The following is a 144,179-nucleotide window of genomic DNA, read 5'->3' on the forward strand; positions in this document are numbered from 1 at the left end:
TTCTAACAAAATTTATACAAATTGAGTTATTTTCACCTACCTTATTGGAGACCTTAAACACTAGGACTCTGATGTTAATGAGGAATTTAAAAATATTTCAAAACGCTCTGAAGTTTAAAAGTTAATGTTAGCATTTACATATTAGCAACTTGCTAAAAGCCACGTCAGCGCACTTGGTGGGTCCATTTGGACAGAAACGTCTGGCGGCAGAGAGCTACAGCCGTAGCAGAATCATCAAACGGCAACGAAGCAGATTTTATTTTCTCTTTACAAAAAATCCAGGCTAAAAACCTGAAACTAGTCAGAAGGAACGGCAACTTACTTTTCCAGCTTACCAGAAATACTGAAACTGAAAATGCCTTTCACTGAAAACATTTGCATGGATCGCATCCTTGTTCACACTGTTGAAAAAGCTGAATAAATGCTGTGTACTAGTTATAAAGCGTTACCTCGTAACACATGATTAAGTTCATATCTGGCATCTAAACAGCTGCTGAGTTTCCTACTTCTTATTGGTTTTAAAATAATAACGGCAATAAAACGCTGTCCTGCTGTCACCAATTTTATTTCGCTCACTTATTAATACTTCTTTACTAATCTAATAGAAAGAACACAATACCTTCAAAGATATTCAAGGCCTTCAAAGATGCAAGTCATTTTCTTGTTTTGTTTTGTTTTGTTTTGGTATTGAATTTGATATTTTAGTATTGTGAAAAAAATTTCTGGTTTTTTGAGGTCAAGAAACTGAGACGCTATAATCACAGATTTGCACAAGCCCACCTATCTGGAAACCGCCAGCTACCTTAACGTTAGATCATTTTATAAGCAGTGTATTTATTAATTGATTATATTTGGTGCCTATGTTTAATGTCCCACTTGGCTGGAACTGTTTGTAACTTTAAAAATACTGGATTCACACTGTGAGGGAGCAATGTCAGTAAACTCTCCCTCATGTAGAAACATCAGTGGCTTATATTGTGTCACCCGGCAAAATGTTTCCCAGAAATTGGAGCGGTACCACAGGTAAAAAACATAAAGTGATTCTATGAAGCTGGCTCTGGTGTTAAGCCGCATTACCGCAGTGAGGATTTTTGTTTCACACTTAAACAGATTTCATTTGCCTAATGTACTGTTTACCTCAGACCACAGAGGAAAAGGAGAAGAGCCTGTGCTGAAAAGAAAATCTGTTGGCTCACTGGAAAAATCCCCCAGGACATTTGGGCTCTGTGTAGTTATGGTCGAAATGCTCCTAGTATCCGAAAACAATGACTCTGTTTGGAAAGGGCAAAGGTTAAAAATGAAGATTTGCTGCACGTCACTTTATCAGGCAGAACTAATTCTAAATGCAAGAACTGGGAGGGAAAAAAAGATATTGTTTAAATGCAGAAGTAAAGAACAATGTAGGTTTGTTTGGCAGAAGTTTAGCAGTACCTTCTTCAGGGTCAACTACACAATTATATTTCCGATAAAGCATTGATTTTATTTGTCTTCTGAATTAACGGTGTGGTTTTCTCTTTACTGGTTGTACCACAACACAACCAGTTAAGAACAGTTACGGTTTTTGTGGTCGACAATGCAACACAATCCTCCATTCATAAAATGAAATGAAGGCTCACTTTTTTTTTTTTCCCTTCTCTCACACAGGACATTTTGACCCATAATCAAATTTCAAGAATATGTGACCTCCAGGGGTCATGAGAATAACTGTGTGGGGAGCGTCTGTCAGAATAGTGTCTGTTGTTACGGCCTGGCACGACACAGCGGTTTCACTTTTGCCCTGATGGTGACCTTTTTCTCACCCTCGGATTTGGTTTATATACACAACCTCCTGGCTTTGCTGAATCAACCAGGAAATGAGAAATATGTTTATGTAAAGTAGATTTAGACACAAAGCGGAGCATCAGGGGAGCACCTTTTTCCATACGTTTTCTGTTTCTGCTGCATGACGTGGTAAACTCTGAGCTCGCTCTGGATTTTTATGGCTTTCTTTCAACGCAGGCTTGCATTGGATTTATGAAGTGCATTGTTAATGGCTTTTGCGGCAGCAGACTCTCCAACCTGAGCTGTGGATCTTTGGACATCCTCCAGAGTTGCCACTGGACTCTTGCGTTCTCCTAGAACAGGGCTGGGCAGCTCCAGGCCTGGAGGGCCGGTTCTCCCGCAACTTTTAGATGTGTCTCTACTTCAACACACCTGAGTCAAATAATGAGGTCATTAGCAGGACTCTGGAGAACCTGACTGCACTTAGGAGGTGATTAGCTATTGGATTCAGGTGTGCTGGACCAGGGAGACATCTAAGAGTTGCAGAACACCGGACCTCGAGGACCAGGGTTGCCCACCCCTGTCCTAGAACAACATCAGTTTTTGATTCATGGATTGAACTGCACTCCACGCTAAAAGATTTGGATATTGTTTTATAAAAACCACCCTGCCCTACACTTCTCCACAGCTACACATGAATGGACTTTATTTACTTGTGAAGTGACTTCTTGGTTTGTATTGGTTGCAACTCAATTCATATCAGAAGAATGAGGTTTAGAAACAAATGCACTGCACACTTTTCAAGTTCTCCCAACTATATTATGTCCCACCGTGTTAGGCTATCGCATAAAGTCAATATAAAAATCATCAATTAGTATGAGAAAAAGAGGAAAATTTCACAGGGTGCGAATACTTTAAATTTCAAAACACATTCTTTAAAAAAAGCAAACCGAAACAGCAGTTCATCTTCTATACTAGAGGTACTTTCCTGCTGCAGCTGTAGTTGACAGAGTGCTAGCATGTTTATATTCGAAGAGGTGAACAAACTATCATAAATGATGGTATTAAATTTGTTGATTATTCCAAGTTAAGGGGAAAAAAACAAACATGCATATCACAGATGAGCTGTTTTTCTCCGGGAAGACCTTCGGAAGATGAAACAAAGCAACAATCTGAAGGTATTACCGCAGCATCAGGTGATAAAATAGCCCAGCTGACAGCAGCCCAGGGCTGCCATCGCCTGAATGAATTTCACCAGTTATGAAACAAAGAAATGCAACAGAGAAGCCCTTGAGTAGCTCACCTCCATATTAAGCTAAAGTGAGATAACATTTCACTTTCAAAATCACAGCAAATACTCTCGCTAGCTCCCAAATGCTTGTAGGGTGCTAACAGTGTGGTGATGCAACACAGTGGTAAACATCCTCTCCATCACCAGCCACGATTCTGGTGTCGAATAAGGAAGAAAAATGGTTGAGAATTCATATCAGAAGTTTTGCACACAGCACTCTGAGTGAAAAGCACACACCTGACTGAAAGTGTTAAGGAAATGTGTTCAAGAAAACCTACACATTGTGATATCCCTCGAAGATTTGGAAGCAAATGTGGAAGAGCTGGGAGGGGGAAGAGTTACCAAATTATCAGAATATTTCAGCCATGTTGGAAGTCATTTGAAATGATAATGCCAACTGCAGTCAATTTTGGCCACGTCTAAAAATAAAACTTTTTTGGAAAGACATTAACAAGGAAATGAGATATATTCTTGGATGTAATTTGTTTTTGATTGTGTCTGTTCGGACACAATCTCCTTTATACGTTCGCTGGAAAAACAGCGAACGTATAAAGGAGAAATATAGAAATTGCTCTTAAGAATAAGGAACCAGGAAATGGAAGCAGGCAGAGACCAAAACCAATGGTCTCATATTGTAGAGGTATTGATATTTCTCTGCGGTGTTAGGGGTGCCTCATTTGTCATCTTCAAACTAATGCATTAAATAACAAAGGTCATTTGGACAAAATTGGAAACCTATTTGAAGGTGCTCAGTGATGAAGGATGAGCATAGTGACAACAGTGAAAACATCTAGGCCTCGATCCCAGAGAGGGAATTCCCCCTGACCAGAAGAGGCTGATCTCTGATGGTTAGCAGATGGAGGACGGCAGCACCCCTTTTAGACTACATCATCCAAAAGAGAGTGTAAAGTCTACCTGATCCTGCATCTGAAGTACTGCATGTTGCAAGCCCTCACTTGTGAGACCCTCTTCGTAGAAGTGGAGCCAATTGGAGACGACAGAGACCGCGCAAGCCAAGACGTTACCTCTGACCAGCAGAGGCTGATCTGTTCCTGTAAACAGCTATAAAAGGGCAGCATAATCTCCAAGTTCAGCTTCCAGAAGGAGTCCATTAACCCTTGTTTGAAGGGAAACAGGCAGATCTTTGTTAAGACCACCACCATGGATGTGGAGCCCTGCAGATCACAGAGAATATGTAGGCCTGGATCCAGGACAAGAAAGACTTTTTGCCTGACCAGAAGAAACTGCTCCTTTTATGAAAAGGACTTAGAAGTATGTTGCATCATCCAGGAGCAGCGACCCTCCACATGGTTCTTCGTCACTGTTGGTAAATGTTTCCATGAATTTTCTCAAAAAGCATAATAAATGCACCAAAAGTACAAAGTAAAAACGAAATATCGAAGAAGACCGAAATGGAAGGCAAATGGACGAAATTAGCTAGATATGGAAAGTTGGTTAACAGTACAGAGGACTGGAAGGCAATGTACTGTGATACTTAAATCAACCTTTCTGTCAATTGAGAAATACTTAAAACACTGTTCAAAAAAAGTTTTTTTTATTGTCAATTTCCTTTTTCACTCTATTATTTGAGATATGGAAGTATCCTGAGGCCAGCTGTCTCTGTATATTAAATTCTGGTTTGGGATTGTGTGGGGGATGTTAGAGTAGAACAAAGTTGGATGTATGAGGCTGTGCTTGGGAGTGCGACAGAAAGCGAGAAAGTTAGTCCTGTGGATGTGTGGTCAGAAAGAAAGAGAGGGGGAAGGAAAGAAAAGAGAGGCAGTAAAGAGATTGCAGCACTACGTCTGGAGGGCTCCCAGCATAAAGCAGGTCTTTGAAAAGGGCAGACAAAGAGAAAAGGTCTCGGCCAAATACCTGAAAGAATGTTGAGAGGAAAGAGGAGCGCGGCCAGAAGGAGATAAGGCAGTTAGCCGCACACCGAGGCAGCTCCTGTATCATTGGATCAGGTTACCTTGGTGCTCATGAGTGTCTTTGCTTGTGCTCATCTGTGCACTGGTCCATCTAAGGTCGGGACTGGCTCTGCCGACATTCCGCAGTGGTCTACCTCCGTTCACGGTCCAGCGAGGACGTTGACAAAGCTGCGATGGGCGAGGCGATGTGTGGCGCCTGTCGGGCGAGCCCAGGTTGCTGCGACAGGACACCGACCGTCGACCTGAACCGCAAGCGTCAGGCCCCAGACGTCAGGGTCGAAGAAGGATAAACGGCAGGCCTTGAAGAATGTCAGTCCCCATGTACCGATTTTCCGAGCTCCTCTCCTGGGCTTCAAAGCATCCCCAGATGAGAGGCTGCTTTGAAAGTGATTTCGAGTCTGGACTTTATCTCCATTTTGGGAAATCACCCTGGAGCTATTTTGTGAGCTCAGGTACCTTTCAATAGAGTAACAGAGCCTCGGGGAAAAAGGCTTCCTAAGAGCTGTTGTAGCAACAAAACCAAAACGAGGTTTCAAGCAGCTTCTTCCTATGACACCAAGAAACCTTTTAGGATATTAAAAGTGGATCAAATGAGCATCGAAACAAATCTGAGCAGTTATTAGTTGTGATTGAGGTCTGATAGCAATTAGTCTCGCTCCGCCACACAGACTGACTACTCTAATGATGTCATTGGCCTTGCCACCTCCCAGAGGTCAAAGTGTCTATGTTAAACCATGCGTAATGGTTCCGTGTTTAGACTACAAGGGCCTGTCCGGCTAAATGGAGATGGATTGCTTCTTTTTTTGTTGTTTTTTTTTTTTTTGCCGGCAGTGGTGTGTGTTGCATCAGATGATACGGCCCTCAACATGATATTCGGTTGATTAAATCAATACTCCAAGGAAATGTGCGGTGGACTCAATTTCAGTTCAATAACGCGACGGGGTTCGGGTCTGCAAGCACACAAGCATGTTCCTGTCCACGCGCAAACACCCCCGAGGGGCGGCTGCATATAATAAGGGACAAGGATGGCGGGTTCGTTTGCAATATGCCTCTAAAATGGGGTCATCAGGAGGAAATGCATGCCTTCACAGAGGTTTCCCTGATCATCTGAATCTCGGGGAAAAAAAATAAAAATGCAGAAATCTCTTCCTCTATCAGTGATGACAGACTAGATGATTGTGGTCATTTAGCACCCGCGGTTTCGAAATTATAAGAGAGGATCGAAAATCACAGACGGCTCGGTAGGCTCATGCAAAAACAGAGGGCATATGTTTCCATTTTCCTCGGCTCTCACTTCAAATTTGGTCAATGAAGAAGCACAAACAGCTGCTGTAACGTCGGCGGAGACGTGACGTGAAAGCAGCTCTAGGTGGAGGGAGGAAATTATGAAATTATTGCAGAGCAAACGGACAACGCTTTGTGTTGCATGTTAAATGTGTTAGCAGGACAGGTGTGCCCCTTAGGCAGTGTGCGTTAACAAATGCCGTACCTCAGACACACACACACACAAAAATGGGGCAGACCTCAGAACAAGGAGAATTCATGCTTTTTTATTACCTACCTGTTCTGTGTTTTTTTTTCCTCTCCTTCCTGCTTTCGCTCCTTTCTTTCTTCTTTGTCTCACCCCTGCAGTGACCCATAGCAACCCCGAGTCTAATGACCGCTGCAGTTCGCCACTTATTAAAGGTGGTCAATTAACCAGAGGAGCCGGAGTCACTTTCATTAGATGACTTGTAAAGGTCTATTTTAGTCTGGCTCTTAAACAGAAACACAAGGGAGGCAGACAGAGCGGCCGCGCTCGGTGCTGGACCCCAAAAGGATTTCACAGATGCTAGCAAAAGTATTAAACTTTTGTCTTTTACATTTTATCACATCACAGTTATGTACTTTGATGTATTTCATCCTAATTTAAACACTCAAACACATTGGGGGGGGCATGCTTGTGAACTGGAAGGACAGTTATCAAAATTATTTAGCGTGTGGCAGACACACCATCGTCCTCAGCTCCCTTTCACTCTGATGCATCCCATTAACGTCAGAAGTCCTGGAATAAGTAAAATAGACGCCGCCTGCATTTCATTTTAAGTCAAAGAATAACATATTCTTTGAAGGTTTCAGAGGTTTGTTGGAGGACATTAGTGAACAAAACGGCATCGTGAATATTTACGACAAAACATTATGACACGTCTACAAACTTAACAAGACATTGCGTTCCACTTACACCGACAGGCTGCACAAGGAGAGCAACAGTAAGGGAAGCCGCCATGAGGCCCACGGGAGCTCTGGAGGAGCTGCAAAGGTCCCCAGCTCAGGTTGGAGCGTTTGCTGCCATTTTAACTTTTAGCTGACCAACAATTCTGGCTTTTATGGAAGAGTGGTAAGAAGAAAAAATACATAATAAGGCCCATTTACAATTTGATACAACCCCTCCAGGAAAATGTGGAAAAAAGTTTGAAAGCAATTATGTACAAAAACGTGTGGGAGCAAACTAAGACTGCACATCACCATGAATGCACCAGGGGTAGGAAAGCTGGTCAGAGCTGAACGGAAAGATGGATGCGGCGAAAACGTCAATCATGGAAGGAAAGTTGTCGAAAGTTGCCAAAATCTTGAGACTGGAGTTTAAAAGTTCACCCTCTAGCAGGACAACCCTAAACACACAGCCAGAGCTGCAAAAGAATAGCTCAAACAAAAGCACATAGGATGATGCAAAGTCCAGAGAATATGTGCCAAAACTTTAAAAAAAAAAAGATGCTTGCAAGCTTCCTCTTGGTGAGCTGCACAGTGGCATAGTTGTATAGCAATGTTGCAACAAGGACATCTGGATTTGGGTTCTGGTGTGAGGTCTGCCTGCATTGAGTTGCGTGTCTATTTACATCCTCGTTAGTGGGCATGCATATTTGTCAAAGAATGTGGGGAGAAAAATGTGCAAAACGGACGGATAATTCCACAAAAGATCTGCAGCTGGGATTGCCTTAAAAAGGTGGTTGTATAACATGTTGATTTAGTGAGGATGGACTACAAATGGGGTAGCCGTACTATCAGTTTACAACTGTGCATTATTTTGAGTTAGGTCCTTTACAGAATCCAATGAAATGTGTGGTTGCGCTCTGAAGAAGTGGAGGGAACAGGCACACGGATGCTTTCGCAAGGCACAGCACATCCTAAGAGCGGAAGACGAACCTACAGAGACTTGTTTGTTTTGCTTATTTGTTTTGTTGAAAGGGAATCTGCTGGTAGTTTATGGAGACAAACACAAACGGTTGAGGGGGCTGAGGGGTGAGGGAGAATTTTTTTTTTTGAAATTGCTGAACAGAGCACAGAAAATGAGATCTCATGAGGGGAGAAGATGAAAAACAGAGCCATCTGCATGGAAGAGGTTGGCTCTCCGAAGACGGTCTGGTCCCGTTTCAGTCCTCTACATCACTCCCTCTTTACTGTAAATCAACCCAGAGAGTTCCCGCCCCCTCCAACTTTCGTGCGTGCACGTGTGCAAACACAGACAGTGAGTGCGCGGAAGAAGAACACGACGAAGGAAAAAAAGAAGAAGAAGAAGAAGAAGAAGAAGAAGAAGAAGGGGGGAATGTTTTTCCCATTTCTGTAACGTATCAGCATGTGTGCGTGTCTGGTTTTAAGCGGAAAGCGTCTGCCTGGTCCCAGGCCTCTGGAGTCATCAGCCTGTGAAGGTCAAGTCTGATTCAGAAAGAGACAAGGCAGATTGGCATGGAAATGGAATCCGCTGTCTCCGTGCCAAACGTCCAGACTGACTGACTGACTGACTGCCCTCAGCCCCTCTCATCGCATCCAAGCCCTGTCCTCTCATCACACCGTCCACTCCTCCTCCGCCTTCCCGTGTGGGCTGCCTTTGCATACCAATATCGGAATAACACAGCAGAGGTGGGGGCGCGGGTGAAACAGCTCCGTTTGATGATCGTAATGTCAAACAATGTCTCTGTGAAGAGGAAGCATGAATCCAGCTGTTAGTTGCTACAAGGAACCATCTGCTTGAGTCGGCGCTGTCTCTTCTCGTTGCTTCTCCGTGTGTGGCAGATTCTGCCTTGAGTCAAGTTGAAGCAGCTATTTTGCACCAGAAAAACATGAAATAAAAATAATGCTCTCGCTGAACTAATCGATTCATAAACAGCTGCTTTTAAGAGATATTATTCTCATCTTCCGGAAACCTTCGTGGAAGAAGTCATCGGTGGTGGTTAAAATACTGAGGATATGGCTCATTGCCCAGGGTGTCATTGTGCTAACGGGCAGAATAAGCGTTTGAAAAATACATATTTTATTGCCTATTGTGATTTTTATCATAGTCTAAGCACTGGTAAAATAAATAAATACATCACTGCACGGATCGGCTGGCTAATAAAGTTGGCATCTGATACTTTTTCGGCTTTCAATTAAATCTCGACTGTGTTTTTGATCACCTCCAGGTCAAAAACTCACACACTTCTCATTATTCTCCCATGACAGACTGGTCCTCTCTTAAGCCACTTCTAAGCAGTCATTACACAATGAAAAAAAATTAATAAATAAAAAAATGCAGCCACTGAGCTAATCAATTTCCAAACAGTAGCATTTATAGGAAATATTTAGATGCTCTCTAAACCTTTTGGAAGAAGTGGAGTCACACGACGCCTCAGGGCTCTCTGCACAGGGCGCCATCTTGCTGCGCACTCTTGGCTCTGTACGCACATTCAGGATCCTGTTCTATGCTACTATAAACAAAACTGTTTTCCTAGTTCAATATTATGATTTCCAAGGTCTGTTTGTACCACACATGCAAATTAGTCAAGTTGAAAGTAGTAGATTAAATGAAAAAAATAATAACAGCAAGAAATGTTTGCCTGGCTACTATGAAGATTTTTTGTGTTATTTTCTGATTATGAAATTAAAAACAAAAGCTAGATTTGCAATTAGTAATTACTAGAATACTCAAGTTTTGTTTTTTTTTTTTGCTGATAATAATTTGTTCAATGTTTGTGGTCCAACTTTGTATGAAATGACAACAAAAGCCAAACATTTGGTTAAAAAAAAAGAAAAAAAAAAGACATAAAACTTTGTGTTACAACTCTCATGTTTTTAATTGTCGATCGGCACCAGAGGGCAAATTCTGTACCGGCTTTTGAATTGTGGTCAAAACCGGCGGACCACACTTTGAAAAGCCCAATGCCAGACTGATCCAATCTGGAAGAAAATGAAATAAAGCATTCCTCCATTGAACACTGAACTGTTTTGAATTTATAAAACCTGAATTCTGTTTGTGAAATCAGGGGAGAAAGGGAAAAAAAAAAAAATCTCATGGTTCTCGTGAATCCAACATGGTGTTCTGGACGTGAGGAAAGAGAAGGAGGGGCTCGCCCCGGGCAGCAGTCTCACTAGATCTGCCACTGAGCCTAATGGCTGTGTGTGTGTGTGTGTGTGTGTGTGGGTGTGTGTGTGTGTGTGTGTGGGTGTGTGTGTGTGTGTGTGTGTATCGGCTATAATGAGCATGCGCTTCTGATGTGAATGAGAGCAGCGAAGCGTGAGATGAATATGTGCTTGCTGGTATGGAACGAGTCCTTGCACTTCCTCGAGTGTTCGAGATTTTGTGACGGGACGATGTGTGTGTGAGGTGGAGTAAGAGGGAGTGTTCACCACGCTCAAATGGCTCCCTGCCCTTCATGAATATTCACCCCCCCCCCCCCCCACACACACACACACACACACACACCCTCAAAGTCCCACTGACGTCCCACCGATGTTAGCTCGCGAATGAGAAAGCGAGTTGCCGCAGTAACATTTATTCCCTCAAAGCTTTCCCTGCTAAAAAAGATAAAAAAGGACTGTACTGGAGGTCATCCTTTAAATGCAAAGCATTGTTGGTCTGGAGCCAGTTACAAAGTGCAGATGAGTGAAATGGTCTTGATCTCATGTGGCATTCTCAGAACTAGGGCAGCACTTAGGTCACATGTTTAGGTCAGTCACCCTTCACTAAGGGATTCTCTAATGCATCCTGTCAACCGCTGTGCAGCCACAGCGTCGCAGGGAGCAGGAGGAGAGGAGGGGGGAGAGAAAGGAAAGGAAAAGAAAAGAAAGCACTTGTGATGTTTTCTGGCTGCTCCTTCTTGGTTTTAATTTCTCAGCTGGACGTTCGCTGTGAATTTGTTCCCAATAAAATACTTTTAAAAAAGCTCGAGTCGGGGTGACATTGAGAGATTCCTTCGCCGAGCCACCGGCTGAGAGACGTTATTCTGTCGCTGCCGTTGTCAAGAAACATTTCCAGGCCAACGTGATTTCACAAATACACACACACACACACACACACACACACACACATGATGCACAAACTGTGAGCATCGTTCTGCTCTTCTCCCCCCACCCCACAGATGTTACGTAGTATTTAGGTTAGTTGGTTTGCAGATGGGTGGTCAGCGACGCCTGCGTCAGCTTGGGTTTCCACACACAGACACAATAGGCCAATCAGCGCACGGCGGCCACCCTGGTGGGACCGGAAGGGCCGCTGTTGGTAATCAAACTGGACAGCGCTAACTCAAGGACACCAAACAGCATTAAGGTCCGGTTTCCGTATGCGAACTGTAGCTGTGTGGGCCTGAGAGAATGCAGGATATGAGTAAAATACCTCTGAGATAAGATTTGTCTTAGATTATTACGGCGCCCTGGGTAATTGTTCATTTCCCTTGTAATTTCTTCTTCACATTTTGACGTACTACAGCTACAAACTCCTGAAACATTTCGTTTTGGGATTTTATGCAAACAGAGAATTGTTCGTAGAAGTTCTGTGGAAGGAAGATAATTTTGTGTACTTTACAACTGTGGTTGCAGCGTGAGAAAATTGAAATGGCTGCCAACTCCCTGAATGTGTCAGACCCCAGATGCTAGCATACACTACTGTATGACAAAGATGAGTTTTTTCAAAACTTTGTGGGAAAACATATCTGCCCATTTATCCAGAACAACTGGAACTTTCAATATCTAGCGAAGTTATTTTCGCAATTTACCGTCTATTTAAAGAGTGTCCCTCAGATTAACTTTACCCTCTGCTATGCAGGGGGTGAAATTACCGTAATAACCCGATATTGACTGGAAAGCTCAACGTCTCCCCTTTCAAAAGCCGTTGGAGTGTTTCAGAATGCACAAAGAGTGGCGAAATTACAGTCCTGCAAATTAAACACTTAATCTCAGTGCCTGGTTTAGGTCAGCTTTTATTTTTATTTAGTGTGCTTGGGTTATTTTTGCTTTACCTTGACGATGTCAAAAATAATTTTACAACAAAAACAGCCAAGTGCATTTGAAAATCAATAGGAAAAAGGAACACAATAGTTTAGAAAACAAACACAGGAACAAGGCGGCAAAAGACAAAGGAGCTTTCAGAAGCAAATTGTTTTATGTTTTGTCACCATTTATGAACTTCATCGAGTTTCAGGCTTCATGTGAATTTCAGTTTGCATTTTGTAAATGGTTGTATTTTCTCTTTTTCTTATTGACATTGCAGTTGCCGTTAGTAACTTAATGCTGAATATGCCTCTTTTCCGTCATTTTCCTCCTGTACATCCATGTAAAATATTTCAAATGTTTCTGTTTAATTTCCATGTTGTGTTTTTTTGTTGTTAGTTTTTTTTTCACTCCAGCTCTTGTTTCAAGAATGTCACCAAGTCGTGTTTTGGTTTTAATTTACAATTTTAGTTTGGAATATTTATTTGGCTTGGAGTAAATGTTTTTCCTTTTATTATAAGGCGGCGTTATTTTTTTGTTTCTAAGTTTTTCCTTTTCTGTTTTGTTATTTAGACGGTTTTTGTTTTTTTGTACTGTCATGATGCAGTCCCAAAAATGTTCAGCTTTTTGAGTCAATCTCTTCCAATTTAATTTCAGCCTGAATTTCTTGTCCTTTTTTTTTTTTTTTTTTTTTTTTTTTTTTACAAACCCGTCGCTCAAAAAGGTCAGGACATAAACAGCGCAAAGCCTCAAAACAATTGAGAACAAAGTTTCGTAAACACCAATAATCCCTAAGGGAACAAAGGACTATTACTTAAAAAGTATAAATGCGCGCCTCTATTTTTCTTTTATAGTGTTAAACATCAAGGGCAGCTTGAGTGAAAGGTAGGAAATGAGAGCGACAGAGAGAACCAGAGCTTCAAGGCATAATACTGTAATTGGAAAATTGTGCAAATGCATTTTGGAGTCATGTTATATAAATGGCCCGTGCAGATAATGCCTGAGATTCAAGGCAACGGCCTAATTGAGAAGTAGGAGACGGAGGGGCAGGAGAGTGGGGAAGCCGAAGGGGGCGAATCGGCTGTGGGTTTCTTGAAATTGGGTGGTGGAAATGTGGACGTTTTCAAAGACGTGGGTGGGAGGGGGCCGTATCTCTTTAAAACGGAAGGAGGGGTTACAGGAGAGAGAGAGAGAGAGAAAAAAAAAAGTAGGGAAATAATTCCCACTTTCCTTCTGGATCTCTCCACACCTGTGACCCAGCAGCCAGCCGCCGTTTGCTGTTTCTCCGGCATGTTCGTTCTTTCGTGCGTTTCTTTTTTTTTTTTTTTTTTTTCCCCGCCTTCGTGTGTGCAAGACTCTCTGCTTCTTCTTTCTCAGACTCTGTATGATTGATGAGTTGCGGTTCGCCCTGGATCCCTGCCACGGCCCGGGCCTGATCAGGCATGTTCTGGTCATAACAATGCCATCAATATGTTCCTGACGGCTGGGAGCGATCATATATATATATGTGGGTATATGTGTGTGTGTGTGTGTGTGTGTGTGATGGAAAGAAATAATAAAAATCTGAAAGACATGCAGCGGAGGGTGGAATTTCCGCTTCCTGCTCTTCTTGAAGGGATTAAAGCGGAGTGCTGTTTAGATATGGTCCCCCCTCGCTGATTGGGATTTGAAGCACATTAATTAGCCCTTTCAAGAATGATCTACAGTACATGTCGCTGCTTGACTGATGAACTCGCTTCTTGTGGTTTTTCCTGCACTCGGTTTCCATTTTCTTCGTGCCGTCTCAGGTTCCCTCCCCCCTCCCCGCCGCCCAACCTCATCTTGCGAGCTCAGAGATTGACCAAAAATCTGCTTGATATTTGATGAGCAGCACTTGATGAAAGGCATTAGCAGGCCTGCATTATTTATGAACGGCCGAGTGATGCATTAACTCATTAAATATGTATGTGTACATTACATGAGAAAGAACATGCCCCCATCGTATGTCATATTGATTCTGGTGTGAGTTGCAGGCCTCCTGGACGGACTTTATGAGAAAAGCACGCCAGGAGGTCGAACACTTAAGAGGCCGACCTGACAGACCTTCTCCCATGATGCTCGGGAGCTGCACAGGTTTAAAGTTACCGCACTCACCTCCGCGGATCAAGAGCGGCGTCTGCGACGTGCAGGCAGGTTTTTTTTTGGTTTTTTTTGCGTCGGGTGTGTGAAGTAACGTGACGGGGGTGAGAGGAGGATGAGGGGAGGCTGGAACCAGCCCCAGCTACCAGTGCTCTTAAATTCTTTTCCCTCATCTGGTTTGCTGTATTCCATTTGTGGCTTCGCAAGCGGTGCCAGCCCTGTCAAAACAGAAAACGCAAGGCACGCAACAGGAGATAATGGACAACCTGTTGCCGATAAAAAAAATAAATAAATTAAAAGAAAAAGAAAATAAAAGCAGCAGAAGACAACGCTGTAATTTCTGGCTTTAAAGGGGACCCACTTTGCTTCTTTGAATAGGTTAGCATAAGTTTATGGGCTATACAAAACATGTTTATTGCATGTTTTGCACAAAATCATGCTTGAATAACGACATTTCAGTTTGCTTGGTTCTCTCTATTTTGCGCACCTTACAGAGTTTCTTTAACCTTGTTTCTTTAAATCCAAATAAGCTGCCGCTGGCCACGTCGCCCCCCAACTCAACGTTCACACTCGCGCATGAAAATGGCTGCAGACAGAAGCGAAATTATGCAATTGTAGATATTTGAAAAGCAGAAGTGAAGCCTTCTGTACAATCATCAAGAATGCATCAAGTGGTTTCTAACTGGTAAGGCAACAACAAAACACTTGTCTTTTCCAGCAACCATTGTACAGCCCATACAATGGTAAAACCAGCTGAACAAATGTGGTAGAGATGGCTTTGGTTGCTAGGTAACAGTGCAGGGCCTGAAGATTGTGACTTAAGGGCACCTTTTCCAGGCATTAACTTATTGACAAAAAATGGCTGGGTGTATTAATTTTTTTTTAAAGTGCTTACGTTGTTACACTGCAGTATGAAAGCAATGTTAAAGTGTGTAAAACTTTGCATAAAAAGTCTCCTTTAGGCTTCCATACACCAGTTTTGAAAGTACAAAAGGAAAGTGTAAATTCTGCTCACAAATAAAAGAATGTAGCTTTGCTTGTTTTGGAGGCCCTAACGCCTGGAAAGGGAACAAATTTGTCTTTTTTCCTAAAAAAAAAAAAAAATGGGCAGGGAGATAGAAGAGCTTTCTTGGTTCTTAGATGGTATTTACTATCATGGGAAAAACATTTTTTTAATAGTCTTCACAAAAACAGTAGCAGCTGTTGCTTTCCCAGGTGACTTGTTTCCTCTATGAAGACATGAGAGCCATCAAGTTGCAGGGATGCATTGCAAATCTGTTAGTCCTCTCTTTTTTGTTCATGTTTCTATCAGCTTTGTCCATGTAGACGCTAAGATATTCACTCATTTCATTCTGTAAAATGGCTCCTAGCTTGGATAGAGAGTGTCTATGAGAAGTCTACAGATCCTACGTTGGGAGCTACATTTAGCTCTGGACCTTGACTGAACCATTTTATGAATGTGCTCTGATCCTTAGCAGGGGCCTCAAACTCCAGTCATTGATGATCCGTAACCTAGAGCTTTAAATGTCCGCTGCTCCAAATGCACCTGAATCCGATGACAAGAACAGCCTCCTCAGCGTGCGTTCAGGTTTTACAGAGTCCTGCTTGTGGCACAATTCTTTGACTCCAGTCTGTAAAAGCTGAGCATCAGAAAGTTCTAAAAAAAAAGGTCCCTGAGTTTTGAGACCCACTATTTGAGTCGTCCCGTTTTAGGTCTGGCTCTGTGTGTCCACAAATATTGTCCAGCTGCAAAGTAAACCTTCGCTCCTATTTTATGTCTTTTGTAGCTGCAGCGAGTTTTTGTACTCCGAGCTTAGCTTCATCCAGTCTTCCCATCTGACGCGAACAACTTCCCTGTCAGTGCTGAAGAAAAGCATCCCTCACCGTGTTTCTGGGCGCTGAGCGCTGTTTGGTTTTCCGCCAGATGAAGTGAGTTGCATGTCAGCCAAAACTGGTCTCATGTGTTCCACATATTTACCATCTCCCCTTAATTATTTTTCTTAATTTTCTACATTAAACTCCTTACCTGTGGAGTTCTCAATCGCAAACTAATAGTTGTCTTAACATATTCTGAAGTGCGTCGCTATGCAGCTCCTCCAGAGTTACCAAGGACCTCTTGTCTGCTTCTCTGATTAATGCTCGTCTTACCAGGGGGTGTCCAGGCATTTAAATCCCCATATCTTGGTAGGTAGAAATGTGCCATACTGTTTTTATTTTTGAATGTTGGGTTGTTTGCTACACAGTCACTCTGTGCTGGTCTGTCACATAAAAACCCAAGGAAATAGGTCATGGTTTCAACACGACAGGATGCAAAAAGGTTCAAGGGGAAGCAATGCTTTTGCTTTTATGTAGCGGCTTGAGGTTACGAGAATTATTAAATAATTGACAGAGTAATCTGGGGGATGTATTTTGCTGTAGCAACTCTCGTCTGTAATGTTTCGACAAAAACACACTCTTGCGTGTGTTTTTGACTGCAAGACAGACTGCAAGACATCTCTCTTGCAGTCTGAGATGTAAGTGAAAATAGCAAGCCGTCACACACAGAAGCCCAATGGGGGTGCGGGAAGGTTTTAATAAATCCACAGCAACGTAGGTCTGTGGGGGCGTCTCGGGACGGAGCCAGGAAACCAGATGAACGTACACCCGCCCTGGGGCACATACAGAAACAGCGAGGATGGAGGGGGGCTTGGACAGGAGGAAGAGGGCGGGTGAGTGGGGAGGGGGCGAGGGGTTCGTGAAGCCACAGGCACATTATGTCTCTCATTGCCCTGACTTCTTCTCTCCCCTGCCATCAGTCTCTTCTCTCGCCCACTCTGTCTCTGCTCACATCATCATCAGCATGAAAGCCAGGCCCACAAACACTGATGTGTTTGTCAGAGGAAAAAATGCCCCGTCACTTTAATAGCATTTCATGCCATCTCCGCTTTCACCGAGGACTTGGCGTTTGCTCTTCGGTCGCGCACATAAAAAAAGAAAAAAAAAAAAAGAAGAAGAAACACAGACTGTAATTTCAAACAAGCGCAATGGAAATGCAGAGTGCAGCCAATCAGATTTAATCATGTATGGAGAAATGTAATTTTGGAGGACACCGGGGCAGAGAGCGGGGCTGATGCGGGTATTGGTTACGCCGCTAAAAAAAAAAAAAATAAGCCGTGTCTGCATTCCGCAAATATGGATGTATGGAAGCCTGCTTGTGATTTCAATCTGACTAATGTATCAGAACAAAGCCATCTGCGCTACACTGACCCCGGAGGTGAGGGTCTGGGGTGAGTGTTGGGGCGGTAGGGGGATTTCGAGCGTGGGCGTCCGGCGTTTGCTCCGAGACGGCCAGGGAGACAGGAAGTGCAGTCATGCCCCCGGAACTTTCTCCAAATTTTGTCCAGGTAGCAGATTATGTGAAGCAAAGTAAAATTATAGATACTCAGTTGAGTTCTGCCCTCTATACCGTCATGCTCCTTAATTCAATCTATTATTAACTGCTGGAGAGACAAATACTGTAGAAAAACAAAACTAGGGCTGTTGTAAGCTAATATTTTAATAATCGAGGATTCTATTGATTATTCTTACTTAATTGAGTAATCGGATTTTTTTAAAAATTATAAAATAAAAACACTGGTAACATAACAGCAGTGTTATTGGATATAGACGTCAGTCCAATTTTTCGCATTTGAGCTTCCAGGCATCGCTCCAGAAATAATAAGTCTGCTTATTGGTCCCCCGAAAACCGACAAAAACCCAGACATTATCACCAGTCAATTAAATCCAAAGTTGAAAATTGGATGTTGTGCTGCTAGCACTTAGCTTTCGTTAACGACTCATGGGCCGGAAGTCAGAGCCCCGCGCAACGCAAATAACGACCCGGCTGGAACACGGTGCGCTAAATAATAAAACATAATTTAACGAAGCTTCGGGGCAGATAAATTTTCCTCGAGAAATTTTTATAATCGAGGTACTCGAATCATTTGAGTAATTGCTACAGCTCTAAAAAACAAAACAAAACAACCCCCCCCCAGCTTTTGTTCCTGGCTGGCATTATATAGCATAAAACATTTACTATTTTAGGTAAATTGGGATTACTTCCATTTGAGAAAACTGGAAAAAAAATCAAAAGATATGAGCAGAAATATCAGGAAAAGAAACGTGGACTCCCAAAGTCTGGTTCCTCCTTGGGTACAATTTTCAGGTGCATGATGATGTAGCGCTCATCTATTAAAACATTTATGTATATGCACATCCTGCAATCATCAAGTGAAGGAATGGGGATGGACTCAGAAGTGAAGTTGTTTTGTTTTGAAATGTGTTGAAATATGTGATTCAACCCCAGAATAATCTCACATGACCTTCTAAATATGTTCGCTAAATCTAGCAAGAGAGTCACTATCCACAGAGCGCCTTGCACTGACGTCATCAGAAAGGTAAATCAGCAAAGAAGTCTTTACTCTGAAAGTAACAGCCTGCAAATGGTCTCAGGCAAGAAAACTAATGTTCAATTTCTGGTTTTCAGTAATCACCCTGACTACACTCGCTAAAGAGAGGAGAAGGCTTGCATCTAAAGCCTGAGGACACCATACTAGCTGTGAAGTCCGGAGGAGGCCGCGTTACGTTGTGGAGGTGTCAACAGACTGCAGTTCTCAACTTAGATGGCATTACGGGAAGGGAGCAATACTTCACTTGGAAGTACTGAAGCCAAATCTCAAGTCATCAGCGAGGAAGTTCCAACTTGGACACAAATTGATCCTCTAAATGGACAATGACTCAATGCATGCCAAAAAGAAATTCTCAAAGTGACTTAAGGACGGGAAGGACAGTTACTTGGAGTGGCCATTACAAAGTCCTGATGTAGAAAATTTGGCAGCCTAGATGCAAGTGTAAGCAAGGTGGCGTACGAAGGTGACTCATTTACGCCAGTTCTGTCGGAAGGAATGGAGTGAATATTCAATAATGTCACACAGTTTAAAATGCAATTCTTCGAAAGACTAAGGAAATTTGCATAAACCTTAGAATCTTGAGATTTTCTTTCTAAAAGAGTATGTTTCTTCTTATCCTAGAATAGAAATAATTTTAGTAATTGACCCAAGCACTCAGCAGCTAATTCTTCCTCTAAAGAACATTTGGACACTCCACCCAGAGCTGAGTTCAAAAGACCTTCGTATAACATGAGAGAAAATTTAGGTGCAATAAGACAGGCTGTTGTCCGCCTCTTCAGTCTACAGCTTTGTTGAACCTGGAACCAAAATGAAAAATACACATCCGTTTTCACCCGCCTCATTCCACTCATAAAACAAACATCTTTCTGTGAAACTTGCAGTGTTAGCAAGCTTTACCTTTAGACTACCAGAGGTACGTACATGAACACCTTCATTTTGACATTTTTAACGTAGACCTTAAAGACACTGTCTCACAAGCATCTAAATAAACAAATACTTATTCAGCCTTTAATGCAAGGGCGGTATTATGAAGTAATCTTTTTATTTGGGTGAAAAATGGAAACAATTTAGATGATGTATTGAACTTCAGGTGTTGTTTTCAGTTGACTGCTTTTCCTTTCTTCTTTCTACTTCTAGGCACCTCCATTATTCAAACCAGCAACATTTTCAGTGTCACCTGGCACCTGAAGATGACCTTTGTCTTCTTTTCACCTTTTACTCTTTGTTTACACACATTTTGTGTGGTGAACCACGGTGCGTGTGACTAAGCTTATTCACCAATTGTTCATGTCTTGTGATTTTGCCACATGACTGTCACACATTAATTGAATTGTCTAATGAAGAGCGGAGCGGTGGAGACGTCACCTCGGCTTTACGGAGGAGAACAATAGATGATCTCGAAATGAATCACAACGGTGTGTGAGTAAACCGGGATTACTCAGAGAAGCAGCAAAGAGTCACGTTGTCACTCTGGAGGAGCTGCTGAACCCAGGTGGGAGAAAAACCAAGAGATTTTTTATTTTCTCGAGAGAGAGAGAAAATAAAAAATCATTGCTCACAAGCCCTGTAGGGAAGTGAAAGTTGAGATGAAACCAAAAGTCAAAGTGAAGTCATGTGTGAAAGAAGGGGAATCAGGTCAGAGTTTAGTTTATCAAAGAGAGAACATTACGCCAGACCAAGTTCCATGGGAAAAATTTTATTTATCAATATGCTGTAGTTTCCAAACTGGTGGAACGTTGTTTCCATTGTAGCTGGTGCCGACAGGTTACGCTGAGAAGTGGTAAATAAGTGAATGACAAGAAGAAGAAAAAAAGAAACATAAAATAACATTTGTGATTCGAACAAAAGGAAAGTAAGTTCAACAGGTTTTTGCTTTCACATGCACATTGAGAGAAAAATAAATCATAATACTGTGGCTTTGAAAAAAAAAAAAAAACCCCAGCAGAAACCACCTTACAGCATCCTTGTGCTAAATGAGGAAGGAGGGGACGACAAAGGAGAAGGGCAGCGGGAGGAGAGGGAGCATCTTTAAAACAAAAGACCGCCTGGGAGATAATGAGTGGTGTAAACCAGATGATTTATTGGCGAGCGCGCCACTGTCACGCTTTCATACGTGGCCTCGTTCTTTTCTCCGCTTCTCCTTCTCCCTCCTTCCCTACTTCCCCCTGCGACCTTCCCCTTTCCGGCCCTCTGGACTTATAAAAACTGAAATCAGACTCTTCTTTTTTGGACCAACATCTTTTCGCTTTTGGTGTCGCCATGGGTGAAGGAGGCTCAAATGGAGCGAAATAACACAGTCTTCATATGCAGAGTTAAGCCGTGCCTCCAACATCATCGTCATCATCATCATTCCAGCAACCTATCCCGTTTCAAAGCCACTCGGTGACAAAGGTTCAGTCTGAAGATGTAAAAATTCCTGTTGAACGGCAACATAACAAAAGCAAACCCCCCTCTCTGAATCCTAATTTTATTTTATTATTATTAATATTAATATTTTTTAAACACGTGTGGTAACAAAGACTTTTTTGACAATACTGGATGCTGCGTAAAAGACAGCACATGTTGCAATATTCAGTTAAAAGTCTAAAGGAAAAAGAAAATGAGAACAAAAAAAAAAAGAAAAGAAATTGCAAGGATTTATACAAAACACACTTTAAAAAGACGTCTATTTACAAACATCCTCCATTACAAAAATCTAATCTTAAATTCTTCTTATGAGCAGTGTTCAGGTGGAAATTAAATCTTAAACTGGGCTCTATCCATATATTTACATTTCTCTGCTTACTCTTTTTTTTTAATTTTATTTATTTATTTTTTTTCATAATTCCTCCCGAAATTGAATAACACTAAGCGGTCGCTAGAATGAATGAAAATGAGATATGCTTTGTGGTAATTTGGTAATGACTCCCTAAGCTGGTGTAGATGAATAGAGGCGCGGTGATCCGAAACAAAAATATATGCTCTAGATGAGTTTTGCAGATGGGCGCATGCTGAGTTAAAACACAGGGACACACACACACACACACACACACACGCACACACACACACACACACAAAAATCACCGGCAGCTGCTGAGGTTGTTAACTCAAGAGGTTAACGACACGCAAGAGCCACCGGAGTCCTCCCCGAGTCTTCAAGCCAGGGTCGCCTTTTAACCCCGCAGCGCCTGTCCGAGGGTGATGTCAGCGCTGGTTGATGACGGGCTGGACGCTGAGTAAACGTTACGCACCCCAACCCTGACCGGAAACAAACCTGGACCCGTCAGTCTGGATGTGTTTGTGTTGGCGTGTGGGAGCAAACAACAGCTTTTCGTCACGCATGGCCCTCCCTATTTCCTTTTTTTAATATGGCGAGACATGAGTGCCAAATATTGGTACACTGCAAAACCACGAAACTTTACCATGTATTTTTGGTCTAGTTTCTATCTAGTGCAAATATCTTAGTGCGGTTGAAATAGGACAAAAATGGACTGACAAGCATTGTTCAAGCAAGATGTACGGGCTTTTTTTACTTCGATAATTCCTTAATATTTATGAAAAAATACTAGTTATAAGAAAAATAATCAGCCAGTGACGCTAGTAATTTTTCATCAATGATAAGAAGTTATGTATTAACTTAAATCAAGCCCACAATTCTCGCTGAAAAGTTGCCTGTTATTTAGTCTTATTGCAAATATACCAAGATATTTACCTTAGAAACTAGACCAAAAATGGTAAGATTTTATGTTTTATTCGGTACATAAAAATTGCAGCTTAAAAAGTCAGAATGATTTTTAGTTGCTCATCATCAGGCTTGACTTAAAAAGTGGATTCCCTGGCAACTTTTAAAGTGGCGTTCCCAAGATACAGGGGCTTCCCCCCCCCCGTGTCCATGTGGCATAAAAGGTTTTGATGACTTGATCGAACCGTACGAGCCGAGAAGGAGGCGTTCGAAACGCTGTGACTTGCTGGTGTAAAACATGGCCTTCTGTTCTGGGGGAGGTGTTCGCCTACCTTACAGCGCGCGTCGGTTTTTACTTCATTCGTTCGTGTCATGCAGATGTACAACGGCTGTATGTTTATGAAAAGGCAAAAAAAAATAAAATAAAGTGACTTTCTATGATCTGATAGAGGATCCTTGGCTTTTCATAAACAGGCAATGAGATCAATGAGGAAGAAGGTGCTCAAAATACGCCTTGCTGGTGTAAAATACAAAGTTTTCACTGACATTTTCCTGACTGACTAAACATCGCAGCTTTGCCGATATTTGGCACTGGTGGCTTGCCGTATCTCAGACATCATTAGCTTTGACTGCAGTGCTGTATGCTCCATTAGAGGAGGTGCTCAGTCCCAAAAAAAGAAAAAAAACCTGTCTGTCACAGCAGCAGACGAAACTTGCACACATCCACTGAGTGGAAACTGCAAATATAAGCACAAATAAGCACCTATGTGTACACACACAAAAACATCCGCCTCCCCCTCCATCTATCTCCCTGCCACTCCACACTCGTGCAGCTGCAGTAAAATCCCGCCTTGATGCTGTCGCCCTGGGCTGTGTGATAGCTGGGCTGCAGTGTCCTCGCTGAATATTCCACGCAGCATTTTTATTCACAGCACAGCTGGTGAGAGAGGCCTGCGAAAACGAAAGCGCCTCGGCCGGCCCTGCCTCACCCGTTCCCACCTCCATTATCCTCTCAGGTTAAAGCCGAGTCACAGGAACAATTTTTCTCCCCCAATCGGTTGGAGAGAGTGGGCATGAAGATGGCACGTAGATTAGTCACAAGCTGACTCATCTACAGATGGCGGCCAATTGGAATGTGATGATACTGTATTCCGGCTCTCCGTCCAAACCTATATGTGGGGCATCATACCTCTGTAGGCCAGCCAATCAGGGAGAGCCATCTGACCGACGCCCCTCAAACTAACATTTTTTTTTGGATGCTTCAACTGTGACTCTAGTAGATAAAGCGAGCAAATAGCAACCTGCCTGTCTGAAAGCCGATCTGACGGTAAGATCTCCGATCGGTGCCAACTGGAGCACTCAAAAGTGTTTGTTAGATCCTGTCTGTCTATCAGATGGCACATCACCCTCTGTTTTTTATTTGTCCTGCTTAGGACACAGTATCTCAACGTCAAATCCAATAAAGTCTCCACACTTCTTAGAGAAACCGGTCTGGACATGTCCAACCGCACTCAGCGAGGACACACCCTGAAATACACTCACACACACACACCTACACACAAATGTGCCAGAGCAACGCTGGAACTCATTTCAACCAAGCAGGAGGGGAGGAATTCCACGTCCGCAACACACACACACACACACACACGCATACACACCTCGACAGCTAAGAGTCCAGGTTAAAGTCTGTCTTAACAGATTAAAAGCGGTGAGATGGCGTGGGCAGTGAGGGGATGGGAGTCGTTATGACAATGGGTTTAGCTCTATACATTGTGCACTCATAGGAAAAGTCTAACAAAATACAACTGCTTTGTGAACTTAATCAGGGTTCGAGGAAATCTCCTCCATCAAAAATAGTAAGTAAGGCAAACATCAGAGGTGCGTAAGGGAGAGGAGCACGTTTTTCCACACACTGTGTAAAGATACCTGAGCTATCTGGAGAGTTTCCCTGGCCCAGCAACGGCGGGAGGGTGGCGAAACGCGCACAGTGGCGCACACGTACACACACGTACACACACGTTGATGTTGTTGTTTTTTTCCTTTCTTACTGGCTCACCATCAGCACCCCCGCCCTGCCTGCCTGCCTGCTTCCCGGCCGGTTGTGTGCTGGGATGGTGTGTTTAATTGGGTGTAGCACAGGCTGGACTTCGGGGAGCCGAGATAAGTTATATCCTGTCCATTAGCAGGGACAGGGAAGCTAAAGGTCCATCTGTTGGTCCAGTCCAGAGTCTCCGGGAGTGGTTGGGGTTGGAGGGGAGATGCATACTGGTGGGGAGGTGAGGGAGGAGAGGGACGACAGTCGGGGGCTCTCATCAGTCAGCTCCCAACCCCGCTGGTGACTGCTCAGTACGCGTTTCTCCAGATTTGTGCAGCAGGTGGTACAAATAACAAGGAGGGGGGGGGGTGGCTTCAAGTCCCTGCACCCCCCACCCTTAAAAAAAAAATTCAAAGGAAAACGTTCTTCCCAAGAACGTAAATCAAGCGCTCCTCTCTCCTGGCCGTCGCCGCTGGCTCCCCCGGAGCGCGTCAAACCTTGTAGTAGATGTTGGCAGGGCTCTGCGGCGGCATCTCCTGGACGATGTAGACCGGGTGACCGTAGTCCCCGCTCACCTTCTCGTAGTGGGGGCAGTAGTTGTTCTCTGTCCGCAGGGGGATGATGATGTCGCTGGGCTCGGTGCCGGCAGTGCCGCCGGGCAGCTTGGGGTTGGACAGCGTGCTGAGCGACAGCGCCGACGGGCGGGCCTGCGAGTGCGCGTTTTTCCTGGAGCGCTTGCGCATCTTGATGAGGAGGATGACGAGGAGCAGGATGAGCACGAGGAAGATGATGCATCCGATGGCGATGGAGGAGAACACGGCCACTTTGGAGCTCAAGAAGCCGTCGGTGCTGGAGGACGACCCGGGATCATCTTGGATCTTGGGGCCTGCAGAGAGAGAGAGAGAGAGAGAGAGAGAGAGAGAGAGAGAGAGAGAGAGAGAGAGGGCTTAAGGAAAGGAAGGTCACCAAAAGGCAGAGATAAATTATTCCTTTTCTGAGATGCACTGAGGAAAGATTTTTGTTGAATGGCAAACTATCATTCAGTTGTTTCCTGATGTACGTCGCTCCTTATTCCATGACTTGGACTTTACAGTTTTTGTGAGCAACGCTTAAAGAATTTGATTAAATGAAAAAATCTATTTCACCATAAGTTTTGCAAACGAACACATAACTAAGGCTGCAAGTAACAAGTAATTTAGTTATCTATCAATTCTTCTGACGATTAATCAATTAGTAAATTAGTTGACGATTACTTCAATAATCGATTCATCATGATTAATCCGATTAATCGTCTGAGCAGTTGAGATAACCCACAAAGTTTTCTGCATTTTGTCACTTTACAGTTACAAACTTTAGTGTGTTTTGTTATAGATGTAACATACTAATAATTCCTTTAGTTATCGATTAATCTATTGATTATTCTAATGATGATTAATCAGATAAAAAATAACCACATGCTGCACATTTTTCCTTTTATTCTATGTTAGAAATATATTTGTTGACTATTTTTGGATTAACCAGTTAATAATTGGATAGCAAAAGGTGCCTAAAAAGAGATTTTGTTTTCACAGCATTTGAACTGGGTGAAGATAAAACCATGTCACATATTTAACAAAGGTTTTGTTTTTATTTTAAATGCACAAATTATGTATATCTTTTGCACCGTTTTGGCTTAATTATGGCTCAGAATATGTTGTTCTTTCAGTAGTTGACCTTTTTATTTGAGTCTGTATACTCTACTTACAATTACGAAACTGGTGGACGATCATTTCAATAATCGATTAATAATGATTATTCCGATTAATTGTGCCAGCCCTACACATAATCCTATAATGTTTCCTGCATTTTGTCCCATTAAACCTACAAGCTTTACCGTATTTATAAGGATTTTATATGCTATGCTAACACAAGGTGTTGAATAATCAGAAGGTGAATAGAAACGGACCAAAGTAGATTCTGTTTAGGGTGAATAGCTTCCAGCTTTGTAGACGTAGAGACAGAAAAATTCTCCAGTTCTTTTTTTTTTTTCTCCTGTAGCTCCAGCTCAGCCAGACAGGATGGACAGCATCTGTTGCCACAGATCCCTAAATGGATTCAGGTCTGGATTTTGACTGGGTCACTCAAGCACATGGGTATGCTTTGATCTAAACCATTCCAGTTTGCGGCGTCAAACAGTATTTACTGCCTGTATGTCTGACCAGCCTCACTATTCGTGCTGAAGACGAGCATCCCAACATGACGCTGCCACCACCATGTTTTGCAAACACTGTACTTCGTATAAAACTCATAGTTGTATTCATATTTTGGGATTTTTTTCATGAAAATTGACAATATTCAAGTATTGGAACAATTATTATTCAATTTCATTCACCAGCTTCTTGTTTTGGTTTTTTTTGCAAACTGCACAAAAAAAACCCATCTAACTGTTTTTTTCTCGGATTGCCTCCACGAAGGCCAGATTTGTCGTGTGCACGACTAATTGTTGCATCAACAGATTCTCCCACCTGAGCGGTGCATCTTTCCAGCTCCTTTGACATCTTGGCTGCTTCTCTGATCAATCCGTCAGTTTAGGTGTGAAATGGTGTCTTAGTCGGTTTGTCAAAAATGCTGAGAATCTTAGGATATTGTTGTATGATCTATCCATCCCATACCCCTTCGCAATTATGGAGAACTCTGGTTTTGATCTAGAAGCCTGTGGTCATAACGTGGAAAACAGTGAAAAGGCATCGAGGGGATGTGAAGACTTTTTGCAAGGCACTGAGGAGTTGCCGTAAAAAGTGCAGAGCACATAAAAGCTATCTGCTCTTTGTTTCCTTAATGTTGCATTTTAGCGGAAATATATGGAACGGCTGAAGAAAGAGGTCGCATCACCGTTTGCTCGTTTAATTTGAATATAAAGGAGGGTTGTTTTGCCAGTTAAATCTAACGTACCCGGAGAACTTTGATTGTTCGTTAGAGGAGATGATGCCTCTTTCCCCTCCGCCTGTTCCTCGTACTCCTTTATGAGTAACTTTCAAGAAGTCCCTTAGAGACAGCCTCGCATTCACGGTCCGTCTGTCCTGACATGTGCAGACCATACTAAATCAACTCGGAGTGCATCCCACTTTCTTGTTTGCTCAACATGACTAACAGCCCCTTTGATGTAATCTAATTGAATAAGCTCAATCAAAGCAGCCCCCCCCGCACACACACCCCATTCCCTCGCCAATGAAATCCGAAGTCGACACTCAGCACCACCAAGATTCCCGCTCTGATCTTTTTTCCCCTTTTCTTTCTCCTTTTTATTTCGGGGGAGCGATGCGAGCGACGGGCAAGTTGTTCGACATGTTTTGCGTGTCAGAGGCCAAGCGAGCGATGGAAAAACCAAATGTGGAGGGCACATCTGAACATCTGATTTTATTTTATCCTTTTGTTCGGGGGGTGGAGGGTGTGGGGGGCTCAGGAAGGGATGGGAAAGGGAATGGCTGGCTCCGCCGGTGACTGAAATCCGAGAGGAACCAAATCTGTTTTCCATGTATGCGTGCAGCTGCTGCCAAAGACCAGCACTCACCCTCCCACACCAACCCCTCACGTCAGCCATCACTCTTTTACTGTCCGTGACCCCTCTTCACCCCTGACACCCCCGCCGCCCCCCTCTTACCTCCACAGGCACACAAAAGTCTCATACCTCAGGAGCCTGCCAGCCCCGTTAATGACTGTGTCTCCACACTCTGCCGGCCCCCGTTTGCACTTAACCATTTATTGATAAGGGCATAACCGCGCCTTGAGCCTCTATCGCAGCCGAACGCTGTGATTGAAGGCTACCAATTCTGCTCTTATCGGGAGAAATCGGAGGCTGAGGGAACTTCGTACATTCTGAGCGAGCCGGGGAGAGAGGCTGTCAAGAAATTTCATTCCTGAAATATCAGCGCCCTCCACCCCGCCGCCACTCGTCCTTCATTCCACCCTCACTTGACATAATAACTGATCCAACAGTGGCAGGCAGGTGAAAAGCCCCAAGAATACAGGGAAAAGTGACATAGGGACATCTTTTTTTAGAGCAGCTAATGTCAAATAAGCAACTATTAAGGAAAGCGCCGCTTATCACATCGGGACAGGCGGAACAGTGTGAACTTTTGAGGGCAGACGGGGAGTTTGTGTTGCACAAAGTTGTGGAGTAAGTCAAAAAAAAAGTTCCCTGCAAAGCAGCCGCTCTTTGGAGAAAATAAGAAGAAAAAAAAAGGAGAAGTGGCTCCTGTGCAGGGAGGCAGTGATGAAGAAGATGCAGGTAAAAAGAGGCAGCTCGGATGAGATAAGCTCCTTTTCCTTTTGGGCCGTATCAAGACAACGAGTGGTCTCAAACCGCCGGAGGTGCCTGAATGTGTAACGTAAATGTAAAACCCCTTTAAAAAAACTGTTAAAATACAAATAAATATCAGTGTCTGCATTCAATAACTATGTCTCAGAGGGGCAGTTTTTGTGAAAAATCAACCTTTTTGAGCTTCGCATCAAGTTAAGATGTTATTCCCTCATCAAAAACACTCCTGGATTCTTCCATGCATGCTTGAAAAATACTTTAATCTCCATGGCAACCATTCAGTCGTGGAAAATGCCTGGGTGGACCCAGCGCCCCCTTTGGACCTACAAAGGTTCTAAGCTTCCGCCTCACAGATCACCCCTCCGCTCCTTCAGACTAGCCACCAGCAATTAGTAAACACCTGATGGAACTACGAATCTCCTGAGCTTATGTTACGAGCTACTTCCCAGTGCGACGCTGGTAAAACTTTGTTGAAGAGTTAATAGAGGAGCCATGTTGTGATGACTTTCTGAAGGCGAAGGAGTTTTTAAAGAGACAGAAGCCCAATTTCAAGGCATTATATTAGAAAGTAAAATTTCATGGACTATAAGTTGATATCAAGTAAAGCTGAGTTTGAAATACTGCCACCTGCAGGTGGGAGTAAGCACTTAAAGCCAATGTTTCTACACTTTATACAGAAAATTAGATATCCCCCCAAAATTAAGCATTAGCTTGAAAAAATGTGGGGATTTGTTAATTTTGCTGGATTTTCTGCAATCTCAAAAAAAGTGGAGAGACTGGTTGACGTCAACTGATAACAACTGCTTAGATTAGACTGATTTAAGTGCATCTCTAATGAGGTTTAAGGCAGGTAATGTAATAAAAAGGTCTGTCGTCAAGTCTCCCAGCATGCAGCACACTCCCTGTGTGACTCAGGGCGAGCTTAGTTTGTTTAGGGTGTGGTTTTATGTCTTTTCATCACAACCTGCATTTTGGAGAGTTTCACTCTATCCTGTCAGCAACTCTGGATTTGCAAACACTCCAGCATGCTGAGTTAAGAGTTGCCTGAAGCGTGTCAGAGCCATATGAGGAACAGCATACTTTGAAAGGCTAAACTATTATTTTTAATTTTCTCCCTGGAGACCGAATGTGAGGAGTTACTAGCGCAGCCTCGAGGATGTAGGTATTCTGTTTGAAAAAGTTTTTAGATTTTTTTGTTTTTTTTGTTTTTACATTTGCTCGCTAAGCTGAAAGATGTCATGTATTTATAACAGAAGTGAACAGATGAAGGGGAAACAGTTAAAAATGAGAGCGGCTGCCCAGATATCCATGGTAACGGTTGGGAGGACCTGCCGGGATTCGACGCTCAGGTGGAAGAATCCGTCGCCACAGCAGCTAGATATGCACTTCATAAATCCGGCATGCGTAGAGGAGTGGCTAAATGAAAGCTAAAATATCCAGCATGAGGTTTGCAACAACATTTGAGAGAGTAGAAGTAAGGGTGGTGGCAGTATTATGATGTGGGGAGGTGTTAGCTGGGAAAAGGAAGCTACTCATGGGAAGCAGACACATTTAAAGCTGCAAAAGGAAAACGATGTCAAACTGGCGCAGAGGTTCAAATTTCAGCAGAACAACAAACCCTGAAAAAAAACAAAACAGCTTGTGCTGAAAACAATGTAAATCTAGTAGTAGACAGAATTTATCCCTCTGGAGCCACGTTAAGCCAAATTAAGTCTGGTTAATTAACTTCTGACTCACCAATGAAGTCATAGAGCAATGCTTCATGGGCTCTTATGTCTTTAAGGAAGCTCTTCTCACCCCTGGTTGAAATATTTCTCTAAGGAAGTGAATTAAAGTTTCATTTTGAAATGCACAAACACTGATTGCCTTTTGTTGCTTGAAAGAAAACCATGAATAGGATGTTCATCGCTAGCGACGGTGAAATGATTTCAACTCGTCTTACCTCTCCAACTCAAAATTAGATCTGATGAGGGATGAGACGATTAATGCGATTAATCGTCAATCAATTTAGCAATCGATTAATCATTCACTGGAGTATACGGACTCAAAACTGTATATTTTCTGAAAGAGGAAGACCCTCAGAGCCGTAATCGATACAAAACATATGTAGAATTTACGTTTAAGATAAAGAAAAACACCTTTGTATGTAAATATGTTCTACCCAGAGCTCCTCAAGTGGCATAGTTTTATCTTAACCTGGATTAAATTTGGTCATTGTCGGATTAAGCGCCTTTTGCTTCACTGTACGGATGTTAAGACGGGACAAAAGAATTGAGCTTTTCACATGTTGACGTTGACAAGTCTTTCTTAGATACAAAGAATCAAGTGTACGTGAATGCTATGTTATTGCATTTTGGGCAAAAAAAAAAGGCTAATTTTCTTATTTAAAGGAATTGAGTTATTTGCATTTTTCTATGTATTTTGAATATTGTATAAAAAGGCTTAAGTGGTTAAGTAAAAAATTTGCAAAAAGTTCACTTTTTTTAGATCATTTCACCAATCGTCAAAATAATTGATAGAATAATTGACAGTCTACAGTAACGATAGTTTCAGTTCAGATCTCGGGGCAGAAGGTGGGCGACCAATACAGGATCAGGGGATTCCTGCAGTAAAACATGGGAGTGGCAGCATCATGTTGTGGGGACTGACGGGGGGACAGTCCCCAAAGACTTGATACAGGCAGAGAAACAATTACATGGTTTAGATTAACACATACTCATGTGTTAGTAAGGCCTAGTCAAAGTCCAGCAGCAAATCCTGCCTGGGATCCTTGAAAATGTGTCGCCGTGGACACTCTCTACCCCACATATGTCAGAGTCAAGGCCCGCGGGCCACATCCGGCCCGTGAGAAGATTTTCTACGGCCCCTGGGATGATCTTGATTTATTATTAGAACCGGCCCGCAGCAAGCCGGCACCCGCCTGAAAAAAATGCGAGATGCACCCCCGTTCGATCCTCACAACGCGCGCACTTCGCTCGATCCTCACAACGCGCGACTTCGCTCGATCCTCACAACGCCACCCCGTTCGATCCTCACAACGCGCACTTCTGTTCGATCCTCACAACGCGCACTTCCCCCGCTCGATCCTCACTAGACCAAATGCGTCATTTAAAAAAATCTCAATGAACATTCGATCAGTCCGGCCCTCGGCTTGTAGCAAAATTTTTAATTTGGCCCTCCGTCCATTTGACTTTGACACCCCTGCTCTACCCAATCCGACCGAGCTGGAGTTACTCAGCTCAGAAAAATGTGCGAATATTTCAGTTCCTTGACAGTGAAAGCTAATGGCTGGGGTGTGTGTGAATGCGCTCACCAGGGATTCCTGGCATCACAGGCCCAGTCTTACTCGGGTCGGGCGGACCGGAACTGCTGGTCTCCGGTATTGAGTTGTCCTCCTGGGTTTCCGGCGCCTCCGGGTTCGCTGCGTCTGGGTCTGTGAGAAAACAGAGAAGAAAAGGAAAAAAAAGAGAGAGAGAGAAAGAGAGAGAGAACACACAAAAAAAAAGTCAGCCTTGGAAAGCCGCATGCAATGAATTACAATGACTTGTTCCTCTGCTACAGCAAAGGATTATGCTTATTATCTTTTGATATATCTTTTATACACAGAGACGGTTATCTTCGCCTGTGTCGAAACTGTGTCAGAAGGGAAGATGAAAGCAGGGGGAAAAAAGAGGAAGGGTTTGGTGGGGGGGGAGGTTGTGAACGGCTGTGAAACACGCCGATATCCCTGTCCTGTCGTAAAAAAAAAAAAAAAAAAAAAGTGAGCTCACATCTACATCAGCAGCTCCTTCAGCAAACACTCAGACAGGCATTTCCAACACCGACACACTTGTGAGAGCCTCCCACACACACACACGCACGCACACGCCCACACACACACACACACACACACACCTTCAATATACTTACAATACACTCAGGCCTGGCAGAATGGGGGTAAAGTAGTTATATATTAACTTTTTATTGTTTTACATTATTCATCACGTTAAAAGGCCATAATATGCCTTATTTATTGCCCTGGCTTTAACTCTGCTAGAAGAGGCACACTTCACAGGGGGCCGGGGGGGGAGTGGGGGTAATAAGAGGACCGGAAAACAGGACGCCGTGGTAGACGAGGAGAGGAGAAGAAGGAGAAGAGGAGGGGAGGGATTGTATGAGCTCTGAGGGGAGCGCAGAGGAAACAGACAGTTTATCTGACTGTCTGTTGTGATTTCTGCACACACACTTTGAAAGCTTGGCTGCAGTAAACAGTGGAGGGTCTTCCAGTGGGGTTTTTCCTTCCTTTTTTTTTTTTTTACAAGGGTTAGAAGACAGCCAGACACTATTAAAAAGATGGATTCCACAGGAGTCCATCAGATATTTCTGCCACGCCGCGGACCTTATCTGCATCTGCCCCAAGGCCCGCTCAAAGGGCTGTGAGGAGAGAGGGAGAGGGAGAGGAGGGGGCAGAAAAAAGGGGGCTCGTGGGGAGGCAATTTGTATTCGAGTCCCCCGTGGGAAGTGTGTGTGGCCAAGCACGGGCGGATGATAGGAAGGGGGCCAGTCATTCTGGCAGGAAATTTTCTATTTCCAAGCAATTATGGCTAAATCTTGAGTCGAAATGAGAAATGATTTGGGTATGGATGGGAAGATTTAAAAAAAAAAAAAAGGAATTGGACTATGGTGTCTCTTTCTTCTTCTTCTTCTTTTTTTTATGATGTTGCATGGGATGGTGGCGGCCCCTCTGCAGCTCCATCTTCTCCATGTCCCGACCGCAGCCTCAGCTCGGCGCTGATTGTAGCAGCACCGAACTTAGCCGTGAGCTGTTGTGCCTTGTCAATAATTGATGAGAGAAAGACAGGAGTGAGAAGTGGGAACATTCACGCATGACAGAGGGGCGGAAGGGGTGGAAGTGGGGGAAGCGGCGGCCATGCGTGCAGACAACACTGATCTGACTCACTACGACGCGCGCACGTGCCCGGGCACTGAGCGTGTGCATGTGCATGCCGCGGCCTAATGTTTTGACCCCCCCTTTATTTTTTTTCCATTCTTTCTCCTGTGCGTGCTGTTTGACATTTTCCTTAGCAAGGCAGACAAGCAACCAACTCATAAGTGCCAAGCTACCAGAAGGAGGGGAGGGGCGGAGGGGAGACGATGATGATGGAGTGACAGAGCGGAGAGACAGGGATGTCGGGAGACGTAGATGGAGGGAAAAACACGAGGAGGGAGAGATGCATGCGTGGCAGTGAGTCAACATATTTCTAATGAACAAGGTGACATGGGAGAGAGACTGCTGAACAGCAGAGGATTTATAAATGATGAGCTTCCCATTCAGGCATTTCTCTTCCTTTTTAGTGTTTTTTTTTGTTTTTGTTTTTTTGCAGAAAAGAAAAACAACAGCAAAAAAAACCCCCAAAACCCAGACATTTAAATAAGTGACATACAGAGCATGATTTTTACTATTTAATGCGACACACCAACGTGTGTACTAAGGCTAATGCATGGTTTTCAATTGTTTACAAAGAAATCTTTGAAGTGTGGTGTGCAGATGTTATTCTGGCCCCCTCATCTGCCACAAAAAATAGCATTTCACTTCAGCTTTCAAGTTTTCCTTTTTCTAAGGGTTTTCTAGGAACTGGTCACCGTTATTCAACGGCGACTGGACAGGAAATACGCACCAAAAACACAAAATCTTAAAGTATTTTTGCCCAGATTCTAGAGCAAATATGTCAGTACTCTTAAAATAAGACAAAGCTAGTCTAGTTTTCATCAAGATATTGGATGGTGCTTTAGGTCAATAATCCCTTCAAAATGGTGAAAAAGTTTTAGTTCACCTGGCAGATCATTTCACTCATAAAGTGGGAGAAATGTCTTATTACAAGTGAAAAAAAAATCTGGAACCTGACTTAAAATCAGCTCCTATATCTTCCTTAAAAGTTACTTGGGAGTTAGTTTTCTTTTATTTCAAGAGTACTAAAGTATTTGCACTGGAAACTAGACCAAATCTACTTGGGAAGATTTTGCGTTTTTGCAGTGTATGATCCAAAACCAGGAATAGGACCCAGGAGAACCGGATTGAGGACTTTGGCCCCTGCAAACTGAGCCACCGAAACACGCGTCTTCCAGTTTCTTTCTTTCTTTCTTTTTTGGTAGGTTTTGAACAATCTGCATTTCTCTCACAATTATGCACTACTTTAAGTATTTTTCTCCCCCCTGTCAAATCACCAAACATTGAAGCTTCGTCAAAATGCTAAGACGACAAATACTGGCAAACACATATGCATCATAAATGTGTCTCTAAAAGAATCGGTGCACATTTCATACTGGAATCAATCTCCAAAGTACACAGCACAATGTGCAGAAAGATTGGAAGCGGACACAGGAGAGAGGGATAGCGGGAGGGAGGGCGATCTTGGCGAGCAGAAGGCACTGAGCTGCAGAGACGGAGGATGTTTGAATCGAACACACAATAACATCTGGGGTCAGAACCGAGCGGTGCTTTGGTTTTTATTGTGTTTGCTAAGACAAAACACAGTGTGGCTGCTGAAGGAAGCGCCTCTGGGGGGGGGGGAGGGGGGGGGGGGAGGAGTGAATAATGTCTGTTTTCATTATTGATTAGTCTGGTGAGGGTTTTTATGTTTAATTTTAGAGAAGAGACAAAAAAAAAATATATGCAGAAATACTGCCCTGAGGCACGACTTCTTTAAGTTTCATCAAATAGCTAATAAGAGAGAGAAAAGCCTCAACAACCAGAACAGGCTCTTAAAATATGCATTTTATTTATATATATTATTTGTTAACGTTTTATCTGTACTAACACTGCATTAAAAAGAGAATGCTAGCAGAAAGGAAGTGCAGCCGCTCATAAAGTGGAAATAGAGAGGAAAAGTCCCCTGAAATGCATAATGTCAAAGTACTTTCTTATATGCCACCTATTCGGTGTTAAAATAGGCCCTCATTCTGGGGATTATATTTGACATTTTCAGCACTTTCTGCACTCACAGCAACCAGCTGAACAGCAAGAGTAGGAAAAAGAAAAATCCAAACTCTTACGTGTGGAGGTTGGCCACCCTTGAAACTTAATGGAAGATAAAAAAAACCCAAAAAACAATCTCTTGAAAGCAGCCAAATCAACACCCTGCTTCAAATAGCCCAGTGGACTGAACAGGCGCATCACGCACCCCAGCCCCAGAAACCGACTTTTTGAAAGTGCCGGCAGCTGCGCACGCTGCATCATTCCAAAAAAAGGGTTTTTAGGGCACATCGACTGTGAGTGACAGCTCCGCCGGGGGAGCGTTTTTGGGAAACGAGCGCACGGCTCTGCCGAAGTTGAGGAACAGCCGGGAGCCACGGCAGCGGACCCCGACTGAGAGGAACCTTCCTGGAAGTTTCCTCGAAAACGAGCCCCCCCTTGTCCCCGCGAACCAATCTCGTTTTCAGCTCCTGTTAGCCGGAGAATATGGAACCGTTTCTCCTTGATAGCTCTGTGTCGCCCCGCCTGCGCTCACGCGGCGTTGTTGTCAGCCCCTGCCAGGCAAGAGTCGCAGTCCCAGGCCATTGGCTGCTCAAAATGACCTACATGGAGAGCAGACGCAGAGGCTGTCTGTCTCTGAGATAGCTGTGGGTATTTTTTTCATCGCATCTGCTGAATTTGTTCCCGCTCAAACCTTGCTAGCATCAGCAGCTTGTTAGTTTCTACTCCCCCACATTCTGCACAGGATACAATGTTGTCATCTCAGTCTCTGGCACATCCACAAATTCCCACACACGCTCCATTTTCAATTTTTTACTTTTTGTGTTACAGTGTCTCTTCAGTTTATTTCTGATTAGGTGGGATCCAACTCTTAGTCTGGAATCGGATCGCCGTGGTGGGCTGATGTTCCCCTTACTATCTGTTTGGGTCAAAACGAACCCCTCTGAGGACGCAGGAACTGTTTACACAGCAACACATCTGTGTACTGTATTCTGTCAAAGCCAGGATGTAGAGGTCCGGATCGCGAAGTGGAGCGCCGTGGAAAAGAAAAATGCGTGATGCGAACCAAATGCTGCATCCAAGGATATCTAAACAAAACTTGGCTGTTTACCTCCAGCGTTTTTAAGATGACGTACGCCCCGCGGCGCGCACTTTTGTGGAAAATTTCAAACACGCGTTCGCAGGGCGAGAATCACAGCCGAGGAACATCAGAGGGCAACTCCTGCAACCTGGAAGTGGCGCTATTCCACGCAAGTCATCAGTCATTTGTTTGTTATTTCTTTCGGATTTCTTTTCTATACAACTTGCGCGTGCTATTCACTGGTATATGAGAGTCATTCAACATGTCTCGATTCCGCCCGCGGGGCTGGGTGGGCAACGTGGATACGATCATCTGTCATAATACGGGCCTATGTAATCGTATATCGCGGCGTACACAGCGGCGGTCCGTTTTCCATCAGTGCAACTCGAAACTTTACATCCAAAATTCCTGGCCAGGAATTCGATGGCGAGCTAATCGGATCACTTCATCACGCTGCAGAGCTGCAGAAATTAAACAGCGCGGTGCATGCAGGGGTCCTGAGTAGTGGTCGCCTCCCACAAACAGAAACCCCCACCAGTAAACAGATAATTATCGTCTCTCACTTTTAATTATGATCAAGCAGTTTTAATGCACTTGACATCTGTGAGCTACACTGTGAGCTGCTTCGTTTTTGGTTAAAGTTTCTGTTTTTCTTAGAAGTCTGGCTGCATGGAGTTTCCATGTTCTGCTTGTTCAGGCATTAGTTCTCTCCTGCAGTCCAAAAACATGGCCGTTGGGTTAATTAGTAACTCCAAATTGTCTTCAGAGTACATAGTTTTTGATACAAGTGTGTAAAATGACGTGAAAATAAATATTTTAATACAAAAGAGCAAAATTACACTGAAATATTTTGACAAGGGTAACTTAAATTTAAAAACATTAAATCTGCCATATTCGATTTTCCATATTGGCACTTCTCACCGGGGAGAGACATTACTTTTACTTTTCTCTGTCACTAAAAGTTTTAAATTAACAGACCATGGAAAATATTGACTAACTACTGAAGTCAAGTTATCTAAGCTGCTCTTCAAAATAGGAAAATCTAGAAAACATGCCATTTAAGTAACGTGAAATGTGTGTTCCTAAGTCAGGAAATGGCTACATGAAAGTAACCACTTGTCTAAACTTGTCCATCTAGACTTTCAGTGCAATAATTAAAAGCCTTAAAGGCAACTGAGATAAACATGGCTGGACAAGGACCCATATTTATCTCACCGCCACACTCAGGAGGAAGAAAATCTCCAAAGCAGGGAATTAGTTACATCCTAAAGCCATAAAGTCTCCACAGTTAGTTAAAGGTTTTTGAACATATCTTTACCAAATATTGCCAATAATTGTAGAGGATGCTGAGGTTATTGAGGAAAAATAAATCTTATAAAGAATTCATGAAAGCCAAAGTGGTCCTTGAACTCTATATGAAGATGAATTACCTCGGTTTGAATTGTAATATCTGAGGTTCTACTCATTTGTATTTTATTTGATATGGATTTATTCATGAACACTTTACCTATCTCCACTTCGGAGTAGATAAATCCAATTGACTGTGACACTATCATCAGATAATGTGAGCAAAAAGCTCAGAAAGCAGTTAATTGTAAGAATATTGTAACCGACACACATTTCAGCTGTCTCATTTATGAGCCAATTGTAAAATCTCAAAATAAACAATGAATGAGAGAAGGAAAAAACATGGATTCTCTGTTATCTTGATTTTAGCAAATAAAAAAATAATGCACTTCCTTTTTTCTTCTTTACTTTCATGTGAAAAGAGGAATTTGAACCACTAAGTAGTGGCTCTGTCCTTTCTCTCCTAAGACGGTTCTGACATTGTCAATGGTTCAGGAGTACTAACACGAGGAATGTGGCAGTTTAAGTCTTCATTCTGAAAATTTGTCCGTCATAGTTTTTGAAGCTCTGACATTAACCACCACCCACACTTTGTGAATCTCCCCCAAATTCTTGAATTTTCTTTGCTACATAATGCTGTGATTATCCTAGTTGATTGTGCACCTTTTCTACAGTTATTTCTTTCCCTCAGATTTCTAATAATTGTATGCTTGGAAACACACCACTGTGAACAGCCAGCTTCTTTAGAAATGGTCTGAAAAAAAGCCTTGAATTTTAAGTGACATTCATTAAAATCAACAGAAATAAATGCTTAAACTATTTCACTATATTACAGAAATCAATTTCACTTGCTTTCAATTTCAATTTGCTTTACTTTCTGAATTCAACTGCCAATTCATTGATTTCAGACGTTCAAATTTTAATGTATCGCACTTGTACATCCCGGACGAGCCCCCACTGATTGAAAAATATGGCTGAATGTTGCCAACGAAAGAGAAAAATCAACTCAGTGAGGCGCGTAAGAGGGTGCAGATAATTTGGGAAATGGCATTTATGGTTGTTATTATATTTATGCATTACACAGTACACTGTAAAAGGAACCAGCTAACTAATTAGATTACTTATATAACCTTACAGAAGTTGGCTTTATAGCTTTCTTCCCTCCTATTCATCAGGGCTATGGCATAAGCTATAATATCACTGTAATTGCCATGTAATGACTTCAATTTTAAAACTAACACTTCTATTTTGACAGAAGGGCAACACAGTTTGACAGAAATCACACTGTCTTGTTTTTCAAAATATTTCCAGGTTTAAATAGAAATCAAAACAAGAAAATTTGTTGAAAGTATTTCTTTAAAATCAAAAGCATGTCAAGTTCATTATTTTATTAAAATTTAAATGTGATATAGAGGTCGGTATCAATTTTGAAAGACAAATTGGAGAAACCCTGCTGGCAAGTGTACCACACAGAACAGCTTTACAGTTCCAGAGATCGCGTCTCGTCGGACGCTGCTGGCGGACATAGTCACGGCAGGCACACACGGCGTTAAATGGAAATGTCACACCAAAGTGAAACATGGCTTCAAGGCAGCAGCGCTTTTCTTTGTGTTCTACATGTGAGGTGAGCGCACATTTACCTTGCCCGACTTTCATGATGACTTTCATGGCTCGGCTCTTGCACACGCCTCCCTCGCGGTTCTCCAGGCCCTCGATTGTGCCGTTGGAGGTTGCTGGAGGGCAGAGGTGGGGGGGTGGGGTGGAGGAGGCAGGACGAAGGGAAGGGTGAAGGGAAGAAGGAAGAAAGAAGAAAAGGGAGAGACGGTGACACGTTAGTTAATGAGCACGTCCATAACGCACAGAACTAATCAATATTCACGACAAGCTCTGATTATCTGTTCCAGTGATTAGCAGTTCTCACCCTCAATCAGTGGCCAGCCCTTCTCAACGCCACCTCTCATTAACATAAGAGAGTGAAGTCAAATGAGAAGGAACAACATTACAGTCCACCGAGGTGGCGAAGAGGAACTTGGTTAGACCTCAAACAGTGTGTGCGAGTTTGTGTGTTTTCTGTTTGCGCATAGTTTAGCAGTGAGGCACGGCTATGAAAGCTCCAGCTGCCTGCCAAATCCTTCGTGTAGCTAACTCCCTCTGGGCCACATGTGTCACCACTTGCTGGTAGTGCAGCGAGCTAAATGCTTCGCTCAAAGTTCTTGCTGCATCCATTTCCAAATTAGTGCACGGACACGCAGAGTGTCTCCGCTCGTTTCAAAGCCCGGCTCTGATCCGGCCGAGGAAGGAGAGTTTAGGGGTCCGGCGTTGTTTATCCAATGTCACGGTCTCTTCACGCGCCGCGACACAATTGGTTGTCTATTTTCAGGCCCGTGATAATGACCCGGGGAGACAGAGTGTGACTCCGACCTTAGCACTGAGCAGCTAAGCACGAGGTTGTATATGTGTGGGTTGGGACAAGAGACGGTGGCTCTAAGTTTGGAATTCCCCAAATGATCTCCATGTCCGCTTACTCTGCTATTTTCCTTCCTCTCAATTGCTTTTGTTTCTCTTCCTCGCCTTATCCATCTAGGTCTCAAATCATTCCGCTTTTTACATATAAATATCTGCGATGTCTGCCTCTCCCCGTCCCTCTCCGCCTCCCTCTTAACTCAATAACCATCTCCCAGGGTGATTGCTTCAGATGGCAGCCTCATTATGATGACATTGTCTTGTAGAGGATGCTTATCTAATGACAGCACAAAGAGAAGCAAACTTGGCTACTGGGCAGAGGAAGGAGGAGAGGGGATGTGGGTCCAAACAATGCCCGACAAACACTGGAATACTTACTGGCATGGCTGAATCAATGTTTCTACATGTGATTACTTGCTATAAACTCCTGTATCAAGCTGTTGAAATGTGGCTTCGGAGCTACGGAAAAACACACACACACACACACACAAAAAAAGAAAGGCTCATCTAGTTGATTCATGTCCTGTCATTCCTAAGTGTTATTAATGCTGACATTTTGTCACCTCCCCCCATCCCAAGGGATTCCAGCTTTTTTTACCTCAGAGAAATTGAACAAAACGAAATAATGAACAGCACTAATATTGTGTTACGCTATCAGATGGAGCTCGGCCTCTAAATCACGAGGGCAAGCACAGCATTTTGCTAGCGTTAGCCGGAGTGCGTGATAATTTGTGAGGCTCGCTGTGATAACATCTTGTCAGGAGCTCTTTGCCGAAATCAACCATGGCCCCGTTTCCCCCCCTTAAATTCTGGTGTAGACTCAACACAGCTGAGTGAAGCGGACACTGAAATATACAGGAGGGGCCGGGACAACTAAGTGCCGTGCACGAACAGGACAACATTTCAAATTTATGTGCAGCATTAATGTGAACGAGCACTCCAGGCTCAGAGAGCCCGGTGAGTTATCTACGTCCTGTAATCTCCAAAAGCTGCGCCGTTATTTCTTTAAACTAAATGTTAAGTAGTTTTATCTAAACAATACATCAAACTAAATTTGTTGGATGAGATTTGGTATGTCTGTATGATTTTAAACAGCTGTGAGTCACTGAAGTGTTTTATCTGAATGAGCATTAAAAGACAGCTTCAGGTTTTTTTTTTATTTCATTTACAATAAAAAAAGTTAACCTAAAGTGGGATGTTCCTCACAAAAACCGACACAATTTTCAAGTTTTACCAGACGTCATCAGGGAATTTAGCTTTATTGTGAAAAATTTGAGTCAAGTGAAAATTTATTTGCTGAAAATGACAGTAACCCAGGCTTGTTCAAGGAACTGTTGAATAAAACAATACAGATTTTGAGATTTGTTTTGGTGACAAACCACCAGACAGGACTCTTAAATATTTCTTATTACAAAATTCTGCACTTTTCTAGACTCCAAATAAAACATATTTGTACATTTTCCATAGATAGCGAAAAAAAAAGAGCAGTTTTGTAACAGGGAGCCATCTAAGTTAGACTAACTCAATTATTTTTCAGTCATTTGATTTCTCAAATCACTCCAAGTTGTCGGGGTGTGTGTGGCACACTGGCGTCAATAATATACACAAACCGGACATGTTCAACACAAATTTCGGACTATTAGAAAGTAATTTCTTCTTTGTGTACAATTGTGATATCCATTCTGATGAACGTAGCACTCCTGCAATAAATCCACTCCACGCAGACAACATTCCCAAAATGCTAAAAATTGCCATGTTGGAGGTACAGATGAGAAATACAGTCATCACAGTTTTTATGAACATTGTTAGAATCACATAATTTTCAAATTACATGCAGCCCAAGTCCTGGATATAACCACTGAAGTCGGGGTAACAAGTATAAGGTATGAGCTGAAAATGGAGCGAAGGAAATACTGTTTTTAGTAATCTAAGCTATCAATAAGTCTTCACATTTGGCAAGAGTCAGTTTATAATTTTTATTATTCTGGCCTGAATCTAAGTTGTTTTTATCCCAGCAGGGTAACCAAGGAGCCGTGACTTGTTTAAAGCGATCGTCCAACGACAGAGATGTGAACAGGCCTGCCCCCGGTTGTGATAGACCGGGTGCTGATACAAGCACTATAACCTGATCTGTGATTTTACATCCAGTTTCCTTTCCTCTTTCCATTTTTTTCTCCGTTTCCAGGGGAAAGTTACACCAGAAAAAAAAGAAAAAGTAGAACCTCTTTGAAGCTGAAGCTCAAAGGCGCTTGAATAATCTCACTAAGAGTGAATATTATATCCACTCAGGGAGAGCAAATCTTCTCAGTGTTAACTTACTCCTGTCGTCTAAATTAACCATTCCTTCAGGCTGGCTGAATGGGGCCTCTGCATCGCTGATGTGGCATAATGATAAGTTGGCCCTTTGAGGCTCCTGTTTAGCTCAACGACTGAAAGGGAGCTGGATTTATAAAGATGATCGCTTCACATGTTGTTTGCATTCAGACCATGTACAACGTCACATAATTCAAGCCATTACTGTACCGCTGGAACTTCATAATCTGATTAACTGTGTCCGATCATAACCACATTTCCTTCTGCGAATCCATCTTTTAAGCGCTGCTCAAGATGGAAATCAACTGCAGGAACCAACTGTTGCGCGCACTCAAAAAATGCGCTGCTAATCTTCAAACGGACCTGGAGACTCTGGCTCGGCTGATTTCGGTTTACTCACATCTATCGTGTCAAGAGATCACGCTAAAACTGTGCCAGCAACGTTTGTCAAACTCCCTAAACCCACTCGACAACAAGGACACACTGCCAGATTTTTTATATTTTTTTTTATTTTTTTGGTACTTTAATCTAAAAGCCTCTCACTCTATCTTCTCTTCCTCTCGTTCAATTTTTCCCTCGTCTCTCTCTCTCTCTCTCGTTCTCTCTCTCTCTCTCTCTCTCTCGCTCCCTCTCATTTCATCCCCGAGCGCTGACGTTAATCCAAATCTGGATTTCCAGATATTAAAAGGCCAACAGTCATGTCGCGTATTGGAGGGAGGAAAGTGGGGAATTGGGTCTTCCTGTGTGTCTCGGCAGAGATAAAAACACAAGGGAGGGATGAAGGAATGACAGGACGAAGAACAAAGACAGGACCGGTCCGCCGCTAATGATTGAGTGGAACAAACTCAGCGGTCCAGAATACCCAAAAGAAGTGGTCATTGCATGAAGGAATGCTGCGTTTTTGAAAGAAAGCGGCTGGCTCCATAAGAGGGGGTTTGTGTGATTTAAGACCCTCTTTGTGGGTGTGGATCGTTGGCCACAGAGTGACTAGTGGGAGAACAAAAGATCTACAGCTGCTGAAGTCATAAGAGAAACCAGGTGCCAAATGTTGATGTTGGGAAATATCTACAGTACAACTACATGAGCCAAGAGCAAAGCTCCTGTTCCAGTGCTACATATGTTCTTCTACTGTATTTTTGCCTACAAGAAAACATATTAAAGGAGGTTGTTTTAAAGTAAAGTTCTGTTGAAACACTGTAAGTAAATGATATCTTACCTGCAGTAGTTAATGCGTGTAGTATAAATTCAGATTCGTTGGTAGTGGAGCCTGAAGCCAGAGGCTAAACCCCGTGAGCAAAATTTCAAAAGATGATGATGCCTTTCTTCTAATTAATGTGAAAAAGTGCAAGAAAAGCCAAAAGTGAAAATTCTGCTGCATAAAGACATCTACAGATGTCTAACTCTGGCTGAAAAGGGGGTGTGAGGTTGATCCACTGTGCAAACTGATTTTAAACATCTTTGTTCAGGCTAAATTTAGACGTATGGGCTAAAAAGAAGTCAAATTTTCATCATATTTTTCAGGGTTACATAAAGGCGTCCTAAAAACAACCCCCCTGATGTTAATGTTTGGTGGGAAGTCTGACAGGAGAAAAAGCAAACTTCCACACGCTTAAAGCAACTCCAGGCTTAAACGTAGCTGTTTATGCTAACTCTGTTTAGCTAGTTTTTTGGACACATCAGAGTTCATGCAAGTATTCACACCTCCCCAAATGAACCAGACTTTCCAGGCAAACGAACTAGAGTTTGAATAAAGCGGCCTAAGCAAGGGTGGTGCGAACAAACGGACCTTTAGTCTTGGTCCGATCCAAACTAGTCATTAGCTTTAGCCTCTGCGACAAACCAGCTTGGATTTATGCTGAGTAACAATACAAAGAGTTGCCTCTTCGACAGAGGGTTATGAAAATCCCAGAAATGTCCATTCTAACATTCATATTCGAGTGGAGCCCTTCACAATCGACTAAAAAAACCCCAGATTTCACAAGGACATTTGGGGTGGAGAGGAAGGACTGCTCCCCAAGGTGCTCTGGGGAGAGTAGTGGGAGAAGTGTTGCGGGACACCGGCGCTGAGTGGTCCAGACAACACATGCTAAGGCTAGAGCGCGGTGCAGCGGTCTATATTTATTCTCAGGTCTCCTAAATGAGGTCACTCAGGTGGTCCTGCTGAATACATCCCCCCCACCCTCCCCATATCCATCATGAATCATCTACTGCTTATTATTCCTGTTCGGCCCAGGAGAAGTGGGGACGAGGGGAGGGGAAGCTTTCACACAGAGCAATAGGCTCAGTATGGAGCTAGCCGCGGCGTGCACGTTTGCGTGAGCAACATCTGCCCAGAGCACAAGCGCGGGGATGGATACAGCCCATGTGACAGACAGAGAGCAGGTTGTTTAATGAGAATGTGGATGAGAGGTGACATTCATTGGCTGCCTCTCACCCACAGCATTCAGACTCCCACTCAGACGAGCAAAAGCAGGGAAAAACGGTAGGCGCGGTAACCACCGCCAATAATGTCTACATTTCCCCCCCAAAAAGAGAAATGGGAGATAAATACATAAGCGGGCAGCAACCACCATCGGATCATTCTCGGTTAGCGTCAAGGCGGGAAGAAGAAAACGCCGTCGCCGCCGTGCGGAGCCGCTTCATTGCGCTTTCGAGCAAAGCAGGGCACCAAACGACACACTCCATTCCAGTCAGCGTGTTTACGTATCAAACAGAGCGTCGCAAAAAAAAAAAAGAGTCCATTTCTCAGAGCTGCGATTTCCCTATCTGGGTTTTTGTTTACATTAGTAGGGCAGAACTGAAGTGCTGAGAAGCAAAAGAGAACCTATTTGCACAAAATATTTCACTCCTGAACGAGCACAGGGAGGGTTAGATTAGGTTTATGTGCCTGATTCCAGAGATAACCCTCCCCGGCAGACCTGGCGCGCACACAGGAGAAGCATGTACACGCGCACACACACACACGCACACGCCTACACACACATGTGGACGAAAAAACACATACAGACTGGAGTTGACAGACTGGAATAATACTGGGGGGATCTGGATGTTTGCACTTTGAACCTTTTCTAATCCTGAGTATTAGGGCATGGCTAAAGCCTGATTATAGTGGAATGAAATAGATCTAAATAGATGTCCCAGCCCATCACACTTCCATTTCTTTTGTCCCAGAAATAGGAATGGAAATCAGTAATCAACCTCCAGCCCTCCCGCTCGCCGTCTCTCTCCCACGTAGCCTCGTCTGTAGGTTTGGCATCAGCCAAGAAGATTCGTTTAGACTTTTTTTTTTTTTTTTATCATCTCAGATGAGTCGAGCGCTCTCGGCTTGGCTGATGCTTTTTTCTTTCCTCTCTGCCTCATGCTTCTCTGTCGTAATAGAACCTGGCAGACAATATAAAATTGTCACAGCTTCAACGCTTGACACGCAAATTTTTTATGCTATTTTGTAAAGCCAATATTGAATTTGGGTCAGAACAAATGTGGTTTTGAGTAATGAGGGTGGACACAGCTGATTTTCTCATCTCTCTTTGCTTCTCTGCTGCCTTTCTTTTTTCTTTTTTTTTTGGGAGTAGTCGGGGTGGGGGGGGACGCTTAAAGCTTCGCCACGCGGTAGCTCTGATGTTACCGCGTGCCGTCTGCTCCCAGGAGCCGCTTGGCCGCGGTGTAACGGTAAGCAGGGTAAGGGGTCAAGGTTTGCGGCGCTTAGCTGCCCGGCGCGAATGCAACTGTTGCTCTGCTCCCCTCCGTCACTCCACAGCCAGAGGGGGAGCTCCTCTCCCACATCCCGATTAGTCTGCTCCATCTCACACACACACACACACATCGGCTCGCATTTTGTCTCATTACAAACGTCGTTGCATTTCGAAAGGCATTTTTCAACGATAAAGAGGATAATTCCTACGTGGATGTATGTTTGGGATTGGATTAACAGGTTATTTTTACATTTTTCTTTGCAGTCCCTCTCCACTTTACTCTGACATCTCTAAATAAAAACAATCATCAGCGCCAACTGTGTGTACTTTTATCTCACTGCAACAGCATCGCTTTGGTGGAAGGCCTTTTTGTTAGGGAATAGTAGTGAGCAAACGCCATCGTGAAAAAACAAGAAACACAGCCAGGGGAGGATGTTTTAGAGGTCAGGTTAAAAACCAATATCTCAAAATATATTACACAGCACTGCTTACTCCATTAAGGGGAAATAGAGGGAGTATGGAGCAGCTGCAGCCACCCAAACTGACAGGCTAGGACAGGGTGTCCAAACTTTTTGTCTCTTGGGCCAAAAGTGTCGAGTCGAGAGGATGTGAGGGCCAGAAAAATGTCACAAATTTAATAAACACTTGTACGATGATGTTTGTTTTTGTTTTTTTAAACTGACCTGATGATGTAATCGTTTAATTAAACAAATGAAACAGTCGGATTTTTCTGTTGTTGTTGGAAGGAAATGTGTAAACTATTGTAGAGCCAAAACTTGAGGGGTTTCTTTTGTTTATTCTTTTCTTTCTCTCTCTTTTTTTTTTTTTTTTTTTTTTGCAGATTTACCTTATTAAAAGAAACATTTGTCTGGTGTTTATTAAAATGTAGTGGAGCAGTATCAGCTGGACCTGGGGCCACTCTGTGTTTGGAGCTGGACACATTTTGTCCTTGCAAAAGAATGCAGAAAGTGCAGTTATGTAAAGATTAGTACTTTGTATTTGAATTAGATTTCATTTTGTCTCTAATCTTTCTGCCCCAATTAAAAATGTAAAAAAGCTTCCATCTGGAGCAAACTGGATCCAGATGTATTAAACTGTAGTAAGGGGTCACACTTTGGACACCATTTTAAGCAAAGTAGTTAGGACCTTGCTGTCTTATACATCAAAAATAATATGCAAGGCTGGAAACTAACATTAGACATCAACTTGAACACTCTGTTCCCATGGTGATAGATGGTGGTGGCAGCATCATGCTCCTAGCCGGAAGGCGATCCTGGAAGTCAGGCAGTCAGAGTGTAAGCGGGTGGTTTAGAATGGATTATATTCATATCCAACAATGTCCCAGTCAAAGTCCACACCTCAGGTCCAACTGAGAATCTGTTTTCCATCCAGTCGGACTGAAGCTACCTTACAGGTGCGACTGCAGACGAAAGACGGTCCTAGAAATAGACTAAAAAAAAAAATTGGACCTGTTTGGATTAAAGACATTCTTTTAAACCTCAAGTAATTATCTTTGTCCCAACAATTACATTAAAGGGTATTTTGTGTTGTTTTATCACATGAAGTCCTGGTAAATTGTATTGTGGTTATAACATCTAAAAATGTCAAAAAGGTTTACTGGTTATTCACACTTTTGCAAGAAACAGAAAGAACCCCTCCAGTCCAGAGAAGTCAGCAGACAGCAACATGGGCGTGCAGACAAACAAATACATGTTCACACACACACACACCCACACACACACACACATGCGTACACATGCACCCAGGCTGCCTGCATAGCCAGAAGATCAGGCAGGACTTAAAAGCTCCTCCAGCAGCAAAATTACAGGGTACCTCTAAATCCTCCCAGCAGAAAGCACTATGCTATAGCGCGGGGCAGGGTGAGGGGAGGAGGTGAGGTAAAATAGAGGTGTGTGTTTCTTTTTGCGTGCATGCATGTGTGAATGTATGTTAGCGAGGTAAAAGTGGGGCTTGTGTGTGGAGCACAGTGCGAGGGAGGCCAAAAGAAGATGCAGATGCATGAGATTACTTTTTTTTTTCTTCTCCAGAAAAAAGTGCAGGGACGGCAGATGAGTGAGACCTGATCTGTCTGATGTGTGCTGGCATAACTGCGTGTGTGTGTGCGTGTGCACCTAGGCATATGCGTGCATATGCCTGTGAGGGGAATATGGAAGGAGGTGATGAAGTGTGGGGTTGAGGGGAGGAGGGTTGAGCTGAGTTTGGAAAGAGGAGGTGGGAAGTGATCGCTCTCTGTTTAAGTGGAGGAAGCATATGTGCTTTGGATTGCATGCACGTGGCGTGAATGTGTGTGAGTGTGTGTATGCCAGCTTTCTTTTCTCACTCACACTCAGAATTTCTCTTAAACGCTCCATTAGACTCCTTAAATGTGTGTACTTTGGATTCCGTGTACATCTGAATTACTCTGCTGAAAGTTGCAACGTGTGGGCATGAGCACCTTTCGCGATGCGTGTGCACGGCCTGCGAAATATGTGAGTGACTTAAAAAAAAATGTGTCTATATGCTCACAAATTTTCATGAAAAAATCCGTTCTCCCTTTTTTTTTTTACCGTGGATGTGCTTGGATGTGTGTGGTCCGTGGACATCAGTCAAAAAAGCAGCCCCGCATTGCCAAGCAAAAGGCTTGGGCATTAAGGCCCTGCACAGCCAGCACCACTGGGCTGGTGCTTCAAGTATACTTATGACAGCTTTTAACCTCTGCAGAGGACCTGTCAGCAGCTCCCAAAGTGTCTTTGTGTGTAGCTCCAAGACAGGGAGTGTCTGTGCCAGCATCCCAGTCTGCAGTCAGAAAGAGAGAGAGAAAGAGAGAACGATTTGGCATCTCTCTCTCTCGCTCTCTCTCTCTCTGTGGGTGTCTGTTGTGTCACCTCCACAGTGGATCCAGCGGGGATAGAGCTTTTACCTTTCCACTCTCCATTTCCTAATCCCTCAACAGGCCGCAAACCACGATCTCCCATGAGGAAGCACAAACGCTTCGCCCACGGACTGGGTTTGGACGATATCTTCAAGAGACCTTTCTTTTAATATATATTTTTTATTTTTTTATTGAAGATCTTGAGAGGTTACATATGTGTGCTGAATTTCACAAACCTCGATCAAAGCAGGAGCTGGAGCGGACTGTTTGAAATCTCCTAGAGGGAGCGGTGGATACGTTTAGACACACCCGCAAAGATTTCTCGTGGATGTTCCCTGCTGCTGTTGTTGGACTGATGTCCAGCTATGTCCGATGTAGAGCAGACCCAATGACACAGTGCCTGTTATTAGACTAGAGCCTCATTAGTTGAAACTGTGTGGTAATAAAATCAAAAGCAACAGCTACACCCTCTTAAGCCGTCATAGTTTTGTTGAGCAACATCAGATTAGTTTTACACTGATATGGACAAAACGGGTCAAACAGCGCTGGCTATGAGTAAAACGACCCACTCTGTTTTATCAGTGGGTGGGGCTTAAGTGATGTCACTTTTTTTTTCCCCATGTTGTTTTTGTTTCCAACCTGATTACCACCAACTGAGTTGTTTTGCGTCATTTTTTTGTTTTATCGCAAATATTAAGAGTTTTGAGGTCTGGCCCCGCCCGCTTCCTTTGGTGCATTTCACCGTCTAATATCAAAATGACAAGCTGTAAGCTGTTAGCTGTTACATCAAATGTCAAAATGGCAGCTTTGACTCAAAATGGCCGACTTAGGACAAACTTCTAGCCTGCAGAACAACATCAAAGTTCAGATTTAGATGATGTCTCAGTGGGTAATTAGTTTTACAGCAAATCACCACAAAAACAACAAAACACCAACATACCAACAATTAATATATTCAAGGTTTTAAGAATCAGTACATTTGACTTAGAAGAAACTTAACACTTTTAACTTTTTGCCATCATCATCATCATCAGCTCCAGGGCCAAAGTAATGGATGGGGGTTTTAAGCACGATTGCCCTCGAGTGTACATGCCCTGTTTAAGTGAAGAACATTGTCAAGCAAGCACTGGATCATGAAAACGCAAACCCTGAATCATTTAGCAAACTGCATCTGGAATATTGTGTGTTCAGAGGAACAAAAACGGGGACAGAGAAAGTGGGGGGGGGGGGGGGAGTCATTACAGTACATAAAGTCAAAACGATGATTGTGGCTCGACATGGCCAACAATCTGTTGGGTTTAGGGCATACCTCCAATAATTACTTTGTCCGTCTTGATGAGTTCTGCATGTGTACCAAATTTTATAGCTCCATGTGCCATGATTCAAGGTGGTGAAGTTTATGGGCGAGCAATTAAAACCTTCTTTCTTTCTTTTTTTTCTACCTGTATCAACAAAATAAATTTTCTACTCCTTTAACTTTCTAGGAGTTTTTGAGAGAATGGCAAGGCCTCAAAAAAAAAAAAAAAAAAAGGTAACTTCATCTAACTCAGGAAGAGACCAAATAAATTACACCAGCAGTTCTTGAGCCCCAAAACCGCTTTTGCTGCTCAACTAATTAAAGTTGCAAGAACCTTGGCGGTACTTCGCCCTGCGTCGTTTTGGGCAATACTACGTCAACAAGTTAGCACCCAGGTTCATTGGGATCGTTGTCAATCAGAGGCACATAAAAACACACACTCCTGCAAGAGACGTTGAAATTGCATCATTTGGCGAACAGAAGCTGACATGTTGTGTTGAGAGGAATAAGTTCAAGAGAAACTGGGTCAGACAGAGGAAAAAAAAAAAAAACGCATTTCACTTCTCTGTTGCCGTGAGCTAAATACGGGTGTAAAATGTCAAAATGGTGGTTTCCAGCTTTCTGTTGGGTTTAGGGCGTACCTCCAAGAGACTTTCTTGTGCATCTCAAAGAGTTCTGCATGTGTACCGTTTTTTCCAACTCCACGTGAAATCGGTCCGAGACGCTCCAGTCCTAGCTGACGATGTGGAGCAATTTTTACGTCCAAAGTTGAGAGAGTTTCTGGGTTCGTTCCGACCTCCTAACAGACGATTCATTTGACGTAGGCAGAAAAAAATAGAACAAGTTCAATGCATTCACATCCTTGCTCACAATAACGTGGAAGACAATGTCCTGCACGATGCAGTCAAAGCACACACACACCCACACTCCGCCACAGACAAGTAAACACGTACATACACACCTGGCGTTGGCCGTGTGTCGGATCAGTTGGAGATAAGGGATGCAGAATAACAGGGGGACCTTGGGGAGCGGAGCAAGTCATCTGTCTCAAACATGAACAGACTGAGCGCGCTCCAACATGACATGATGTGGACAGACTCATTTTAAAGCACATCGCTTCCTGAGTCTCTCTCCAGGGTCTCCTGCTCAGCCCTGCCTTTACCTAATCACTCACACATCCACTGAGGGCTCACACACACACACACGCACACACACACCCCTACAAATGCAAGCGTGGCCTGCTGGAGGTGTGCAAGCGCTCCTCTCGGCTGAAACCCACACGACCTGACAGGTGTACACCGAGGGAGCGCAGAGTTTTGAAAGCGGTCGATTGGTGCATTAAAACTCTGTAACCTGCTGGGGGGAGTGGGGTGTGAGGAGTTACTGCTGGTAATGCTTTAAGCTGATGCAAATAGTTTTTTAAAATATGCGACGCAACGCCAGCACCCAAAACTATTCCAATATTAATTCCAGAACCATAACGACCGCCTGTAAAATTAAAGCCTGCGAAGACCGAACCGCTGCCGATGTGGAACGTTTTTAGAAGGCAGTTTCTACTTTACCAGCTATTTTAGCTGTAACGTAGTCCGTTGTGTGGAGAGTTTTGCCAGTAGCCCACACAGCCCTCCCTAATGACAGAGTAGCTAATTGGCAGTAATGGCTCTTTTCACCGATATCATCGAGCTGCAGCCCCGGAAAAAACCCCAACAGTTTAGCGCAAATCACTTGCAGGCTAAAAACTGGGAAAGGAGCCTGAGGAAGTGACAGCGGCAGGCTTCTTTTCCCTCACATCAGCCTGTAGTTCGGCTGAAATGTAAGAAGCGCCGGTTTAATCATGCAATAACTTCAGAAGCGCGTTATTTTTCTTTGTTTGCTGTAAATGTCGCTCCTCATTTCTTAGAGTATTATTGCTTTTTTGTAAAAAGCGGCGCTGCCGACTTCAGCACACAAGCATTAACACCCCTTAAGCGCACAAAACAAACAGGTGAAGAAACACTTCTAGAGCGACACACACACACACACACACACACACATACAGAGTTGCTCCTGTAGTCCCCGTCTCTGATGCTGCATCATTTGACAAACAGCAGCTGAAATGTTGCATGTTGAGAGGAGTAAGTCAAGGAGAAACTGGGTCAGAGAGAGAGTCAGAAAGAGAGAGGGAGGAAAAAAATGGCATTTCACCTTCTGATTGGTGCAAGTTAAAGGTTAGGGGAAGATGCAACACATGTTGAGGCGCAGACGCACCCACAAACACAAGCTCAAAAAGCTAAAGGTTAATATTGTTCATGTGGGAGTTGCTCTGTCGCGGTTTGTCTCGCTTCCAACCATTATGTATGTGCGCACAAGGCTTGTTTTCGGCTAACAATGTGTTCAGTTGACCAGGAGCACACAGTTTCATCCTTGTTAAAACAAGGGGTGGGGAATCTCTGCATTAGTGTTTCATTAATCCCATCTTGCTTCCTTTTTCTTCTTCTTCTCCTCCATGGTCACAGCAACAGTGGGCGAGATGCCCACTACTCCTTTTATTCTTTCTCACAACTGCCCATTAATCTGCATCGACAATCAGTCAACATGACTTTTAAACCTGCACTCCGGCTTCGACTTTCATCCCCGTCTCCCGCAGATCCATCCTCATTTGTTAGACGGATCTTTGGCGAGTTGACTGATGGCCTTCTGTCGTTTATATCAAATTTAAAAAAATCCATCCAGCAGGTTTCGCCGTACACAATATCCTGCAAGAGCATTTATACCGGCTGAAGTTTTTCATATGTTGTCACTTCGCAACCACAGGCTTCAGTGTGTTTCACTGGGATTGTAGTGTGACAAAGTAGTAAATCATTTTAAGGGCAAGACAGATTAATGGTTTTTAAGCCGTTTTTTTTAGAAACACGCACTGAAAAGTGTCATTTTTAACGCTGCAATTTCAGTAATTGCAGCTTTATTTTTTTGGGGGGGGGATGTTTCTGCTTTGCACAGATACAGACTACTTTGCCATTCTCTGCTAAACAGCTCAGGCTCGGTCTTAATTAATTAATTCCACAGTAGCTAATGTTTATCCAATTGTCTCTTGCGAACACCAGCAGCTTTTCTTGATTCTTCTGCATTTATGTCTATTCAGTTCTCTAGTTTTTCCTTGCCAAGCTTACCTGAATCTATCGGACGAAAAAACATCCCCACACCATGATGCCACCAGCACCCGGCTTCGCTCTTGACATGTTGTGTTCGGGTTAATATGTTGCGCAGGTTTTCTGCATATCGCATGGAGGCCAGAAAGTTCAATATTTGGGTGTCATCTGCTTGCCTCAACACATCATGTCCACAGAAAAGGGAAAAAAAGGAAAGTTAGCCTTGCTCTGGATAAAATGTGTGGAATGCCCCTATTGGGGAAAAAATAAATAAAAACTACTTTGGAATCCCATCCGACTTTCATAAAAGTAAAATCAGTCTACTCTCAGAAACTTTAAACATCGTGAAAAACGTGCATCCATTTTCATTCTATTATACTAATTATATATCCTTCAGAGGAAGACTTGGGGCTGAACAACTTCATGTTTCTGATCATCTGCAGAGAGAGGGCTCCCTCTAAATGTTTTCTTTGTTGTTTTTTCATAGTATGCCATTATGGTAGGAGATAATTAGTAAGTCACTCATGTTCGACGGAAAACTACCGTTGTCTCTTTGTTTGCGCCACTATTAAGTTAATGAGGGGTGCATGCACCATGTAGTTAGCCTGAAATGTCTATTTCAACTGACATTTAACCTTCACTGTAAAGCAAAGTGCCTGCTAACAGAGAGTACAGCTCGTATTATCCTATTACATTGCCCCCTTTGTGAATGCCTTTGTATGAAGCTTAGCAAATGATAAATCCCGGTAGTTATTTCCTAAGTATTGGAGGGTGGTACTGATATCGTCAGGTTACACATGTGCAAAAATCAGCTGACAGATGTACACAGAAGGCCCTCTTTAGCAAGCTTGTTTCTCAGCGGGAGGCTCATTGAAGTTTTCGCCTTGCTTCGTTTGCAGTGATAATCGCACGAGGTGAACCCCGGTTCACTCGCTAACTCCCAGCTGTTGATTAAAAAAAAAAAAAACGGACCCACCTCCACCCATCCATCCATCCTCGATCGTCTTTTTTTCTTTTTCTACCGGCCTTTCTTGTGGCTGTCGAGAGGAAAGGTGATTTGGGACTCTGGACTCCAGAGAGGAGTCGATCCACCTACAGAGCGGCGAGCCACAAATCAGCGCGATAAAAGAACCGCTGGGATGGATCGGAATGTGTTGAGATAGCGGTGGCATGTCAAAGGGCACGAGGGCTCTGAAAACCTCAACTGACTGAGGAGGTAATTTGCGAGTGAACTCCCTCCTGAGGGAAACCAGAGCCGAGGAATTGGAACAAATCAACAAGCCCGAACGGTGGCAGACGAGGTATCTGGAGCTCCCCGCCTTTCCTGCCGCTACATGTAAAATATGATCAGAAAGAAGGCTGGGAGCGGGTGGGGTTTTGCATTTGCGCAAATCTTTAAAGATGATTTAGTGCGCGTGCGCCGAATCCATCCATCGTCCACAACGAGAGCGGCTTCATTTTCACTGACCTTTTCAATCCGGCCTCCGGAGGAGAGTTATGACAACTGAGCCGGCCTTGTGTTGTGCGGCACAGTAACACACATCAGCGACGGCGAAACAAACAAACAAACAAACAATAACTCCTGCCGCAGGCTCGCTGGGCTTCCCATCTCGAACAGGTGATGCAAAGCAAAATGGGATGAGGCGTTCGAAAGGCGAGGGGAGAGGCTTGTGCCGTGGAGTGGATGCAACGCTCTCTGCTGAACTTTTTCAACCAAACACGAAGGTGAACGAGGGGGGAAGGATATTAGCGAAATCCTCACAATCTGAGTGATGGAAAACAGTCAATGGCAATCAATGACATTTATGCCTGCAGTATCCCATGAACAAATAGCCGCCTAATTGCCTGAGCACTAGATTAGAGCAGAGAGCACCAGTAAAGCCTGGGGAGAGAGATAGAGGGTGTACTTGTTATGGAGGAGAGAGAGTTGATGTCAGCCCATCTGTTGTCCACTGAATCAAAATCTGCAAAAAAAAAAGAAAAGAAAAAAAGAACGACAAACAAAGACAGGGATAGGTGTGTGGGCGCACACGTGTCCCTTGCACGTGGTTTGATTATTTATTTGTGGACGTGGACGCCTGTGTGCGCCCAAACCCCCCCTTAAGGGGGGTTCCTCTGGTACCTGCTAACATGTTAGGGGAGCTGACTGGAGCCAACATTGTTTCCGGTCAGAGCAGTCCTAATGCACAGTGACACACACGTACACAGACACATGTTGACACGGCGGTGGATATGAAAAAATAAAATAAAAAAGGCTGTGGGCAATACAAGGGGAAGGGTGCAATGAAGCTAATGTGTAAAGCACCAGAGACTCCCACACGGCGGTGAGGCTTCTCCAGCCCTGACACTCGGGAAGCAGGAAAAGAGAAGCTCTCCCTCCGCTCTGGTACTCGCCAAAATCACAATCAGGGAGCAGAAGCGGACTGCAGAGAATAAGGGCAGCTGATTGCGTCCTAATGCGCACAAAGCCTGCACAACCACTCGTGTGCGCTCACACACACTGATTGCCTCCCAACCAGCCCAGCCCGGGTCTTTTCGGGCCGCACCTCTCTCCTCGCCTCTTATATCACTTACACTGTAAACCCGCGCTGATCGGGGATCAGTGTTTTGTTTGGCACAAGATGGTTAAAAAGAAAAAAAAGAAAAAAGAGAGAGAGTTCAGGCGCTTAACCTCCTCTTGGAGAGAGAAAGAGAGGAGAGAGAGGATCCGGACGCCCTGTTCTCGAACCGACCCAACCTAAACACAAATAAACAGCTACAGGAGAAAAATGTCTGGCAGACTCGAAACAATTTCCTGAAGGATCCGTCACTGCGGAGCGAAGAGACGGGAGGAGGAGGCGGACAGAGATGTGAGGAGGAGAGGAAGCTAGGTGGTAGGGTTGGTTTTTAGATCGCGTTGTCGTTTTGTCTTCCACAGTTTGAAGTCGTCCTGTTCGGGACACAAGACCTATCCGACGCAGCACCACGCCTCCCCCATTCGATGCTGCACACTGCTGCTCAGTCGGCTGAAGAATGGCACTAAAGGAGCACTGCTATCCCAAACGGCGTTTCAAAACAATTGGCAAGCAACGACGGGCAGCCGACTGCAGGCTCTGTTCAAGCGAGCTCCATCTGACAGACAAGAGAGATGTGGTTTGAGCTCAGCTATTGGCCGGATAAGAAGTACGCTGAGAATATGTGTTTTTGGCAGAAACCGAAGGGGAACAACCTCAAGATGTCTCGGATCGAAATGGAAAACTGCATGTGGAGATTGTTTGAGATTATGGGCTGCATTGTTTAATTTTGTACTCTTGTGTTCTGGCATTCCTAGGAAACAATACAATCCTCAAAACTCCCTGTATGGAGAGTTGAGGAGCCCAGGACTTATCCCCTCTCTCTCTTGTTGCTGCTGAACACTGGTGGGTAATTGGCTGAAGGAAGGTTTCCTGCACTGATACGACACTGGGTAATCAATCAACAACAATACATATTCCGATAGACACGTGACCAATGTAAACAGAAAGTACTTCAGGTAGAATTTTCAAGAATTTCATTAAACTCCCATTCAGATCCGCGCAGCATTCTGGGGGATGTAGGCAGAGGAGGAAAGGCTTTAGCTGCTCAACAGCCAGCTACTCGAGGTTGGTGGCATCAACTACCTCACTCACTCTTTGGTTACCTAGCGACAACCAGTTGAGTGCCTTGTTTTGTGTCTCAACGCCTGTGAATGAGTACGACGGCTCAAGAGGAAACTGTAGATAAAACAGGAATCAGTTTGGCTGTATTTCAGATATTAAAAACAAAAAAAGCTGATTAATAATTATCAAAATCCACATTGTCCAGCCCTACACTCTATTCAGCTTTTTTGCACTATTTCTCCTCAGACCGCCATGGTGTGAAAAGACTCATTATTGTGTTATACTTATGTTGATCTATGCTAGGAGCTCAACTACAACTAAAGCAGGTATTTTTGCCCCAAGTCCATATATCAAGACCTCTCATTATGGAGTTTATGTGTTATTCCCCTAGCATAAATGAGTTCTCTTTGGGTGCTCTGGCATTCCCCACAGTCCAAAAATATGGAGGTTTGGGTAATTGGTCTCTCTAAATTGTCAGAAGGACGGAGAGTGTGTATGCATGGCTGCATCTCGGTGTTGATCTGTGAAGCACTGGCGACATGCCCGCTTATGATGACCCTGCAAGGGTAAATGGGTGTACAGAAAAGATGGATGGAAGGACAGATGGGATAATTGTTGCTTTTTTTTTTTTTGCTGCCTTTGGTTTTAAATCACTGAGTTAACACCATGATGCTATAAAACCCTAGTGCCCTGGCTCTTGCCTAACGGGGAGAAAGACGAGGTTGCAGGAAGAAAAATTAGGAGAGTGGGAATAGAGGAAGCAAAATGCAAGTCCTGAACACTGAACCGCGGCGTCACGGTGGGCCCGAACTACACGGCACATATTTATTTAAAGACGTGTTTCTTCCCCGCATCCATCCATCACGTGCGCGCATGCTGCACCTGTGGGACTGCTGACTGAAAAGATCCCGTACTCAGCTCAGCCGAGCCTCTCTTAAAGGTGCGCTAACGAATGCACAGTGCTTACGGCAGCTCCTATTAACGCCGGCAATTCTGCGGAGGGAGGATGAGTGAGGCCACGTTATGTGTTGTTGTTTCTTTTTGATGTGTGCATCTATTTGCATGCTTCTGTGAGCATATGAGTATATATATATATTTGAATTTGCTTATGTGGCTTTGTGCTTATTTATGCCTGTGTGTTTCCGCGTGCACACGCGCACACACACACGCCTCATTGTGTGTTTGTCGACTCCTGTTACTGTGTTTGTGCGCCTGTGGTCGCGCTGGAATGGAACACAGACATTTTGCCACCGAGCTGAATTCACAGAAACGGGCTCGGCCCTGGCCCTGCAGAGTAGTATTTAGACTCTGTATTTATGCGTCGGACGACCACAGTAATCTCTATCACCGCCTCGTGATTCATGTTTGCTTGCTTAACTCTGAGCTGATTCGATCCCCCCTCTGTCCTTCTCTGAAACGCTCTCTGCAGAAAAGTTCACGCCATTCTCGGTCAGAGTTTCATCAGCCACCCTTCATCGAAGCTGACCAAGCATGTGGTTGTTTTTTGGGGTTTTTTCTTTTTTTTTCTTCCCTCTTCAACTGAGAGGATGCAACATTAAAACTAACAACCTCTATAATTATATATCCACATTTCTCCGATGAGTTTGTGTAAACAGGCCCGGGCTCCAGCTCGGGGTTTGGACGGGGGGAGGCGGACCTCTTTTTGGCAGGCCCTGGCTGAGAGTGCCGCTGAATGGCTGTCGGAAAACAAAGCCATTTCAGAGCGTGCCTTAGAAAAGACAAAACCACGGTTCCAGGGCTGGGAGAGAGGGAGAGCGAGCTCCAATCTGACAGACAGAGAGAGAGCTTGTGTGATTTGAGCTCAGCTATTGGCTGAAGAAATGCGCTGAGATTATGTGTTGTCGGCAAAAAAGAGGAGGGAGAACAACCTCAAGACGTCTCTGATGGAAATGGAAAAATACATGTGCCGGGTGTTTTAGATTACAGCCTGCATTGTTTGGTTCTGCTCTTGTTGTTTTTTTGTTTTTTAAGTAGAAGAAGAACCACACACAATCGTCTCAGTCAACTCCCATCATGCACCGGGCATGGAGTGCTTAATGATATCAAGGTATATCAAAGTTATATAAAGTTCCAGTTTTAAAATGCTCACTTTTGCCGATCCTGTGATTTAATGTATGTTAACTGAAAGACCAGCAAAAGAGCCGGAGTGACGGGAGTTTTCACCGACTGCAGAGCGTTGAATAAAAGCTGCTGAAGAGATCAATTAAGAGTAATATTACATTAAATTCAAATATCACAACTCATAAAGAAATAAAATGTATGGTAAAAAACATCTGTTAGAAGTTTTGTTTTGGTTTTTTTTACCTACGGTAATCAGATAATTTTTTTGTTTTAAAGATTACTCTGTAAAAGCTACGCAGTCATGTAGAAACTATGCAACAACTACAATGATATTCAGTGGGTTTATTCAAGCTTTTATATCAAAATGAATAAAAAAAAACAAACACATAATATCCTTAAAAATCCATCTGGTGTTGGGAGCAGTAAGAATTTTTGTAGCTTTTCTGTTTCTAACGGATCATGTTATACATTTTCATTTAAAATTGTTGTGGGTAGACTGAGATCCAGTAAAAACGGTGCCGTTTTATTTTGTTACTTTTTCCACTCTGGGCACTGTGACACTGTGAGAATCCCATCCTGGCCCATCATGGAGATCATGGCTCATTCTGCAGGCCTACCTCTTAATCATCACTAACTCCAAACATGCCCCCATCGAGCAGCCGTCAGCCGTCTCTGCTGCTTTCGTTTGAAGCAGCGCTGGACTTGCTTAAGAACGGAGGCGGTTTGAGCTCAGCAGATGGATTTAAAGAAAACCAGTACGAGACTCACATTCAACAACTGTGAGTCGCCTTTGGAGAAGTGGAAGAGGAAGAGGAGGAGGAGGGTTAGTCAGCAAATAAGTTTGTGTTAGCAAAGAGCAGGAAACAAAAATCAACATTGTTGTTTCTCTCCGAGTTTGCTTTGCGGTCTCTTGCGGTCTGCGTGCTGAGAGGAGATCTGAGTAATCAACCAAAATGACTTGAGCACAGACCTCCCACCGCACCTACACACACACAGAAAACTCAGAAACATAAGGGCAGAATAATATAGGTTTTCTTTTTTGAAGAGTGGAAACAAGAGTTGACATGGTGTGCAAGAGAGTGAGGGAGGTCTTGCATGCAGGATCAAATATTCTAATAAGATAAGCACGGAGCACAGCCGAGGAAGGGATGAGTGTCTGCGTTTGGAGCCGACTAATTGAGATGAATACATGAATATATCAGCTTCATCTAGCAGCGGCGGGCTAAGCCGTAACCAATGGTTACCATTCACTTGCACAGCCATGTGAGCGGCCCGCTCTCGGAGGCAGAGTCCTCGTACCCCACCGCGCCCCTCCTCCCCCTCTAAACAAACTCCCCCCTGTAATAAACGAAAGGCAATAACCAGCGACAATAACGCTGTGCCTGCTAACCCTCAGCGAATGAAATATCCAAAGGAGAAGTAGCAGAGGCAGCCTGGATAGATTTGCAAAGCAAGCAGAAAGCCATATATTACACTGGCACACTAATAAACACAGGGCTGCATTCACTCACGAGGGGGTTAAATCCCCTTATCCTCGGCCAGACTCCTCCACCGGCGCTGGCCTGACCTGTTGGCTGGGTGCGCTTTGAAAACGAAATCCGTTAAAGGTTGCTGATTAGCTGCTTGAAGCGCAGACCAGCAACACAAATAACACCTATTGAGATCAGATCCTCAGCTACTGCAGATTTTTTTTTAAGTGAACTTCCTTCGATGTTAAACATTGATCACACCTAGCTCTGTAAAAAAAAACATTAAACAATCACTGCACTGAACCCCATTGAAAACCTCCTGGTTATTCCACCAAATATTGATTCTTGAACTCTTCCTGAGTTAAAACATTAGTGCTGTTGTTTCTAAATGAACATGAACTTGTTTTCTTTGCATTGTTTGAGTTCTGAATGTGCTGCATTTCTCATTTTCTGCAAACAAACACTGAACTTTTGCCTGGAATTTCAGAGACATGTTGTCAGTAGTTCATAGAATTAAAGAACAATGTTCATTTTACTGCAACGTAAAAGTAAAATCAGAGAAACCGATTATTTTAAGTGTTCTCTTATTTTTTTCCAGAGCTGTATTTAAACATTAACATGAATAAGTAGCAGTTGAAATATGACTACCTTATGTATAAGGTAGTCATATTTTGTGAAAAGTTTCACACTTTGTCTCATTATACTCACCTGTATTCTGTATGATAAATTGCTGCAAAGATGTGTGCCGTTTTAAAGTGCCAGGGAAAGACTAAATGGGCTTCAAAATGCTTTACAAGTTAAGATAATACAAGATAATACAAGTTAAGTTAAGTGTGCCATGCATTTGTCTTCGGCCAACACCTAGTATAATCATTATGAATAAAACAAAGTCTTTTCTGACAGATTTGTGCAACTAAAGATGGAAATTTTTGCTCCTGCTTTCTTCGCAAAACAGGTCAAGGAGAAAGTGTATTCTGTAAATGAGTGTAAGAATGGGCCGTTCTTACACAAGCATAAGCTTGGATGTAAACCAAAGTCACTGTCCGTCTGGAAGGCGATAAGCCGCTCCAGTATCAAATCTCTTTCTTCCACGACTGTAATGTTAACTCCATTCATCTTCTCATCAACTCTGACCAGCTTTCACGTTCCTGTCAAAGATAAACATCTGCACAGCATGCTGCCATTACAAGGTTTCAATATGGGGATGGTGAACAAACATTCCAGGCCTCCCCAGAACAGACATGTTTATACTGACATTAAAATTACGCATAGAGGCTATTGGTTGCAATAGATTTTTTTAAGGTGATTCAGATTAAATGGATCCTGAGACTAAAAGCACAACACACTTTCCATATTTATATCTGTAAAACATTTTGAAAACCATTTATCATGCTCCTTCCACTTCATAATTATCCGCTACTTTCTGTTGGCGTATTAAACACTTTCATAGAAATTGAAGTATCTGCGAAAGTTTGTGGTTGCAACTCGAAATGGAAAAGTTTAAGGAGCTGCACCGCGTACAAGGATGGTTGTTTCATTATTATTTATTTTGTCTTTCAAAGTCTACTTTCTGACCATTGCTCAATAAAGTAAAACGTCTTGGGTTCTCCACTCACATCAAGCATGCGTGAGCCTCTCTTTCCTCTCGTCAAAATGTTTCTGTACTCTTTCACAAAGACGGGTTAGCAGATGGTAACTGTTAGCCCTTCACAACAAAGAACTTATGTAATTGCCAGTTAAAAATGTGCGAGTTATTTGCATCCCTGTAATCTGAAAATCCACGTCTTCGACCTGACAGCTGCATCCCCCTCCACCCCTCTAAATAGCTGTGATTTAATTATGGTAATCTGATGTTATCTCTAAAAGATGACATTTAACGCTTTTTCTAATGAAATTACTGGCATTGTGCTGCATCTCAGGCTAAATGCCTTTGTGACGCTTAATTATTTATTTGCCTCAGATGAGCAAGTGTTAGTGTGCTTCTTAGCTTCTTTGCAGCATTAAAGCGAGGACCTGCGTGATGATGGAGGGCCCCTGTAAATGGGAGGATCCGATGATCGGCGGCAGCAAGAGGCAGAAGTTTTAAGCCCCGACCTTCAACTCCCTGCCAGGTGGACAAGGAGTGACTTGTACAGCCAGGCAACATAGCTGTTGCATTCTGGATGGATAAAGCGTACCTTCAGGGGACGTTTACGGTAGATGGAAGAGGTGTGTCATGTGGGGCTGAGGAGAAAATACCAATGATAAAAGAGCACAACATTTTCCACCAAACTCATGTGTGTCTCACAAAGCTCTGTCTAGTTGCCGTCAGCTTGTGTTCGGTAAATTAAGTGTAAGCTATAATTATGAGCCTAAAATATGAAGGTGCTTTAAGCTTAACAACTTGTTGGATCCATGTTTGAGACAGTTATTTGGACCATGACAAAATCATCCTAGTTAAGCTAGCAGGACTTTTATTTTGTAAAATTAGTCTTTCTTTTTAAAGTAAACCTTGAAATCCAAATAAATACTGAGCTAATACACCAATGCCATTTATTCTGTTGATTTTCTTGTGCTTAAAACTGTTTTGTTGAAGTTAGGAAGGACATATCTTCTGGGCTACTGTTGTGATCACAGTTGGCTAATAAAGACTTCTCATCTGGCTAGCTGACAAATCTTCAAACCTTTACAGATACAAATAATTTGTAAGCACTTTAAAATGCAGTAAGCGGCTAGATATTATCCGCTAGCAATGCTAAAAGGAACATTTGCTCTAGCGTTTCCTCTTTCCATCTTGGTGCTAAAGATAAAAATGATTTTCAGGCAGAACAAAGTTATGACTGGCTAACCAAGAGCAGCTAACGATGCTAAAGGTAGGATCTGCTTCAGAGCATCCAATTAGCAGTAAGTTTAAGATAAAGAAGATTTGTAAGCAATATCTTAATACCTGTGAGCTGCTAATGACGCAGCTAGCAGTTAGCATCTGCTTCAAAACTTTGTCAAGGAGTAAAACTAAAGTTACAGAAAATTTGCAGCAGTTCTAAAATAGCTAGCAAAGCTGAATTTTAGCATCTGTATTAATTATTCCAACTAATGTGAAGCTAAAGGTCTATTTAACAACTTCAAATGGGTCCGAAAGTGAACATCTCTAAAACAGCTTGATCAAAACTATATTTGTATATTGAACAGTGATTAAGAATAACACAAAAAGCAGCTTTGGATTGATTTTTAGTCCAAATATTTAAAACAAACTTGTAGTCCCTCTAATTTATCTGTGGAAACAAAATAAAATGGGGGATTTCTTAGTATTTTGCAAAAAAATTTATAAACTATCATCTCTTCATTCTTGTGAACCAAAGATTGTCTCATCCCATTAGCTGGACGTAGCAATACAACCCGAGACACTGATATCCAACATGTTTCCTCACCACAATCTGAGGAGGTGAGCACAGCAAAGAAGGTCACATCCAGTTAGTCAGATATCTTCTTCAGCTTTGTTTTTTAAAAGCTGGGTCAGCACCCAGTGACTCAGAAAAATGAGCACAGCTTTTTTTCATTACTGACTTATATGCAGATGTCAAAACACATAAACGGCAACGAAGGAAATTTCACAGCATTCGCCGGAAAGTCAACCAAGCTGAGCACCAAGAACAAACTCGACCTCAGCGTTTGCTGCGAGCCAGCGTTATGTTATTTACCGAGGTGAGACAGCGTCTGCTAGTCTGTCGCGGAACTCTGGCGAGGAAGTCGGCAAAGTGTCAGAGTCCGGGACGGTGCGCCGCGATGCAGAGTGACAGCTGTCAGGAGGGATCAGGCCTACTCCTGCCCGATCCTCTGGAAAATCAAGACAGGGGAGAGGTGCATGTCGACAAGCTGCCTCTGTCTCCCGCTGCGCAGCCTCAACTTTTTATGTGGAACAGAGACTCAGCTAGCCACAGCCAGCCAATCACGAAGCGAGTCATGCAACATTATGTCAATTGGTGGGCGACAGGGAAACAAAATGGAGGCTCTGCGATGTATTGCGACTGTCTGTGTAGATATTCATTATATGTCCTTTTGCTCGTTTTTCCTCACTCCGTTGCTCATTTTCCCCATTATATTTTCCCCTCCTGTCCGGAATCACCTCGCCACTCACTCCGAGCCCCAAACACACCCCGGACATTTTCCACACAAACAGCTCATTCGATATCCTGTGTTTAGACAACGCTATGAAATATAACCAGTTTGTTCACTTAGGCAGCAGAGGGCTTAGAAAGTGTGTGTATATATACATGTTTACGTTTATGTGTGTGTGTGCGTGTGTTGGTGTGAGTGCGGGTGCGTGCGTGTGTGGGTATGTGCGTACCAGGTTTTTATATTCTTATGGGAACCTATTTCTGTCTGCAATGTGGGGTTATGAGGACCATTGCTCCTTGTGGGGACATTTTCTTGGTCCCAATGAGGGAAATTCTTGTTATTGGGATAGTGTTTAGGTCTGAGATGGTTAGATTTAGAGTTAGGATTATGGTAAGGATTAGGCTGTAGGAATTAATGGAAGTCAATGTGAAGTCCCCACAAGTGATGAAAATACGACTGGGTGTGTGTGGGTGTGTGGGCGTGTGTGTGTGTGTGTGTGTGTGTGGGCGTGCGCGTGGGTGTGTGTGTGTGTGTGTGCACAGGGGGCATGGGGTGCTGATAGACAGCACAAGCTGGTGCTGGTCTGGACTTTAGATCAGTGCAAAGTTATCATAGCTGACCCTCCTGTGGTGTTTCCATGACCCTCCCAGACTTTGCATTGTGACCTTTGACCCCTACCGAGACTCCTGTCAGAGTAGGGCCAGGATGGACGGGACCAAGTGAACGGGGGTCCCCCACGGTGACACATACTCATACAAACACACACATACCATTTGCTGTTCACATCAACCCGCAACTTTTGTTGCCTCTTCTACCCCTCATAAAAGAACTGGATCACTGGAGCAGGAAGTCCGCTGGACAAAAAAAAAAAAAAAAGACTTCTGGAGGGTTCAGAGGAATGTCCACTCCTTATGCATCTTCTTCTCGTCTCAGATGGTGTCTGCCACGCTGGGCCGTTAATCAGAGCAGATAAGCCAGTTCTTTATGGGCAGAGCAGATTTACGCTGCTCTGCTGGCTGACCGGACCCCATTCCCAGCAGAGGCGGTGGGATAACTCACTCACGTCTTCCATGAACGGATAAGCCAGGGGGTGGGGGGGCCTCAACAAACACACACATCCGCATCATGACCCGGACAGGGTTCGCTCCTGAAATAGGCTTACTCAGTTTATACAACACTTAAAACTTCAAATTGTATCTTTAATGCGGTTTGAACTGTCATTTTAATGAGAAGCCGGAGTAATGCAGGGCTGCCTAAAGAAGGCTATTTTCCGTCACTTGCAGGAAAAACAAATTAGCCTGTTTGACACTAAAAACGCAGACTGCCCTGGAGTGGAAACTAGAAGAGCACCACCCTCCACCATTACAATGCTGTTAAACATGTAATAGGCAGTGATTCTCCAGTCGGCAAGCAACAAACTGCCTGTTAAATAACCGACTGCAGCATCGCCTAGCTACTAACCAACCAGCTAATCCTAGCTTGTGATATTTTAGTGACTCCACTACCAGCAAATTAAGCAGAAGTTTATTCTGTGCTGTTGTTTAAGTGTTTTAATCAAAAGCCAGACAAGAACTGAATGTAATGGATACCATTATTCATCAGTATGTTACTTTAACAGCATTTGAAGCATTTTTGACATAATCTCACACTTATCTCCTATGTAAAGCTGGAAAGGTGCTTAGCGGAGGTTGCTACAGCAGCCACACATGGCCATTAACTAAATGATAGTGTGTGTGCGCAGGCCGCAGCAGTATAGATAAAACATGATCCTCCTGTTGCAAAGAACAACAACATTAATGTAACACCTAGACGGACGCCACATCCGATTACGGCTGACATGCAAACGGTACAGTGTGTGAGCTAATAATGATCCCCCATCAGCCGGGCTCCTGCAAGACGGAGCCGCCTCATGAAGGATTTACAACTAGCTATGAGTTCACGGTCTGAAACACAGTGGAGGAAGTGTAAAGTATTCCTCTAGTTTGCATAAAACAAACATCGGTTAGACCGCCGTTGCACAGAAGAGAAAAGAGAGCGCCGCATAAAAATTAGAAGCAGCCCGAGATAAAGCTGACATTTTTTTATTTTATTATTTTTTTGCTTTAATGTTGGAGTTAGCGGCTGTCAGAATGCCAGCCCACGCACATGTCAGGAATAAAGTTAGTTAAAATATTCATGATGTAATCAGCAGACAATATCCCGAGCAGCTCCACGAAGGAGGGAAAGGCGAAGAAAGTGACAAGAATGCCCAGGGTGGGTTTTCGTTTCCTTTTTTTTCTCTTTTTTTTTGGGTGAAAAACATGTGGGCGCATTAAAAGTTCAGAGAAATATTTCCTTGAAGCCCCCCTGACATCCTGCCAGAGGAGCGACCACGAAAATTGTCGCTATGATAACATCTCAAGCGTCACGCTTCCCTGCGTTCTCCCTGTGAGGGAGACTTCACAAATATTGATTGAACTGCAACAGATGAAAAGAAAAATTTACGTGGGATTTAATTTATTTAATTAAAGCTGCACTTGTGTTTCTTTTTTTTGTTGTTGTTGTTTTTCATTTCAGAGGAGGATGTAAAAGAGCAGCTTTAAAGCAGAGAAGCTGCAGTCGTATTAATGTTTTTGAATGCTTTAGACTTAAAATGAGACGCGAGGAGATTAAATCTCTCAAGTGATTTATTGATATTCCCAAAATATTAGCTTAATTTGGCCACGTTTGCTGGAGCGATGTAATACGCCAAGCTTCATTAGCCGATACTGGCGGTGGGTTCATTTTTGTCTCGTGGCCTGCAGAGCATCTATTGATTTCTCACTGTGCCAGCCATTCTTTGGCATGACGCAGCTTGTTGCATATTAGTTCAGGCACTGCCTCTGTAATTTGAGGATCATCTCTAATAACTTTTACTGATTTACTGAAGAATCAATTTGAAATGAGGATGTGGCATAGAGCGCTGGTGTCCTGGGACGAGCTTAACGACAAGCTGCAATTTAAAACAAAAAGAAGAAAAAAACGAGTTCAGCTTGGAAGTAATAATTAAAATGAGCAAAAGTTACTGCAAAAACCATGCAGTATAAATTAAAAGCATGGTTCTCCAACCTCATTTGCTTCCCTCTGAACATGGAAACTATAAATGTTTAGAAAGAGTAACTGAAAAATACGACCTCTTCTGCAATCAGTGAACGCGCCAACCTTAATGCTAACCGGTCGCGCTGACAACAGCATTCTTGTGTGTGAAAAACATTCTTCGGTATCTGCAAGGTGTCTAAGCATGAAGTCAGAAGTAGCACAAAACATCCAAGAAGCTAATAAGGAAGGAGCGTGCCGAGGCATGTGGTGCTTGTTCAGACTGTTGAGAGAGAAAGAACGCAAGAAGTTCAACAGACAACAAGAAGGCTGATCGGAATAGAGCGTATCAAGTAGCGAGCTGAATTTCAAAGTGCTGGCAGCCTTTCAGGGAATCTTAGGGTTAAAGCAAGGTCTACACTAGGAGTATGACTCTGTCCTCTAACACGTAGATGTGTACTTGAATCAAAACATCTCAATCAAATGGCTGAGTCACTTCATCAGTATGCCGTCAGGTTCTCCAGTGTACTGCTAATGACCTTATTTTGACCTTATTGTTGAACTTAGCCAACATATCGCCAGGTTAAAGCTACACGAAAACTAGAGGTTGGTAATCAGCTACAAAATTACTGCCAGTGTATTTGTCTTTAAGAAACATTAATGCATCCTTAAAGTTAAAAACTCGAAGTGAGACTGGGGATTTTTGTCGTTTGAACCTTCTTGAATCCGTCTTCTACAAAGTTGCAGCTCGTTGATTTAAGTGGCACGACAGGAGTTTTATTCAAACTCACCCCATTCATTTATGCTGAATGATCAACTGCGTTTTACCTCCGAGTCTACCTTAAAGAAAATCTGCTCCTTCAACAGTTTTTTTTTCTTTTTCTGTCAACCAAAGTAGTCTAGACTCCCAACGACGGTATGAGAGAGGTGGAATTTTAACTGCAGTTACACAATGGCATATTCTCATGTTTTCTCAAGTGCTGGTTCAAACTTATGACTCACATTTCCTCTTGTCAATCAGAACGTTTGTTTAACACAACCTCATGTGAGAGAGAGCTGCAGGTTAGCCGGAGTATCAACAAGTAGATGTCAGGTATGGCGACCCAAAGCAAACACCAGCGCACAGTTTGGGATCTTTCTTAATAAACTGTGACTTATGTGTATGGTTTTACGTTGCTCTGCTCACGGAGCTCCTCACACTTCAGTAATGACACCCAGATCCCATCTCGGGCGTCTGCTGGAGATACCATCAACCTTCTGTTTGAGCAGAGGAACAATCTGATTGAGAAAAGAGGTTTACTCAAACAGCTCTGTATGCCTCAAACAAAGTAAGAAGTGAAAGCAGAGATAAAAATGAGCCTTTTCTTTTTTTTTGTTTCCGTTTTTAGCTTGCGGGAGTGTGAGCTAGAGGTCTTTGATGAGGAGAAAACCGAGGCTCTTCTCATGCTGATAAAGCCAGAATCCTTTGAAGGCTGAATTATTATGCAATGAATGATTTTATTTCCAGTTTATGTGAGACGCTCACCATAAACTCGATGTCTTGTTTTAAGACGTGGACAGTCAACATGAGCAGCGTGACACCAGGAGGTCATTGGGTGGACTGAATGGACAAACGGACGGATTACATTTTGTCAAACAGCCGGAGCAAAAGCATAATTTCTCAAACATAATTTGGTACCTTTGCAGGTTGGATGGTGGGGTGGAGAGGATTTCTTTCCCAGGCACAGTCCAGGACAGAATTGCTTAGGGTTTTCATTATAGATAGCCAAAACTGAAATCAGAACATGTCTGTTCGTTGCATATTTATCATCGGAAGTACTCGTCTGTATGCTCTCGAGTTGCAAAGGTTTATCGATCGCATAAAATCGCATTATTGCATGTCTAGCTGCTCTCAAAAGAGCTACTATCAAGGTTGTATTTACAGCTCAGTGATCATAAATTTTATAAATTATTTATGCTCTTTAGTCCCACTGGCTTGATCCAAGAAACTGCTACGCTGGACTTTTAGGTTTATATTCTCATTTTACAAAACAAAAACAAAAAAACAACAACCAAAAAACAAGGCCTCATCAATTATGCCTTAACAATGAAGCAAAAATAAAAGAATTGTTGAGGCATAGCTAATAATGGTCACATTCAAATTTTTTTAAAGTGTAACATAAGAAGAACAGAAAGTAAAACAGCTTGAAAACCCAAACAAAACGCTCAAGTTTCCCCGTTTGCATCCTACAATGACAGGGAATATTTAACACCGTAATCACTTCTGACCGCTTTGCCTTAAGCAAGGCACAGAAACTCCGGTCGTTGCTATGGGGCTGCCACGGCAGCCATTAAAATGCAATTTAACATGGAAACTCCCGGGTGTGACTGTGTGTAACTGAGTGTGAAGCACAGAGATTATTACCCCTGTTGTTCAGTCAGGCTTCTTCGGCTGAACGAAAGTGAAAACGCCAAACATCAACAAATCGACTCGTCTTTTTGTCCCCCCCCTCCTTCACTCCACGCCGACAGACTTACAGGTGATGTAGTAGTTGACGTTCCTCTTGAACTCCAGGCCCATGTAGTTGGGGCTGAACTCCTGGAACTTGATGGTGAACTTGATGTTCTTCCCGGGCTTGTTGCAGTTCACCAGCACGTTGGGGTCGAGCACTGTGCTGCAGCTCTCCGCCTGCTCTCTCTTCACCAGATACAGCTTGTAGAACTCGTAATCTCGGCCCTGGTCCGCGCTGGGACAGATGATATCCAGCTTGTCCCCGATATCCGGGTAGATCACAAGACCCTTTCCAGGAAGAAACCTGGAGGGAGGCAAAAAAAATGACAAATTGTTACTTCCAGATAAAAGGGATGGCCTGTGCAAGCAGCCACATATATCAAGCAGAGTTTATATAGTGTTAATACTTTTAGCCGAGGGAATTACAGGTTTAGATTCGTCTGAGACGGCCTGCGAGGCAAAAACACTTGCGTGTTGCAGCTTGACACGGCCTCCGAACAAGTCAACAGAGTGTTTCACACAAATTCTCTGAAGATTTTTCTCATACTTGGATGTGACTCAAAGCATGGCGAAAGTTAGCAAGAAAGGAGAGAGAGAGAGAAAGAGAGAGGTGCCGTAACACAAAATGGCCGCTTCGTATCGGATTCTGCAGAAGGAATGCAACAGATTTCTTTTTCATACTCTTGGAGTTTGGGGTAAGACCTGTGCTTTAGCGTAATAACAACAATGCTGCTACTTCAGAAGGCTGTTTCTGGAGGAAAAACAGCGCACAGTGGTCAGCTGAGAGGGTTAAGGCTTCTTGGTACATCCACCAATGCCCCGCCCCACCACCACCACCACCCGTCACGATCATCTACTGGAGGATTAAGATAATCCCTCTGACCTTACAGTACCTCTCTGCGTCGATTCTGCTGCCAACTCAATCAGATCGGCTTTTGTTTTCTTTTTATTCACTAAAGGTGGGGGACCGGAGGAGGCCCGGTGTGTGTGTAAATGCGTGTGAAGACCGGGGGCAAAGGTACACGGGTTTGCAACGGCGGTGTGTTTGGCCAGTGCTGGAGTGTGTGTGAGTGCTGGAGCGTCAACAGAAAGGGCTGAGGTTGCACTCCTATCGGGGGCGAGGGGTGGAAACGCACGGTGGGGGCAGATGGGCTGAATCATTGTTCTGGACTTGTTTGGGGCTTAAAACGTCAACATGGTTCAGCTCTGTTGTCCCAGTTAGCCAAGCATTAACCCAGACAGCCGGACTGACCACGGGTGTGTTTATGTGCAAGCGTGTGCACTTGTGTGTGTGTGTGTGTTGTGATCACAGACAGTGAGCCCAGCAGCGGGGCTATCTGCTAGATCTCCCCATGCCAGCGGATTTAAGGAGGATTTAGCAACGCGTGATGCATTTGTTGTTCTTTCTGATCCCTCACGATATAACAAGACATCAGCGGCTGAAGGGGGCGTGGGGGGTCCCTCTCTCTGTCTGTGTCTCCCCTCTTTCTCCCTCTCAGAGTATAATCTCACCTTATCTGCAGCCCCTCATTTCATCATCGCACACATCGTTTCACCACTAAATAACCTGCTCTTCAGACAAGCAGAAGAAAAAGCCACGACCTCTCCCCGGAAGAGACTAATAGAGGAGTATGTGGAGGGTAGAAATGAGCAGACAAATCGTCTCGTGGCTGGAATGAGACAATTTTAAGCTGGATTGATCCTGATCTGGGGTTCAGAGGTCGGGAACCAAAGATATGATCTAATTTTTTTTTGTCTGTTTGTTTTAGTGAATGCACCACACATAGCCTACCACTACTGACAGCAACACTCTTCACTGTGGAAGTTGTTACAGAAGAAAACTATTTTCACTATAAGTGTGACTGCTTCCTCGAAGTGGAGTTTGAGAAAGCAAAGAAGCTGCAAGAAGCTTCGATCAGGTTCCTCGCAAAAGGAATTGGATGTCAGGAGATACGAGAAAGCTGAATGCATGGCAGCAAAGTTGCTTGGTTAGAATTCAATTCTGTGTCACAGAACATCCTGAATTAGGATACATTTATAAATCTCAGTTAAAATTAGGTTCTATGTTCTCTACAGCGAATACACTCAAAATTCCAAATGCTAATCCTGCTAGCATTGTGCTTTCCATGCAAAGTAGATGACACTTCATAAGTATTCAGAATTATTCTTTGTTTTGAAATAAAACTGAAATCCTGTTTAAATGTAGGGCTGTGTACAGCTGACTGCTGTTCCCCACATACACAGTGTGACATCTCCTCTGGCCTTGATGTTAACGTCAGAAAGGCTTCTTAAGACTCCTGTATAGTTACAATAAATGAAAGGAATGAACAACCTAACACATTGTTTTTTCCCCAAATAAGATTAATTTGAAGTTCTTTTAAGTATTGTTTTATACCAGTTACACATCTAAGTTTTAAATGGACTAAGTTTCAGAGTTATCTTTGACCTCCAGCTTTTCAGTAATTCCACCACCCATCTTTAAAACCAACCAGGAAGTTGACAGATGGAGGTATAACAAAAATGTGGCATATTTTTTGGGAAGAGGCCACGTGCTCCATGGGGCCCTCTGCTGGCCTGGAGACTCTAAGCAGCTGCCTTCGTAGCATGAAGCATGTTAGCTACCCAAAAGTAAATGTACTATATAACTGTTATTTACCATTAAGTACATAGAGCAAAATTAGAAAGTAATATTTGTCCTGGGGAAAAACTCAACACAGCAGAGCTTCAAGGAATCTCCCGCAGAATTTATGTTTGTTACAGCTCCAGAGGGACCTAAAGGTTTTCTCATCTAATGATGTTAAACGCTGGCAAGGAGTCAGGCATTGTTCTAAAAGATTCTCAAAGAGTCCTCTTTTTCCTAGGAAAACCCCCCATGAAAATGAACATGACCGGATTAACATTCATGCCCATTCTTCAAGGAGGGGCATCACCAGCCAGATGACTTCATTCACAGAGGATAGATGTGATAAGAAAACTACAGAAAACAGTCCTTCCCGTCACCTGTATGATTATGATGCCATGATGACAGCATGTGTGGAAAGCAGGCCGCCCTCTCTCCCATCCCAGGGCTTAGACGCGGGTGAGACGTTATTTCCCCGCTATTGTCTGACGCTCGCAGGTTTGAAGGGGAGCGGGGAGGCAGGGGGAGGGTTGAGGGGACGCGGGTTGTGCTAATTCAAGAGGCCGATAAGAGCGAGAACATGGGGTATCCCTTTGTCCTACTTCTAATAATTTGCTCATGCTCAGCAGCAGCACTCTGCTTATGCCTGCTTGTTTTTTTGCGTGTGTTTGAGCAGACATATGTTTTCGTGTGTGTGTGTGTGTGTGTATCTAAACGCACACCGGCCCTGGATACACGTTCATATGTCTATGAAGACACAGACACAATCAGTCTCTAATTGGATCTACAAGATGCATCAATGAGGCATAAACATGTCTCCATAGCAACCGCAGGCTTTGTTGCTGACCCCCCACACCTCCTCCATCTCGCCATTCGTCCGCCCGATCTCACCCCCCCCCTCTATTTCCACTCAGCAATCTCATTCTCCCCTCCTTTATCCTTTTCCTCTTATTCATCTCTTCAACATTTCCCTCATTTGGTTTTTCTCTCATCCCCACCCGTCTCCATCCTCCCCCTCACATTACAAACACGCACACAAAAGAAAAAAAGAAAAAAGAAACACCTACGGAAAACATAGGAAAGGGGCAAAATAATAATAATAATTAAAAATCAGATCTCCACTCGTCTCATCCAACAAGTAGATTTTGTATTATTTGCTTTGCAGATTTCTCCTTTTTGTCAAAAACCCGCGCACAAAATTCCTTCAACGTTATAAACAATACAACAACGAGCCTCATGTCCCACTCACTCCATTGTCAGAGTCGCAATAATTTAGATGAACAATTAAGATTCTCAAAATCTTAATATCCTAATATCCTTGAAGGATTTATCTCAAGCCGGCTCCTGTCATTGATTCAATTTTCCGAAGCAGGCCTCATGGTTGGCGGTTAGATAGCTATCCTAAGTGAATTCTCTGCTTCTGTTTCCCAGCCTTTGTTAACTGTCTGCTATAATGAGGCTCTGGCTGCTGTGGAGGTCTGGAAGCGCCATCGCAGATGGGAAAGAAGCGGCATAAAAGAAATAGGGCAGCAATTAGTGTTTAGCCCAGTTTAAAAGCCCTCCACTTGGCAAGCTGCAGCCCAGCTCCAGTCCAGGATGTGAAACTAAACTGGTGGGCAGGGACTTTGTCTCCTGTTTGTCTCTCTGTGGGCTTAATCAGCACCACTCCGGTGAAACACACAGCCACGCCATGGAGAGGAGGAGACGAGTGACTGAACGTTATTGTACTTCTGAAGAGGTCGAAAAGGGAAAAAAGAGGGTTTTGAGGGAGGAGGGGTGGATAAAAAAGGGGAGGTTGAATTGCATCTTTCATTCTCGTTGTCTGGAGACCCATAAGACCTGTTGATGAAAGAAGTTGGAGCGCACAGAGGAAGAGCTGTGCAGATACAAATAATGTTTCTGGGAAATGACCCCGAACGTGAGAGAGAGCCTCTATCCCCCTCGTGTCAAACGAGGGGGATCTGCCGGCACCAAGCAAAATAGATCGGAGTCATTTTCAAAACAACCAAGTGAGGTTTGGATTTGTTTCATCTGGACAGCCCCGCAGCATGGTCAATCCTGTAAAGAGCTTATCCAAACAGACCTACGCTGCAGCACAGTGGAGAGAACAGAAAACAACAAAGCAAAAAAGAGAGGAGATCCCCTCCAGCCCCCCCCCGGCCACCCCTCCTCTTTCTTTTTACATTCCACTGGTGAATATGAGCACATGATCTCACATATGCTACACCCCACCCACACACACACACACACACGCGCACACACACACCCCTTCACACACATATATACATGTGGAGGCACACAAAAGCACCGTGGGGTGCATCCTGGACCTTCCCAGCCCAACTTCCCAGCCACCCCCTATTCAAGCGTCCTGCCCTCGCCGACTTTCGGATAAAACGCCGCCTACACTCAGGCCCACTCAAAGCCCCTTACAGAGCCTCAATCCACCCCTTCCCCCTGTGTTTTCAACCCCCGTCCGGTCGACTCAAGCCCCTGCCCTGAGCCGCACTGGCAGGCAGCCTCTGCTGCCGGATGAATGGACCCGGGACCCGGGGAACCCGGGGAGAAAGAGGCTGGGATAGCTCATATCAACTGAATGGTCTTAAATTGATTTGTTACTCCTGAGCACCATCAGCGCCATGCTGTACATTTTAATTAAAATATATTTTATCAAGCTATGTAATCCATCTCCTCCAGAAGATCTATAGCCTCCGGTTCCTGCAACAGGCTGTTTCTGTTTTCCTTTTGTGTTTCATGTTAGAACAAGCTCACGTACGCACACGCCCGTCCTTACATGATCGCCAGCACAACAGGTACTTTATCCCCTCGATATTACCATGGTAATTATCACACCAGGAGAAGTGTTGCAGCACCAATTATTATTCCTCTCCTACATTATCCACAAAAAAAATCACGCTGGCTGCTTTCCCCTGTTATTAGAGATGACACTTTCCATAAGGCAGAGATATTTCTGGCCATTTCAATCAATACGCCATAGGCCACTACACCCACCAATCTATTGTAACCAAGTAGCAAGGTTACAATGGAGTCAGGGAGGAACAAAGGATTGTTTTATGCAAGTGTTATGCCGCATCTTACAAGAGCATTTACCTGTTGAACTTTTTCATTTTTATATTTTGGCACACTACAACCACCAACTGCAACATATTTTATTGGAATTTTACAGGATGGAATAACACAAACTAGAGCAATTGGTAAGTCAAAAGAAAGTTATACACAATTTTCTGTATTTTTACCAAGAAACAAACTAAAGAAAAATGTACCATGCACTGATGTTCTTACTACAATGCCACTAAATAATTCACCATCCTTACCCATCTGCAAACTGACATTCTGCACGTTTAACAATCATTGAAACTCAGTCGGACTGGACAGAAAGTGTCAGTGAACAGCAGTTTTGAATTCTTCCAACTCAATTTTCACTGGACCTCCCCTCGATCCTCAAGTCTTTTGAAGTCTTCCGGCTGTCCGCCAGCATTGGCTTGTATCCAGTTTTATTTACGCCGATGTGCTTTGATAATGTTCCATTGCACGTGATGTGTTTTACGTTTGCCAAATTTGTGGAGTGTCTAGCTAACAAAATTACACACTACAACGCATTGACCTGTCAAAAAAAATAACTCCAATTTGTGGTTGCAACATGAAAACATAAGAAAGTTAATACTTTTGCTTCTACTTTACAGGACGCATTTTTAAACCAATGATTCCCAACTTGCTTGATCGTCTCATGCCGTTCACAATTGCTTCCAGCTCTCAATCAAGTCTGCAAATGTTAAAATGTCTGTCTCCAAGCAGGAACTTTTTAAGCCCAGAACCGCTTTTTCAGATCCAGCGAGATAGATCCACAAAGCCTCAGATGGGGAATACTCAAACAGCAGCTTCTGAAATGGCTCCGCTCACTAATATGTAGCTGAGATCCATTGAGCCCGGACACACTGTACCCATTTCATACAAGAGAGAAACACACTTAGCACTAAACTGTCACTGTTTGCACAGACCCAGTACCAATCTGAACCGTCTCGCGAGAAGGTAGAGTGGTCAAAGGGTCTGTTCTCGTCGCCTGCAGCTAAAACGCTATTGCTTGTATACATAGCTGGCTTCTGTCAGGCCGTTGCAAGGGCAGATGTTCTTAAGGAGGCCTGACTATAAACATACACACATAAACACACACCCCGCAGTGTACACACACTGATTTCCTCACATGTCAAACACAGTAAACAAGTCGCCCCGGCGCGCGCACGGGCCACACACACATTAGCGAGGCGTACCAACAAACATAGGCATCCTGAAATTAAGCAAAACAAGATCCATCTGGCTCCTGAATTGTATAGCAAAGCAGGAAGGATTTGACCCTTATTATAGAAATGGAGCAAAAACTGGTGGCGGTGGATAAACTAAGCTGGGGCCACATTGCATTTTAACTCCAGAAGGCCCCTGCGTTGCTGCAGCGGCTTGCTGAAAAGCGAAACGCTCGGAACTTCCCCCCTCGGGCAGTCCTCGTTGGAGAGACACAAACGACGACTTCAGAAGCAAGAAGGGAAGACTGAGAATGCTGAGTTCCACCCCGCTGAGAGACGCTTTTGTACGTGTGAACACAGACGCCCTCTCGCTCTCACAGGCTAATGCTCGCTAGCTCCCGATGGCTCAGTCAGCAGGCTGGCATGCAGAGCAGATCAGATTCAGTGTGACTCATAGCAGTTGCACACCGGCAAGCTAGAACACAGACGCGAACGCGGCTGACACACACCTCTCATGTTCACCAAACAAGCTCAGTATGCTCGCCCTCTATCACTGTCACATGAAGGGCTAGCATCGCACAATCAGAGGCTGTAACGAGCTAACGAGATGACGTCCAGATGGCCTTGTCACGAGGAGGATAGAAGTGGACCTTGTTACGAGGCGAACAAGCTGAAGAGGACTGTCGAGCGAGAGGGGTTGCGAGAAGTCATTAGGGAGGAGAAAGAGTATAATCTGTTTCTTCTTATGGCCTCTGTGGTTTCTGTCAGTGCCGAGTTCATCCCTCTTTAAGAGCAGGGAAGTTTAAGCGAGCGAGGCTGTGCGTGGTTGTGATTGAGTGTCATCCCTAGTATCAGTGACAGAGAGAGGAAGCCCAGACTGCTGCTCTTTGGGTCCCCAGTCATTCATCCAGGAGCCCAGGGACTGAGCTCTTCCAGCTGGGCTGCAAGGAGATGAGGAAAGGAAAGGCTAGGCATGGAGAGGAAAGGAAAGGAGAAGAGAAGAGGAAAGATGATGTTGGCTTGGCTTGAGACAAAACCATTTGGGTCAGTTTCAGCCTGAGTTTAGCCCTCGTTATGGGACTGTTCCATGACCTAAAGACACACAAGCCTCTCTTCCCTCCTTCTTGGTTTCTTCTCTGACACACTCGCACAAACACACACAAATAGCCAGCTGCCTCCCATCACAGAGGAGCAGCCACAGATGGCCCCTGCTTGCTCCATAAAGATCTCTCCACAGGCCCAGTCTACAGTCACAGCCAAACCCGCCTGGCCTGAGCTCACTGTCTATGTGTGATGTGCGTGATGCATGTAGGCACACAGGCCTGAGTGGGTGAGCGTGAGTGTGTGTTGTCTTGCCAACCACCCCCCACCCCCCAAGTCGAGCCAAATTTTGATGTCCAACAGTCGTAGCGAGAGGACTCCCCGAGGACTGGGCACTGCTGAGCCCAGTCCTTCCTGGATATCTGTATTCAGGAAGGCAAGAGAACATTAACCAAAAGATTCCTCTAGCAAACAATACCCCCATCCACCCTTCTTCACCTAATATTACCCACAACCACCTGGAGGAGCGGATGGAGTAACTAAAGAGAAAAGGGATCATAATCATCATCAAACCCACACAGCTTGCGCAGATTGCTACAGAGGACATTTTATGGTCTGTATCTCCAATTCCCTTAATAGGCTCACAAAAGGCATTCAAAAGACCCTCTTTAATGTTGGATTCAATCAGACTCAGCAATAAACAGGGACAAAAGCTGAAATCACAGATATTTTATCCCAATTATTTTTATTCTTTCTGACACAGATAGAACCAGTCAGAGTTGAATTCATTTTGAACAATTGTCCTTCCATCTCAGCATGCCGGAGCTGGAGGGATCGGGATTTCTGACTGATCAGCAAAACAAAGGGAGAGAAAACTCGTTGGGGGAAGAGAGGTTTGTTTCACTTTAGAGCCACAATTCGGTGATTTTTTTTTTTTCCTTTTTCTTTTTTCAAAGTCTTCACAACTCTCAGAAGTGGGGTGGGGGAGTGGTTCAGGCTGACCTGCCCAGCAGTATATTTTGGCATTGACACATCTGGGAATTAAATCAGTCGGTGATCAGGAAGGGGCCGTGGGGCGGGGGGAACTCCAAAACAAACCTGACACCCATTCCTAATGAGGTTTTTCTTTGAGGAATTGGTTTGACATTTAGGGAAATATGTTTATTTGCTTTCTTCTCAGGAAAGAATATTGGTTCCAGTCACATGTTTGTGCAGTCAAAATTATACACTAGCTAGCAAGAACATTGATTATTTTGATTAGTTCAGGCATTTTTACTTTAGTTTAGCTTAAGGCCTGCATAGAAACCATGTAAGGGAGTAAACAGCTAGCACAAGTTACTAAATGTTAGCTTGTAACACCAACATTCAAGATTTCTTCTCTAAACTGGGATTTAAAACATTTACAAATGCTAAAAATGACATTTTGTCCTCTTTTGCCAGGACAAAACAGACTTCAGTAAACAAATATTTTGATTTAAAAAAACAGCTAAATTATTTGCATTTTTCAACTGAGCTTTCCCTTTGCTCAGAATATCGTACCTTTGTGCACCACAATAAGCTATAAGCTAACATTAGCTAGCTGATGTTAGCTCAGGCTAGCTGCTTGGATTCAAGCCATACAAATCTTAACTTACCAATTAAAATTTCATTTCAGTTCAGTCATTTTCTTCAGTTAGTTGAGCCACTCTCTGTTTGCCATGATTACACGTCTCCGTACCGTCTTTGTTTCTGTTATTTTAGCTAGAAATGCCTTAGCAGCAGGTTAGCACTTCTTTGCCAACAGACACAGATTGTAGCCACTCTGTCTGATTGGTTGCTTCAGTGAGATTCTACGGTCACGATAAACTGAAGAAACTGCATGAAACATTTAAGCACTTTTTACAACTAACTTTTGAAAGCCTTGTTGTACCCTAATACTTGATCATCTGAAGATTTCCTAGCAAGAATACATGAAGCAGAAACTCTACTACAAATATCTAAATGACGCCATAAAAGAGAGACAACAGTAAATAATATTTGGTCCTTCCAAGTGCATGTTTGCTCTGTCTCATAATATAGACATTAGCTACTTCCTATTAGAACTTTATGTGAACTCTTTACGATTTAAATGGAGCTGAGAGGGTATTTTATAAGGCTGCTTGTTGTTAACAGGTGTTAATATGACACAGCCAGACAATCTGGAGAGAAACCAAAGCCTTCCTGGAAGAACAAAGGGAAGACATGGTTACGCAGAAAGCAAATCAATCAATCTCTGCCACAGCACGTCTGGCTCTGACAGCACAGCTCTGAACCCAGACATAAAAGATCGTACGCTGCAAAGTTCAAAATACTTCCATTGTTCATCTGTCAGAGTGAGAGACAATTGCAAGGGAGCGGGAGGGAAAAATACTAACACAATATTTATCTTGTGTCCCCTTCTCTCCTGACTAGCTCTTTTTTAATATATTCCTGCTATTGTCAGGAGGGCCTCGAGATGGATGGGCAGAGGAGTCCGGTAGGTGATACGTGTCGGCTACAAGCACGGCGCAGACGCCCGCGCCTTTCCAGAGTCTCCGATCTCAGACAACAGCAATAACTCAGTCACCAACAAACAGCAGCCGTCGCCTTCTTTTTTCCTTTGTGGCAGTTCAGTTCGTCGGTGGTTGGCGGTTTGTCTTCTGCATTGTTCTTAAAACAGCTTCCCTGGGAAACGGGGAAAAGTCAAAGAGCTGACGAGATGTCGCCTCGTGAACCCTCTCCTCCTTTCACCCACTCAGCCACACTGGCAATGTGACACACGCTCTCCCTCTTACCCATTCTCTTATTTCTCCTTATCCTTAACATCCCTCATCAGGCTCTTGTCAGGCTTCACGCCACGCAACCCCTGTCTAAACAGGCTGCGAGCGTCTGCGTCTCGCGTACACCGACTGCCGCCTTTCAAGGCCGGCGACTCTTGATCATTTCACGTCAAGACATCTGAGACCTGCGACGGCCGCCGGCCTTCACTCACTTCGCTCAAAAGTCGAAAGGAGAAAACTCTCTGAAAGTCTGACACATTTCTGCAGCATGGACACATTCCTCCAAACTTAGTTTTCACTTAGCCCAAGGCAAATGAGAGCTAAAAAAGACCATGTGTGGTGCAATAAAATGAAGCTATAACAGTCTATTCCCCGTAGCAATACCTGTTCAGGATGCATGTCTGTACCTGGGCCTCACTTGAGCCTGTTGCGACTGGTCATGCGGTGCAATATGAGGCGCACGTATGACCGAGGGGAATTATCAAGTGCTCGAACAGGGACATATGCATGCATGAGAGCTCGCGAAAATACACCCGCTCCCGCATAGCATGCACGTTATAAACACAGAGGCATTCTTTAAAAGCCAACAGTAGCGAAACAAGAGAAGATGGGCCTCTCTCTGTGCAAGTGACAGAGTGAATTACACGCACAGCTAAAACACAGGCTTCCTGTCTAACACAGCCGCGCTGGATGGCTTTCAGATGGATTTTGGCGAGTCTTGTGCAAACACTGAGTCAATATCGGGATAATGGCCGATCATTGAGGAAGAACAATTCGCAGGCGATTTGGGAAGAACATGTGTGTTTGCAGGGCACTTTGTACCACGGGCTTGTCACCGAGCCATCATCGACGTGGCGCCCGGCCAACATGTTCCATTAACGGAGCCTGTCAGCGCAAACAGCGCCGAGATATTTGAGCGTTTCCAAGCGAGCCGCGACTGCGTGGTTCTCCTTTGCAATAATTTGCAATAATGACAAATTTGCGTTACGAGCGAACAACAAGATTTTGAAACCGTCACCACTTTGACTGATATTTATGTCTGTCGCTGGCTCTTTCATTACCATAAAGCATGCTTAATGTTTCTCAGCTGCGTGAGAGGGCTGCCACACAACAGATGAGTGCACTAGATTTAGTGTGTCTCTCGCTCTCTCTCTCTGCTGCTCGGGCTCTTTTAACAGCTGTGTCCGCGCACTTCAGGACATACCCACACGACCGAGTGGACCGAGCGAGAGGGCAAAAGAGGGAAGAAAAGAGGGGAGCCGGAGAAAGGGAGGGGGGAGCAAAGAACGTGGTGCCAACTAGAGAGGCCCACCGTGCCTCAGTCCCATCCCTCCAGCTGAGGGCTTTGATTCGCCTGATTGTCTCCAATATTGAGACACACAATAAACACAACACTTGGCCACCATTTGCAATTCTAATCAGTCCCTCTCAACCAGCCTGGACAACTCAGCCAGAGCCCTCTGGGATATCACTCATCTGACTGCAAAATAATGACACAATCATCGCCATGGCTACGCTCCGGCGACATCCCATGAGCGGCCAGCACCGAGAGGATATTAAAACATAGGAGTACTTGGGAGAACTAAATGAATTAGCCAGGAGATTAGTTGGAAACCAGGTTAATGAATGTGCCCGCCTTACATTGAGGAGAGCGAGCAACACTCGCCCCCCCACCTCCCCAATCCCACAAATATTCAAGCCTCCCCCTGCCCCCTCCTTAAAAAGAAAAAATGTATAATCAGCCAGTAGGCAAGTTAGCAGGTCTACACCTGCTTCTGTGGAGCATGCTCCAACAGGATTTCAATAAACCATCTTCTTTCAACATAATAATTCAGACTGTGTAAACTTGGCTTGATGGTTCGACGATAAGTCAGTCAGTTGCAAACTTTAATTTTATCTGATGTAACATGCAGAGAAAGAGCTTCTGAAGCAGCCCGGAAAAATAAAAAATAAAAAAGCGATACCATCGTCCCGCAAGCATGTTTGTGTTCATGTTTAAATTGAGCAAAAAGTTGATTTCCCCGAGTGCTAGCACGAGCGTGAAGATAAAGGAGGTGTGATGTTTAACAAACTTTCCCCAGAAATCAAACATATGTGAACCTGAAAAGCCCATCTGTTTGCTGGTTTCACTCACTTGACAGCCTGACGGTAATGGATGCACGCAGATAAACGAGAGCAAAAGCGGCGTGCAATCATCCACGTTTTAGTAGCCGTGATGCATTCGCTTTAGAAGTCCCCCGGAAGATGAGCGCCTCAAATTTCTTCAGGAAAAATAACAGACACATCTTATAAAAAAAAAAAAAAAAAAAAAAAAAATTTGACTTGCAAATCACTCTGGTGATTCATAACGGTGAGAATGTTCGTCTGTCCTCATTTTTGAGCTAGCTGCACGTGTATTCAGTCAATCCGTGCGCACACGCGTGTGTGTGTGCGGGTGCGCGTGTGTGTGTGTGTGTGTGTGCTGGTTGCTTGTGCAGGCATGTGAATGACAGCCTGTCAGTGAAAGGGATGTCATTATCTGGCTGATGTCTGTGTGTGAGCTATGACCGGGGCCAGGGTCACATCGGTGGTGCGGGCCCAACACTGTCCAGACAGGAAGCATTACTTTATGATTTCTCTCTTGGACAGAAGCACTCGTCACAATCTGCAACGCTGCAGTTTGACCTCATTTCACGAGGTTATTGCAACGCACACAGCGGAGAAGTGCGGGTGCTTGTGTGCATGTGGTACATTCATGACAATAGCATGATGGATGGCTATCTCCAAAGTCTTATTTCTGTACCAGGGCTATTACTTTAGAATAACAAAGTGGGGAATTTTTTTATTTATTTTTTGCTTTGTTCTCAGGGCCTTGAAGAGAGGGGCTCTGGTAAACCTCTCCCCTCCCTGTCCTTACCCTTTGACTTTTTCTGTGTTGCAACAATGCAGGGGGGGTTAGTTCAGTGTCCTGCAGTCGATCTGTTAGGGCGCTGATAAGAGAGGCTGATGGATAGGTTTAATCAGCCAAGCCCAAGGATCAAGACCATGGGACAGATCAATCAAAAGCTGTGTGGCTTATAAAAGAAATGGCTTTTATCAGTGTCAAGGGGCTCTAGGTCTTTTTTTTATTATTCCACAAAAGAATAAAACCAACATTAGCACCAAAAAAAAGTGAGGAGTTCAAACAAGGGATAGGCTGGTTACTGGCAAAGTAGCCCATTGGTTTTAAAAAGGTACAATTTCCAAACCCTTAAAAATACCGTACTTTTAATAAGATTCCAGAGAAAGCACAGGGAGCGACCAGAGTATTCTCTAGCTGTACGCGGGATATGGCAAAACCATGGCTGCACCTTCATGTGCCAGATTTCTCGACAGAATTCAGATGTGAGTTTGTCCCTTTGTCCCTTTGTACGCCTCACACACAGCGTTGACTGCAGCTTCTAGTTTAAACAGTATGTACAGCTGCAGATCAAGTCTGAAAAACTTTATAGAAGAAGAAGCAGACTCTTAGCAAACAACTACAAGGTTTGACCTCAATTTTTTATTTTTACTTTTTGATATTTTTAGAATTCCTCGCCCTGGTTAGGTAGCCGAAGAAATGCTACCACACTTTTCCATCACTTATAAGAAAACGACATCCAGCTTCTTGACGATATTTCTGATAGCAAAAGACACGGACCGCCATGTTAAGGGAACCACTGCCTCTTACTAAGCTACAAGTCTCTAGCCTGTTAAGCAGCTATCTTCAGACTAGCCATTTGAGCAGATAAACTCAATCATTAATGGTGTGTTTGATTTGTATCTGAAGTCGGAGTTTGAATCTGGAAAAGATGCTACACCTGAGCGGAGCGTGTTGTAGTTGTACGAGAGAAAACCAGTGGGATTTGCTAATCGTTGCACTACAAGACAATAAACAGAAATGGAATATGCTAGCAGTTATGTAAATAGTACCGTGTCCCTCTGATTGAATGTGATCCAAGCCATCAAAAGTACGTATTAAACAGATTGTACAGGCAACTTTCCCTACGTTTTATAAATGAGGAGGCTGGATAATGAATTGAGAGTTGGCAGGCGCGCTCCAAATTTAGCATTTTCTTGTATTTCTGTCTGAAAGCACACAAAAAAACAAATAAATAAATCAAATAAATCACCAGAGCTGGTTGTTACCTTGTTATATTCACAATGGAGAAAGTGGCAAAAATGTACACTATTCTGTAAACAAAGCACTTAACAACTACTACCAAATTTAGAGGATGGCTATCAAAATGTTGCTTTAGTTCATGTATTAAAATAAAAACAACATTAAACATTAATAAGAACATTACTATGATAACTATCATAGAATAATTACTAGTTGAAACATTATGTGCTATGCCTTTTTAAGTTGTTGCATATAAAACATGGTATTTTGACTTAGTTATTACGCTAAGAAAACTCTATAAACCCTATCGCAGAGACACTGGACCATACTAACAAAGGTGAAAATGCATGAAAAGCTATATATATATATATATATATATATATATATATATATATATATATATATATGCAATCAGTCAGACATTGATCAGACTTAGCCAAAATTCCCTTAATCGACTATAACTCATCATTGCAGGTCAAATCCTAAACCCTGTGCATTAAAACAAGGAAATCTAAGCCAATGTGCAGTATGTACTTTGAGGCACATTTTTCAGTAAATGAGAAATGGAAATGAATATCGGTCAGGAAATCCCCAATTGGTGCACCTCCAATCAAAACAAATTGATGCTTGAACTGAAGCAAAGTTCTGTATGAAGCTATAACAGCAGTCAAAACGTCAACACCGGATCCAAGAAAAGCTAAGAATGAAGGAGACAGCAATGCATATGGAGCAAGATAACTCACTGCTATAAGTAGGACACAGTGATTTTAATACGCCGCTGCCTTCTGTGCCTTAAAAGCAGCTTCTTATCAGAAAATGTGACTGACAAGTCTATTCTCTGCTCATGATTGTAAAAGACAGCTACACATGTCCCATCAAATCCAAGACAAATTAGTAGCTCTTTCTTTTCTTTCCCCCGTCCCCTCCTCCCTGGATGGAAGATCTTATCCAGGCAGACATGCTTAAGTTGTCAGTGAATCTCTAAAACCCATACTGAACAACATATTGACTGACGCAATCAGAGAGACACACATCATTAGGCTCATTAACGGTGAACGTAAAAGGGGAGGACGGCCTAACTGGTGCAGCGGGAGTCTCTGTCTGTTCTGATAACGGCCCGCCTTTAGCAGGCGAGACGCGAGCTGTATGAAGCGTGTGCTAATAAATAGCTCGTCTGGCACGACGCTGTTCTCTCGTCCGCCGTAACCGGGCCGAGCTGCGGCCTCGTAAAAGACGCTCCACGTGTTGTTTTAGGAAGCTATTACAAACTGGGCTGTCTCCATTACGAGGGCTATCTGATCGTTATTACAGCCATCTGCAAACACACACTCAAACCATAATCGGCACAAGCAGACCACAGCTGACTCCTGAGTTGTTGCACAACACGCATCCATAATAACTTCTGCTTCAGGGCGTGTGCGTGCGTGCGTGCGTGTGTGTGGACGTCCCAGCTGCTGCCCTCAACACCATTGCCACTTTTGGTCCAACACGTTTGCATCGGCTCACTTCGCTGACACTGATGCCATCCCGGCGTTGCCACCAAACAGTAAGGCCTATTTTTTTTTTTTTTTGCAAGGCTCAATCCGTGCAATGCCACTGCAATCTCTGGGCCGGAGCAGCTCACACCCTTCAAAGGCTCATCACAGGACGCAGATCTAATGCGGAGAGATGGCGGGTTAAAGCCTCAGCTAGGCACGCTGCTTTGAAGCGACTGCCCACCCCCCAAAACCCTCCAGTAGGAGCCAAATCATTTCCCTTCCATTGTGGGAGAGGCGCACTAGCAGCTCCGTTTGATGGCAAGAATCACGCCACTCCATTCCAGGACAGGAAAAAAAAGCACAAATGAATGAGAGTCGACCCCGGATGTTAAATAGGGGGTCCTTCTCCATGATAAATACGTTCGTGTATATTTGAAATCCGAATCAGCCCTGCATAACGCACAGGCAGGGCTCAGACTTGAGATTCTTGACAGGCAAGAGGTGCTACAATCAGGGGTGTATAAATAAATCAGTAAAACGCAGCAAACAGAGCTCCTTAAAAGCGGGGACGCCTGGCCTGTGCTCGGCGCGCAGAAGGAAAAGGATTCGCTGAGGTTTGTCTGCAAAGAAAAGCTTTCATCTTTGCAGACAGGAGAAGGAGAAGAGAGGAGTGATGTGTTGGAGGTTTGGGTCTGTCATGTTTCACAGTGGGGGGACTTGAAAGACGGATGAGAATAGCTAAAAGCAGTTGAAGTTTTTCAGTGCGCGGGTGAAAGCTGGAGATGAGATAGGAGAACGTGGAAGGAGCACCGCACATTACGATTAGCGGGCTAAAACATCACAGAGCGACAGATTACACTGCAGGGACCGGAGAGGGAGAAACCCACCCTCAGATACTCATTAAATCAAGCCGACACGGGGAGCTCACTCTTATTCTCTCCATAGTTCATAAAGCAAACCGAGAGGTTCTTTTTTTTTTTTTTTTTTTTTTTCCTTCGGATATTGTGTTTGCTTTAGCAGCCCCCTTTCGCCGCTTTTTCCAATATCGGGGAAGATGAGAGGCTTCCACGGCCGAGCACATCATGTGGGAGAATAAACACGCACCTAATGGGGAACATGTGTGCGAGGGAGATGAAACGGGGGAGGAGAGAGGAGGGGGAGGCCTCCCATCATATGAAAAAGGATGAAATATAGCCCCGCGTCCCAGCGAGCTCCGATCCCGGCGGTAGGAACGCGGCGTGAAGGGGAAGCGGCGGACCCCCTGACGGGCTCCTGCACACACAAGCCGTCAATGTGGGCCTTTCTGGAGCGGGCTCCTGCAGAGGCAAGAGTCTGACAGTGACATCTCCATTCACTCTTGAATTCTTTTTCTCTTCCAAACATGCATGAACACACACACACACGTATATAGCGCCAGAGGCCATGGGAGGAGGAGCAGCAGTAGGAGCATTTAAAAAAAAAACCCCAAAAACCCGCCTTTCTCCCTTACCATTGGTCTCTGCGGGGTTTAGCATTGCATTATGGGAAGATTAGAATTAGGGGTGCCATACTATCTGATGTCATTGTTGCTTTTGCATTGTCTGGACGGATTGTGGAACTGGGACCTGATGGCAGGCAGATTTCTCTCCCGACGTGAAAGAAAAAAAAACTAAACAAAAAAAAAAAGGCTCAGTTTTGCAGTTGTGATTGATTACAGGTTCCTATTGTATCTGTCTGGTATGTCTCTATTGGAAGAAGAATCAGTCAGACAATAAAAGACAAAAAAAAAAGAAAAGAAAAAAAACTCACGGCAAACGCTCCACATATGACTCCATCCATCAAGTCAGCAATCAAAATAATTCAATTAAGAGACTTAAATCCCGCTGGCTTGCGAGTCCCTGCTCCAATAGCCCAGAAACAAACTCAATTTGCAGACAATCTATACATGATGGCATTAACTCCACTTTAAAGCTCCAATCTTTTTCTCCCTCCCCCCCCACTTACACGTCCCAAATATCAGGGGAAATTCAAAGGAAATAGCAAAGTTATGGTGTTTACTTAGAGACAGGACGACTTGGAAGACATTAAATAAACAAGAGCAACTTCAGATGCATAATGGAATTCCAGACGGGCAGTCCAGACGACTAAGCTAATTTGCAAGTTGTTTGAAACACAAGAAACTTTGCAAATGTTTTTTTATAGCTTTGGTAAATGGCCATACATCAGAGTTGCAGGATTGTGGACAGAAGACGTGGGGGGGGGGAGGGGGTTGCTGAATATGTGTGTAATTGTCCCCCCCACCCCCTTCACCCCCTCAACCCTCACTCACCCGTTTCCGAGGTGTGAAAGGGAATGCGGGGTTTGCGCCGGGACATCCCAGGGAGAGGCGATTGAAGCGTCAGTCACAGCTGCCACACGGGGCCCCGGCGCGGACCAAATCCCAGGCCCGGGCCTTTGCGGGGCGGAGTGGCCGTGGACCGGGCCTGGGAGCAGCGGGTGTCCTACAGGGCCTTTTATTCTGGCTTCTCTCAGCAGCACAAGGGGGGACTAGGATCACGCAGGGAGTTTGCTTAGAAAAGGCTGAGCTAAGGCTTGGCAGAATGGGTTAAAAAAGGCACGAATTTGCACACACACACAAGCTGAAATGCTTTTCTTTGGGACCGTCTGTCTTGCCTGTGGGCATGGTGGGAAATAAGTGAAGTTTGGAGGGTGGGGAAAGAATAAAACAAAACTTCCAGTTAGCATCGAGAAATTTGGGACGGACACACACACACACGCACACACACACGGAGACCAGCACCAACAGACAGAGAACAAGAAAGTATTCCCCGAGCGCCACATGAAGCATTCTATTATGGAGAAATGGGTGATTTATATTTCATGCCTTGGAAATCTAACAGAGGCAAAGACTCGAGGATTATACGCCGTGCCATTTCCACACTCTCCCTAATAGTCTCCATGTCCTGGCTCGGTATGCCATAGATGGATTATGATGCTTTATAATTAACGTGGGGGAAGCGGGGGGATCCCTCGCAGACCGCCCATCTGCCATGCTGACACACTTACTGGGAGCATCCCTTGGGAAGAGCTGGCTGCTGCCACACGATTCCATTACTTTATCATTCTATCATTCTATTATCCTACCACTCGATTCAATTACCCCGTCACTCCATTAGTGTACTCATAACACTGAACAAAGGGCTCCATGATGATCATTAATGATACTTTGGTGTGGTCATACTTCATCCAGGCTCTTCTTGGGAAAAAAAAATAAATAAAAATCATCTATTGTGTAAGTAAGGCTCACTTTGGTTTCAATTAGAAAGCCAAAGGTAAAAAAAAAACAAAAAAAACATATGCTACTTAATAATATAACATACTAAAATAAGCTTTTAATTCACTGTTATGTTATCTATGTTTTTTGTAGTAAGTTAGTTAGTTAATTAGCTAGCTAGGTACCTAGTTTTTGTTGTTGTAAAAGTAAACCTGCTAAAGCAAAACTGTTAAATTGTTTGTTTTAAATGACTTTCACATCTACAGTTAAAATCACCAACAGCTGGTGAATGTCTTCGTAAAGCGATAAAATAGTTTCCTACATTTCTGATCATTCTGAAAATGAAACGTCGAGCCCAACACATACGTTTACCCGTAGTTTCAACTTCTGCAAATATCCACACAAAACAGAAAATGTGAAGAATTCCATTTTCATCTCATCTTTTTATTTTCTAAAGCAGCTATATTAAAGTAGCGGAGCTGTAAGTTTTCACGTCGGCGTCGTGATTTATATTCCCACCTCAATGCTTTCTCCAATTTTATTTGTTAATAAACATGCACTTCCTGCCCCGTCCCACATCTTTTTGCCATTAGTTGTTGGAATCCGTCAGTCCTTCCCACAAAGTCCTGGCACACTTAATTCGAACCTTTCCATGAAAGTCTTTGGAGTGCCACAAACTGGAGGGAAACAGATCCCAGGTTGCTTGTATACCAGTGACAACTCCTGACGTCTTGAAAGTTGCTGCAGTGCAGCTGGCCTTTAAAGTGGCCTGCCCGCTGTTAGGGACTGGCATCTGAGGAGGCCTGCCTCCTCCGCACACAGAGGGGTTCTGTGAGAAAGAGTTAAGTCTCCGAGGTCAGACTGGAGGAGGAGGTTACGAGTTCCCCGAGTCTGAGCTGTCGGGGTAATGGTTTTAGAGATGGCTGTCACACAGATCCGTTCCACTGTCCAACGCCGCCGCTGATCTCCACCAATCCCGGTCTGCTCGCTTTTCAGTCGCTCAACTTCTCCCTGCCTGTCCTCCTTTCTTCTTTTCTCCCTCTCTGTCTCCCTCGCGCTGACACATGGAAGTAATCTAGGAGCTCCATGCTGGACTGAAAGGATGTGTGGTTGAGCCCAAGGCTGAGTTTCAACGCTCTACATTAGCTTCCTTTCCTCTTCGTTTTAATCCCCTTATTATGAACTGCTCTTATGTAAAAGACCTAAGACGGCAAACAAAAGGCAGACTTTGCCCATTCAACTTTTTTTTTTTCCTCCACTTCCTGTAACTCAGCATCCCTTGATTTTTTTTATTTATTTTTTTTCCCTTTTTTTTTTCTCGATTCAGCTAAACGCGCAGCCGAAGCGGCTAGTCAGGCAGTAGAAATCCCAAGGGAAGGTTTCCAGCCCTAGTGGATGTGTCTCTCTGCTTGGCAGAGCCGGAGTCGATGGGAACTTCCCAGCCGCTGCCAGCCGGGCCCTCCGTCTAATAAAGCCTGGTCGCTAACTGCCTGCAAGTCGGCCACCGTTCAGCCACTCCACACTCATCCACCACTCAGGCCCTCCACACTTTCACAGGGGCACACTGGCACGCTCCTCACACTTCCTTAATGCTCCGCTGTGGCTGGACAAAGAACAATGGGACAACCGCACGCACTTAAAGCACTCACTCACTTCTATAAGCTCAAACTTGCCCTTTCACACGAGCCAACAATTGCCGTCTGAAGAGCGAAACTAAGGCGAAAGCTCAACAATTTTTACGTTTATGTGCAATTTATTTAACATCCAATTAAACTTGCAGCAAATCCAATAACGTGCAACTGTTTTGGCACTCCTACGTCGTAAATTAATGCGGATTTCTCTCTTAAAGAATTGTGGCTGTGTAATAAGCTTGGCATCGCACTGTTTGTCGTAGCTTTGGGTGACTCACCACACACACACACACACACACACACACACACACACAGGCTAATCTCATGAACTGTCACGCCTTAATGAGAGAGTACAGTGAGGTAATTCTAAAGACATTCAGTTTGGACAGCCAGAGTGTTTGTTCAAGGGCCACAATATATAATCATTTATCAGCGACAAGCCGGACAATGTAAGGATATATTATGCGGAAATATTATTTTTGTAAACAGTGATTTTTTTTATGTGCGTGATCTTTACATCATTCCACCCACTGACAGCTTGAGAATTGCAACAGTAGCTCTACTGGGATTACTTAGCCTTCGCTGACTTTGTGATAAATTGGTTGTAAAACATCTTAACTGGAAGGATCCGGCATGTGCTTAAAGAGAACTCAAGTATAAAGTTTTAGAGGTAAAGTCGTTTCTTTTCTCAAGGGCCAATTTTAGAACCAATTTTCTGTTTTTCCTAGTATAGAAATGCTCTTGGCATATGTCTAGAACTAGCTACAGTTCACTTCTATGTAGATGAAAGACGTGTTTATACACTGGACAGTTTGTTAGTTTCTTTAAGACAAGCTAAAATTGCTACGTAATGTTAAAAAAACAAAACACATTGGATATGTCTAGATTCAGGTAAAATTAGCACGCAATGTCAAACGACTCACCAGACAAGTCACAGTTCACGTCTTTGCAGTCAACACAGTTATTTATAAACTTGCATCCTCTTTACGCAACGTCCAAGTTCTTCAATCAAGGTAAAGTAGGGACTCAAAGCCAAAGAAATGACCTCGATAAATCTGGGTTCAGCTTCGGTTTACTCCTACGCAGATGACACAGGGATGAGCTTTGCGCTTTTCTTTTTTTTTTTACTTCTTAGGCCAAGTTGAAATATTTTTTTTTTGCTATTATAAATCCAGATGTTGCTCACTTCTATGCAGATGACGCAAATATGAACACAGCAACATCGTGAAATACTGAGCAAGTACTTTAGGTAAGATAGCATTGGTACTTCAACTGACTTAAAGATAACTTCAAGAAATTAAGAACTGTTTTCTCAAACACATGCACCTTATAAATGAAAGAGTCTTCAGAACATAGTTAAATGGCATTCATTAACCTCACTGGGTAATGTAAAAACATTTAGAAACAGTTTTAAGAAAATAGTGACAAAAAAAATGTACATTTTACAATTTTGTTCTGTTTTAGTCTTGTGTATTTCTTTATTTAGTCTATTTTCACATGCATAAGTTTTGTTGGCAAAAGAGACATATGTCAAATAGGGGCTGGTATTAGACTGTCATTATATGAAAGCTACACTGCATGATCTCATCTAAACAAAAAGTTCAAATAAAAAATATGACATTTTCTAACAGTTTGCATTTAAAACAGGAAAGCAACAATTGTTCCTACCTCTGGTAAAATACTGTGCTGCTTCTTGTGGTTATGATGACGCTTTCTCTGCTCTGCTTTGTATTTATTGTTTTAATTTTAATACAGTAGTACATACAGACATGACTCTTTGAGTTCCTAATGATTAAAAATATGTTGAAGAAGCCAAATTTGTCATCCCAGTAGAGTTGGGACAAGTGCAGCAGCCAGCTGACTGACAGTGTGCAGCAACAAAAGGGGTAGCCACTTTATGCCCAACGCAGAACACTCCAATTACTCTGACATCTCGTTAAAAACAACTACAGGAATGACAGAAAGTTTCAGAAGGTTTGAAATCGTCTGACTTTCTGCAACATCAGCGATGGGCTCGCGTCAAGCCTCGACGAGACACTCCAGGTTGAATTGTCTCGTAGTATGTGAGAACAGTGTCGCGAAAACAGAGACATTTCATCAGTGCTGCAGATATGAATAGACCGAAGTGAACTTGAGTCGTTACGTCCAACTGAAAGAACAATCCTGACACAGCCCGCCACGTTTTTCCACACGATTCATTGCATTTAGGTGTTCTCGCTGTAATATGTCCCGAAAGAATAACAACTGCAACTGTGGTGAGTCATGAGAACCATTAGAGGGAAAAAAAATAAAATCATACAGGCATGAAAGATAACCAACCCCCACCCCCACCCTTCCAAACACAGAAGAAGAAGAAAAATCAGCTGCCAATCCCACTCGCCCCATTTCTGGGGAATGCAGCTTGGTTTCATGTGCACCACTGCTTGAATATAAAGAAAAGAATGCATCAGCGACACACAAAAAACAGAATGATCAGCTTTCAGCGACCAGGCAGCCAAAACCACCAGTGGATAAAGTGAGTCCATCTGGTTGGAACCAAGAAAAAAAAAATAAAAAAACATGCTGAATGAAAATGCTGCATTCCCCCCCTCCACTAAAATAACCTTAACACACACACACACACGACACACACACACATGGCATCCAGTGCTTTTCCGAGGGGCCAGGTGCCTCGTGTAGATAAACCAAATGAAGAATCTGTCGTTACACACCGCTGAAACAACAGTCACGTCGGCGGCGCAGGAGCGCAACACACACGAGGAGGGCAAACGCAGCTGTCCTCCCTTCCACCGAGACACAGGGCGCATTTACAGGGCCGAGGGCCAGTTGCTTTGCCGAGGTATTTCTTATTGGTCGGAGCGTCCCTGCTCCTCTCTGAGTGGGGCTCGGGCTCTAAGTCCTCTCTGTGTGTAATGAGATCTCTATCAGAGGGGAAACATGATAGGAGTCTGAAGGAGGGTTGGGCGGAGGGGGCACTCTGGGAGGCAGAGACGGGGAAGGTGAGTTTCGGCAAGAAGGAATCAGGGAGGGGGAAAAAAAGGAGTGCAGCGTCACTCCTTTTTACAGGAAAAAGAAAGAAAAAAAATCCTGTTTTTCCATCCAGTCCCCAAAGTTTCGTCCAGGCTCTCTCGCTCAACAGGTTGAGTCGGTTTCTCGCTTTCAGACTGTTGTTTTAAGACCTGCTACTGAAATCGGTGCTACGTTAAGACGGTGTCACCGTGAATCTCAGAGGAGACACCAAAAAAAAAAACTTTAAATATTTGCTTTTGACAACAAAGGCAGAAACTCATTCTGTTTTTATACAACCAAAGCAAAAATAATGCCATAATGATAGAAATTATTCTATTTAAGGGAAGGAAAACACTAATAACAAAACAAAACTAACAGACTAATTATAGCTAGACTGCTCCAGAGCAGAGCTAACAGTAAACTTGCAGCCACATCATGCCAGAAATGACACAATGTTATTTTTCTGGTCTGGGGGAGAAAAAAAAGTAAACAGGGCTTGATAAACATCAGAGCACTAATCAATCTCCAAGCCACTGGAGCAAATGCAAAAAAAAGCACCAGATGAGGTCAACAAGCAAACACACACAGCAGAGAAGGGGAAGAAACCCACAGCGAGAGTCTGTAATCGACGCCAAAACGCGTCCGTCTACTCGCTACTTTTCGTTCCTCTGTGGGGCCTCGAAACCGAAAAAGTCCCTGCAAACCGTTCCCGGGTTTTACAGACGTGTGAGGAGGTCAAAGCTAGAGCAGGAAGCTTTTAAAAGTAAAATTAAAAAAAAACTGCAGAGGTGTGTCGCCTCCTTGTTCACTGTCTGCTGATCTGGCCGAGGCAGCCGAGGGGTCATGAGGTAAATATTAGCCGAGGAGGGTTAGAGGAGCCCCTCTCGGCGACCTTGTCAGATTATTGTTAAATTGGCATCACTGTGACATTCCTGAGGACGCAGAAAGAGAGAGAGTCAGTGTGTATGTTGTGTGTGCGTGCGTGCGCATGTGTGTGTGTGTTTACGTCGTCGCTCGCAGAGGGCTCCGACCCAAACGGATGGAACGTGATTAGTCATAACAAAGTGACATTTTCTGGGGTAATCCCACTCAGCTAAATGAGAGCTAATCCGATTTGTTCCGATCAAATGTTGGGGGCGCTTCTTTTACCGACTTGGGAAAGTTGACACATCCTGTCTTCTTCTCCACGGCTGCTTCCACCCCCCGCCGCCACTCCCCTCCACCCCCGCTCCACTCTCCCTACTCCTCTAGTCACTCATCCAAAGTCAAATTAAATATGAAAAAGGTCTCATGCATCCTGCAGCCAAACAAAAAGTCCACAACGTTACTTCTTGTTATGCTTTTCTTTCAAGTCAGCAGTGCCACGGCGAAGATGTATGTTGCCTGTTCAAGCATGCTGGGGGGAAAATCAATTAAGCAACCCCCAGTTATTGATAATGCTGCTGCTGCTGCTGAAGCCGGAGTGATTGCATCCTCACATGAAAATCCATAAAGGAGATGCACATGTGAAAAAGCACACACACACACACACACATATATATATATATATGTGTGTGTATGCACACACCCCAGTGGCCCGAACCTGCTGCTGCTTCCCAATACTTTGCCCCATAACTCAAGGCCTGCAGGGAAGCGCTGGTATTGTTAGACCGTGCGTGCATGTGGCACAGCGCACATGCAGAGGGGCTAAGTTAATTTATTAGCTGAGGCAGCAGAGCTCCCCAAAGCAGGAACAGGAAGTGAGGCGTCGTAAATCTGGATAAGTCACCAGATAGCGCGGCGCGCTGTACGTTTCTATAGGTGTTCTCCTCCTATTATCACCACAGAGCAACACAAGCAGAGGAGACGGGGGGAGTTTGCAGCAGCAAGCAGGGAAGACGGATGCTGATTGCGGCGCATGTATCCCGCTCCTTTATTGCCTTCTCGCAGCGTCTAGCTGATGGATACGTTTCACAAGGAAAACAGGTTTGTCTTTTTTTCTTCTGTTATTGTAACGTACACCAAGCAAACACACACACACACACACACACACACTGAAAGAAAGAGAGAGAGAGAGAGAGAGAGAGCAAGATAATTGTCTATTGTTTTCTGAGCAGAGAGCAGCAGGATAATTAGCTTGAGAGAACACTTTGCAGAGTGCATTATTGTTCCACTGTGAACTTTATGAAATATTCAGCCGGCGTTGGGGGATTTTTACAAGGAGCAGAGAGAGAGAGTGAAAGAGAGAGAGAGTGAGAGAGAGAGAAAGAGAGAGAGAAAGAGAACAGATGGAGAAATGATCTTCAATATCCTCCTCAAAAGCAGCGTGGTAACCTTCGGAGACATTCTCTCCAGGTGACATCATCAATCAATAAATGTCTCCTCTCTTTCTTTCTTTCTTTTTTTTTTGATTAAAAGTTTGTGGCAGCGTGTGTCTGTCTGTGTATATGTGTGTGTGTGTGCGTGTGTATGTGTGTTACAGGCATGGGCTACCCTGACATTGTCCATCCTATAATTAGTTTTATTCCAAATACGCAACAATTCAAAAAAAAAAAATGATCGAAACGCTTTGATTTTGAAACATAAAGGACAACAATTATTCATGCTGATGCAAATTAAGCAGATCACTAAAGTCGTAGCATTTAATGATTGCTTTCATTTAGATGCATAGATTTATGAAAAACAGACAGAAACACCCATTTAAATTATGAGTAGTTTTCAAATAAAAGAGCTTAATGTGCAGAGCTTTATCCCCTTTGAGCAATTTATAGAGCAGTGGCTCTTCATGTCTGAAGGTCCAAACCTGATTGGATCGGCTCGTGTTGAACACGTCCTTTGCTTTACATTTGACTGCAAACTTACAAAACAACTCAAACTGCACTTTTTTTTTAACACTTGGTGACCTCAGGCTCCTCCATTTCCTGACAGAAAATTCCAATTTTAAATGAAATTTACTGAACTTAAATTAAGTTAAACAACTTTGCATGCCTCAACAAATAAAGTGCTTTTTTCTTTTTATTCTTTTTGTTTTCTGTACACGATGTAATAACGAGGAATGAGCCACAAGACACTGTTACAGCAAGAGTGAAAAATGGCTCCCTCAAAGACGGCTGAGTAATCCTTGGCCCCGATTAAATCTTTTTTCTTCTTCTCCTTTTTTAATTCCAGTTTCATTTTTCCACAAATCACATTTTGCTCGACACGCCATCACTTTCCGTAGTATGATTTTCAGGACCTTTCGTGATTAGAAGTAGTTACAGCAAGTCGAGTCAGTCGTCTGTCTGTCTCCACGGGAGTCTCGTACCTCCCTATTGGCCAGCTGACCGGCAGTACGTAGCAACAGGTGGGCTCCAAGCTCCTCTCTCTCTGACCTCTCATTTAAAAGGATTTTTAAGCTGCATGCATCCAAACTGGTTTAGCTTCAGCCTCACAATGTAACAGAGTTAAGAATCATGACCCCAACTTAGCTGCGTATATTCCTAAATCGTTAAAATAACAGCACAAACAAACAATATATATATATATATATATATATATATATATATATTTTTTTTTTTTTTTTTTTTTTTATCTGCAGATTGGTAGAGTTGAGAACCTTTCCAAGAGAAGCATCAACATGAGGAAGTCAGGATTGAACCCACAACTTTCTAATTGCAAGACAATAACTGTCCCTACTGAAATCAAGCAGGATAAATATTTTGGATATTTAGCTGAATTTCTGAAGCGAAGCTCCAGCATTTCCAAAAGCATCCATCCAATACAGACTTGTTCCAAAAATCTGGTGGACTGCTACTTTAAACCATTTGGAAATCCCCTGAATTCACGCTGGACGGCTTTTAAAAGGTACGCAAATTCTATAAATGCAGATTAAGGCTCAACTCTATCTGTACAGCGGCAAATTCCACAAAAATGGTACGTTTGGCCGCTTTTCAAATCACATTCAGCTACACAGAATTCAGATTCAAACAAAATTCACTCCAATGCGACCCAGAGCATGCCGTTAGATTGAGATCAGTTCACAAACGGTCCAGTTCAATCCAATTTGTAGTACGGATCATGAAATACCAATCGGCAAATAAATCGTCTAGGTAACTCTCTGATCGCCGAAGTTTTAATCAAGAAGGGGGAAGAGCGCTGAGGGCCTCTTGCAACAACACAGCACTTCTGGATACGAGGGAAAACTTTAGCTTATGAGAAAGCTCAAGTTGGAATCGGTGACGTCTTAAAACCTCAACACACCACAGTACTCCACATCTAGTGTGTATATACAGTATATATATATATATATATATATATATATATATATATATATATATATATATATATATATATATATATATATAGATATATATATATATATATATATATATATAGATATATATATATATATATAGATATACTGTATATATACATATGTGAGTGTGTATATATACGCGGCGCAGCCAGAGTCAAATAAAAGCTGATGGGCCGTAGTCTTGCCATTAGAGCGGTGGCCACACACACATACACACATATATATATATATATATATATATACATACACAGCCCAGTGAACATTGCAGCAATATTCCTACTCGCTGACTGCACAATGAGCCCCTATAACATCTGACATTTGGGGGATAAATCATGGATTCACTTGAATGACTAAGTTCCAGTTAGAAGCTGGCCAAAGCTACTCTCCGTCTCAACAGTCCCCTGGCCTGCTTTGAGCTCAGATGAAGGTCACATACATTTTTTTTTTTTTTTTGCAGTTTACCCTCCCCTCCCGTCTCCCTTTCTCTTTATGAACGCTTTCCAACATCATGCAAAATGCAGGAGTCACGTCTAAGTGGGTGATAATTGTTGCCAGAGCATAATGTGCCATCAGAAGTCTGGGCTGCGCTCGGCTTCTTTTTGGTGGGAATAATGGCAATTTTAAGGAGGAGGAGGAGAAGGAGGTAAACTTGTCTTTTACTTTCAGAAATTAAGCCTGGTACCCAGCCAGAGCAATTAAGAATTTTTTTGTTTGTTTTTTAAACCATTTGCCTCTTATAAGTGAATCTCATCTTGGATTTTTTTTTGTTGCGGGGAGTGGAGAACTGTGAGATCTAAAATACAAGGTGGCCCTTTTGTTTGAAAGATTATAGAGGGGTTGAAAAAAGAAAGCGAAAAATAAAAAGAGAAAGAGAGAGAGAGATGACTACTTCACCTTGACACACTTAGAACAGTTTACATGACTACCTCACCCCCCCAAACTCCTCTTTTTAGCAAACAACACCAATTACAAGGTTGTGTGAGGAAATTGAGGATAAACTCCCAACTTCTGGAGACTAAAGTCTGAAAATAAAAGCTGCATGTAATATTGTCATAAATTACTATAATCAACTTTCCATTACTGTGATTAAAGTGAAGGCCTGCATGCTGTATATTGTTTGAGCTGTGGCTGTTGGTGTTTGGGAAATTCCCCCCACTGTGGAGTAAATATATATAAACACACACCTCCCAGTGTGCAGGACTGGTAATTATAATCAAGCAAATTATATATATATATATATATATATATATATATATATATATATATATATATATATATATATATATATATATATATATATATAAAATTTACAAAATTTAGCAGAACCTCGATGCAATTTCCAACTTTTTTTTTCCCCAGCAATTGCAGCTCCCACCCGTGCTTGTACGAAGGACTTGGGACTTACTTGGGATTCTGCGAGCTCCAAATTATAGTCTCCAGCGACTTAGCCGAGGGTAGCGCCGACCTACACATTAGAATAAACATCCAGAGGTAATACTTCCAACATCCGAGCCCCGCCATGCTGAGGGAATTCACGCCGAGGAGAGTGAGCCGAGAAGCCGGAGCGACGGGGGCGCTGCGTCGCGCCTGACGAGCCTGAGTGCGCGCTTCGGCCCGTGGGAAGGTGAGCTCGGGATCAGTCGGGAGCATGCGAGGTCGCTGTCAGATACATGTCCCCCTGTCCGACTTCTTCTTCAGATCGTCTTCAGATCGTCCCCTTATCTAAGCTATCAATATATCTATCAATTCTCTCTCTCCCCCCTCCGCCGCCTACTTCTGCTTGTTTCGTCCTTGACTGATCTGAACCGATGTGTGCGCAGGATGATTTGGAGGAAATGAGTGTCCTGTATGACCTGTGGCTGTTTTTCTCTTTAACCCTGTTGGGGAGGAGAGGAAAAATAAACAAAACCCAAAACAAAACGAAAAAAGAAAAACTCCAAGGATTCGATCCGGTCGAGCCAATCGGTTAAAAGCTCCCCCGCTGGTCTCCGTACCTGTCGCCCGTTTTTAGCCTACAGATGACCACATTCATCCATCAGTCACAACTCCGCAGCACGCCAGGAATCTTGGAGGTCCTCCTCATTCCAGTGTTATCTTTCACTCCTCCTCCTCGTTCTTCTTTTTTTTTTCTATTCTTCTCCGCAAAGGAATCGGGAGCTTCTATTGTAAATATCCCTCCCGGCTCTCAGCGTGAGAGGATTGCACTGCGAGCAGTCTCAGTCCGCCTTCCCGGAGCGAAATGCCCAGTGCGTAAAAATGCACGCCGCTCTTTGGACCGAGAGTGTAGAGGAGGATGGATCCGACCTGCGTCTGTTGGGGGTCGAGGAGTAGATCTCACTCAGCTCGGCGACATTCCCATCTTTCCGCGTTCATTTTTTTTTCTTTCCTTTTCTGTTTTACCCCCATGCAAAAAAAAAAATTATCTCCTTGAAAAGACTCCGGTGAACGCTTGTATGTATGTATGTGTGTGTGGCGTGTGAGTGTGTGTGTGTGTATATGCAACAGCCCGAGCTCGACTTGGTAACTCGAGCCGAGCGGAGGCGCAGGCGGGCAAAGGCGGGCGGGGACGGCCCACAGCGTGCGTTGTGGCCAATCACGGCGCTCTGTCCGAAGTTGGAAGCAGGAAGCGAAGGCATTTATGGGGACGTGGAGGGGTGGATTGGAGAAGGAGGAGGAAAATGGGTTAGGGAATGGTGGCGGTGGTGTGGGAGGGTGTTATTAAGTTGACCCCCCGCTTTTCACCCACAACCAGCCGCTTCGGCCGGAGCCATCGACCCGAACTGAAACGGACTTTGGAGTTATTCGTCAAACTGAAAGCAGAAGGGAGAGTTGAGATAGGCTACAGGAGTATAAAAAAAAAACAAAAAAACTTTGGCCCAATTTAAATGAGAGGGGAATTGATCATAAACGAGCTACTTATGTCATAAACGACTCAGTTATATTGTTAAATGGCGATGATTGTGCTGACCTTGATTATCATCATCATCATAATTTAAAAAAAAAGGCAAATGTGTTTAGGATTTTTTTTTTCTTTTTGGCCCATAAAAAGCAACTTTACAGTTTGCAGTGCAGGGGTTACAGTACCTGTTAGCTTGATTGCCTCTTTTCTCCTCTCTGAAGGGAATGATGATTAATGGCCTCTTTGGATCTCTCGCTGTTTGTCCTCTTTGGGGGATAATGAACTGCATGAGAACTTCGTCTCCCAGCGTCAATAGACAATAGGCGGCCGGTAGCCCTGTAGTCACCGAGCCATTCATTCACTGAGGAAGAAATGCTTGACACATAATTGATCATGTCCATGTCTGTGCCCCCTTTGTGCGTGCGATTCTTTCTGTTGCCTTGCATTTATGCAAACAATGCCGCCCCCTAACGGTGGCAACAAAACCGCGTCGGGGCTCCCACAGAGAGAGAAGAAGAGAGAAGAGGAGAGGAGAAGGGAGGGGTGGGATTTTTTGTAATTGGGAGGAAAACAGACATTTTTAAGAGGTGCTCTATGCTTCCTAAATTATGCTTTTTTTTCTTCCAACATCCTGTTGTCTGCAGACAGCCTATAAATCTTTGTGAGACAATAAGCTCAACACATGCTTTACGCTCCATACACTATAATTATCTGAGGGTATTTATATTTGTGTGTTTTTCCAGTGTGGGAGACCTGTTAGATTCTGTTATAGATTCAACAGCTAGCCTGTTACCTCGGGGTAGTTGTTGAATCCACAGCAGAATCGAACAGGTTGCTGGACAGCGTGACATTCCCTGACTACGGGGATACGCGGTTCGGCGCCTTGCCAAAGCAGTTGGACCCCAAACTTCAGAGAATTTCACCAGGGTTTTACCTGACAGACAGCAGCAGACCATTCCGAAGTCAAAGGCAAAGGTCTGAAGGATTTTTTTACCAAGTAAAAACACATGAACGTATATTCAGGAACACCGTAAGAGTGGGGAAGATAATGGATGGAACTCATGCTGCATTCCAGTTGCCTTGGAAGCTGGAACCCGAAGTGGGTTTGACGTCATACCCGAGGTAACAGCTTTCTAATTAAGATGTCAGAATTTCAACATGGCGACGCCCATAAACATTGTTTTCACTATCTCTTACAAACGTCATTTAGGCTTTACTTTTCATACACAAACATCCCTTTAATTTGCTCCGTTTATTGTTGCAGGCGCTACATGCAACACTGATTATAGATGCACTCTTACATGTGTGCCTTGTAAAATAAAGATGTTTCCACCACATCGTCTCACCATTGTTGATGGAAGGAACAGCGAAAGCTGAAACACGAAGTGGACTCTAGTCAGATTTGCTCCGACTTCGGAGGGCAACATGGTTGATTCTTCATCGATGCTCTCCATCTAATCTGATTGAGTTTGCAAGAAAAAAAAAAGGACATTGTAGATGTCGAAAGCCCTGAAGATTTGTAGTTGCAACCACAACAAAAGCTGGCTTTAGAAAGTATTGACTGAGAGGGGATTACAAATGTACACCGCAGATTTTCAGATTAAATTTGTAAATAAATTGAAAACTTTGTGACCTTATCCTTTTTCTTACCAATCTTGCCCTACTTCTTTTGGTCTTTCACATTATACCCCAAACAAGTACAATGGAAGTTAGTGGATGGAATTGCCCCAGCATATTTATATTTTTAGGTTTCATTTGCAGTGGAAACATCCACGGTTGGCGGCGGCGGCGACTGCTGTGTCATGTCTGCATCCACAGCAGTGGCAAAACACAGTCCTGTTGCCACAGAGCGAGACATCCACAGAACTTCTGGGATTCCTGATAACTCATTGGCCAATCAGTTAGTCACAGTTGGACACCTGATCTGCCGTGACCCAATGAGATACCTCCGGTTTTGTGGCTGTGATGTGATGCCACAGCTGCAGCCAAAGCTCCCCAACCGATTGCGGCACAACTTCAACAGGGACGGTGATGTACGCGAGTTTCCCTTTGTCAGGAGTGGTACCAAACAGCGGCTTCGAAGTCCAGAAACAGCTCAGCGCCAGTGTGCAATTTTACAGAGATTTGCCTCGGGAACAAGTGAGAGTGATCAGTAGCAGCAGTGTGGAAGTAGCACCGCGTACATCGAAGAACAAAATACCAGCACAGTCACTACAAGAGGATTATAGCAAGTGACAGATGGACTGGTCATGTATTTTTTCAGAGCTGTATACTACAGGCTTTATTAAACAGGGGAAACAACACAGAAGATGTGAGGACAAGCGGGGCTATTGTCCACTCTCAGTCCCATTAGGAAGCTTCCTTCCACCCTTCAGACTCTCTATAGTAGCTGGGGCATTTTCAAAGAGTGAGATCATCATGTTAATTTATCTTTATGCTCCTATAAATAGCTAGTTTGCACTTTAATATCGCTGCTGCCTGAAGAGTGCAGCTGTTTTGGTCCGTCGGCGGCGGGGGGGAAGATTCATGATGGAAAGTTTTGTGTGTTTCTGCCTAAACGATGAGAAAACATGCCTTCAGACGAGAAATCCAACAGCTAAAACATGCCGACTGTCAGTGGCCAGATGCTAGGCAGACCTGGTGTTTACTGACTTTTTGACCTTTGATTTAGAGTTACAGAGTGCAGCTGAGGGTGATTAGAGTGTCACCATTTTGGGCATTATTTTTAATCCAAAGTGCACAGGGTTTGCTCCGTATATTGGATGAACGTTAGCACTGGTGGAAGCGATCATCCTGAGAGGGACATAAATACGGAGAGGCTATTATTATTATTATTATTTTTTCATCTTGGCTCAAGGCAAATAGATAAATGGCTGTTGAGAGTCACGAATGTCAAAAGCCTAACAGTCTTGGCTGAACTCGGCGACGACTGTATTTGTTGCAGATTTTTGGGGCGCTTCGTCCAAGACTTGTCAAGCCGTTTCACTATAAGCCAAAAGGAAAAAAGAAAAAAAAAAACAGTGTTCTTTTTCCTCCATGGAAAAGCAGAGAGGCCAGGGGAAGAGGTGACGAGGGGGTTAGGATGCACTTGTTTAAACAAGTTAAAGATTAAGATGCGTTAATGATGAACACACTGATGATACTGTGATAGGAAATGGTAAATCTTCTCTAGTAACTGTTATCTTAGTCGCTGATGTTTAACTTTCTGGATTCTTTTTTAATTCTCTTTAATGCCCCTTGCTCAAAATTTGAAGAGTCCTAATCATGCTCACAACTCTATTTTAGACCAGATTAATTTATCCGAAACACTAGTTTTCTCATTCGTCTATATTGTTCTAATGAGGCCACTGTCTCTTCCAGAACGGCCCCTGCCTGAAATGTCCGCTTTGCCCAAGCTGGTCGCCCTGCAGGGTTAAAAATTGCACAGAGCAGGCAGCTGCTAAGTCTTTGTTTGTGGTGTGCATAAATGGTCACTGTGTGAGGATTACACTGAAGAGTTTCAGGATGATAAAGATAAGTTAAAGTAGAAAAGCCAAGAGCTTAGACAAGGGTTTGCAATTCATGCGCTGGGCTTAGGGAGTTATTTTTGGCGAGGGCTTTGCAACTCCAAATGTTTTTCATGTTCACAAAAAGCAACGTAATACAAGTGGAGAGGAAATGCGTGATGCTTTTTATATGTTTTCATAGTGACGACCCTACAAGGAAGAGGGTACAGACACTGTATGGATGGAGGTTTTAGAAGTAGTTGATAATTTTGGTACGTTTATGGTCTCAAACTTTCCCTCCCGGTAACTTTGTTTGCAGGGATCATATCCAGAAAGATTTTAAAAAGACATCCAAGTGGGAGGAACTAGCAATCCCATAATTTTTAGGAGCTTTACAGTAAAATGTTTCTTTTAAAAAACGACTACCATTTCACATAGTTATTATGACAAAGTAACATTTTGTTTAAGGGTTTCCACACTGGCCCAGCCAGGTTTCTGTGCCTTTTTCCATAGGAAATTGGTTTGTTTTTCTGTTGAAATGTCGTCTTTGATAGAAGTCTATCAGCATCCCACATCTCAGGTTGAGATATTTGCTCAACCTACTTACCCAAATCCCTCACACTGTGAGGACATCCCATGTCCACACAACCCTCTTCAGGTACACTCACAGATTTTCTGTCAGATGTAGTTCCATTCTTGCCTGAAGCTTTCCACAGCAGGATAGTCTTCAGGTTGCATTACAGATTTGGATTCAAGCTCACTCTCACTGTGTGACGTTGCAAAAAATAAAATTCACTTTAATTGTCAGATCTCTAGCAGGCATCTAAAATCCTGACGAAATATATTGAAGGTGAAGAAAGTCATGATCTTATTTTTTACACCACAAAAATGTGCACTTTTTGTGGTGTAAATTTAGCAGAGCCAAGCCGTTTTCCAGAGTAACTATGTTGCTGGTGGGGCCAAAACCAAGTGATGGGGACATAAAAACGGCAAGCAATGAAGGACAAAAACATGACATCAAAGTTTGCACTTTCCTCTTTTTCTGTCCAGCCTCGCAGTCTAGTGCCTCCCCTTTGGGTGCCATCATTCTGTCTTGGGTGTAAATCATGAGCTAAAATATGACAAGATGCTAAATAAGCAAAGTTATTTAGAAATGGTCGATTTCTACATAGTTTGCCTTTGCGTTAGTGGAAATCAACTCAGCGTCTTGTGTGAAGCTACACAAGACGCTGAGTTCTCGAGTTCATTGCTGATTCAGTCTGTCAGGTCACCTGTCTCATCTCCACTGATTATCTGTCAAATGAGATCTAAAATAACTCCGCAATGAACAACTTTATTCCCTCGTTCCTTTAGTTAAATCATTTAAAAATATACTACAGCATCTACTAGAATAATATTCTAGAACTTCCTCAGATCAAAGTATTTTAGCCTAACAGTGTTAGGCCAAACAAAAACTCTTTTTTTGGCCTAACACTGTCTTTTGTGCATCATTTGTCGACTTTCTTAGACTTGTAAGTGCACAGTATGTCACTTGTCATGTTACTTGTCATGTTTTAAAAATGTATGTAGATCAAATACACAAAAAACAAAGTGTAAACCAAAGGGAACGTTGAGAAATATGTCCAGTTCACTACCTTTAGTTAGCTTTAGCATATTCAGAGATATGAGTCACTGACCAGAAGCTGACGTTCAATAAAAATGCAAAAAAGTACATCACAGATTGTATTTCTTCCACAAATTAATTCAAGTTGGTGTGTGTAAAAGGTTGATGATCATTGTCTACAATTCTGTGTTGTAATCTGTTCTTGCATTTGCTTTTATCACCTGGGTTGGCAATATAAGAGCAGGAGACAAAAGCAGGACGAAACAAATTGTAGTAAGGCAAAATTCTCTGAAGCAAAGTACCTGATTTAACAGGAACATCTTTAATAAGTGTAGTTACACAAAAGGCGAATAACCATTTCACTCAATCATCCATTACATGGCACATTTGAGCTCCTGCCATCTGGAAAGCGATTCAGACAGCCTAAATCAAGGACCAAACAGATGGAAAAACTCTTCTCTTACTCAGGCCATTATTTAGATTACATCTGAAATGTGACTGGGTGAGATTGCGTTGTCATTTTAGTCAGATCACTTTTTGAAAAGGGATATTTGTGCAGATATTTTCCCAGTGCTTTATTTTGTGCTTTTGCCAATGTTGTAGAGTGATTGCATTCATAATTTTCCCCTGACTGCAAGGAAAATTTCCCAATGGAAATAATAAAGTCATTCTGATACTGATGAAGGTTGATTATGACGTGCCAGAACAAGGGCTGACAGCAATGTATGGAAGGTAAGTAGTGCATAAAGTTCCTCTTGCTTTGTTGGACATCAGCTTTCACAGATGGGATGGTTTCTTAAATTACAGCAAGTCAATTCAAGTATTGGTGCTTTTTTAAAAAAATGGATGGAGCATGTTCTGGTGTGGATTTGCTACTTGTTGTAACTAGTAACAATGCTTCCTAATAACAGTCTATCTCTCCATATTTCCCATTAGAAAAAGTGGTCCGGTCCAGTGTGGATTGATAATCTGCAACTTTTTTTTATCAAGTCTCAGAGGGTCTGCGTTCCCATTAACCTTAAAATTGCGCAATTTGACATTTCCAAAATAAATTTGCCCGGTAGAAAAGCGGCAATTTTGCAAAAACTCTTGTTTTCTCTATGTAAAGTTTTGGCACTAAGAGGAGGTTGTTTTACGACCGTATCGAAATTAGTGTGTTTTGCAAAACTGAAATGGAAACACTTTTTTCGTCTCGAATAAGTCAACCAACAACAGGATGTAACTACTACTACCACGGAAATGACTAAGAAGATGACAGAAAGTGATGCGAGGATGATGTAGCGGCATATTTTTTTGATGACTTACTCACATAAACGAGTGTATTTACATGTGATTTTAATTGCATTTCTTTTGTAATGGAATAACCACAATTGAGAAATATTTTCAACAAGGTTTTATGCACATTTGTAATGGAAACATAGCTACTGACGTGTCACACATTGCCAACATTACTGATCACTGTTCCTACTTTAGTGGGTATTTTTATGGCATTTCCAATAATGAGCTCAGAATATCCAACTTCTGAATACGAGGAGAATGCGGTTTCACAACAAGATGGGCTGATTGTCACAACCGAGACGAAACAATCAGGCAACTGCAACAGAGGAACACTGATCCTACAGACACCATGCTGTTGAGTGGTGAATAACCTGCAGGTGTGACATTTCACAAGGAATCAACCCCGCTGCTGTGAAAACAGGAAAACAGACTCAACCACCTCAGGAATATAACATCACAAGGCTTCAACAGAAAATGAATAAAAAGCCAAAGTCTAAAAAGGAAGAAAAAAAAAGGCTTTGAAATAACTTTAGAAAGCCTGAAAAAGTATTGATCAAAACAACTTTCAAAGATTCCCAGCATACCTGACTCATTGGGAGCAAAATCTAAGGAAATGAGTCGTTTCAACTATATTATGTTTGTAATAGAAACCTTCTTAGCCATATATATCCAACAGTTTCACAGACAGAGGGACACTAAAACTAAACTTGCCAGATGTTAGCCTCCCAGAAAAGTACTTAATAATAATATACAGCACTGAAACGGGAAATCCTCTCCATCTGGGTTTGATAACACAGATATTTCACCTTTTTTTTTTTTTTTTTGCAAGATCTCCAACTAGCTACCAAAAATATTCCGCAACATTTATTTCGCTCAATAGTCTTTCGCCGTAACTCCTAAAGCAACACAAGTCTGCTGTGTTCTCGACTTCAAGTCCAAATTGAACCCTGCTGAGGACAAGGATGCTTCTCATTTTGACATTTATTCTGAAGCCACGATGACATCACTATTCCTGGATGAAGCCTCTGTTTGGCGTGTTGTTAGTCCAGCAACCACACAGTGAAAATAAATCACAGCTGAAGTGTTCCGCTCTGGTTCTTAATCCGCTCCTAGTGAATTCTGGCCCAGTTCCTTCTGTGATCCTCGGGCCAGGCGTGGTAGGAACTGAAAGTGCTGCGGCCTTGGTGGCGTTACGGGGGCCTGGCATGCATGGGGTCAAGTGGTCAGCCATCGTTATCTGTAGAACGATGGGAGGATCCGGATGCGATCAATATCCAGCAGCCATTAACCACAGAGACTACACAAACCTCGCAGCAGAATCGCACAAACATATGACTCCCGTCCATCTTCACGGCCGGCGAAATCTCGGCTGAAGGGAAACGCGAGGAGTATAAAGACAAACAAGTCAGATCCATTCCAAACACCAGCGCCAGCTGAGGCAGTGGGAAAAGGCGGCTAATGTAAACGGGCTATTTTGGGAAGGGCTGACACTTGAAGGCTGCTGTATGAGCCGTTCATGCTGCTTTTGATTTAACAGCAACATCGGCGAGGCCAAACACAACAGCCGGGGCATCCGCAGACTTACATTTCCTGTTTGCGGTTGGCTTGATTGCTGCCCAGACGTCTTCCTCCTCTCTCCCTCATTTCTTTTATTCGTCTCAGTCATTATGACTGACAGGAAAGCTCTGATTACAGACAAATAACAGTCTGTGCTAAACAAGTCCTGCCTGATTTAACAACCCAGCCTTCTTCTTCTTCTTCTTCTTCTCTCCTCTCTCCCTTTAATGAGAAGAGATGTTTCATGTGGCAGTTCTTGTTGACACATAAACACAGGGGAATGTTGATAAGAATGCTGATTAGTAGAGGAATGGGCTCCTCCTATCTTAAGCTGCCACATTATACCATCCCATTTTATCAGATTAGATTAGATTTTAGGGAGAAATAGTGTTAGTCACTGAAGAACAAGGCAACTCTTTGTGGAAAAGAAAGTCAGAACATGGATAGTGTGCATACAGTGGCACGTAGTTTTCAACATTTTGTCAAAACTTTAATATCTACTGAGGATTTTCTGTAAACATTTGAAAACAATTTTCAAAATGTCTTTCGAATTAAAATCTGAAACGTGAAGCATGCATTTGCACTCAGCTGCTTTTACTCCGCTCTCTCCCAAAATAAAAATCAACAAACTGCCTTCAGACCTCAACTAATAAGTAAATTTCTGTGCAATTTATCCTTATTATAGAAGTATGACTTAAGCCGTAGGTCAGGGTTAGACCATAAATAAGCATCCCAAGCTTCGAACATCTCACAGAGAACTGTTCAATCCATCATCTGAAAATGGAACCTGCCAAGACATGGCTGTCCATCTGGACAGATATACTGCTCAGGTGGGACATTCTCTCCATCCAGCTATTAACTGTGCACTCTTAAAAGATAATTTAAGACTAGAAAATATTAAATCAAAATTTTTCAAAATAATTTTTATTCCAAGTTACAAGATGTCCAATTTGGTACAGGTCAAGTAAAGAAGACATGTGAAACAAGTTCCTCTAGTCAGACAAGAACAAAACATTACAAATAAATCTGAACATACCATTCACATTGTGTAGACTTTCGTTCATAGTCTTTTTTTTTTTTTTTTTTGGTTGAGGCGTTGCATGTTTAAATAATTGTTCCATCTGGTGGAGGATGCTGTGCAGCTGGAGGGATTTTTGCTTCTGCTTTTATATTTTCTGCCAGTTGTTATGATGCCTAATCGTGGCAACAAGGTATTTTTACAACTGGAAGCAGCTGATTAGCATCTCAAAAGCTCAAACAGTACCTGAAGTGTGGCCCCAAATCCCAGTGGATTTGACAGAAGGCTTTATGGATGCAGAGCAGGATCAAAGAGCAGAGGAAGAAGTTCAAACCATCTTATTCATCGATCATTATGGGGAAAAATCATGTTCATAGCTTCAACATCTCTTTGCCCGGCTTTTTAACTGTGGTGCATTCACACCAGCCCCGTTTAGTCTGCTCCAATCGAACTCTACTTCCTTTACCTAGAAAGACCGCCTCGTTTGTGGAGGTGTGAATCCGCAATCGAACTCTAGTAGCAGACCAAATACACAAATGCTGGTTCGTCCAAAATGTTTTTAGGTCTCGATTCGATAGAAGTGAACTCTAGCTCGGTTGCATATGTGAATACAAGTGGACCGGTGACCTCCCTGGAAGCAGGAAGAGACTATAGCACAGGGCATTCTGGGTAAATGCAACCTAAACAAAAAAAACGACTCTAGCACTTGCGGTAGGTAGAAATGGCTAGTACTGTTTTACCAAAGTCAAAAGAGAAATCCTGCAACCACTAAAATCTGATGCTACTCCATTTTTGTTTTCAATTTGTGAAGAAGGAAGTTGTTGTTCTTCCGAGCTTTTTGTGTCGTTTATTTCAGTGGTTGCAGCGCCACCACAGGCAAGGAGGTGAACAAGTTTTTTAAAGAATTAGGTTTTTCTTGACAATGCAATATGAAAGCGAACCGCACCAGATGAAAGTGTAACAAATGTAATTTTGGTGCCCAACTGAACCGAGTTTACTGGACTATCAGGTGTGATAACACAAGAGAGAAGCAGCAAACGCAAATGAGGTGGAACAGCAGCACTTACCAACAACCGATGGAGTAATTCAGGACATGTTACTGTAGAATATTGTTACTGCTGAATGGATCCTGAACTATTGAGCTGTTAGGATGTCGAGTTATTGTCAGCAACAGTCTTCAGTCAGAGGCTTCTTCTTCCTGCCCACAGCATCACCATCCACAAGGACTCTAAAGATCCTGTAAGACATCAGTTACACTAATTAATTTCCCTTTGGGGTGAACAACATATTTTTGAGTTGAATATGAACTGAACTGACAGCAATGCGAAATGTTAGTGAGTAAGCAAACTTTTTTTCCATGAGGCATCTTTCAAAGGTAAAAAAAAAAAACATGCTTCACATTAAAATTAGACTTTAAAATAAAAACACTGAAGCTAAAGCAGAAAAGCTTAAAAGTAGAAATAAAACGGCATACAAATACATACAGCTGAAAAACGGTTTAATGATATTAAAAAACTTTTTAGCCAGTTAAAAACCTTGCTGAGATCTACAATCTCTTTTTATAGCAACACTGTTTACAAGTATCAGCACTTAGATTCATGCAGGTGACATGACCTGACTAGTTTTAAAAGCATCAAAGAATAAGTCTAATTTTAAAAAACTGCTAACAAGAAAAATGCCTGTCTGAATAAATTAGTTTTTATAAGACAGCTACTTTTTAAAAGAATAGAAAGACTCAATATAGTACAAAGATGGAAGCAGTGCGACCACGGAGTTGGGCCCACTGCTCTAAAAGATTTAATAGATCTTGTCATACCTCATGGGAAGACAGGTGAAACTAAATCCAATTGAATCTTCAAAGAAAGCCTGTAAGAGGCTGCAAAAGACACAGTCAGAGCTAACATGGAGTGATTTAAGTCAAATTATATTGATTTCTAAAAACAGCCCAGACAAAATATGGGACCAAACTTAGTTGAGAATCTCTGGTAAGATGTTGGCAATGCTGTTCATAGAACCTCCCCATTCAGTCTGACTGAGATTATGGTCTATTGCAAAGAAGAATGGGAGAACGTTTCCGTCTGGTCAAAGTTATGCCATTTTCCCCCCCAGAATGTTGAAAACCATCATTTTCCTTCCAAATTCCACCACATCGTCTAACCCAAAATCCCAATAAAAATACAAAGAAGTTTGTGATTGTAAAAGTGAAAAAGACAGACTTGCACTTCTGCTGGCAGCTGCATGCTGTCAACTCACTTTGCTTATTTGTTGGTATTTTGTAGACTTACTGCCTGGAGGCTTAGAAGAAGAGCTAAACGGATAGAGATAATATGCCAAATGTTGGCCTGAAGGTGGGAGAGGGGTTTTTTCTGTCCACCCTAATAGAATTACAAGCCACTGATAGATGAGTTCTTTCTCCAGGGCTGCTTGTCTGTCAAACATTAGGTCACACTCGGCTTCCAGACTCAGAGGGATGGTTGGGCAGGAAGGAGGATGGTGGGGGAAGGGAAGGAGCTCATGGCATGTAGAAGAAAACGTCTGGAGAGGTGCCCCACTCCCTGCCAAGAAAAGGAGGGCAACAAAAGTGGGAAAAGGGTCTAGAAAGCGAGAGGAAAGGGTGAAAAAGAGAGGGTGGGAGTTGGTGAAAGAGAGCAAAATGAGTGAGGGTGGGGGGTTAAAGAAAGAGAGGAGAGTGAGAAGGGTACAAAAGGCTGCATTTGAATCGGCTCTAATTAAGGCCTGTGTGATGGACAGGACCTGCGGACGTGCTTGCTTTTTCTTTTTCAGCGTGTGTGTGAGTGAGGAGGGAGACGGTGTGATGATGGGAGGCGCCCGGCCCCAAGTAGAGATGTCTACTGCCAGCAGCCTGAATGGGACAAAGACCTGAATAGAAACTTCAAAGCGACCTCTGTGAGCTCCCCCTCCAACTCTCTCCCTCTCCTTCGCAGTCCCTTGGCTCGGCGATGGTCAACAAGCTCCCGTTGGAGCAGACGCCGCCTGTGTGATTCTGTTTGCCGGCCTGTTATTTTTCTTGACAGCTACAGGCGATCCCTGGCAGCTAGTTTAGATTTCAAAGCGTGTCTTATGTGAGGATGTGTGCGCCGGCTGGAAAGAGCAAACTGCAGGGATGCAGATATAATTGGAGCTGAGGATCTGACTCATTGCTCTCCTCTTTTTGAACCGAGCGCTGGCTCTCTTAAGGCAGCGCTGGAACCGGAACAAGTAGCCCACAGCGCTGACATGCTGAAGAAATTATTGTTGCTAAATGATACAGAGGGGTTTAGCGTCTAATTTCATCCCAGTCTCCTTACCAATTTCGCCTCGCGTTATGATCTGGCGGTGTGCGTCATCTCATTTGGCTCTGGCTCAGGGCTTGCAATGATCTCCCACTTATCACCTCTCTCGCTACAGCAGATCCTCCTTCAAGTGTGTAAGGGTGCATTCGAACCGGCCCCGTTTGGTCCGCTTTCACCAACTCTAGTTGGATTGCCCGGAAAGTCCAGTTCGCTTGGGGAAGTGTGAATGCGCAATCAAACTGTGATGCAGACCAAAAAGCAAACCCTGGTCTGCCCAAAAAATCCAGTTCTTGATTTGGTTGAAGTGAACTTTCGTGCGATTCAATGTGCAAACAAATGTGAGCGTTTAGTGCCATCAGAAAAAATGGCTAGTAATCTTTTACCAAAGACAAAAGAGAAATCCTATAACCACTAAAATCTGACGCCACTCCATTTTTGTTTGCATATTGTAAAGAAGGTAGTTTCGGTCATGTCTTCTTCACTGGTTTTCTTGGAGTGGCACCACAGACAAGGGTTGAACAGGTTTTTCAAAAAGTTTGCTTAATTTGACACCATGCAGTGTGAAAGCAAACCACACCAGCTGAAAATGTAACAGATGTCATCATTTTGGTCCCCAATACACTGGATTATCAAGTGTGAAAAGACTCTAAGAGACAAGGGCCTATGTAAATCCAGGAATGTATCCTCCCTCAGAGAAGAAGCAACTCCCTAGGAATAAGCAGGAAGAGCTGAAGTTGAGGGCCGGGGCAGGGCTGAGATAAGATTTGCTTGTTTGTTTGGATATCCGTCCTGTCTGAACCCTCTTGTACCAGTCAAGCGTCAGGTCAACCGTCCAAAGCCCATGGGATCAACATGTCATTGTTGCCGCCTGGTGTCCCTGACATGTCCTCAGTGGCGTCATCACAGCAGAACACAGAACAGATTGCTCAGATCTCGGCTGAAGAGCCACCAGCATCCACCTCTAATCAGAGCCCCGCCCCACCGAACAACCTCATCAGGGGGTTTTTACCCCCCCTTCCCTCCCCTCCCCTGCTGGCGGGTGCTTTGGGAAATTGTACAGGCTGCTGCAACTTTGATCAAATATTTATATTCCAAGTGTAACCCCAGCAGGCAAGCCTTGCGCTCCTGCAAATGAAAAGTCATCTGATTGCACTTTCATTTCACGCGAAGCGGACGAGAGCCTTTATTCTATGAAAATAAGCTTATATTCGGAGCTGTAGATAACTCTATCTGCAGACAGAATGTTATCTGTCAGCCTGATTATGTCATAGCTTTTTCAGCTGAGCGTGATTCTGTGCAGGCTATAAATAAAGAGGCTGTAGAAAAAAAAACCTGGAGGAGGCCCCCTCCGGCACATACACACACCGTCACAGTGGCATGGCCTTAGAAACAAAGAGATGAGCATTATAACGCCTAATGTACGGATGAATGATTTCACACTCGGAACCAAAAAGAAAAGGAAAAAAAAAGAGGCATCAGATCTGAGCACGCATTGTTGCACAAACATGTCCACAGTGTAGGTCAGAGGTTAGCGCACACTAATCACGGGCAGGAATTACACATTAAGTTTAGGCCTCCTTGTTGCCATCAGCAATCTTTACACACAAAACTGGCTTGATTGTTCACTGCACTTCATGGCAAAACTAGCAAATTAAAGTTTATTTAATATAGCAGGTTTTAGTGGAACTCCTTGCATTTTTTTTTTTTATTAGGCTTGAGGTCCGGATTATTCCAGAAGGTTGCAGAGAACCTAGTTGGTGTAAAGTTCAGTCATCTGACCCTAAATTCAGAAGAAAAACAAGTTCAGAAAAAGCCTGCATGGTGGTGCAGTTGGTAGAGCAGGTAGGTCCTGGGTTCAAACCTCGGGCTGGGTTTTTTCTGCACAAAATTTTCATGTAGATAGGTATCAACTGCCCCTGTAATTCTGAAGAGATAGGTGGGTGGGTATAGACAATGGATGGAGGCAGCAAAAGTACAAAACCATCACTGTTCATGCTCACCACGCACTAGAAACTGATGGAACACTGGTGTCCCTGGTCGGGTTTAAGCAAGTTTTACATTGCCTTGGACTGAGAGGGTCCAAGAAATAAGAACCTGCTCCAAAATGAACACCCTTACACTTGACTGAAATATTTTTATGGTCAGACAATCACTGTGCTGGGTGATGTTTTGCACAAACTAGCTTAAACAAAGGGAAGACTGATTTTCCTCAACTCGATAGCTCGATGGTTGAAACTTGGACAACTGGGACAACACTTATCTCAAACATTAAATAGACCAACATAAGGCCTTAACCATACTAAAATTTGTAGATAAATGTTTCAAATCTGAAAGAGCTTTACCAAATCTACCAAGAGGGGACAAACATCCATCTAAAAGTATATCAGAGGCCCATACATGATGTGTGGTCAAGGTACATCTATGCAAATGTTAATGGGAGTGTATGCATGAAGAAATTCATGATTAAGTTCATACTTATCTGTCCAGTTTTAGCTTTGGCAATTTTTTCATGTCCAAGAACAGTTCGAATTCATCACAAAACTCCCCAAATTTATGTGACATTCATGGACATGATGAGTGCATGTACACATTTTCAGACTATTTCAAACCTGTAGGGGTGGGGGGTAAAAAATCCCAAATACGAGGACGTCCTTGTTAGCAAGCAGAGCTCTCGGCTGTGATCATCAAAGCCACAGCAATTACTCCCATGCTCCCTAACTCGGGCATCAATCTGCTCTTATCTCAGCTCAATGCAGGATCAGGGAATATCAGCTCCAGCATCTGCTCCATCCGCAAACCGAGCCACTAAAAGCACAACAAAGTAGCTCTGCAGGCATAAATAACGAAAGGAGGGGGGGCTCCCCGGAAGACGGACACATAACAAAAAGCAGGGTGATGAAAGATAGGCCGAGGGAGACACAGGTGTGTGTGCGTGTGTGTGTGTTCTTGTTTGTCTTATTTGCCTTGAGCATTTGGGTTCAATCAAACTGGAATCTGTCCATCAGCCAGAAGAGAGAGAAAAGAAAATGCTTCATTCAGACGGATTTCCAAGCAGTTCGCCTCGGCTCAGGAGAGATTCTTCAAGGGAAATGAAGACATACGGAGAGGAGGAAAGTCAACAGCATGGGTCACGGAAAAAGGTCAAAGTTGAGCCACAACAGGCAGGAGCAGATATGAAGTTAAGACAGGCATGTCATATTTATTTGAGGGGTTAAGATATCCCCCGACTGTTTGTCTTATGAGCTTTGAGGGAACCCTCACATCAAAGCCCGGAGACACGTTTTTTACATTATGAAGCCGGTTTGCTTGGAAAAGTCAGGCAATCCTGATTCTGGTATGGGGAGCAAAGCTGCTCCAACACCTGGCTGGAGTGAGACAGCAATGAAGTGGACAGCAAACTATTTTTAGGGAGGATGTTTATTTTCCTCCTTGTCCGACCGAAGCAACATCTTTCATTCCGACCTCTTTATCGCAGCTGTGACCCTGACTTCCCTCCTCCTCTTTCTTCTCCGACTGTTCCGTCTCCTGTACCTCCTTGTCCTCTTTTGATTCCCCTTTTTTCTCTCTCCCACCTTGCCCTCGTTTGAGCCGGAACAGTCGGTCGTGGCGCTTTCTCTGAATTCAAATGCTGAAACATCTAAAGACATCTCAGTTCCTCACATGCTTCGAGGCCTCGGCCCTTCTAGCTGCGAATCAATAATAAAGGAGTTAAGGTTATGAGGAAATACCTCAGCTCCAGGTGCTGGCTGCGGGGGTCAGGGGTGAAAGGTGACCGGTCACACACCGAGCCTTGGGGCTCCCTGAACCCTGACCCCCACAAGACTGATGAACAGCGCGCTAACGAGAACCAGCTCCCCTTCTCCGTGTCTGCACTCTCTCTTCTCATCGTTGACCACCTCTGATTCCTCTCCCTCTTCTTCCTTCTCCCCCATTTTTCTGATTGGAGACAGCAATGAAATGCAACAGTGCCCTGTGAAACATTTCATACTCCTTAAATTTGCTTAATCTAAACCTTGCAAAAGTGTTTGTACCTGGTGTTTTTTATGATGTTTTTTAATTGTTGCAGTCAGAAGACAATCAGCGCCACCCTTAACCCTTTAACTGTCCCCCCAAATACTGTCACATGCAGGTCAGTGGGTCAATCGGACACTTGCTTCCTCGTGGCAGTTAAAGGATTAACAAGGAGGGTAAAAAAAAAGGCAATTGCTCAAGACGGTGGTAGTTCATAAGAGTCCTGTGTCCAAACATACATGAAAACTGAGTGACAGGAACAAGAATGGTTGCACCAGCAACAGGGAGAACCACATTCTTGAGAAGATTGTCAAGCAAAATCTATTGCAGACACACAGACGAGACGAATACTAGATATGGACTACAAATGTCGCATTCGCCCTGTCAGGCCACTTCTGAACCAGGGCAAAGGAGAAAATAAACTGGACTTTTGTGCAACAGTCAAGAGTCCTGCTTTCAGATTAATGTAAATTCTGTATTTTATTTGGTATCAAGGTCTCAGGGTTTTGGAGGAAGAGTGGGGAGGCACAAAATACACTTTGCTCAAGGTCCAGTGTGACATTTTCACAGTCAGTGGTGGTTTGGGGTGCCATGTCATCTGTTGGTGTTGATCCACAGGGTTTTCTGAAGTCCATGGCCAATGGAGCTGTCTCCCAAGGAATTTGACAGCACCTCACGCCTCCCTCTACAGACAAGCTGTATGGAGATGCTGAATATATTTTCCAGCAGTACTTGACACCTGCTCACACTTTCAAAGGCACCAAAAGCTGATTCAATGACCATGGTGTTCCTATTCTTGATTGGCCAGCAAACTCCCCCGACCCAAACCCCATAGAAAATCTATGGGCTGTTGTGAAGAGGAAGATGAGAGACACTAGATCCAACAAGGCAGATGATCTGAAGGCCGCTATCAAAGCAATCTGGGCTTCCTTTACACCTACACAGTGCCACACGGTGATCACCTCAATGCCATGGCGCATTGATGCAGTAATTCATGCAAATAGGAGGTCCAGCCAAGTATTAAGTGATTGGAAATGTAGATACTTTTCAGAACCATGTTTTCCTCACACTGCACAGTGCTCTGTTATGGTCTATCACATGGCATCTCAAATAAAACACAGCACATACAGTTTTGAGGTTCAGCCTCTGCACCTGATGAACTTTTAAAGTAGCTCACCATCTGCAGCTTCCTTAGATTAATAATCATCATCATACCACATTCAGACAAGGCACTGTTGCACCCTTACATAACCTAACCCCTATCTAGCAGTGCATGCAATACTTAAGAATAGATTGAATAAATTATGATTGGGTAAGGTGTTAAATCATGGCCAGCAGTAGAAGTGCTCTCCTACTAATGAGGCTGCTCATCCTCCGCTCTGGAGGAGGAAGGGAAGTGAGAAATCTAATAACGGGAACATTCATGAGCTTCCACCCACATAGGCACATTAAAGAACCACATGCATGCACAAAACGGACCCGGTTCAGACAGGGTCGATGCGCACACACGCATTCATCGCGCACGCGGCCGCACGCCGGTGTCATTTGGACAGCCGCACCATAAAGCCAATTAAAGAGATGAGTCTTATTAGCAGAGGTGTCCTGAGCCTCGTACATCACGGGGTTTTCCTGGCAGAGGCCGGTGACATGCAGGGGGCTCTCCGTCATCTTTATGAGACCTGTCTCATCACGCCCTTATGAGACACTCATCCAAACTTTTACAGAGACTCATGATTCAACTGGTGCTGGCTCGGCCCAGAAATCCATCCAGCCATCCGCAGGTCACCTCTGAATGGGCTCGGGGGGGCGAGGAGGAAGGTAGTTCAGCATATCACTTCAACAAATTTTCAACTGTGTCTACAAGCATAAAAATATACATGTTTACCCCTCCGATCATATGTTTTTTGTATTTCCCATTAGCCACTAGAATTTCGAGATGGCGGCCATTATTCAAGATGGCCACCATGACAACCAGGGTGAACATTTTATCATGGTCACCCTGGTTGTCAATGTAAATCCGTGAACATGATTTCTGTGGATTTAATTATGTATGGTTGGACACTAAAAGTATTTATCTGTGATAAATATTCCTAGTTTCAGTGCAAAAAAATGCCTTTTCTTTGACTACCATCCTGAAAAATGGCTACCATGAAAAAGTTTTCTGAAATATTCAGCTCTCTGCTGCAGCAGTGGACGTGGAAGAGCAGAGATGCTGGCCTTGTTTGGAGCAGCACTGCATGTTTTCAGTGCGAGTCCCTCTAATTGAAAAACCGTAATCTTGTTTTCTTTCTACCTGCAGGGTAAAGCATTATTACACTCGCTCCAAAGCTCTGGCCCCTTTGCGGGGACAAGCGTGGGTCAGGTGGGGAGGAGAGGCGGCACAACCACGATGAGAGTAGAGGTGAGGAGCTAAAGTATAGAGAATCGAATTCCAGGGCAACTCAGGGTAAACATCACCCCGCTCCCAGCTGAAAACCACCCCACTTGTTTTCTTGCTGGAGCCCCCCTGCTCCGAGCCGTGGACCACCTGCAGCTCCGCTGATGACAGATTCCCTCCACACTGAGGACCATCCGTGCCAAAAGGAGACTAATCCTCCTGCTCCTATCCTCCAACTACAATAGGCCCGTCACTCGTTCGCTCATTCAGCATACCTTTAGCCGCTCTGCCCGTGTGTCAATACGAAGAAAACCGACAGGAGGCAGACAGTAGGTTCCCACGGCGCTCTATTCATAGCGTTCTGCAGGAATCTGCAACCTGTTCGGGCCTGTTTTGGGGAAACCTGCTCCTTATAATGAAAGGCATTGATGCTCCTTCTCATTTCACATTCACCTTGACATCTCTGTTACAGCCCACACGGCGTCTCGTCTTAATCCAGGAGTGCTTATCTTTCGCTTTTTATTCAGTTACCAGACACTGCACTGGAAGTGGAGTACAGTGCTGGAATGACATGAGAAAAGGAAAAAAAAAACAACAACAAGAGTTTAAATTTAGTGCAGGAGGAGGATGAATTTTGGACATCTGACAGTTATTGGCCTGGAGGTTTGTCTGTCTGTGTGCTTAACTCCCTGTGCTTAATCTAATGAAGGGTCGGGTAAATGATCTAACAGGGTCAGCTGCTTTTTTTGTTTTTTTCTGCCTTTACATCCCAAGCAGACTATAACCAACCCTTTCATTAATGATTTATTCATGGCATAAACATTGTTGCTTTATCTCATCTCAGGAGACTATTCAGGTTTGATTCTCTCTGTAAAGAGGTTCTTTTAAAATACGTTTAAAAAAACTCCAGCTACAGAGCCTCGAGCTCATATTTCTTAAGCTTCAGCATATTTTGCTCGGATTTTATGTGGCAGGCAAACACAATGCAGTGCTTAAATGTGAACCCGAAGAAAAATGCTACTTTTTTTGCAATGTTTTTTAGCAAATAAACATCTGAAACTAGTGGCATGCAATTGTATACAGACTCATTTTGGCCTGATATTCCTAAACGAAACATTTCTGCCTTCATAAATTAGATAACTAGCAAACAGATGAACCTTCATCTTGACTGTTTAGCTGTCAGGACAGCTAAAGAGGGAATGTGATAACCCTGGAGGAGCTATACAGAGCAACAACTCAGGTGGGAGAATAGTTGTCGGTTAGTACAACCATAAGTTGTGTGCTCCATAAATCAGTCCTTTAAAGCAATTGTGTTTCCTGTGCCTGATTTTGCAACACTTTTTTTCCTCAAAAAGTTGTAATCAAAGTTGCACTTTTGTAAGCTCTATTTTGCCATAGAATTTCAACAAAAGTTGAACGTGCTGCACATAACCTTCACAAAAACAACAGGATTTTAAGACAGTTAATATTTCAAGAGAAAATAGCATTTTCAAGCACCTTCTTGAAATATCACCCTTAATACAATTAAAATCATGTCCCGAGGAGTTGTCAAAATGCAAAAAAGGAGTTTCACATTGGTCAACATGAACTGTTTACACCTCAAAAACGTGCAGATGTGTACTTTACCTTCCACCTCACAATCATGAGCTACGTTGTGTTTGTGTATCCCATAAGACCTAAATAAAACACATCAAAGCTTTTGGCCGGAACATGAGAAGGGTGCTCAATTTAAAGCAAGTTCAGTAGTCATGTCACATGCTTCAACTTGACCACCCTTGTGATAATTATCCATCGTACATTTACATGCATGTGAGAATTTCGGAGGACCAGTCCCTCCTGGAAGCCTCGGAGGCTTCGACACAAGCCGGAACGACGAAAACGAGAACGCGGAGGTTATCAGAGGTAAATAGAAGCTGGAAGCCCCAGCTGGGTCTGTGGTTGTGATTAAAACCCAGCAGCCCCCTGACTTCAGCCACACTATTTAACCCAAGTCATCTAAACAAATGAACTGCAGTGGAAACAAAAGCAGGAGGGGAAAAAAGAGAGAGAGAGAGAAAAAAAAATCATTATTGTGGCACAGAAAGAAGACACGTGGAATTAACTATGAATGGTTCAGGAGCGCATGCTAGGACCGACAGCTCAAAGGACAAATCAAACAGAGCAGCAGAGGGAAGTGCCTTTCTGCACCTCTTGTACGCCCCGACAGCCGACATGTGACAGGCAGCCTGACGCGGTGATGGACGAGCCTCTTCATGTGTTATGAGCTGCAACATGAAACATGAAGGGGAGTTCTCTGCCAGGTCCTATTCTGGTGCTCCGGCATTGATCAGAGGCCCCCTGTATTAATCATGCACTTAAAAAAAAAAAAGAAGTCTGCAGCTTTCATCCTTTCTTCTGCCACCTCGTGAGCCCACTTTTATCAAATAACTAACAGCGCTGTGTGTCTGAGCACAACAAAGCATCGCTCTTGCTAAAAGGCCCCTTTGAGATGGAGACTGGGTGTCTGAAAGCACATTTTCACCAACTGCAAAAGATCCATGTAATAGAGAGTAACATCATCTATGGGAGCGTTGAATGTCAGCAGGGGCAGTCTGGCTTGGAGTGCACTGCCTCCATGTGTCGAGAATGTAAATTACACCAGAGCGGCCTGGAACAGACACTAAATCTGGGTTTGAAATGGCTTAAAGGAAGAAAAAAACCTGTTTATCCATGACTAAGGCATGCTAGGATAAAATATGCTTACGATTTGCGAGCTCTGGTTTTACTCAAGAGAGAAATCTTTAAGTAATATTTGGGAAAAAAATTCATAGAAAAGTCCCTGGAAGTCGTGAGATAAAAGCTAAAATCTAATATTGCCGCGGTGCCTATAAAACTCACTGATAGGTGCACCAAAATATGATTTGCTTCTGATTAAATGTTTCACATGACCAATTTAGCAAATATAAAGTGCAAAATACAGGTAGAGATCCACTATTTTAAACTTATAGTGCTAGATTTTTTATTTTTATTTTAGCCTGGCTATTGAACATATCAATTTGGTATCCTGGTTGGTCGGGAAGCTCTTTGGCGAGTGCCTGCAGGACAACTGTCAGGTTAGCAATATTCCCCGTGATTATCTAAGCCATTTCAATGTTAAAAACAACATTTTATTAGTGTTACACATCTTTTTGACATTTGAGTTTTCATTTATCAGTGTAGTAGCCGTTACCAGAAAAAACAGTTGAAATATATCATTGGGGGCAAAATTTAGAAATTTTTTTTGCTAAATATTAACAGTGCGTTTAAAACTTAAAATTTGAGCAGCTCTATTTCCACACATATTTCCAAATGCATAGGAAATGTGAGGCATTATGGATTTCCACAGCCCATAGTACCAAGCTTTTTCCCCCGTGTAGCATTCTATTATTTGGCAACAGAAGCGAGCCGCTGACAACCGGCGATAAATTTGCACTTACCAAAGATGGACGCAAACAGCTAACCAGTTAGCGTATATTAGCAGCTAGTTAGCAGTAGCCTCAACCGCCGTTAGTCACAGAACGAAGCCAAGATGTCCGCGTGCGACTCAAGCTGTTGCCTGACAGGAAAGTCAAACTGGAGGTATACAAAACTACTTACACAAGATTAAATAGTCCTGCCACTGCAAAATTAAAGACCTGTGATTAACGCACCTAAGGTCAACTAATTTTTTAAATGCAAGACGTTTTAAGGCTTTAATTTCAGAGACATGAATTTCATGCTTTTTAAGACTTTTCAAGGACACAGCGGGCACTCTTGCACAATCATGACCACTGGAAATAGACACCAGGCCCCACAACTCGGCACAAATAAGTTGAGATGAGTTTAATGAATGCATAAAACTGAAAATCCTTGGAAGATTTAGCTTCTCTCACTAAACTAATTTGTGCAAAGCCGTTTCTGGGAACTGCCTTAAATCTCTGTTGCATTAAGTTTTTTATTTTCTGTTACTTGTAAACAGATCTTTCAGCTCAGGAGTGTGATAGGATTACATTTCAGTTTGTCTTGTGTGTTATTTTAATTTTTTTTTAAAGATGTTTGCTTACTGGTGTGTTCAGAAAGTCCGTCTCGCTGAAACGGCCGTTTCAAAGGAACTTCCATACTTCAGTGTTTGGCTGCACCATTTAACATTTCTTTGTTTTCCTTCCTCCAACTTTTTTTTTTTAAATTAAAGTTTGATGTTCTGTATGAGGTAAAACTGCCTTCTTAAATAAGAACCACAAGATTTTAACTGGAGTTACTGTCAACACACTGCTTTCTGTTAGAATTGATTAAATGAAATCGGTAGGATAAGTCATGACTTGCTTACTGCAACTCTGCCACTCCTATTAGCAAATTAAATACCATACACAGAAATATTTGTTGCTTAAAAATAGTGAACGATAAGGTTGACGTTGGATTGCGGTCATTATTTTTAACAGAACGTTTTGAAGTTTTTTTCAATGTTCAAAGATATTCTAATTGACTGGAATGCACTTGTATGTCATTGAATTTGTTGGCTAGCAAACAATCCCGGAATTTCTTCCGGCCCGGTTCCAACCCGGTAGCGCTTACGAAAACGGAACGAGAACCATTTAAAAAGTGAGATGTACCACAGAAGAAATGTGTTGATTTTTATTCAAAAGTTACTGTCTCCAGACAAGTACAAATCAGAAAAAAAAAACAAAACAAAAACGAGAGTGACTGAAAAGGAGGATGGGATAATAGACAATAACTCAAGACTGTAGGCAAGAGTGCAGGAGAATAAAACAGAAATGTCCAAAAAGCAAGGAGAGAAATTAAATTTTGTATATGTACACATGATCTAATAAGGATTTATACCGATGTAGTGGTAAGTAACAAACAATAAACAGTACTTTTTTTTTTTGTTTCCTTAAAAGAGTTTTGTTTTTTACTTACATAAAATAATTAGGCAAAAACACGTATAGGCTGTTTATCTACTTTATCACATTACATCCGACCACCTCATAGTTCATGTTCTAAGAGCCAATTTATCCACCTCGGACATGGAAGATTACTGTGAGAGAAGGTGACCTCCACGAGCATGTTGTTGTTTTTTTCTTTTTTAAGGCTTAAGCATGGAATGACTACAAAATAAACGACCTCAGTAGACAAAACATTTCATTGAAACTCGTGTTGACAAATATATGTCAAAATCTAAGCTTTTTTGTCTAGCTGCCACAGCGCTGCTGAATAACGTCGGAGTTCAGTACTGTCTGAGTGACTGCCTTACAGGTTGAGACATTTGAAATCTAGAAGCATCATTTTTTTCTCAATTATTATCATCATCATCATTTGTGACAGGACTCTTTTCAATGCTGAGAAAAAACCTTAAAAGCTCAATTTCACAAGTTCTTTTTCATTAGTTATATCCAAACTAATTTACACGTAGGAAAAAAGGTAGAAATTCAAAGACGGTATCAAGACAAAGAAGAAAGGAAAAAAAAATATATAGGAACTTAAAAATACAAATTTAAAAATCTTCCTTGACGCATGGCTTCACATGCTTTCTTTTCTTTTTTCTTTTTTTTTTTCTTTTTAGTTTTACTTACTTACATTTCTCAAACTTTCGGGCTTAAGATTTGGGAAAAAAAGAAAATAAAAACAAAAGCACATATATAAAATCAGCACCAATTCATATATAACATATTTAAAATGCGGAGATACCCATTTTAAACATTATGCTGTGAGAATTTAGTTAAGAAAAAAAAAAAAACCCCAAGAGGTTTGGGGCGGGGGGTGTTTTCTTTGAGCTACCCTTCCACAGCGACACTACTCTTTCTTCAAGAGGGGAGGGCAGATTTTTCCATTTTCCTAAGGAGCGAGCAAAACCTCTGATTGTTTAACAGGGAGTCTGGAACTCGGGAGTACGGGAATCTTCACAGCATGAAAGGGATCTAAACTGATTCTATGCGACGTCTCGACATCTTTAACCACCAGTGGTTATCAGGACCTCAACTCAGACCCAACAACGGGGAGAGGGAACAAACGAAAACTGAAGAGATAGAGGAAAATAAACTTAGAAACAAATAGAGGAAGGGGGGGGAGAGGAAGAAAAACACAAACAGAAAGAACCTCCATCCACTTGGCTAACACAGTACAAGCAAGCTACTACAGTCTGTTTATAAATTACTACTTCACACCTGGTAACTTACTACAATTGTAAAAAGGGTTAGACATAAAAAAAAAAAGGTTTCTTAAGTTAAACACACCAATTCATCCCCATGTTTAAAAAAAAAAAGGAAAGGAACAAAAGGAGGAAGAAAAGCTATTGATTTTTTTTTTCCTCTTCAGACATGTCTTGCTTTCTACTAAGTTTTGGAAGTGGCCTGTTTAACATTATCTTCGAACAGGAAGAGCTCACCCGAGATTATAAAAGTAAAAGATTCTGAAACAAAGTCCTCTCTGAGCAAGCAACACTGAGTGTGGGTTGTCATTGGTCCACGTGGAGTACAAGCCAGAATGTGTTTGTATTTTCTTTTTTTGTGTGTGTGTGTGTGTGTGTTTTGTTTTGTTTCTTTTTTTTTTCCATTATTTTTATTTTATCTTACAGAAAACACTTCTGTTTTCGCATCTAATAATTCTCTTTAAATACAAAGCGTCTCTTCTGCAATCCCAGCGTCACGAATCCTCTGGAGTTTAGCTTAAAACATGGACACCCCGAGGACCTAGGAGGAAAACATACACACAAGGGTTATTTCTTTCCAGATGTTTTTTTTTTTTTTTTACTATATTGTTGCAACCACAAAACGTGATTGTATTTTATGTGACATACCAACTCAAAGGAGATTATAACTAGAAGGAAGAGGAAACACATGTTCAATTTTTCTTTCCAAAATAGATAGATAAAATTTATTATAAAACACTTTCATATCAAATGTTGTAACTTCTGTTCAAATTGTTGTAGATGCTGAAAACTGTGGGCAGGAACTATCTCCCCTGTAGCAGTCTGTCTTACAACGGCTCTGAAGAAGCCTCTGACTGAAGACTGGTCTAGGGTTGTTCTTCATTGGAGCTGGAGAGCATCTGAACGTTTTGGGGGTTTTTTTTGTTGTTTTTTTTTTACCACGCCATGAATTCTCAATTTGATTGCAGCTTGAACTTTAACTAGGCAATTTTAACAGACTTTTTTAAAAAAAAAATACAAAAACAAAGGTAGGATACAAACACAGTCAGGTTTTTTTAAGATGCACAAAACCTGACATAAACTTAACAAGAGATATGACAAAAACTGTAACATGAGTAAGACAGAAATAAAAACCATTTAAAAATTAGACTGTGCAACAGTGTGAACAGGAGCAACCTCTGCCTCTATCTTCTTCCCATCAATTCTAAAGATCCTCTCTGTCACAAAAGTCTCTATTTCGGTCGTTTCAGAAACTCCTCTTCTTGGATTTTTAATTTGAGCTATCAGAGTAAAAGGGGCCTAAATATCAAAGCATGTTAGCATCATCAAATTTTGGTAAATACATTTTGGAAACCAGGCATCCTTGTGATGCTCTACTGTATGTTTGTAAGTCACATAAAACACAATGAAGTTTGTAGCATGAAACAATCTTTTGCTAGGCGCTACGTGTTCAACGGCTCTGCCACAAATAAGCAAAAAACTGGTTGCAAATACACGGTTAGATGTGACTTTCTGACTGAACAGACAAGTAGAGTCGTCAAGAGTTCTTCTAGGGTTAAATCCGTCTCCCGCTGTCTGTTTTTGCAAATCCAAAACTATACAAAAAAAAATAGCAATGACTTTAGAGGAATGATACCACAATGTTTTCGTGATTGCAACTGGCAAAAAGTTTGTCATAGTTACAGTTTGTTTCTTTCTCTTTTGTGTCCCTCTAAACGGATTACGTTCAATTTGTGCTTAAAAAAAAATTTAATATAACTTCCCCCACTCTTTTTGTTTTTCTTCTTTTTGCAGCCACAACAAATGGAAAAACTGAAGCAAAGAGAACTTATTTGATTTTAAAGATCCAGGTCAGGATGAAACTAACAAACAATCAAACAAAAAAAAAAAAAAACCTCTACACTGAGTCCCCATGTTCCCTTTCTGCCAGCTGAAAGGAGAATTTTAGGGGCCGGTCTTGCAGTCTGTAGGTTGTTTACACTAGCATTAATCGCAGCACCGAGAGGCCCAATAATGTTGCACTTGGCCACCAGCTGGTCAAATGAACCTTTCCGTAGGTTTCACAAGACATCGCTCAGCGCCGGGAGTGTGGCCAAAAAAAACGACTCCACTCCGCTGAACGTTGTCCAATCAAACTTCTCCTTTACAAGCCACTAATTTCAGCTTCGCATAATGAAAATACTGGGATTTGTTTGCCAAGCGATAAATAAAACACAGTCTGGAGAGGATGGGAGGAGGGGATAGGGGGTGGGGGCACTCTTAAATGTTTACCGATTCATCCATGATAGAAGCGGGGTCAAAGTAGTCCGGCTTCAGCTCAGACCTCTCGCGGCGGTTCTTAGACGGCGGCTGAAAGAGGAGAAACGTCGAGTTTTAGAGAGAGATGGGGGCAAAGGCAAGCTCTGCGTCAAACCTCCTTACTCATGAGGAAAAAACGTTTCAGAATCAATTTAGACAATATCTGGAGCTGGAATGCACTTACCGCTTGATGCAACTCTTCCCAGCCAACAGAAATATTTACGCAGGGTGAAACTTAGATGTGGGTTTTAAAGTAAATCTGCATGCTCTCTGTGGTTCTGCTATCAATCGTAACGTTGTGCCAACAGCTGCTACTGCCAGCACACAACATGAATCGGTGCTTCTCTACAAGTCAGCCGCTTCTTGAAGGGGTTTCTGTTGGAAAATGTTGAAGTCGGTACACTGTACAAAAACATTTCCATCAGAGGAGCTGATGGAAATGAAGTCAGTTTTTGGTGTCAAAGTCCATGCCTTCATTGTTGTCAGTTTTTAACAAGCTAGGAGTATTTTTATGCGATTTTTTTTTTTCACCGTTTCCGAGGATCTCTGACGTGCCAGTAGGTGGCAGTAACAACAACAAACGTACAAGAAGCCATTTGTGGCTGAGGCTTGAAGTTCAATATCAGCAAAGAAAAAAAATAATAATAATTTGAAAAACCTGACAGCAGCTTGGTGCTAAAATGGTTTAATCTCCATAAATGTTCAGAAATATGTGATGCTTTTCTTTTTTTACTACTTTTAAAGTCTCACAATCGACCAACTTAGAAAAAGTGGATGATAAAAAGTTCTTGGCACTTCTTTTCAGAGACCAACTACATCTGTGTTCAGGTGAGTTTGGTGTCGGTGCATTCAAGTACTGGCTCTGACAAAGCAACGCTGAGGTGGTTTCCTCAACATTTATGACTGGGGCTGCAGTAGTCAGACTTTAATGCCTCATTTTTGATCTCTGTGCTGCTTTTACCTCATTTGTCCTTAAGAAATATAGTGCAGGAGGATATAAAAATGTTTTCTAAAGCCTTCCTGCCAAACATTTTGCAGACTAAACAGTTCAAATTGGAGCTGAGCGATAAATTGATTAATTAAATTTTTGGTTTCATTTTAACAACAAAACAACGTTTTCGCACAATTAAGAAGAAATATTGTAGTGTGGCTTTACTACTCTGCTACAACTCACAGGAGGGACAATTGAAATAAAGGCTCCTTTTTAAAGATATGTTCCCTCATTTGTAATTTGAAAAAGAAAAAAGAAAAAAGGAAAGAAATAAAAAGCTGACATTTTTTAAGCCATATCCTCCAGTCCTTTGCTGTACTCGACTTTAAACTTCCTGTCCTCTGCTGAAAGTCTCGTTCTGTTGTGGTAATTCTGAACAGAAAACCCATTTAAACTTTTTAAACTTTGTCTCTGCATCCTGTATCTCACCGATACTGAAAACGGCTTTCAGTCTTCTTCCTTCTAGTTGGTGTGGTGCATTCATGGATCACCAATCAGGCTAAAAGTCAGATATTTTCTCATGGAATTTCTTTGAATAAAAGTCTAATACAGATTCGGGTCACTTACTGAAGGGAATAATAATAATAATTTTAAAAAATGCTACTAGAAAGCAGCAACGTGGAGAAAAGAAGAAGAAATAAATCTCTCGAGTTCAGTTTATTTCAAACTGTCAGCAACTCTTTCCCTGCGTCTTACCAGATCGATGTCCATGGTGTCAAAGTCCATGCCTTCGTTCAGGTCGTCCATCCGCCCCTCCGATGACATCATCACGTCCTCCACGATGGGCTCTTCGTCCTCCTCCATGAGCCCGGTGCCGCGCCGACTGCTGGACAAAAAAAAGAAAGAAAAAAATAAGTTATATGGCTAACAAACCACAGTGGCGACCTGCGCCTTTCTGCCCAGCGGCTGGCCTTCGGGAGTCTCACATGGCGTGCTGCAGATTGGTCCTGAGCTTCACGTAGTTCATGGCTCTCTCTTGCTGCTGGCGCGCCTCTTCCTGCTGCCTCTGGGTCAGCATCCACGTCACCTGGGAACTGGACGCACAAGGGCGGATGAGTTCCTCCTACCTCCAGCGTTTTAACTGGAGATGGCACTAAATGTGTCAGGCGCGGCTTCACTTTCCCGTTGGCCAGGCGCCCACCAGACGTTTGAGGCAAATAAATAAGCAGAGCGGGGGCCGGCCGCTTGGCAGGCGGCGGAGCGCAAACAGTTTTGCGACCGGTTTTGGCCTCTGAATTAAAAAGCGCGGACGGGGAACGACTCCGAGTGGCGTCCTAATGCATCCTGGCTCCGTCCTCGGCCAGCGAGCGAACCACAGAACCGAACCGCTGCCCTGGACGCGAGCCTGGGTGAATTAATAAGGAAAACTTGCGGTATTGAAGGGTTGGGTTTCTGCACTGTGGATATGGTGGATTTTTTATTTTATTTTTTTGGGTGAACACAAACAAACCTCTTCTGAAAGGTGATGTTTGTGGCTGAACGTTTGGGACCGAGATTTTTATTTGAACTGGAAGCAACAGCACAGACTTCTCAACCCCTCTCAGATAACCAGGTTATCCGTTACCAATCCTGCTTAGACAGCGTCAAGCCACGGAAACTTCTGACAGTTCGCCTGCAGGAATGACCTTTAACTCTGTGATTTTAGAAGGAACAGAACTACACAAGTAAATAAATACCCAAAGTCGGCTGGAAGAAGGCGTGGATCAGAAATCTAATAAGAGATTTATGTGGACTAATTTTATTAACTTTATTTAGAAGAATTGCGTTGCCTTTGACAGCTTTATTCATTTTCCCACACCCAGTGGGATTTTTAGTTTGCACTGATTCGATGAGATGCACCCAAGTGACACAGGATTCTAGATTTGCTAAAAGTGTCTGAGAACGTCTGATCCTACGTTGAGCTCTGTCCCGCTATAGTCGGGGGTCTGTTTTTATTTGACCTTTTTTTGATCTTTCCTGGACTCAGATTTGAGACTTTATCACAGTGAGCAGGCTTAAAACATGGAAAAGGTAGTGGAAGGAAGGAAGGAAGAAAAGAAAGAAAAAGAGAGAAAGAAAAATAAAAGAAGGAAGAAAGAAAGACTAGAAAGAAGGAAGGAGACAAGAAAGGAAGAAAAGAAAAACAGAGGCAGGAAAGACAGAAAGAAACAAAAGGGAGAAGACAAGAAAAAAAAGAGACGGGTGAAGAAAGAGAGAAAGGAAGGAGACAAAGTAGAATTTTCCTTCTTCCCCATCCCTATCCAGACCAGGAAACGCATCACATCCATTACACATACTTTGCATAACATCATAACGGTTTACATTTCCCAAAATCAGAGCGACTCCTCCCATGTGGGACAACGATCGCAGAACGACGCGTGAAACTGAACGCAAACCAAAAGCAGGAGGTGAAGGAAGTGAGGCATGTGTACTTGTAATCCATGGGAGTCTGGTGGTGCTGAGGCGTCTGTGGATGGTGCTGTTGGTGCGGGTGGGGGTGGGGCGGCGCCTGCTGCTCGTGGGGGAGCGCGTAGACCCCCATGTAGCTGTCATCCCGCCCCCTCTTGGGGTCTCGCATGGCAGTGGAGGTGAGATGAGGGGAAGGCAACATGACGGGGGTCTGAATGCTCTGCTGCCAGACGTCGCCGCTGCTGCTCTCCTCTGGAACGAGAAAACCGCCACAGGCTCGACCCCGGTCAACATTTAGAGGCCAGCGAACGCTAATCGATAAAAGTTGCCATTCTCAAACCTTCCGGCAGCTTCCTCTTTGCCGCCGACGTTCCGGCCGTCGCCGCCGGGGGCTTCACCTTCTTGGAGCGGACCGAGGAGCCCCGGCTGGAGTAGCCGCTCATCACAGACATGGTGTCGTCGTCGCCGCCCGCCTGCAGCGAGTTCCTGTAGGAGATTAGCGGAAGCCAGCAGTCCTCCCTCTGCAGAGCCATCTGGAACGTCATGAAGCGCTCCAGGTACATGTGGCTGACGGGGGGGGGAGAAAACAGGAAGGGTATGTCAGACGCGTCGAGAGCGACCAACTTGACACACAAGACCAGGTGCAGAATCCACCAACTGGGGCAGCAGAACGCCAGTTGCTCCTTTTGTCAAAGACACCTGCTGCGCTCTGTATCTGGAACTCCAGATCTGGAACGCAGCAGCAGCAGCAGCAGCAGCAGAACCCCGACGTTCAGTGGGAAAACAAGCAGAGAACTCTTACACAGTCCTTTTGTCTTGTCTCATCAGCTTGGAGGAGAACTCGCTGAGGATGTCTAAGAAGGCCAAGTTGAGAGGAGGGCCTCCCTCTCCCTGAGGACTGGGCTCCTTGAACGCAAACTCTATACCGTCCCTGGAACACAAACGCAGGGAGAGGGAAAAATACAACGCTGTGAGCAAGAAATATGATAAAAACAACTGCTCTCATATAAAAATAAAAAAATAAAATAACAGTAACAGTATCACCAAAACCATTGCTTCTCACTTAAGATACTCACAGCAAAAATTTTATAAACATCTAGAAATTACATTAAAATAACTCAAATTAAAAGTGATTACTCGACTACTGAAATGCTAGTCAACTCATTTAGTAGTCAACTGATCATTAACTGGAGTAAAAAGACTAAAAATTGCTATTCGCTGAAAGAACAAACACCCTCAGAGAAGTAAGTTGGGCTGAAACAATTAATCGTGTCTAATCAATTGTTGAAATAATTGCCAACTAATTTAGTTATTGATTAATCATTAACTGGAGTACACACACTCTAAAAACGGCCATTTGCTAAAGGAACGCCAGTCTTCCTTAAATGACATATTTTTAGCTTTTATGTGTTCAAAATCTGAAAAAAACAAAATAATAATAATAAAAATCCCATTAGGCTCCTTTTCCTGTTTAATTTTTAATCCCATACACATTAGCTGACTAAATTTCTTTAGCTGCAGATGCATCTTTTGTGTATAATAAAGGAATGTTATGTTATTTCATTTTAGGCAATAACATTTTTACTTTTTATTCAGAAAAGTATTTGAATTATTTGCTTATTTGTAAAAATGTAAAAAAAAGAAAGAAAAAAAAGTCCCAAATAAAAATAAAGCTGCAGAATGAGCCAAAAAAATTTATTTTCTGATTCATCAACTAATCGCAAGAATAATCCATAAAATAATTTATTACAAAATAATCATTAGTTGCAGCCCCCATAAAAAAAGCTCTGGTTCTTCTTATGCAAAGCTTCAATGATAAATTATGTTGGAATAAATAAAACACACAGTTCATCCTTCACTATAAAGACCAGACTGTTTTAAAAAAGTGCATTTGAAAAGTCAGCCTCGGTTTACACGACACAAACGTCTCCAATACTTTATAGGGAGCTTAATAAACCAGACGTGGATTTCCCAGCTAGCGGTGCTCAGAACCGCTCATATTTTAGACAAGTTTACAAGCCGCTTAAAACCAAAGTATTTTAAGCCGAGCATTCCTGCAAAGAATAATCTCCTTTTTTATACTCCTTGTTTATAAACTCCCTGTAATTTTATATTTATTGAAGAGGTCTGGGCATTTATCACTTTGGTTCGGATTACCGTGATTCCACTTTATAGGGCTCAGCTGTCCTATTACATTGTAAAATGAATTTTGTCATGTACTGGACTGCATTCTACTAGTTGCTGGGATTTCCTTTGAGTGTTGGGCTGAATGATAGAGAGGAGCTTAATAATCCACAGCAAAAGACAAAGTGTAGGAAACCTTTTTCTGATTCTGAGCACACCGCTAACCAAACAACAGACTATCGTACCAGACAAGATTCCTATTTGTGTTTCAAGTCAAAATGTCAAACTGCTTGAGGCTCAGATTTCCCTCCTCCTACCCCGTTCCAAGTTAACTATGAACTCATAGATACTTCTACAGATTCAAATGTGGGCTCTGTAAAAACCATGGAAATCAAAGATGAACGGAACATGAGGCAAATTGATGGATGTAAGACCCAATAAAATTTCTTACACTATTTTCAGAATTCCGTTTTATTTTTCTGAATTCAATTTAAACCATGTTTATTTACCTAAAAGGTACGTAATTAAGGTGTGACTGAAAACCCCCCCCAAAAAACGAGAAAACCAAACGAATCAATAGCTAGAGTTCATAGAGTTCACCGTTTACTGTTTTTCTGTTTCACAGTCAAATGTGGTCCAACAGAACATTGTTTTTACAAAACACCATGTGCAAAACTAAAATTGTTTTATAGTAAAAAAAAATAAAAAAAATAAAATTTAATTCTTTAGAATTGACTTAAACACCAAAAATATTTGCCCCATAAAAACCTGTAATAGTGAAAATGCGCGGACACTTCCATGATGATCTGGACGTTTGTTCATGTTTTATTTGTTCAATCCGTCACAGTAGTAATTAAAAGTAATGTTTCTTGCCGTTACAGTGATGAATTATTGAAATGATCGTCAACTAATTTAAGAATTGCGATTAATTACTGAAAATATCAACAACTAAATTGTTAGTCAACGATTAATCGTCGACTAGTGTGGCGTTTCCCAACCCTGGTCCTCAAGGCACACTGCCCTGCATGTTTTAGATGTTTCCCTGATTCAGACGTTTGCAGTTCAGTAACAGCCTGCTAGTCAGCCATCAATTGAAATCATGCGTGCTTGAAGCAGAGAAACATCTAAAACAGCACCACTGATCTAAAACATGCAGAGCATTGTGCCTGGAGGACCAGGGTTGGGAAACACTGAACTATAGTATAATAAAATATAAAATACAGAATGAACAAGAGCGAAGCAGCAAGGACAGAACGAAGCCTTACTTGTGGAGCATGGCGATGGCGTCTCGGGTCTTCACTTGGTCGAGGCCGAAGGTCAGGGAGAACCGGCGCGCCAACTCTTTGATTCCGCAGAACGAGGAGGAGGAGCGGTCGAACCCGTGACCCAGTTCAGACAGCATTTCGTTAAACAGCTGCAGCCAGAGTACACACAAACAAACAAACATTGGAAATGTCCGAACGTTAGATAAAACACCAGAAATTACAAAAACGGACAAAACGTTTGGAATCGGCTCAATAACAATCACCGAGCCAAACCGAGCGTGTTCACCGACCTGCTGCAGACTAAGAATCAACGTCTTGGCACACTGGATCTTGTCAATTTGCCGAGTCTTGCTCATGGTCTCCTTGATGATGTCACCATAGTCGTTGTAATACTGAGAAACAGAAAACAAAACACCACTGATTCAGCTTTTGTTCTTGCAAATTCCCATTATTATTATTATTATTATGACGATGAAGAATAAAGTAAAACTCACTCTCATGTACTGCTTGAAGATGTCCGCTCCAGTCCTCATTTCTACCACACAGTAGATGACGAGCTTACAATAGGCAGCCAGGAGGTTCCTCCTCTTGTGCAGAGCTTCGATCTTTACCGCCTCGTCGTCCTGCTGGCCATCTAAAAGCAAAAAAAACACCAGAAGATCAAACACGAGGAGTTCACCGCGGCAGCGGCAGGTGATCTAGAAACTCGGATCTTAATTCGTACCTGTGCTGTTTGTGTCGTCGTCCTGGTCGATGAAGACATGGTTCAGGATGAAAGACAGCAGTTCCGACTGTAAGGAGTCCTCTGGCGAATAAACCAAAGGCTCCAGGTGTTCCCTGCCTCCCGAGACCATCTGATGGCTGAAGATGAGCAGAAGGTCACACAGGATGGTGAACGCCTGTTGGAGCAGGATGAGAAAAATGTTACGCACAAGAACATCTACAAGTCGAACGGAGTTCATGTTGCAGGTTCTCCTCCCGTCCATGGGTCACCTGTTCTTTGACGGCCGTGTTGACGTTGGTGAGGTAGCGCTGGCACATCATACAGAAAGCCCTCATCTGCTTCCTCAGGTTGACCATGTCATCCTGGCAGCAAAATAAACCCACTTTATTAAAGATGTTCAACTTCCACGCATGTTTTTTTCCTCAATTTAACTTCAAAACAAAGACTGAATGAACTCACCTTTCTTGAACTGCCCTCAGACAACTTAGCCAGCTGCCACAGAATGACGTAGTGGGTGCACTGCAGCGAATGGATGACTATCTGCTCAGGAGAAACAAAATGGCAATGAAAGACAAAGATGATCAATAATATTGTATTTAGACTCCATAGCACCTTGTAAAAGTATTAATACCTCTTAAATCTTTTCACATTTTGCTACAAGAGCTCAAACTTTGAGGGTATTATTATCATTATTATCATCTTTGAGGATCTACAGACTCATCTTTCTCAAAAGAGTTCAAGTGAAGTCAGATCAGACGAAGAGCGTTTTGGTGCCTTAGTTTTCGAGGTCTACCACACATGCTGAGTTGGACTTAGATCTGGACTTTGACTGTGCCACTTGAAAATGCATTACAGCTCGATAAAACGGGAAAAAAAAAGAAAAAGAAAAAAAAAACGTAGTGGAGTGTGAATACTTTTGAGACACGCTGTAAGCGGCTGTGGATGTTTCATTACCTGCTCAGGCATGTCTCCATTCTCTATACCCGTGTTGAGCAGCTTGAAGTTGCTTGTAAAGAGGTCCCACCCTGACAGGTCGTGTGCACTGCGACAAACAAAACACCACCGTATGTTAGCGATGCTCTAAGATGGAGGAAAGTCGCATCGGTACGGCAATGTGGTGATGGGCTCATACTTGTGAAACGCGGTGATCCTCTTTAGAGTCGACAAAACCTGATAAGCATCATCTTCATCCGCATCTTCACCCTGGAGAGAGATTTATTATTATAATTCAACTATGTAGAGAGAGAGAGAGGAAAAAAATAAATAAATAAAATTTTAAATTGTGTGTAAACTCGAGGCCTGGAGATCAAATCTGGCCCGCCATAGCTTGTACCTCCAGAACGCAATCAGATAATTGTTTCCTAAAATATTAGTATCTTAATCAAATCAAAGCCATTTTAACTATATACTGCCGAATTACGTCTATCCGTGATAGCGGAAATGCGCGCAAAATAAACACATTTCTGCACTTCTTCGTGCAAAAGCATCATTGTGAGATTATTGGAAATTTTCTGCAAAAATGATCAAAAACATTGGGTTTAAGTAACTGCCAACTCCAACCTGCAGGTGGCAGTATTACTTCTACAATGCTGCTCTGTTTTACTTAATGTGAACTTATCAGCCGCCATGGATACGGCGAGTGACAAGGAGTCGCATCTACCAACATGCATAAGTGCTAAATGAAGACATTTCTATTTTAGCTCCACAAAAATCAATGATTCTGATTGGAAAAAAAATTTAATTCACAGAAACAATTTCAAAATTCTAGAGGAACTGATCAATGTGGAAAAAAATGCAGTTTATTAATATTTTTGCAGTTTGTTAATGGATTTTTAATCCATATGTTTGAGAACATTCATGATCCGGATGTGGCCCAAAATGAAAATGAAAGTTTGACTCCAAAGCTCTAGATGCTGATAAAAACCGCCTCTAGTTAGACGCGGCTCCCACCTCTTGTAGAAAGTCCTCCAGTAGCCGGCTGAACTTGTCCACCAGCTCGTCCAGGAGCTGCGAGCGAGCGATGTCTACCCTGTTGAAGATTGTGAACTCCTCGTTGCAGAGGGCGTGGTACGTCTTGGAGCACGACTCCAAAACTTCAGTGTCTGTGTGCTTCTCCACTATTTCCTTGATCTGACGCAGCAGGGCCTCCAGGTGCTGAGGAGAGCGGTAAACAGATCAATAGCCGACGCTAACCGCATTTTCTGGAGGAAGAATCTATTAGTAACAAGAGGGAAGCTGGAACAATTCGCCTCGGGCCCGGTGGTACAAAGCAGGATTATTGGATCGGTGAGATAACACGAGCCCGCGTGTTTTCAGTGTCCCAAACCATCGGCTTGATCGTTTATCCTGGAAAACAAACCTGCCCCGAAGGAGGCTGGGTTTTTATTAAAAAGGAAGGGATCGATACATGTAAAGCGGAGCCGCCCGGGCGTCTTTCCTGGAGTAATAAAAAGATACAAATGCTTTGATAAACAGGTTGGTCCGTTTTCCCCTTCCAGGCTAATACGGTTAAATTTGACCTTTATGGGGGGAAATCTGATGAGAAACGATTCAGCAGGAAGAGCGGAGAGATTCCCACACACTTGCTGCTGATGAATTTTAATGCAGTAAAGTGGAGCGGTGTAAAATGGCAATAAAATATTGTGTCTCGAGTTGAACCTAGAAGCACAACTGGGATGAATAAAATGGTTTTTGTAAACACTGGCAGCCAAATTAAACAATACACAGTTACAAACATAATTAAACTAGAAAAAAAAAAAAAAAAAAGAAAGTAGGATATTGTTGACATTTGTTTTTTTATCATTTAGGGTAGACGTGTCCCGTTTTCCCACATATTTTTTTTTTTATGTAACATAAAAAATATTTGCATCCTGGTTCTCACTGATTATTCATCTCATCTTTTGTGTATGAATTTACACATTAAAGTTGTACAACTGATGAAGTCTAAATAACTTCTGCTCTGTTACCGTCTTACCTTCTCCAGACGTCCTGTGGTGTAAATCTCCAGGTCAAAGTACTGAGGCAGCTGTAACAAGTTAGTCACCTTCTCTCCGTCGATAGCGTACTGCGAGGGCGGAGGAAGAGATACAGTCCAGGATATGATTTTTTTTTTTTGCAACGTTTGCCGGAATTATTCTTGATTGAAACAAAAGTTGGACGTGGCTTTACCTTGGCCAGTAGAGGTGGCAAAGCCACGGCGAACAGCTCCGTTATTCGTGTCCGATCGTCCAGCTGGGTTTTCTTCTCTTTTGCCGTCATTACCTGATCAAGAGTCGGAAACTAGTTAGAAGACTGTCCATGACACTGGTTTGCTTTTATACAACCGTAAACACTCCGGGATGGAAAGTCAAAGCAACTAAAGATGGCGGCAAGCGTGAAGTGTTTAAACTGTACAAAGATCCACTCTTTATGTCCATATGCCGCACTTTCCTACACTCAGATTAGCAGCATTCCTGGACCTTTACAAAAATATGACAGAAAATGAAGAAAAAGAGAAGGAAGGAAAAAAAAAGAAAAAAAGGGAGGAAAGTAAAATAGGAAAAACGAAAGATCAAGGAAGAAAAAAGGAGGTAAAAAAAAAAAAGAAGAATGGTCCAAAAAATGAAGGAAGGAAGTTTTAGAGCTTACGAAAAAAAGAAAAGAACGTCCAGAAAGAAAAAAAAATATTCCACACGCTATTATTTTCCCACATGTGTATTCATGTCTAGAAAATAGAGAATCATAATCCATTCTTGTCAGGAATATGAAAGAAAGCCTCCCTCCTACCCTCTTGCCTGTTCCTCTTCCAACAGGTGGATGGCATTCAGCAGCTTGACGCACAGTGCACAGCATGATTTCAATCAAAGCTGTTTCTTGTCTATCTGTAAGAGCTACACACACACACACACACACACACACACACACACACACACAATCAGCTCCATTTGGACGACATTTCTGCTTTATCAATGCTTTTAGTGCAGGACGTTGTGAAGGAAAAGGAGGCGTACCTTCCTCTCCTGGCATGGGGTCGTCCAGCAGTAAGCTGATCATACACTCCCAGTCTTTCAGTAGCTCTGCACCACATTCCCAGAGGGAGTCCACCAGGTAAGCCGCGTGCTCATGGAGCTGAAGGACGGAGAGAGTCAGCCCTGCACTAAGTGGACAAAAATGCTGCGACCAGAGAGCAGGAACAGGAAGTGAGAAGCCTACCTCACTCTCCAGGAAGAAAAAGACAGTGGTCTTAATGAGATTGGCGTTGGGGCTTTGCCGGCCTCTTCTTTTCGGGGCGCCCTCCTCCTCTGGTTCTCGCTGACTGAACAATCTGCAGGGAAAAGCCTTCATTAACAGCAGCGAGAGCCTTGCATGGTGTTTTTTATAAATATATATAAATACAGAAAAACAAGCAATGGCTCAATAAGTTCTGACATACTTCTTGTAGAGGAATTCTCCAGCTGCGACTGCAACCGGCCTGTGTGCCGAGTAGACCAGGTGGTAGACGCTCTCGCAGTCCTCGGGCGTCAAGACCTCATCCGTACTACTGCAGAGACGAACACGAGCAGCTTTACCAAACAGCTCACAGCTATCCGAAGCGGCAAGTTTTCCAAAAGATTTTTCCCACAACTTTAAGTCCTTTTATTTACTAACATGGCAGCATGACAGGAGTTGTTTTTTTTCCCCCATGTGTGCAATGGTTTCTAATTAAACAAGACTTTTTAAGCTCGTTAAGAATGGAATTCTGTGCCAGAGACGCAGAGCGCTCTGTAGCGACGTTCTGCATCGCCACAGAAACGTGCAAACTTCGTCCAGCCAACTGGGAAATAAATTCGCATTTATCCACGATAGACGCAAAAAATGTTAACAAGCTGGCTGGCTAGCAAGAGAGTGTGACTCAAACTTTTGCCTGACAGAAACGATCCACAATTTGAAAGTAAATAAAAACATAAACAGAAAACATAAACAGAAAGTACAAGATGGTACAGTCATGCCATGACAAATTTAGGACCTGTGTGACTTTGTTTGATTGAATTTAAGACATTCTAAGGCCATTTGAGTGGATCGCCCAGAATTGCGCCAATTAATTGGTCAGATATCAGAAAGATTTGATTTTTTTCCCATCTTCATTAAAAGCATCAAAACAAAGCCTGTTCGCTGTGATTATTAATAAAGAGCAAGAATACAAAAATATTCTCAGCAATACTAATTTGGAAATGACTAATAATCTTTGTTGGTATTTACTCTCTGTTCTTGCCTCAATCTTTACACCAAAATAAAAAATTAATCAAAGTGCAATAATAATTGTAACATTTAAACAGCTGCAGGAATAGCTGATGTTTTTCTGTTTTAAATAGCAGAAAATAAATAACATGACAGAATTTCCATTTGAAACTTATGTAAACCCACTGATTTATTTCACGCCTGCTCATCACTACATGTTAAAACTAACAGACTTACTTTAAGACTAGTGTGAGCAGTTTAATCGCTTGTACTGCAACATCATATTCCTTATCAAGAGTCATGGAGACGATCCGATCCTAAAAACAAATTAAAATAAAGAGAAGAATCTGGTTTAACAAGTCATTCATCACAATAAAAAACAACACAGCAATATGCTCAATGTGTGACTTTCCCCAGTCTTAGGAAAACTAAAATCATAACTGCAGTTTTAAATTCGTCCAGCAGGTGGTGCTGACCTTAAAGCGGCTGGTGAAGAGCTCCAGTCTTGCATTGAGTTCTCTGTTGTGGTAGAGGCCCTGCAGAGCTGTCAGACACTTCAGACGTACCTCCCCTTGCTGGAACCAAGTCAGAAACAGCGCGGGATATTCAAAAAATTTTTTCTTTTTTTAAAAAAAATACACATGTGAAATACATATTTAAACCTACAGTCTACAAGTTGTTTTTTTTAAATACACACGTGAAATACGTATTTAAACCTACAGTCTACAAGTTTACCAATAACAGCAGCAAAGACGAATCTGAAGAGCACGGTACCTTATCATGCATCGTCCATCCCACGTACTTCAGATAGCTGTCGTTGAGGAAGGCATCGCTGTACAGTTTCATCCACACACCGATCTCCTCTATGCAGATGGCCCTGATTTCCGCTATCGAGTCTCTGTAGGCACCAGAATCCGTTCAGAAAAGTGGATGTCTAGATTTTGAGTTTGTCTTCTCTGCGACAAAACTTTTAATTCAGAGACGTACCGATATCGATGAACGAACACTCCTTTGAAAATTGCATTCATCATGTTCTCGATTTCGTCCTGATTTTCTTGGAGCTGAAATAAAACAGAATAATAAAACAAAGTTAATAACAGCAAGTCAAATTGGAATCCTAAACGACGGTAACTGGAGGGATTGAAACAAACCATGTGTGACGGTTCGCAATGTCACACCTCTGCAAACTGAGCAAACAGATGGGTGCCTGGCTGTATGGACGCTGTCGTATAACTAACTGGAATCGCACGCTAAATAACCCTGCAGAGCAGCACAACTCTAACACCGACTAAGTTACAGTTTTGATCTAGAACAACAACAACAACAACAACAAAAAAAAACTTCATCCAGTCAGCAACAAGTTTTTAGAAATAGGATTACTCTCCACTTCCTGGTTGATCAGAACAGTAGCATTTTTTTTTTTTTTTTGCTCATGCCTCTAAACAGATTGCAGAGGTAAACAGGCACTTCAGCACCAACTAAAGAGCTGGAAGAGCGCTAACAGAGACGGACAACCAATCAAAACGTTGAACTCCTGTTGAACTTTTGTTCCCAATCTGCCTACTTCATGGCCAAAAACATTTCCAAACCGGAAATTAAGAACATAAAAGATCCTCCAGCCTGGCTATCTGGCTGTGGAAAAGCACACATCTTCTTTTTAGCAGTGGGACTGAGTTGTTGGGAAAACCTCACTAAGGATTTTTGCTTTTGAGATGTCTTTAGCAAACGTCCATCACCAAATGTCAGAAGAAATGTGATAAAGTTTAACTGGTGAAACTCAACTCATGATTGACGAGCTGATCTACAGTTTCCGCAGTAAGAGGGAAACCAGTAACTGTTGCATTAGTATTAACACATTTCTAGGAGAAGAGTAGTACACGACCGCACTTTATTATTCACCCACACACTTACTCTCAAATTACAGCCCCACTTTAGGGCTACTACTCAACATGAATGATGTCAACTGCAAAATAAAAAATACGTTGATGCAAAATATAACAGTGAATTTATCTTATGAGTATATATAGTTTCGGGATGACATCATCAAGGAGGAAATTCACTCCTTCAATAGCAGCACTGCATTTCAACAATATCACATGATCAAACAACTACTACATGACCGACGACCTCCCCACTCTCCCACAAAAAGTTGGAAATAAATATTCAAAAAGTATTTTGTTTCTCCAATCAGACTGATACTGATATATATATATTTTTTAAATGACTAGTATCGGTCGATACGGATGTTAGTGCCGATATATCATGCATCACATTTTTGTCTTTCTGGAAATGTTGCTGAATATTTTCTTTCGTGATCAACTACAGCAGCAGAGTAGGATGCAATGGGTTTTTTTGTCTTTCCCACCACAACTGGTGTCAT

The 144,179-nt window shown here is 43.0% G+C and overlaps 2 protein-coding genes across 6 annotated transcripts in view; both read right to left on the minus strand.

The window, feature by feature from the left end:
- Positions 1 to 20,426: 20,426 nt before the first annotated feature.
- Positions 20,427 to 101,676, minus strand: efnb1 (ephrin-B1). 2 transcript variants are annotated; one of them, XR_006371746.1, is made up of 6 exons: positions 100,556 to 101,676; positions 70,719 to 70,996; positions 39,760 to 39,852; positions 32,053 to 32,172; positions 24,036 to 25,328; positions 23,947 to 23,959 (listed from the first exon to the last, which is right to left on the minus strand). XR_006371746.1 is itself a non-coding variant. In XM_044127592.1 (5 exons), the coding sequence occupies exons 1-5, from the start codon at positions 100,798 to 100,800 to the stop codon at positions 24,934 to 24,936; spliced, it is 1,131 nt and encodes a 376-aa protein (XP_043983527.1). In that variant the 5' UTR covers positions 100,801 to 101,676; the 3' UTR covers positions 20,427 to 24,933. The 2 variants fall into 2 exon arrangements, 1 of the variants encoding a protein (XP_043983527.1); XM_044127592.1 differs by having other exon boundaries at positions 20,427 to 25,328.
- A 23,610-nt stretch (positions 101,677 to 125,286) lies between these two features.
- stag2b (stromal antigen 2b) overlaps positions 125,287 to 144,179 on the minus strand; it is a 25,392-nt gene continuing 6,499 nt past the window's right edge. For 3 of the 4 annotated variants that reach the window (XM_044127588.1, XM_044127589.1, XM_044127590.1), the window contains exons 9-34: positions 142,787 to 142,860; positions 142,574 to 142,697; positions 142,276 to 142,374; positions 142,037 to 142,116; positions 141,015 to 141,122; positions 140,795 to 140,906; positions 140,593 to 140,710; positions 140,369 to 140,472; positions 139,772 to 139,864; positions 139,578 to 139,667; positions 138,554 to 138,757; positions 137,736 to 137,806; positions 137,558 to 137,645; positions 137,063 to 137,143; positions 136,873 to 136,965; positions 136,604 to 136,778; positions 136,374 to 136,513; positions 136,170 to 136,271; positions 135,880 to 136,028; positions 133,293 to 133,421; positions 132,831 to 133,057; positions 132,514 to 132,742; positions 131,029 to 131,136; positions 130,799 to 130,928; positions 129,085 to 129,162; positions 125,287 to 127,354 (exon numbers count right to left, since the gene is read on the minus strand). In XM_044127588.1, coding sequence (XP_043983523.1) covers positions 127,331 to 127,354; positions 129,085 to 129,162; positions 130,799 to 130,928; positions 131,029 to 131,136; positions 132,514 to 132,742; positions 132,831 to 133,057; positions 133,293 to 133,421; positions 135,880 to 136,028; positions 136,170 to 136,271; positions 136,374 to 136,513; positions 136,604 to 136,778; positions 136,873 to 136,965; positions 137,063 to 137,143; positions 137,558 to 137,645; positions 137,736 to 137,806; positions 138,554 to 138,757; positions 139,578 to 139,667; positions 139,772 to 139,864; positions 140,369 to 140,472; positions 140,593 to 140,710; positions 140,795 to 140,906; positions 141,015 to 141,122; positions 142,037 to 142,116; positions 142,276 to 142,374; positions 142,574 to 142,697; positions 142,787 to 142,860 — 3,030 coding nt within the window. In that variant the 3' untranslated portion in view covers positions 125,287 to 127,330. The remainder of the gene's footprint in view (positions 127,355 to 129,084; positions 129,163 to 130,798; positions 130,929 to 131,028; positions 131,137 to 132,513; positions 132,743 to 132,830; positions 133,058 to 133,292; positions 133,422 to 135,879; positions 136,029 to 136,169; positions 136,272 to 136,373; positions 136,514 to 136,603; positions 136,779 to 136,872; positions 136,966 to 137,062; positions 137,144 to 137,557; positions 137,646 to 137,735; positions 137,807 to 138,553; positions 138,758 to 139,577; positions 139,668 to 139,771; positions 139,865 to 140,368; positions 140,473 to 140,592; positions 140,711 to 140,794; positions 140,907 to 141,014; positions 141,123 to 142,036; positions 142,117 to 142,275; positions 142,375 to 142,573; positions 142,698 to 142,786; positions 142,861 to 144,179) is intronic. The other variant, XM_044127591.1, reaches the window with a different exon arrangement.

Source organism: Gambusia affinis, linkage group LG09 (genome assembly GCF_019740435.1).
Source record: "Gambusia affinis linkage group LG09, SWU_Gaff_1.0, whole genome shotgun sequence".
Classification (NCBI taxonomy): domain Eukaryota; kingdom Metazoa; phylum Chordata; class Actinopteri; order Cyprinodontiformes; family Poeciliidae; genus Gambusia; species Gambusia affinis.

Bases quoted from the DNA above. Each gene is read 5' to 3' on its own strand.
- efnb1 (XM_044127592.1), bottom strand. From the start codon at position 100,800: ATGCTCCCGACTGATCCCGAGCTCACCTTCCCACGGGCCGAAGCGCGC. The intron at 70,997-100,555 runs GTAAGTCCCAAG...GCCTCCCTCCAG, and splicing joins TGGAGCTCGCAGAATCCCAA to GTTTCTTCCTGGAAAGGGTC. The intron at 25,329-32,052 runs GTGAGCGCATTC...CTCTCTCTGCAG, and splicing joins TGTGATGCCAGGAATCCCTG to GCCCCAAGATCCAAGATGAT.